Genomic DNA, 144179 nt, shown 5'->3' with positions numbered 1-144179 from the left:
AAGAGGTTACCAGCTATATATATGAAAACTGATTTTAAGCTCTGAGCTTGGCTTATACGGACTCTATTTGAAATCACTTGAAAAACTTCCAGAAGTTTCTTAAAATGCATTGTAATGATTCACGTGCGTTGTAGTCATGTAGCATACATGATAACACCAAAGGAATTTTCTGCAGCGATTACAGTGAAGCTATCACATCTCTCTGCAGATACAGATTTTAGGTAAATTACACAAATCTTATATACAGATTTCCCAGAAGCAAGTACTGTCATGCTTCCTAGCATCAAATAGGAATATGGATCTATGATGGTACTGTGATTTAAGTATACTCTGCATTAGAAAATTTGTTAATATCTCATTTCTACCAACAGACCTGGATATAAACACACTAAGTAGAATTATTAAATTTGGTTAATAAGAACCTCTCTAAGATGACAACTTTTCCTGTTCTAAACAATCATCATTTTATGGGGTGAACTGTTCTCTGGAGTTGCCTATCCTTAAACCAGTTTAAGGGAGAACCCAGTTAAATAACTTCAGGTACAGCAATAAACTTTCTACAAAACTAAATTAAATTGATAAGTCCTTTGCAAAGTCTCGTTCATTCCAAAACAGGGCATAACTAGGCCTGCACAGAGTTGCAGAACAGAAAAAACGCTGTTTAGCCTTCTACCCCACCGTCTCTATCATGATATGTGTGCATTATTTGTGCTAAGAGAAGTATCAGGGAGGTTGTGTCCCTCTAGGAACCCAACCCTGACGACATGAGATATCAATTGTCTTAAATGGAGGAAGGAAAAGGACACAAGTTGATTTTGCAGGACAAAAACTTTAGAAGCTCTATTAGGAACATTTACCCTATTTAAAGTCAAGCTACAAAGTTATAGCCAGTCCACCTTATTTAGAAGTGCCAACTAAATACTCATCAGCTTCAATGGAAACACAATTCCCCCTCAACACACTGCTGTCTAGCACAAAGTCAGTCTGTGCACCACCTTCTAGCTGCAACTCAGACTGATTTCAAACAACACAGTCCTTTTCCAAATTTGGGACAGAAAACTCAATTCTATTACATGAAGAAATGTTTGTAGAATCAATGGCAACAACATAAAGGACTGAAAGCATCATACAGTTATATCCTATTGCTTATACACTGCACTTGAGTAAAATCCTCACTATTCACATTTCCAACACTCAGTATTCTGAGGATGAGACTAATGGCACAATTTTAAGGTGGTTATGGCCTACAACACTTTCTAGCTTTGTTACACAGTTAAACAGACTATGAGACAACTCTACAGTCACAGACGTTATTGATTGCCCAGTTATCTATGCCACTTCCCCCATTTCTAGAGCAGCTGTAGAAGGATCAAACCTGTATGATCACCCACACTATTCAGCAATAAAGGATTATTAAGCTGTTCTCCTCCCCCAGTGTAGCGCATAGGCAAGAAGAGTAATGAACAATTAAAGCTAATTTGAAAGTGGATGACAAAACTGAGATCACCAGCACATATGTAAAGATCTGCTTAGCTATAGACAACACAGTAACTTTTATGCTGTCCCAAGTGTTGCCTACAGCTAGTTATTAAATACATTACACTCATTTTCCTTTGCATAAAGAAGCATATACTGATAGAAGGCCTAATGATGTATTTCAGGTTTATTTGCAGATTCCATAAGATCTTGTTATTAATTAAAAAAAAACCACCTGAACTGAGAAATGCTATCACGGTGCGGGGTGGGGGCGGAGTGTTTCCACTCAAGTTTATTGAGTTTTTCTTCTGGGTTAAGTGTATCAATGAGACTGGGTTCCTAGAAAATATTGTCTAACTATTTATATAGATCAGTTCTCAAGACTAGCCTCAGGTGTGCAGGCATCCTAGGAGAAATAGCTGGGTTGTGCTTGAAATATTTCTGGGAGTTGGGGAAGCAGGAGCAGAAGACTTAACCTGAGGAATAGATTAGTTTACCCTTTTGTCATCACCTCACCCCGCAAAATGTTTTCAAACACAAGACAAACCCTGTCTAAATAAATGCAAGGAGCACATGCTCTTCATGCTAAAATGTCAAGTAAGGGTTTTCACTGAAACAAGTTCAGCAGTCTGACCTACTACAATGGGTTTTTTTTAAATCATATCCTAAGAAGAGAAAGGAGTTGATTCAACTTAGATATCTCACTTGTTATTGCATTATTGTAACACCATAGTGACTGTATTTTGCAATGACACCAAAAAAACACAGCTTTTGATTCTTTCTTTCCAGAACAGATCTAGTAGAACTACAAAGGTACAGAGGGGGGCTACCTGCATGATCAATGACATGGAACAGCATACCTACAAGAAATCATTACATGGATTTGGACTCTCTTTTCCAGACTGAGAAAGTTTTCATAAACGTGTATAATATTACTAGCACATTCAACGTTAAAGGGGAAAAAATACTCACTATGCTTCTTGTTACAAGAACTACTGAAGCGCAATGAAATATTAGAGCGGCCGGGCTTAAGCTTTCCAGGACATAGGAATATTCTGTTTACTACAGAGCATCTTAGACATAAGAGGATAAGCCTATTATATGGTGATGGCTCTGACCCTGCAGTTCAAACACATGGAGTTTTTTACACAAGGAACTAGTGTGACTTTCCAAAATGCTAACAGAGCATCTTTAGCCACACACATTTAGCCTCTATTTTAGGCTCTATTAATCAAATCTTCCAGACTCAGAAAAGTTTTCACTTGTAATCTAAGCTCTCCATTACATAAAAATTCTGTTTACTCCAAAGCATCTTAGACACAAGAGAATAAACCAATTATGTCATGATGGATCTGACCCTGCAGTTCAAGTAAGGGTTAGATAGAAGCATTTCACTTGCTTTTATTGGATTTACCCCCAGCCTCCAACCTTTGTTTAGGTAGTTAAGTGTACAAAGACGCAATTCTATCAAGACTGTTGCATTATAGAATCCATCTCATTGAATCCATTACTGAATTTTTCTCTTTGGAAATTCAGTCAAAGAAAAAAAGATACACAAAATGCATCTGCTGTTTTTTTCACAGCTCCAAAGAGGTGTGCTTACTTGTCAACTTTTACATCATTGCTACATTACAGGAACAGTTAAAGATTGCAGCTTCTGGACTGAAACTGCCAGGGTAGTCCTGCTGGTCTTGCAGATTTCTAGAAAGAAAGGCTTGTAAGCTAACAGTGTTAAGTTTATAATTTTCATAATTTTTAGGGGCCAAAATTCAGATAACAATGAAAAGCAAAGTTTCCTTCTTGGAATATCAGTGGGTTACTCTACAATACTGATAATGAGGTATTTGTATCGCAGTATAGCCACATTTTGCTCTTGTGCTTTATGTCACTTGTATGTAGCTAGAGAGAACCCTCAATCTATGAAGCTTTCTGTCTAAATAAATATAAGTTGGTGGTTGTAAATAAAGGAGTTACAGAGATGGTCCATTAGTAAGTAACTGGCAGAATCAGAATCAAGGTATTCTATTTCCAGAAGATCATATTCAGTATAGTATTAATTGAACCACAAAATAAAACCCCATTGGTTCCAAATAATCTGTTTATATATAATATATTGCTACTCATAATGAGTCACGATGAAAACTACTGCCTGTTTTAAAACATTTCCCACTAAATCCATGAAATACAACTGTGCCAAAATGCAAACCCACAAAGCCTGGGACAAGAAAGTTCTTTGCTTTTTCCTTCAGCACCTAAAACTTTCTTTCATGCCTACCGTCGAATGCTGCAAGGTACTGCCTTGCAGTCTACAAAGACACAAAATATACTACAGGAACTATAAATCTCTCCCTCACGTACGCAAAAAACTAATTTCCTATATTGCTTGTTCCAATCAAGTCTCTGCTTTTCATTAAGCACGGCATATAATTCAAAAATACATTTGGGATACAAGTTTGAGAATTTTCTGAGAAGACCCTCAAGTGGCTGAACAGTAAGCCAGCTAACCTTGTACTCCAGCAGAGAGATTTCTAAGAGCTATTTGGCATAAAACAACTAAATCTATTAAATTATTTGTGCTCAAGCCTAGTTACAACTGTTAAACTCCAGATTTAGATCGTATATGCAGCACTGGAACTTAAAACCAGTCAAGGGCATTTGAATAAAGGCTATTCCTAACCTCTGTGTGGCCTCCAAATGGCCACACAGACATTTTCACATCGGAACAAATGTCTTTAAAGACAGTTCATCCCTCTGTCTCCTCAGGTGTTTTGTCAATATATTTCTAGCACATCATTGTTCTTTGCACTACAGTAGTGCCCAGGAACTCTGCCACCAAGCAGGGCAGCTCCGAACAATACTGACCAGGACAGTTCATGTTCCCAAGAGCTCATGTGCACAGAAAACAAATCTCCAAACAGCATCTGCTACATAAGAGATATGTTTAAGCAACCTGAATTGTAAAAATCCATTATACTTACTTGTTTGCAAATAGCATTGGCTGATGAATGGCATCGGTATAATTGATAAATGCTAATATGACATTATTTCTGCACGTGTTTGACAAACTATTAGACAATGATGTTAAATGGGACATTATTTTCAGAACTGGGCAGAGAACAGAAGTTATTTTAAGTCGTCTTAATTTGTCTTTAAAGCTTTTACAGCTTAATGTCCATTTCCATTCAGAATTTGGACGAGGTGTAAAATGGAGGGAGAAATCTTCCAAATATTTTGCCAATACAGTTTGGTTAGTGTCTTTTTTCTTTAAAAAAAAGGGAGAGAAATGAATCAGGTTATTGCTTTAGATAGAATATATCAACCCAATTCTATGACTCAAAAATAATTCCTTTCCATTTCTTCCATGACTTTGAAGGTTATTTCTTCTCACACATTTCTACACTGTACAAACAATTGCAATATTTTACATTTAAGACTCTAAACAACAAATTAAAGTCTTAAGCTCTCACTAAGCCTAGACCCAATTACTACAGGAATTAGGTAGCATGTGCATGTTTACAACAGCAATTTTGGGGCTGTGCTTTCTCTAAATTGAAGAGCTTATACCTTAAATCCTTCTCTCATCTATGGCAGAATGTGTCCAGTACAGTCCCAGACTTTTAGATAACTGTCTGGACTCTAGCAGCATTTGCTGGGGCCAGTGTTAGTTTACCTACATATAAATGTTAGTTAAATTCATTAGAAGTTTTATTTTTGTAAGATTATTTAGGTAAGCAATTAATTGATCTTTAAATTAGTGCCAATATATACCCCCCATTTCCTGTGGGTATCATCATAATGGCTGTGATTAAGGTGGCTGGGTATTAAGAAAGGGATCTTACTTTGGGAAATAACAAAAAATTAATGGTTACCTAAGCCTTTAAATTCAATTGAACACAGTAAAAATAATTAAAACATATCAACTGCAAACAGAATATTAGAGACTCCCAGCAGACACATTTGGAACATTCTCTAAAACCCCAGAATGGTTTTAAAACACTGTAGTCTTTATTAGCAACCACTGTTCTTCAGTTCATTAATACAAACTAGACAAAGAAAACAAGGTTAGAGGTAGGATTTCCTACCACCTGATCTGTTTCAAATTGTGAAAACAAGGGATAGGCAAGGCGTTATAATAAAACTAACCATGCCCCCTCCAATTTTGCAGACCAATTTGTAGCAGATATGTCATTTGCAGTTTCAGTCCAAGATAGGAAGTTTCCTTATTTCAAAGATAATTTTTTCTCCTGTTTTTTTGGCTTACATCCTGAAGTTGACAGAGCTACCAAACCACCTCACATCTTACTCGGTAACTCACAGAAGTTATCTTTATTTACAAAAATGGGCAAAAATGTTTTTTCTTCCTTATAATCAAATTTAGAGACTGTCCTATAGCATAGATACATACTTGCATACATACACATAACAAGAGGTATTTTCCATACAAGTATTCAAACAGAATGCCTTGCAGATAAAACCATTTCTTTATGACTTTCTAGCTATTCTAAAAAGTAACAAGAAAAAAAAATTATAGCTGCAGATGATACATACACTGCCTTCCACTGAACATTGAAGTCTTTTATTATGACTGGACAGGGAAATGGCAAGTTTTCTTTTAACACAAATTCCTTTCCTTGGCAGTTTTTTCTGTCTCTCTGTCATGTTATTTTAAGACACTTTCATTTGATCATTCAATATTTTCCACCACTGACTAGGTGATGAATAGCCTTGCCACCTGGCTCAGTTTCCCATACCCTCTCCCAGTTTGAATATTTCTTTAGACATGAAAGCCAAAGGAAATGGAAAAACTGCCAAAGGTATTTTTTAATGCCTTCAACAAACAAAAATTAAAAAAAAAAAAAAAAGATTCTGTACAGACATGAAAGTCAAGACCCTCTCTGGGTCCATCTGTTACTTCTTGCAAGAGAGGAGGCATATGCTACATTTTAGCCAAAATTGATCTCAGCAGAATTTTAAGGAAAAATATTGATTCATTCTCAAACCGTTGTTTCTTCAGGAATCTATTCTATCTCACTGAATCCTTTTCACATATTTTAGTGCTTTCTCAGCTTCCTGTATGCAATCTTTCCTTTCCTGCTTTTCTACTTCACTTTTTTCTTTTATTACCATTGCTAAAGTAAAAAGCTTCTTCTGCTATTCCTATCTTTCAGGATGCTGCAATGCCCGTCTCCTGTAGTTTCATCTCTGCTTCATTGCAGCTTCTTTTCCTTTAACTTCCAACTCTGTGTTTGCACTTTCTTACCATGTCATTCTACCACATAGATATTCAAGACAACCCTAAAATAAGTGATCCCCATGGATAAAACACTTTTATGGCTCATCTTCCTACCTAGCACCTAGCATACTTTATTACTAGTTCTAGGATATATCTACTACCAACCATCAAAGAATCTAAACACGACTGTCTCCACCATCTAACTCAAGGCTGACAGAATTTTCACAGCTCCCTAGAGAAGAATCCGCACTTCCTGAGGATGCTTGTCCAGTGTAACTACAGCATCTTACACATACCTGAGCCAGGAGTCACAGTTGCTATTAGTTGCTCTACAGTTCCCAGCAGAACTAATTTTCCATAAGCAAAGCACAAGTGGACACCTTGCAGTACACCCTTTGATAAACCTATGCAAAGCGAGTGTGCAGTGGGACTGGATACTTTCACAAATCCTTTGGACTGTTACACTACAGCAAATTCAAAGCAAGGCTCAATTAGACTAACTAGAACAAATCCAAATCTTAAGGAGTTTTCTATGGGTTTCTGGTTGGAGGAAGAGAAGAATAACTTTCAAACTGAGTTTTCAGTGGAAAAGCTCATATATTATCCGCCTCCTCATATCGCATCTCCCCTCCTCCCAAAAAATAAAATAACAAAAAGAAATAAAAATCAACCAGTGTTGTTAATTCAGGGAGAAAAAGTTACATATATATCCCAGCTCCAACTTCTAGATCTTAAAAATGTCATTGTGATGCTTCATGGAAGTTCTCACCTGGTGATGTCAGACCATCAGCTTCCTCAAAGGGAATACACTTACTGTGATCGGTTCTGCAGAAAGGGATGAATGTGTTTCATTTTAAGAGATTTTTCCACCTATTGATCATGACAACATATAAAAGAACGAGGATACAAAATAACCTATTTACAGTGCTTAATAGCCATATCGTGAAGGTTTTTTTTATCAAAACTCACATTTTTCAGAGAAGAATAGGCTAGTATGAAACTTGGATTTTGGATAACTTCTGGGTAGTTTCCTCTACCCATCACCGCTGAAATATTGCTATGTGGGAAAAAGACTTCCTTAGGAAAACTAGTCCCCATCTTCAGCTCCATCTTAACAGTTTTTTCATTGTACCACTAGTGTGGCTGGACCATGGAAAAGGAGCCTGCGTTGTCCTGAGAACATTGTAACAATTATACTCTAGTCATACTAAACTGTTACAGAACCTTCTGCAAGCTTCATACAAAAGCTGCAGGGAAAAGCATGGGGAAAAGGACACAGTTAACATCCCTCTTGGATTTCCAGATCTCTGCCTGCTTATTCCAAGTCTATAAGACTAAAGCAGTTGACATGAACCAAAATGTTTAGTCTGCTCCAAGTAAGAGCTGCTGAATGCTCCAGCTTAACAAGGATTGCCTGTAGCTTGGCCCAGGTACCTGGTCTGTATCTCAGGGTACTCTAGATACTCAACAGCTGCTATTTTACCTTTACGGCCTTGCTTACTGCTCCAGAACTAAACTACATCTGCATGTAGGTCTGCCCTTCTGAAATTCTTCTAGAAAAAGTAAACTCAAACCTTCATTCTACAGTTTTGTTCCCTGAGTGCACTGGGTCTGGCTGAAACCCACAGCAGCCCTCACAGCGCTGTGCTTGTACTGGTGACTGGGACTGTGGTGATCACACACCGGTGTTCTGGCTGCTGCTGAGCAGCGCTCGCACAGCACCAAGGCTGGCTCTCCAGCATCCCTCCCCTCATCAGTAGGCTGGGGGTGGGCAAGATCTTGGGAGCGGACAGAGGCAGGACAGCTGACCCGAAGTGACCAAAGGGAAAGACAAGAGAACGGAGGAGGAAGGAGGGGCATTCATTGTTTATTACATTTGTCCTCCGGAGCAACTGCTACACATACTGAAGCCCTGCTTCCTGAGAAGTGGCCAAACACCACCTTCAGATGGGAAGTAGAGAACATCTTCAGTTTTCTTTTGCTTCTGCACACACAACACTTGCTATTAGTTCATTAAACTCCCTTCACCTTGACCCACAAGGGTGGGGGGGTTTCCACCTTATTTTCTCCTACCCTGTTCTGCTGAGGAGGGGAGTGATAGCAAGGCTTGGTGGGCACCTGGTGTTCAGCTAATATCAACGCACAACACTCAGGCATAAAGTTTAAGGATTTTTTTTTTTTTTCCTACAGAGACAGGTCAACACATCTTATGTGCTGCTGGTCTCCAAAACAAGAAAATCTCTCCCTTCTGCTATAATATGATATAGGCAGTATGCCATGGTTTTCACTCTTCATCATAGTTCTACTGCTATTCCTCTAACGAGTTTTCTTTCTCATTTAAAGTAACAAGTCCTTTCATATCAGGACTTTCAACTTGGGTATGACCAAATGGGGGGGGGGGGGGGGGGGGGGCAGCATCTTGTTCTGATAAGAAAACACAGATTTATAGCTATTTAAATCTTGTTTTTAAAAGTGGTAGGATAGTCAAATTTGATTTATTCAGTAAACTGGAGTTGACAAAGTGGAAACTGCAACCAGTCTCTATGTCCATGAGGTAGAAGTAGAAAGCAATTTTATGACAACTTTAGGGTTTTAATTGGACCACACTCTTACCTTCTATAAGACTCAATCTAATAAATAAAATGTGTTCTGTAAGGTGGTTACCTCACTCATGCACAGAATAAATCATAACATCAGATGTTCCCACAGATCTGGGTGGCAAACACTGATCAACACCAAGCTGGTAAGCACACCAACACTCCTAGATTATCCAGATGTAACCATCTCTGAGGGTTTGGTAGCAAATAGGCTGTGTTTGCATTTCTGTAGAAAGGCTTTCTGAATATTCAACTCCAGTTTTCACTTAAAATTTGGATATACCTCCTGTGACACCAGTACTAAACAATACATAGAGCACTGACACCATTTTACAAAGATAATTTAGGGGGAAATTAGTCAGAGAAAGAAAAAAGAAAGTCAGTGCTCAAGTTAGCAATATTGTGGCTACTTGTGAAAAATACCCTATTCCAGTGTCTAGGACATCTTATATTTCAGGTTACTCTTGCTTGTTAATGGAAGAGCTGCCTTCTGCTTTTCTGCAAGGACTTTATAACATATCAAGAATAATTATAACTTCACTGTCCAGTAGCAATGGTCCCTTACTAGAGCTCTGAGTTACACTTCAGCCCTACTCAGCATCATTCACCTCTGGGCTGTCTCCACCATCACCTCTTGCTCAGAAGGGCTCTGTCTTTCTTGCTTTGTTTGAATTAAGTATTTACAAAAAGATCAGCGATGCATATCCTACTGAAGAGATTCCTCGCTATCAGAGATATGCTGCCACCAAAAGGAAAGCACAATGTTTCCACCAAACCAATTCAGACCACATCTTTTGGCTAAAGAGACCCACAACCCCAACTATGTTTGGTGCAGTTTCCTCTCTCTGTGCACATTTGTGTCTTGCTCTAAGAAACCAGGTTTGAATGGTTTAGTCATAAATCACAACATGCAATTCACAAAGTAGCCTAAGAGCAATCATAAATCCTTTCATTAAAATACAGCTACTGCCAGATCTGAATTTTGTTCTTTCATTCTTCATCTAGTTTCCTACTTTTGATTACAGTGCAAACTTCATGGGCCTTTAAGGAAATAAGCATTTGTATGTTTATATCCAAAAGTGCAAATAAAAGGAATAAAAATTTTATAAAAATCTGCGTCACAAAGATAAGATGTAAGGGGAAGAAAAGGGGGGAGAAAACTATAACCTCAAGGCAACTTCTAATCTAGAGTTATAAAAATTCTTTGTAGTTTTATTAATTCCACTACATAAGAAAAATCTGCAGACTGTTTTCTGTAAATGCTATACGGCACCTAACAATGTATCAGACAACAATTAAGTCAGCAAATGTACCCACAGCATTTTGCTTTAGAAACACGTTATAAGAACTGTAATGTGTCAGATGAATACCGACCTACAAGCCAGTCTCACCTAACATGCTAGGTCTCAACTAATAGGTTTGAAATGCATATTCAGAGTAAAGAATACATTTAGCAGGAGGACCTTATGAACACATAAGATTTGGTCTCATATCAAATAAACTGCGATACCCAAACAGCACTGAGATCAGGACACATTTTCTTTTTAGCCACTATGGCACACAATGGATTTTATCCTCTAAACTAAGAGCTCTCTGCTTCAATACAGAAATCACTGCACTTAACATGGTTTTAAACCAGAGTTCAGCGTGCAAGGCAGAGGTGCAGAAAGAAAGAGAAGAGCTACGTCCTACCATTAGAAACAACAGACACATGTATGTTTGTTTTAACAGCCATTAATAAGCAGCTATTTACCAAGAGAGAGTAAACACACCACCTAGTTAGAAGAACGTTTGTTTTCACTGTATGACAGATGTGGAGAGTTTCATGTGTCCATTTTTACAGGAACAGGCCTCCAAATATAGCTTTAACACCAATTTGTGAAACCAAGCCAAAAATGAAGAATGCCCAGCATCATGACAAAAATTAACAGGTACTGTGTATAGAGGTAGTATATAAGTGGAAGTAAACTGGCTGACTTCCAGAGAATCAAGAAGTGACTGTAAAGAATAAGAGACTTTCAAGGGGAGGAATACAAGACAAATATTCGTAGAAAATTCAGAAGCAAAACTTGTCAGAAAAAGATTACCAAAGTGAACTTTGTAGATGAAGAAAGGTAACATTGGACATTATCAGTGTTAGAACCTACCATTAACACCCTAAGAAAATACCAATTTTTACATTTTTTTTTTCCACAGCTCAATTCTATAATGCAACACCTAAAGTAGCACGTACACTGAAAGTATTTAGTTGATAATGAAACATAATATTATTATTACACTCAGAGGATTCTAAAACAGCTGTTTCTGTTACACTACTGCAGCACCTCAATAGGTTCCCATTCTATTAAAGTAAACGCAGCAGAAGAAAGCCTACACACTTCAACTTAGGCAGGGGTTTGAAGTGATTAAAGAATTTCCTCATGTTGTTGCACAGTATTTAAAACAAAACAACAAAAAGCCCCATATGTTTCAATTCCAGCCTCTTTAGCACTCACACAAGTATGTGCAAACAGTAGTGGGTAAGACAGGAAATTATTTCTATGACAAAACCCCAAACATTCTCTAAACAAAAGTCAGGATTTCCAAAGAGAAAAAGATTTCAGGAAACAATATTCACAGTCTCATGCAAAGTGGTAATTAATTGCAAGCCTGTATGCTTCACTATACAACATCAACTATTTTGATTTATGAAAGAGCTCTCTGCCAGCATACGTGGCACAGATCAGTTATGGGTATCTTGCAAAAACACCCAACAATCATACCTAGAGCTTTAGCACACAGGTGCAACAGATGAATTCCCAAGGTTCCACACATGGGTTTATTTTAATATCCATCCAACTGTAGGATATCAAACTCTTCTCCAATAACAAATAAAAAGCTTCCTTAAAATTCCACTTAACAAATCTGTTTAATAAACAGGTAAAAAATGCATACAAAAGGACATCCAAACGTTTCACTGTATGCTCAGAAAGGTAAAGTGAATACCTAATCTGATGGCGCATTGCACATTAAGAATACAATAGGGGAAAAAAGTTACAAACATAAGTATCAGCCATTTAGGCTACAGAAATAACACACTTTATTAACTAAATTACATAGTTGTTTTATGCTTAGGTGTACCTAGATATTAATTTTATGCACTAGAAGGAAGCCTGAACCATTGAAAATAATAGTCAGAGGTCAAAAATTATCAGGGAACTGTTTTGAAAGATCAGAAGATTACATTAGACTAGAGAATTAGTGCTGGAACAAAACACAGATTTTAAGAAGGACCTAGACAGCAGCTTTCACAAATTAAGACCCTCTCTCACATGCTTGGACAGACTACATGTAACTTCAGTTGCTTAGGGCAGCTACTCAAATGCTGTCACTTCAGGCGTTTAAATGTTCTGCTAGCTGCTGTTCAACACTAATGTTACCACAGACTTCAAATGGTCCAACCAGTACTACGGAGTCAAAAACCCAGAAGTGCAGTACTTTTCTCAAGCACAAAGGATTTGAGTCCATTCCTTAGACGTGTTCTGGACACGTGTGTCAGCTCTTGCTAGGAAAGGCCAGAGGCAGACCACCTGTATTGAGAGGGACCATGCAAAGACACCAGGAGTCATGTGGCACAAGCATAGGTGTCTTCATTCAGGACAGTTTACATTCTCAGGATTTGGGAGAACAAAACAAAAGCTGCAAAACAGTAACTATAACTTACCTATTTTTGCTTCCAATGAAGGAAACAGATTAGTCTCTCTTCTGCCCAAGGGGTTCTTGGACCCTCAGTCAGAGGGCAAGCAAGATCTGAGATGGTGGAAGCCTATAACAAGTGAGTAGAACAGTCTAGATCTGTCTAATGGGGGTGGCACAAGCAGCTCCCCATTCAGCAGCTAGCATCTTAGATGCCTGACGTTCCCCAAGCCTTGCATGGGAAACACTGGTACTGATTAGAGATGAGCACCCACAGCCTCCACTAGCCAGAAGCAGACATCCTACACTCTGCAACAAATGTGTTTGAGAACTCCAAATGTTTCTGTCAACTTCTATTTACTTTTTCCGCTACTTGAAAATCAAGAGAGATGTTACTGCATTTCACATTACCCATCAGATGCACAGAAGAAATTTTCCTCCTCTACTCCTGAAGTTTTTATGTGTGAGTCTGGCAGACCAAGACACGTTTGATGAGATGTTTTTATAGCCACTAATGCAATAGGATATCCATTTCAGGGAGACATCACATTACAACAGACTCTGAAAAAGAAGCCATCTCTAGATACCGTCACTGATGTAAAATAAGATCCAGTGGCAAAAAGCATTAACTTTGGCCTCACCATACCTTGCATTATTAAAATATTCCTCAAAAACTACGCATTTCCAAGAAACTTGGTAGCTAATTCTGAAGGTTAGTTAATGATGGACAGTTCACACCAAAACCTGTGATCCCAGAATTAAATGGACAAGGCAGAAATAAACAAGACTTTGTTTATAATTGAAATTTCAGATTCCTTAGAAGTTCTTGCAATATCCTTAATCATAATTAAGAAAAAAAAAAAAAGTCCTTGAATAGGTAAACAACAAGCTCTGCAAACCCAGGCATGGAAACTGGACAGTACAAACTTTAAAAATGTGAAAATCTCTTACAACATCAACATTTTGGCTAGGTTTGTTAGGAAGTTTCTGCATAGACTGGGAATTGTTTATGCTTTAAATATTTCATCTTTAAATATTTCATCTTTTAGCAATGCCAAAAAAAGAATTACTTTTCAGAGATGTCTTTACAGAAGAGTAAATAATCACCTTAACTACCAATCACGCAAATTACATAAACAGATGCCTCAGGAGTAGTTTTAAAAGCCTAAGATTCACAATTTTGCAATATGCAGCAGCAACGGGATGTAAGACTTGCAGTTAAATTCTAAAGAGTGTAGATTATGAAGGGAGCTTTTGAGTGTTTTATGGTTTCTTTTTTGTCTACAAGAGATTGATTCTGAGATCTTCCATTTCTGCATGCATGTTCCCTTGAAATACTTAGTGCACTGGCATCTAAATGCATAATGAACGTGTACAAAAACTCATAGTCACTTGTCTGGGAACTTCAGCACAGAGGATGAGAATCAGGAAAAATAATTCTCTAAACACAGAGGTGCTACAGGACTGAATTTAATTCAAATCAAAAGTTCATTAAATTAAAAAAAATTGCCAGAATCCTTATTTATGTGAGTTTGCTCTACACGTGCAAATTACTGTTACTCGAGTAAGGAAAAAAACTGAAATGTACTCAAGCCACTTAGCTTCCATTTCCTGATAAAATTACAGGGAAAAAAACCCCAAACTTTAAGAGGACCATTACTTAAAATGTAGTACTTTTTCCTTTCTCTTAATTTAATAATCACCACTAAATAGCAAATACTAATCAATTTCCACCACTTCACTAAATTTCTGCCACAAGATAACACCACTAAGAACTCACAATAAAGCAAAGCTGAATGAATTTCAGAAATATGGCTTTTTCTGCTGATATCTGCTTCTGACTGCTTACTTCTTATTGACAAGTTTCACCATGTAAAGAATGTCTTACCATGTTTTAGAGCTCTAAAAAATTCGCTCCACTCGTCACTAGAAAAAGGTGGTAAGAGTTCATGTAGGGCAGTATGACAAATTAAAAGTGATTTGCCGAGTTGCTTCAAATCAGATTCTTGTCCAAATGCCTCCTCATGTGTGTGTTCAGTGAAATAAGCCATGCACCTTTTCCAAGTCTTACATTTGCTCATCTAAAGCTCAGTCATTCCTCTCCCATTTGCAGCTGACAGGTTTCTCAAATTTCTGGTTGCTGTCCTGAGGAAATTTTATTGTATCTAATAGATCTTATTTACAGTTGCCACCTGTCCCTGATCACTGCTGGAGGGCAGTGCCATTGCAGGCAGAGACCCTGACTGCATTCAGCACCTTACGCTTCAAGCAGCCTGCCTGCCGCAGTAGGCAGATACCGCTCGCTTTAGGGAGATCGATGCAGAGGGAGCAGGGAACATCTGAACATAGGCAAGATCAGCAATGATCTGTTATCCTGGATTTCAGGTGCTTCCTATTGTATTTACCACGTCTTCAGTCATTCACCTAACATATATTTCTCACCTTTTTTTTTTTTTTTTTCTTCCTGTAACTACCACTTCTTTCCACAATGCTTGGCAAACAGATGAATTCCCATGCATCTCTCAACCACGCACACCTTGGGAACTAGAGCTACACTTCTGCAGCTTACTGATGTGGTATTTATTCTAACAGCTAAACCTCAGCAAAATTACATTCCAGGAACATTTCAGGAAATCCCTACCCCAGTCTGCAAAAATAGTCCATCCATGTTTCAGAATACAAAGGTTACTGATACTTCCACACGCTTCTCTAGAATTTTTAAAGTATTTCAGCATTTTACACAATATCTGCATATTTTCACACTTTCTCCATGCATCAACAAAGACAGTAAATTCCTTAAAAGGGAAAGTCAAAAGACTTCTTATGTATGGATCCAAAAGAACAACAGCAGTGTATCCCAAGCTGGAGGCAGGTGTGCCTCATTCTCAGTTTTGCATATTTTAATTTAATTGTATTTCTATTCTAAATGAAATGATGCATGTCAGCACTGGATTTAGACATCTCATTTTTTAAAAAAAGCTCTTTTGCTTTTAACTTGTATCAGGAACAATTATGGAAACCTCTCAGACAACAACCTCTACACTGGGATAAACATCATTCTTCCTTTTCTGATGTTATCAAAAGATTCTGCGTGTTACCCCAAAAGACAAGGAACAAAATATTCTCCCAAGACTTTGCTTCACATTTTTATCCCAACAGTATGTATTCACACACTTGAACAGATTGCTTGCACAGGACCATCTGGAATTATATCCTGCATGCGGGGCATTCCAAAATTGCTGTGGGCAGCAGCAAGTGGGTGGTGGTGGCTGAGGAAGCTAACACTAGCAGCCAGTTTTAGGGGGGGTTCCTGCACAGCGTCTCTGTGTTCTCAACTTACTATTTTTTTAACAGCTACAAGATCTAATAGACATAGCATTACTGTTCCTTATTTAGAAAGGTTTGGGAGTTCTCCCAGTACCTGAGAAGTTAAAACAAATGATGTTTGTATCCATTTCTTATTCAAGGTCACATAGCAGTATCAGTGGTGAGTCTTTGTCTCTACTTCTCTCTTTTTTTGCATAGTGACTCATTGTATTCAAGTAGCTACTGCCAAAAGTGTACGGCTATTGCCAAATCCAAGATTACACCACTGATGAAGTCCTGGACTAACAAGAACCTCAAGAAGCTATCCATCCCTGCTCTTAGACAGAATGCTAACCCATCCATCACAATCTGTTTAATCTTAATCTTTTCTAAGTAAACAACTTAACCTTTTCTAAGTTTTAGTCTTTCATTGTAGCTCATGTTTTCCAATGCTTTCCTTACTGAAGTTCCTCTCTGGATTTTGCTAATTGGTCTACATTTCTTAAAATACAATTTTCAGCTGAGACTGTACAGTTATCACCAGAAGAGGAGGGATAACCAGTTTCTCACAAATTAAGTTGTCAGGTCTGATATAGTGTATTGTCTGTTCCACTAGCCTAAATCATTAATGAAGTCAACAGAGACTTCAGAATGTAGCCAGGTATGACCTCACCTAACATCCTTTCTTACATTGATAGTATATTCACAAAAAACTACATTTTTCCTAATCAAAGTACATTACCATCCAAATTTCTTTAATTTCGTTAGAAGAACACAGTCTTGTAGGAGTGTGAAAGCCTTGTCAGGTTTGCAATAGAGTTTCACATCAGCTTTACTTTGTCCAATAGACATACTATTCTGGAAAAAAAAATGTCAAAAGAATTGTCAAAAACTTACTACCTCAAACCAATGTCCCCTATTTTTAATATTATTATTTTCCAAATAAAAATAATGTGTTCCCATATGCATTTGTAAATCACCATTGCACCGATCTGCCTTACTTACTTCTTTCCCCACATTCCATGCTGCTACTGTTGCTGCTTTGAGGAAAAAAATAAACTACGAACTTTATGTAGTTCTTTAGACCATCCACACACGATACATCCCCATTCAAAGAATGCTTGCCTTGCAAACCTACTGAAGTTGACTGCAAGAATCATCACACAGCTGATAAAATGAAGAATTCAATAAATTTTCATTTAAGAGTAACTCTGTCAACTTAAATCTCCAAAAGACATTTAACACGATCATTCCCAAGGCCTTTAAAGAAACCAGACAAAGTATAAGAGTATAACATCGACTAAAGAAAAGCAACAGCATGGAAGAAACAGTCAGGTCTGTGTTAAGAACTGTGCTGTTCGACATACTCCCTTTTCCAGGTCACTTATGAGTAAGTAATGAGGTGACCAAATTTGCTGACGAAACAAAGGTATTTAAACCAGGTAAGGGGGAACAGCAAGCTGAGTAACTGCAAAGTAACCTTGATGCAGGTGATACAAAGAACATGTGTGCTGTTATACTTTTAAGGGCGCTTTCTCACATTTTTGCCCTCTCCAGACAGTATAGGCCATTTTCATAACCGTCTTTCTCTTCAGATGTATTTTGTGTAACATTTAGAAGAGTTTACAGCATTGTAACCTTGGGGCTGGTGGGTAAAAGGCAGAAGGGAGAAGGAAAACATATGAACAGAAATCAAGAAAAGCACATTCAGCACAATGTGTTTTGGTCCTTTGTGCCACCATTCACAAAGGGAAGGCATACTGTAGAAAAATTATTTCAAAAGGTACTGGTACATTCTGTGCCTTTTTCCTGTAAAGTAGGTACCGCTATACTCCATGCTCTCTCCATCCTTCGGTGGATCTGTTCATCTGTTCAGATCTGTAAAACAATGTATACTAGCGTATTTAGTTTCCAATAAGCAGGATGTTGGAGTGACTTTCTGATGCCACACATGGTCCCATCCTTCTCAACAAAGCAACGCTCTGCTTCTGATGTAAGTTTTACCTTTTAGAGAAATAAAAAGTAAAAGGTAAAGCTAAAAAAAGACAGATCTGTGCACATACACCTGTTCAAAAACAAAACCCAGTTTTCCATTGCCAGAGCACACTTACATAGAACTTAGATGTAAAGCTACTCCTAATGCAAGGGGGAACAACAACCCAAACCACACTAAACCCATTTCCACAACTTTACTAAAACACTTACTCCATCAGTCAGCCCTGCAGAACAAGTGTTCCAGAAACCACATCTTCACATTACAGCCTCACTCAAATCTTCACCCATTCAGAAAGAATCAGCTCACATGCAAAGAAAATAATTTGTCAGTGTGGCCCCTGTACTACATGTTTCTCCAGCTGGCGCAGGGAAACAGCATTTCTGTCTTTCACACTTGAAATTCACATCTGTAAATTACACACCAGATTATACACTTTTTCCTTCCAGGCTGTTCTAGTCTTCCTCTTCCATGTCTCCTCTTTATATGGTCCAGGTAATTTTAAATTTCCACTAGTTGCTGAGAGCTGCACAGTACAAAAATCTGATCTTCAACAATGATACCCTCACTTTGACATTTCTCTTAAAAGGTAAACATACAGAACTTCAGGTTTATATGGCATTTGCATATAGTAAATGAGGTCAAGGCTCTGTGTAACAGTAAAAAAAATGAAACAATTTGGGAATTACAGGAGCTATTGAATAGCTCCTTTCACAAATTAAAACTGTGCATAGAGATCAGAATCTAAAGATATGGCAAGTGAAAAAACATCTGTAAAAACCCTTAAGAGCTTCACACAGGTACCGCACAGTGAGGCAGAGCTGGTGAGCAAGTTATCTGATTTAGTTTAAATGTCAGTCAGTACAGTTCCTTTACAAAGCACAGAAGAGAACTGCAATGAGGTATCAGAATAGTTGAAATGGGACCAAAAGCAAATGATCAAGCTCATTTAGATTCTGCATTTCTGTAGCAGAATCAAAACCGTATCTGGATGAGCTTTCCTAAATTTTGCATACCCATCCACGTGAAAATCTATGTTTACAGATTTGTGGCACTGAGATTTGGGAGATGACATTTCAACTATAATCTGAAGATCTTTAACTGCCTAGAGATGGCAGAGTAGGTAGGAGGTCATCAATATTTCCATAAGCCAGCCATGCTTTGATGGTATTTTTCAGCACTGTACAAGTCCAGTTCAAGAGAAGGTTTTTCTGCATCAGGGAAGTGCTGGCAGTATCAATACTACATAGATATATAAAGGCACAGAAAAGTGGAGAGTCCCTCTCCTAAGAGTCCCAAAGCCTAAGACTGTAATTTTTTAAAAAAATTCCCAAAGCCCATAACAAGGTAAAGCTAGAACAAAATCAGCAGGAAAAACTACTAGAAGCACAGGATTTTTTTCATTTCCCTCCTCTTCCTTCATAATTTCCCCCTTTGTGTCCTTATTCCCTGATGCAGATTTCTGCTTTCTTTCTGCATTGTATTCTCTGAGACTCAGTTCTAGTGTCACAGAAATCTTCCCCTAAAAACCAACAAATGAAATTGTTTATAACACTCTAAATCATCCTCCAGCTTCTAAACCAAATGCTCAGGGACATTTTATTGTAGGTGGCAGCATTTGACTTTTCAGGGTTGCTTTAGATTGTTTGCAGACTGAACCAGATCTTAGAGTTGCTAGACTGTCTTTGGTCTTCGTGGTTCATATGTATTAACCTTTGTTCCATCCAGATTCTGTATTTGCTGAATCCATATACATATATACCATGGAAGTCAGCACAGACACTGTATCTACCCATAAGCCAACTGTTTATTATTCCTGAAAAAGTTTTCCTGTAAAAAATGTGGAGGAATCTTTTAATGAGAAGTTAATTTTTAAGACAAGTTTCAACTAGGAGGAGCATTTAAAAGCAGAGTTATAAAATATACGGTGGGTGGGGCAGGTTACAATAGAGATGTGGGCACAAAGCTATGCAAGGCATTATAAACACAATGCTAAAATAATAGGATCTCTTGAATGGGAAACCACAACCTCTGAATCTAAAAGACTTTGTTTTGCTTTCCTGTGAAAACTTGCTGATAGCACTGTTAAATGCAAACAGAGCACTTTCCGTATTTCATAGCGCACTGCAATCTTGAATACAAACACAGAGACAAAAATATAAACATCAAACATACTCAAAACTCTGAAAATATTTGTTTAAAAAGGTGGTACACCAGGCAATCCTATTCTTGCCTGAATGACTGACCATGATGTGCTCTGAAGCTGCACTAAAATGACTTTAAAATTACTGTTTTCTTTTCATCCACATTGCAGTGCTGAAATTTGTGTATTTTTGTTTATTGCTCTTGAGAGCAATTTCATTTTGATAAAACTAAAGGTCATTCATGCGACTGGTTATACTGCAAGAATGTGTTACAGCTTCAGAAGAAGAGAAATACGATCATCGGAAAGTACACATATATTTATAATATGCTTCCATGGTATGGTTCCAGAAACATCCTCTGCCTTTTGAAAAAAACTGTTGTCTTTGGGAGTTGAAGGAGGAAAGAAAGGGGGTCAGCTGTTTGGACTTGTGTTTCCATATTCACTTTGAAGATTTTGAGACTGGTAGCTTTAACAATTTACTTTGACAGGCTAGAGAAAAAAACTGTATAATGAAATAATGGAAGTCTTAGAAAGTTCTAAAATTTACTATCATTTAAATGCTGATTTTTTTTTAATGTGGTTTATATAAAAATGCCAAAAAGCAAATCCTTTATAATAGCAAATACTGATACAACTTTGAATTTCATATTTATATCGTTGCACAGCTTGTTTTAACATTACAACCTCTGTGGTACCACATTTAAGCATGTTCTGTTGGGTGTTTTTCTCTGTAAAACATACTCTGGTTGGCATAAAGTTTTACAATACTCACCAAGTAAGGAATAACTTCACTAAAGCCATTAGAAGTAGTACCATATAAAACTGATTAAGTTTAGACCGTGTACACACTCTCCCTGGCACAGCTCTTAGTCTTCAAAACCCAAAAGCTAACACGGTTTTCTAAGTTCCTTGCTCATAGAACATGAGGAATAGTAACCAGAGTCCAGGGTGCACCACCAAGATGACTATACTGATGTTCACGATGCAGTTGCTTCCTGGAGTTCCTTAGTTTTTGTAATGGGACCTGCTAAAACAGAACAGGATTTAACAGGAAACATGCTTTCAGGGGGCTTAGCCTGCTCCCAGTGCAAGGTTTTCCACTTCACTTCATTACAGTTTGAATTAGGCCCTGCAAATCTTTGAATGGGAATCCAGGCAGCTTCAATGCTTTCTGCTGACAAGATAACATGGGGGCACTGCAGTGAAGGGCAAAGTGGCACCATGATACTCACACACTGATGGCAGAACTGACTGCGGATAGCAAGAACGCTAGTTACCAGCATCTGATCCTACAAAGAGGCAGGAACAGGCAGAAAAGGAGGAAAGGAACACATCAAGAAATTCTTTTCAAGAAAAAAAGAAAGCTCCATTTACATTCTGCACTGAGAGCAATTTTTTGTAACTTTCTTCCTTTAAGCCTACCCTGTAATATCTTGCTGCATCAAAAATGCCTCTAGAAGCAGGTAAAAAAGGATTAAGACAATTAACACACACAAAGAAATTCTTGTTGAATCTCATGCACACACAAGCTGCTAAAGAATGCTACATACCCAATCCTGAAAGAATTCCCAGCTGTTACTAAACCAGTATATAAAAACCAGAAGGTGCATCAGTTACTGTTTGTAAAATGAAAATACTTTTAAGGTCATCAAGTCCAACCATTAACCCAACAGTGCCAAGCCTACCGCTAAATCATGTCCCTAAGTGCCACATCTATGCATCATTTAAATACCTCCAGGGATGGTGACTCAACCACCTCCCTTGGGCAGCCTGTTCCAATGCTTGACAACCCTTTCGGTGAAAGTTTTCCTAATATCCAACCTAAACCTCCCCTGGTGCAACTTGAGGCCATTTCCTCTTGTTGTGTCACTTGTTACTTGGGAGAAGAGACCTACGCTCACCTCACTACAGCCTCCTTCCAGGCAGTTGCAGAGAGCAGTAAGGTCTCCCCTGAACCCCCTTTCTTCCAGGCTAAACACCCCCAGTTCCCTCAGCTGCTCCTCACAGGACTTGTTCTCCAGCCCCTTCCCCAGCCCCTGCCCGGCTCTGGACACGCTCCAGCCCCTCAGCGTCCCCCCTGCAGTGAGGGGCCCAAACCCAGCCCAGGGTGCGAGGTGCGGCCTCACCAGGGCTGAGCACGGGGACGGTCACTGCCCTGGTCCTGCTGGCCACATTTCTAGCATTCACACATGCCAGCTTAAGCCATTTTGCTCCTAGAATCTCAGTAGTACAGGAAATTATGAACCATGTTTTAGGGGTACACATTAGGCAAATGAAGTGTGCATTCCATTTAAAATCTGCAGGATCCAAGCAACTTTTCCACAGCATACAATACTACCCCTTTTTCCTCACAAAAATCCCAGACAACCCAGAGTAATTGCCACTGAAATAAGCCTGAGTTTCTGCACTTATTTTACCTCGCTATTGAAACATTTGACCTTCTAAAGAAACAATTTCTTTACTACTAGATGTTCCTGGGGAACCAGCTGTAGGCTTTCCTATCAGAGCACACCTGCACATCAGCTTGTTACTATCTCTACTGCAGCCTCAGAAAACCTGATTAGCTTTCTGCTAAAAAGCTGGAATAGACAACGACTTCTTCTCCAAGTCTCTTTTACCATAATACGGTGGTCTGCAAGAGGTGGAGGAAAGGCCTACCCTGGCTTCTCACTAAATAACCCTCCTATCTGGGTAATACCTCATGAATTTTCTTGCAGTGAATCTCAGAGTAGAATGGAAAACTACTATTCAAATACTATTTCAATCTGAATTTGTATGTTCTGCGCTCTGCCATGGAGGCTTTACTTTTGTTACTTTTTTTCCACTTGCTGAAGACATTTGGGAAGGTAAGTTACTCATTTGCAAGTGGAGGGGAGGGGGAGCCAGCCTGTTATTCACCAAGTCATCCCTCCCAAGAGAAACAGCGCCAAAATTGAGACAAGGCATTGGGGTCACATGTTACAAAGGTGTGATAGCTGAGGTGATTGTAGTGTCAGACTACCTCTGATTTTTTAACATAAACTGCCTTTGAATAAGACTAGTTTATAACAGCTGTGAGAAACAGCACAGGCTTAGCAGGGAGACTGTAAAAAGTGATCTAGTTGCATTCCTTAGTCAGTATCCATGGTACAAAATGCCAGAAGTTTAGAAACATTTTATGTTCCTAGATGTAGAAAATGAAGAAAAGGAAAGTTTTGGAGGAAAGGGCCTCAGACAGAATAGTTCAAAAAAAGAGCAATTGCTTGTGTCAAGCTTAATTTACACAGTTACCACATGCAACTGGGATTACTTCACATGTATCATTTTCTGTATTAAAATACATGTGCACCCATGAGCTTACAATAAGCAACTCTCACAAGTTTTTCCAAGTTTCCTTCCTTCTTTCCTTCTTTTTCTCCCCCCTCCTATTTTCCAAATACCACAGAAAGTGACCACCAGAAGACAAAACGTTCCCTAAAGTTCTAAAAAAGTTTTAAAGCAATAAAAAGAAGGTCTATCATGGCAGAGCATTTTAATCCATCGCTAGCCCCCCCCCCCCCCCCCCCCCCATGTTTAAATATTTATCTTTTAAATATTACCAATTGTTACTGGAAATGTGTTATCAATCACTCCCACTTTTCTAATAGTTTTCTCTATTGTCTTAATTTACATCGGGATGCTCTTGTGTATCAGAATATGTTGTAAAAACGTTTCCACTGACAAGTCAGCTTTCCCTTTAAAGAAGAACAGCCGGATGCCTTAACCCTGGTCAGCCAACAAAAACAGAGAGGAATTCACTCCATCCACAGCAACACAGTTGAAGTCATTTAGAAGACTGTGAAAATAGGAAATTCTGTAATTTATCTGCTTTTCAAAACAATCCTGTCATTTTAATTGTGTAGAGAAACTAGAGGCTAAACTAAAGACATGCTCCTTCATAGTTTGCTGGTAAACAGAAAATGTTTAAAACTTGATCTGCATGGCTTTTATGCTTACGTAGCTATTATAAGCAATTGTTCTTAACTTTGCCTGTACATCAGAGTAAAAGACTGGAGTGTACCAAGCCATGCCATCAAGTCAAATCCCTTCAATTAGCAATGCCCCCTTCAACATAAAACCATTTAAAACCAAATAAGGACAAAGCCTGCTTTGCATTCAGTTTCTTCTTTTTCAGAAAATTACCATAATCCACAAACTTTTAGTGTAGAAAAGCATATGGAAAAGTTTCTCCATCTCGATTATGAATAGACAAGGTGAAAACATGAATTCTAGCAAAAACAGGAGGACAACACAAGCATTACTCAGCAAATATGTATTACTTCACATATTTTATGATTTTTTGTGTCAGCTGTATTGATACAGCCGTAGTACACAGGCACCTACAGCAGCTGCCCCAGACCTTACTTTCCCAAGATAATTGTTTCCAACAGAGACACAGGATCTGCATTATCAAGACTTGACCTACAGTTGAGCAGAATTACTTAGGGCCCCCCCTCCCTTGCTTCAGCCACTTAGAATTCGCTGAAGGCTCTGAATTTTAACAGAGCTCATCCATGTCTTGTACCCACAGGCCTTCTGAATGTTCTTATATATGCCAGGCTACCAAAAGTCAGGTACTGTGAATCCCCTCATCTTCTCAGATTGTAGCTCTCAGGAGCTAAGGCTCATCATAACCTTGCTACAGTCAGTACAGCAATACCAGTGCCAGACCCTGTCAGGCAGAAACATTATGTCACATTTCATTACCAGCTGTCTGAAGATGGCATAACATCAAGCAAGGCTACAGGAACCACACTATATATGACAGCATGCTTATGTTTTTCAGAGATCACTTTTTAACTGATCAGTTAGCATCAACTGGGACAGCATAATTTGATCCACTGGTTCACACTAGACGTGGAAAACATGATTTGTGCTCTTTCTCTCTTAGTTATCAGGTGTAGCAAACAAATAATAAAAAAATAAATAGAAACTCCAATTGTTAAGAGTCATCAAGGCTCACAGTCTAACAAAAAGAAAATTACCTCAGTACAGCAGCACTATCAAGAAGCACCAGAGCAGTAGGCTTTTGTTTTCACGCAAGGGGTACGGTTTTGACGCACAAAAATCTGAGACATTGTGAGAACAGCTCCCTAGATATGCATGTAAATCTACCTGGAACAATAATAAAATAATAGAACAAGTAACCTATCTTATAATACTGAGAGCAGCAAAAGTTCTGGAAAGAAACAGTTCTTAAATACAATCAATGGTTGGGACTTTTCAGAAATAAATGTAAATGGAGAATACAACAGCTTTCTATATTAATTTTTGCTCTTTCCCACCCCCCGCCTTTTCCTCATTTTAAAAGCTGTCAATTTAACAAGCCAAAATGAAGTAAATGGTAGCAGACACAGAAATCTCAGCTGCAATGGCACGCTCAACAGAGGCTTGATTGCTGGCAAACAAAGATCTGTCCACTCAACATCTGGATCATTTTGATCCTTCAAGTTTAGGTGCCAAATGACTATGTCATTTGGATTCAAGAGACAGAGACATGAGGGAGACCTGATATCATCATCCCAAATGGTCTGGGTCTTGTCCTGTGCTTGTGCTTAAAGCAGTCCTTTTAAGACCAGCGAGAATGGAAGAAGCTGTGCTGCTCTGGGGAAAATCTGACTTCATAAAAAGTTCCACAAGCTGAAAGTTGGCATGATTAGCGGTATACTGGGAGGTGGAAGAAAATGCGTATGGTCATATGCTCACAAGCGTGTTATGTGCATTTATAGAAATTTATATCAACAGTGCTGACCATTTTTAGCCCTGTATTTTCATGCATGCAACTTCCAGCTTTAAGCCCGTCACAATAAATCTGTCTATTTAAAGTATAATTTTAAAGTCCTTTTGACTAAGCACTCCCAAAAAGTTTAGGTTTAGAAAACATATTGTGTGCGTGTCCCATCTTTTTCTTTATTAATTTTTAGCTGAAGCAAAATGTCTGAAAAAGTCCACAGCTCTTACTGAACATACGTATTTACATGATTTCAAGAATGTCACGGAGTAGACTTAGACTTATTTTCACTTGAAAGTGGGTGCTCTTTTTATTCTGTGTATTAACACTGGGCAAATATTCAATTCCTTCTGAAGGACATTCTAAAGATGGCAGGAGACTGCCAGGATGCTGGTAGAAGGGTTCCTAGCAAAGGTAAAGAATTTCATGAAGCCATATGCACTCATGCAGATTTAAACTCACTTACATAAACACATTAGGGCTCCATAAATATCTTTATTAGAACAAATGCTTTACACTCCAAACTCCTGCTGACCGTGGGATTTCAGAGCAGTTAAACTCTTGTACAACCTTCTCTGAACAGCCCATTTACCTGGTTCCTAAGCACAAGGGGGAATTTGGCCACAAGGAAGTCATAGCACACAAAGAAACTGCAATTACAAATCTCTGGTTTTTGGAGATAAATACAAATCTCTGGTTTTTGGAGGATAAATAAAGTAGCACACACACATCAAGTCTATTATTCTACCAGGAAAGTATCGCAGCATGTGTTTGCTGCACCAGACATCTAACCCAAATGACCAGAAAACAACTGGATATTTTTAGTCAACTTAAGAGGGCTCTTCAGCAACTCCAAACAGCAACAAAAAGCACAGGAGCTACCATTCTGCTGCGGCATCAAGTACCCAAGTGCCTCAACACAGAGCCTGCAAACATCAACACTGAAGATTTCAGTCTCCCGTACTGTTAGGCTCCCCATAGGCGGGTACTGAAGTCACTGGGAACACCTGCAAGCTCGAGGCTGCAGAAGCGGCTGCGGAGGTGCTGGTGGAGGTCCCTCCCCCGGCTGTGGCTGCTCCAGCACAGCCAGCTGCTGCCTCAGGCTGCACCCTTGCAGCCAGGCCACAGCCACCTGGGACCCTCAGCTCTGACAACGGACTGCAAAACCTCTTCCCCTGACGCAGCTCTTTTGTTGCCTGTGCATGGTGCACTTGTTTGCCCTGCCTTCTCAAGTGCAGACTGCTGTGCCAGACGGGTCTGGGAGCTTGTTGTCCTATGTTATAAGACTTGGAATAAAACCAGCTTGCTTTGTATTACTTATTTTGCAAAATCATGCTTTCCATTATGTTTTCTGAATTAGCCATAGCTTCAGTCGTATGCCTGCTGGACAACTCAAATACTCTATTTCAAAACAACTTGACATTTTTATAATAGAGTCATTAGGCAGTAAAAAAACCTTTGAAAAAGCAGTTTTGTGGTCAGTCGGTTTTACAGACTCCAAAAATCATTATTAGACCTACTTAAAAACCCAATTAAAAAAAGTCTGAATAAAAGACACAATCAATATTGACATCTTCAGACTTCAATATAATTCAGTGCTATTTAAATTTCTTAAATATCAAGCAATGAGTGATTTTAGAGCCAATTTCAAACATGAAGTCACCTATTCATAAAAAAACAAACAAAAAACCAATAAGCACAGAGATAAGGAAGTTTCCCTGTTTCCCAAGAATTACAGAATTAGACATGTTTTAAAGGTCTAGGCTTAGCTATGCTTAGTTATTATTTTGCCCTCTGAAAATGTTCTAGAAAATTTGGCAACAACAGAAATCTTCATTTTCTCTATAAACAAGTTAATTACAACAATAACTATAAAAATAGTCAGGTTATTTCATGTTTTACATTGCCCACAGGAATTATAGACAAAATAAAACATGGTCTCTCTATGGTCCAATGATACAAAAAGAATAACAACACATAACAAATGAGTGAGTCTTGCAAAAGACAAAATGATCAGCTAATTTGATGAAAACTTATTAACTTCCAAGTTGTAAAAGAAATTTGACAAAGGCATTTTTTTTATGCCAGAGAATAAAGAAAAACAACACTCTACTTCAATTTTAATTATTTTAAATTAGTATATTAAGATCCATTGTCTTGTGGTAGTGAAATTAAACTCCCAGGTAAGTATTCATATTAACATTCACTACTAAGTCATTCTCAGTTCATTTCATTGACAATTTTGAGTGTTTCATATTGAGAACAGTTTTATGAGAACCAGAGGCACATCTAGCTTAATGATCAGGATACTGCAAAATGGGGGTCTCCAGTTCTCATTCACTATAGCCTAACAGATCAGAGATTTTGAAGTAAAGAGTCAAAAGCGTTGGGTCTAGCCCAGCACCTGTGGAACAGGTATCCACAGGGCTTATTCCAAAAGAGTCCTCAGAACCCATCCCAAACCCACTACAGACTCCTTTAATCTCTGATTTAATAAACAAATAGATAGATAGATAAGGGGGGGGGAAAAAGGGGGGGGGGGAAGGGGATAAAAAGAAAAATTATACCACCACAACTTAAGACCTTCTGCATGAAAACAAAAGCCTTAAAACTGTGAACTCAAGAAGAATGACAAATCGAAGACATTGCTATTTCTAGGATCCTGTCAACTAGCACAGAAGTCTATGGAGGGGACATCCGCAGGTAGTCCAAGGAAGGGGTTACCTCATGAAAGTCCAAAGAGAGGGAGGGAAATACTGGATGCAGAACTTCACCCCAAGCTCAAAGGCAATACTGATTGTATTTTTGACAGACTGTTTAGCACTTTCTTCCCCTGTCTCACACAGGCAGGCATCTCAGAAGTTGCTCACTACCGTACTTTGCTGAAATTCCAAATCCAGTTCACACTTGGGGAAGACCAAAAGAAGCTCACCAAGATACAGAAAGGGAGTAAAAGTCGAACAAACCACCAAAGAAGAGCAAGGTAAGTTTCCTCCTGGTCCTTTTGGGTGACTGGCAAAACACCTGTGAAGCACAGAGTCAAATCACCACAGCTCAGAAAACTATGGTGAATTTCTGGCTTGCTGGGGATATTCCTATCACGTTTACACATTTTTAAGCCTAAAAGTACCCAAATTCTGTTCTATAAACCTTTATACTAGCCCCCAACCCCGGCCCTCAGCCCCCAGTTTCAATTAGTCTGGGCTCCTCACTTCCATTGCGATATTGGGAATGGTCTTTTAGAATTTCACTCCCTGGATAGTGAGCAGCCACCTTCTTGTTTCTGGTTTAACCTGTCAATCGGGATCCTCTAAATAAATGTTACTACTCTTGCAAGCACCTTCCTTCATGAAGCAGTCCTATCTTCTCAAGGAACATTTTGCTCTGTTAAACAGTAGATTACTCTAGCTCCTCTCAGAAAATAATCTAAATTCCCAATCTTTCCTAACTGGCCGCCTCCTATGCTACTTTTCATTCATTTCTGAAGAAAATATCAAATAAGACAATACAGAAGGCAATGGTAAGACTGGTCGTCATTCTTTCCTATATTTTATCCTAGTAGAGCCCCCACCCAACCAGCTGATACAGACAGCACTCTCCCCCACCATGAGTTCTGATTCTGCACCGTTGATTTGAAACAACTTGCAGCACATAAATTCCATTTCAAACCAAATATTTTTATAGGCTGTCCTTTTCAATGAGGAAAAAATCCTTTGATCTGAACCAAAATGTTTTGGGTTTTGATGTTTTAGGGTTTTTTGGGGTTTTTTGTTGTTGGTTTTTTTTTTTTAATATCAGTTTTTACTATCTAACTGTTAAACTGCACCCAGAGCCTTGATACAAAATTCTTTTTTCAGTCACTACTTACTCATCACAGTGATGAATTTATTTCTAACTTTATTGTTGGCACAGAGAAGAAAAATCCTGTCCTTATACTCTTGCCTCCAGATATTTATTTGTTTGTTTTTAAACAACCCCCTCTTTAACTACCTGTAATATTTGGGGGGAGGGGTGAATAATTAATGATGTTATGGTTATATCACCATGCATTAATCTTTCACCTGAAAGACAGAGACATAGTAACAAAGCATTACTTTGCATCTCATCCTACATGCCAATACATGGAAGTGCTTGCCTTCAGAAAAACACTCTTTAGGCACAATAATGGACAAAACAGTGCCAAGTTTTGCAGGCAAGTCAATTTACAGCTCTGCTACACTCTGGTTCCACTAAAGATAAACCATAGCATTTTAAAGAAAAGATATTTTCCCCCGGTATACTTTGGACAAGTTTTAAGCAAAAGCATTATCTCCAAATACCTAAGCCTGCACATTCATATTTAAGTCTCAGGAATATGTGTATACACTGTATATCTTTTTAAGGTAAATTCCTGTGATAACTTAAATCAACAAAAGCTCCACCTTATAACTTTACATGTATGGACTGTTAAAAATCATGCTTCTGCAGCCTTCAAAATTGGTTTTTTTTAGCTTTGCGATTGGAAAAGCAGCATTCAGGTACCCCAGTGAGAATGTAAGCTATGTAGATAATTTCACCCCAAAACTACTTGTATTTCCTACTTATTATTGCTAATTGTTAGAAATACTCCCCAGATATTATAATCAGTCTTAAAGAGGAAATCTACAGAATAATTCAAATAAATTCAGAGTACAAGTTTTTTCCCCAAGTTTTCCACCTTCCAGATGTAATATGAAGGTGAATTTGGCTATCCAGCAATATACATATAAAATTAATAAAAATGTAGACAAGTACTTTTTTTCCTTGGGAAAAGCAGGCAAGAATGTTACAGGAAAGAAGGGGAATGGAATAAGGAGGGAGGGGGATGGAAATCCAAAACATATAATTTATGATCAAGGCAGCAAGTGACAGCACCAAAAGCCAAAAACTAGTTTCAAGCTAGATTTCAGAGTGTTATTTACATTCTGGCTAAAACTGCACTTGGCACCCATATTTTAGTACTTGGGCATTCTAAAACATTTTCATTTCAACTTCATAAATGAGCTGCTTTTTCCTTGGCAATAAAAACATTTTTTCAAGCTAGGTCACTTGGCAAAGCACTTGAACCACTGTCAGAGTTCCTGATTTTTTATTCTTAGTTAAGTCATTCCATTTCCTCCTAATTTAGAAAATTCTAGATTTTTAGAGTGGTGAAAATGAAATTACCGTTGCTTTTATCAAGACACTGACTATGTTTAAGTCAATCTTCAACCCTCAGAAGAATACAAAAAGATAACTTAAAAAAAGAAAAAAAAGAAAGAAAGCAGGGGGAGGGGGTGGCAAAGAGTGGCTTTATGAAATCACACTTTATACCTGAACAACTTTTCAGTTAAGGGCTTCTTCTACAGCAAACTTTTAAAAGGCCAAAATGGTAACTTGCCAATCACAACTAGATAGGTGATGAACTGGGCCCTTCTTTCTGTCTTTTGATATAATTGTTTATTTTAAGCTAGACAGAAAAGTAATATGAGTTTGACTTCCCACACCAAACACTATTCTTCATCCCTAAGAGTAACCTCCTCCAGACGAGACAACTTCAAGATTAGCAGAATGATATACTGACAGCTTGTGGCTTAACTCCACGCTCCTTATTCAACCTTCTGCCATGTTTATGGATTCAGAGACCTCAGCCTCTCAGCTCTGGCCCAGCTCACAAAACATGTCATGATCTCTGAAGTACTGTTAAAAAACCTCTAGATTTGGTACATCCAAACTAGATTCTCATAGGTCAGACCTGAAGTTCAATACACTTACAAAATAAATAGGCACAACTTCGAAAACCAGTATGGATGACTGTGGGCCTAGCACAGTCCCTTGTGAACCCAAACGAGGCCAACAGTAAATGATAAATTACTGCAGAGCCAAAATAATTCTATAGAATAATGAGATTTTTAAATTATGATGATCTATTAAAAAAAAAAACAAAAACAAAAACCAAAAACTCTGTCAGATTGATCAGCTGTCACAAATATAACTTCAATCTCTTGAACAATCTAGAAAGCAAGTTACACCAACAATAAGATAGCCCGAGACACAGCCAACAGACCTTGTCCACACTCCTTTGCTCTGTACTGAGTCTTTTGTAGAGCAGCTCACATTTCCACTGGCAATTCTCCCTGCACCCTTGGCAGTAACTTTTTCTTTGGGGACACTGAAGCACAATGGGGAGAAAACAGAACATTTTCATCCTGTGCACCATGTCCAAGCATCCTAAACATTTCTAATATGTACAGCTGCCCTTCAAAAACTGTAATCTTTAGCAGAGTTCATTATTGAAAACTACTGCTAGAGCATGGAGCACTCCTATAGAGGTTTTACTCTAGGTTGAAATAAGGCAAGTGAACCAAATTAATATCTGAGCATGCTATATCTGATCCTAAGCCTGTGCCCATATCCCACCTCTTATTGCTCCTTCCTGCTCCTTTTGGAATAAAGTAGACTCTAAAAACTTGAAAACTCCCAGCCACACAACAGAAAACACAATAGACAGATTAGCCTAGTACTCGTGAACGTAGGCTGCTCCACCATTAGGAGTCTTATTTCTCATATATTCGCTCCAAAGAGACAGAGTTGTTTCTGAAATGCACACCTGCGTATATTCCCCAACTCCATCTCCATAAGAGTGCCTTCCTCAGGGCTCTTACAAACTGCTTCTGCTGTTCGTAACTGTGCATACTTCATCCACCTGTCCATTTGCATTTCCTTTGGCGATACGGTGCAGAAATAACGTCTGCTTCCCAGACTTGATTCTGCAAACTAACCGGTGGACACAACTTTTTTGGAAAAATTAGCCCTAGGATGCCTCCTTGTATTATAAAAACCTATGCAGAACTAAAACAAACAAAAGCCACAGTAAAATGATAGCTAATTTTTTTTCACCATAACACAGAAGTCTACAAACAACTCTGTAATTTTAATATAAGCCAAAAAGAGCTTATCTGGGAACAGATACAGAACTGTACTTTCCAGAGTATGAAGTCCAAGAGAGACTGCCTTATGTGACAGCCCAGTTTCCTCCTGGCCTGGTGTACTTGACCTGGCCACCACTGATGTAGCACTGTGTTTATGGAGAAAAATGGTGAAAGGGAAGGGAAGCAAATTTTTTGCCTAACAGATCATGAACTGGGTTTAACAGAAAGATTGGTCTTGGGATAGCCAAATTGCTGCCTCAGCTTTACTTCTTACTTGCTTAATCCCAGGCAAATTTTTGTCCTTGACCAAAATTTTTCACCTGTAAAGTACAGATAACTTTCATGATCTGCACGAAATGTGATATCTATCTTTATAAGCAAAACTAATTAAACCTTGGCTTTGTAGATATCTTCAGGACACTGAGCGATGGGTGAAGTGTCTTGTAGGGGTATATTATAGTAGACACAGAATTACATAAGAAGGTTCAACCATTGATCAACTGCAAGTAACATGACCCCATTGATTTTATACCTACAAATTTAAATCAACAATGCCAAGGAAACAATTAAGACAAAACTAGTTCAGATATTACTAAGCAAATTAGTGTGAAGAAATTCAAATTACTGTGAAGAAAAGATCACAGACATCTGAACCATTCCCAGCATGGGTTATAGCTTGTTTGATTTGTTTCTTTCCTTCTGCTAATGAGCACAATATGAGATACTTCCTTTAACGTTTTCCTAAGAACCAGAATTATTCTCCCACCTCCCATGAATTTCCTAAGGGAGACTTAGAGATGAACCAAACAGTGAAAAGTAGTACTATAGCACAATAAATTACTATCCAAGACTACCTTTATATTAGTCCCAGTACAACCATTTACCACTTGATTTTCAGCTATATAAACCGTCTCTAGACATTTTCTTGCACAGAAAAATCTATGCTTCCTTTAACACTAGAGTTTTTGTACTGCTATAAAATCTGTCCTCTTTTTTTTTTTCCTTCACTGCTTATCTTTAGTGGCTGCCAGAGCCATATTTGTAATACACCAGTCTCTCTCTGTTCAGTCTTTCTTATGCAGTAAGTCTCTTAACTTACATGTTTTTTTAAGTCTTATAGCTCAGAAGCACATTCATGTTTCACTTGATCCCTTCCTAAAGCACATAAATGCGCTACAAGACTACATTTCCAAATTAAAAAAAAAAACACAAACACAAAACAACAAAAAACACATACACAAAAAAGCAAAATCCTTTTTTGCATAGATAACCACAATTCAAACCCAATGTCACCCAGATGCAAAAGCAGATATTTCAATATTAGCACACTGCAGAAGCATGTTGGAATGAGCCCACAGTGCTCTTAGGTGAAGGGAAGCACCACTCTCCACGCTGGTGTTAAAATGCAGGAAGCCTAAAGCAAGGTTCAATGTCCAGCAGCAGCAAAGACACCTCTGTGTCTCCGGTGAATTCTCTTGCTCTGCCTTCCTCCCTTTCTCCTGAAAAGCTGTGAGGCCATGCTACAAGGTAGCTCAGGACACTGATCTCTCTGAAAAATTTTTTAAAAAGCAAGCCTTTTCACAGCCAGATCAGTTCCCTAATTTTCTGTCACTGTATAACCACAATATTGTACCAGCATTGCTGAGGAGAAAGACGACAGCCAGGAATTCATATTTAAGTATTAATTTTCTGCTTATTAATGATATTACAGTTTTCATAAATGAAAACACTTTAACACATTTAACACATTTCTACTCAGTGTTATTTACTACTGACTTTCATTCGTAAAATCACATTTGAGAACAGCTTGGTTTGTTTACGTTCTCGTTTTCATCACTACTCATCTGCCTAATTGCTATTTAACTGCAACATTCATCTTCATGCTATTGAAAAACAAAAACAAAAGGAAAAACAAGGCATAATGAATTGATTTTCATCAGGGAATTAAATCCACATTTTTCCTGTAACGGGCCACAATGTTAGTCATCCTTTTCCACTGAAAAGGATGACTAACATTGTCATGTCTTCTGTTGCTGTCTCTTATGGTGTCAGTCATAAGGAGTTTGGGCAGTTGTTTGATGAGATCAGCCTTGGGACCTTCTTTAATGCAACAGAAAAATGGAACTTGACAAGTGTCTTGACCAACAAGCTACAGAGTTTTTCCAAAGCCCAGGCTGAACTCCTCCTGGTGAAGTATTTCTTCCTTGGCTAACAAATCGGTCTTCACCAAGCCAGCAGCAAGCTGAGAACAAATGTCAGGGAATACATCTGATTGTGTTTAGAAAAGAAAAGCTGTCCGAACATTCGAGTTGAAGCATAAAATCAAGAAAAGAATAGAATCTTAGATCTGTAGCTATTCTAGCTTTTGTTTCCATTTCTAAACAAACAATTGTTCAACTGTGCCACTACTCTAAGGAATATTTTTTTCAGAATTTGAATCTTTTCTGTTGTAAGGAATGTTAATAGAGAACTGACACGATAAACAGGGACCAAATGTAGATACAGAGTGACTGAAGAAAGGAGTGGTCTCAGCATCCTGTTCGACAGGAGTAGCTGGAGCTTCACTACTTGCCCAGGAGCTGGGATTGGAACAAAATAAACGATAATCTTATGTCATTACTGTTTTTTTCTTTTTCTTTCTTTTTTTTTTTTTTAATGATACAAAATAGTGTTTGTTCTGCATTTTCTAGGTTCACTCACTGTAGCAAAGCAGATCTAAAAATTACTGGAGTGACAGTTCCAACTAGCAATTATAAACAGCCAGAAAATTGTCATTTTCATACCCTCCATGAAACCAGCTGCAATTCTCAATTCATGCTTGCTATTGTACCCCATTTATTAATAGATGCAAATGAAAGCTACAACTTAAATTTTTACAGGATAGTGTTCTTTCTTCCTTTGGGTTTAGCTGAAAACTACTGAGGACCTCCAGATATGTTTGGTCATACCCACAAGACATCTACCAATATGGCCTACTGGGTATTCAGAGGAAACTAATTAACTGCACTGTATTTGGAATAAGTGTCTGCTTCATGGGGCAAGGGGAAGGCAGACAATAGTGATAATTTTTAATAAATAATAAGACTAATAGAAATACATGCAAAATTAAAAAAAAATCTGCTGCTTTGAAAATTACTTTTGAAGTGTAAATGCCATCAACTTTATATAATTTTCCCTCACTTATTGGGTTTGAGGTAATTGACTGAGTTGATCCAAACATGCTTTTTGCTAAACGGTTGGATACAGGCTTCACTTCCAGCAGAGGGACATGCTTATTTATTCATAGGTACAGGTTTTCAGCATCCAAGTCCTGTTAATGTTACTTTGTACATTTCCTCATCTTGGAAGAATACAATCAGACTGCACATGACAAACTGATAATTTATACAATTTATAGGTTTGGGTCTCAAACTTTGAACATTTTGCTTTACCCAGCTAATCTGCTCCCTCCTCAGCAAGCTCCTCCTGAAGGCTGCCAGGCTGCTGTGTTCTGTTCCCACAGCGCTGGCCCTATGCTCTCAAGCTTTTGCATACTGGGGAGAGGGAAGGGAAGGCTTTTTTACTCCTTAGCTGAAGTGTGACAAAGCAATTGCTGCAGATTTAGAATTGACAATTAAGACTTCCCTAAGCGCTCCACCAGTACAAAATCAAAACTGAAGACTACCTTTCCAGAGAAATGGTGGCTAAAACGAGTTTTTACTGTGAATAGTTTCAAGTAGATATTTTTTTTAACCAAGTCTATACAATGTTTTGTTTTAACTTCCTTAATAGTAGAGGATTGTCTGGACCAGCATATCAAATTGACTAAATAGCAAAGTACCATATCGCACAGAAACACTTTATCTAATTTTTCTTCATAGACTTCTTAGGTATGGTTTCCAGGGAATTTTATTTAAAAAAAAAAAAACCAACCAAAAAACACAAACACACAACCTTCATTCTCTATTATCAAACAATCCCACAGTCAGCTTTGTTAGACTGTGATCAGTCTTCCACCCACTGATGTACTACGTGGCTAGCCCGTAGGCTAATGAAATCAGCTCTTGTGGCTCATATTGTAACACACAGACTTAAGCAATTGCCACAGCATGTTGATAAACAGCTCCTCAAACCCAGACTGATAGCACCACAAAACTGCTTCCTTCCCATAAGTTATATGAAGCAGAAAAACACAGAAAAGCCATAGTTTAATGATAAAGTTGGACTGTAGGGATTCCAGTAAAAGGTGTTCCAATAAAAGACATCCCAATGACACCATATTCACCATTAACTCATTGCAGTAATGAAGAGAGAGACTGGAGCTTATTGATGTCAAAAAGTTAGTGATAGAAGCTGTTATGTTTCTTCCCATAACTGACAAGAAAATAAGGCTTATATAAACTTCATTTTGTTTGCTGTGGCTCATATGACAAGAATTAATTGCATGCTTGAGCCCAGTCAGACAAAATCTGTGCTGCTAGATGGTCCATTACTACTTAGGCCTAAGAAATACAGATAGTACAACCAGGATACGGTTTCCATTAAAAAAAAAACCAACCCACAACCCACACACCAAAGTTGGGATTTCTTTTGCTGTTGCTTTCCATTGCGTTTCAACTTCCTTTTCACATAGTTTGAAGTTTAGCACAGCACTAATTCTGCTATCTTCTTGCATCACTCACCTTGGTTTAAGGATGAGCTTTCACATTTACCCTAGGCAGTGAGACAACTCCTTTTGTGGCTAGTAACAGCCCCAAGACAGGGGGCAAAAGCAGCTTTGGTCACATGTGACTTCCAATTGCCCGCCTTTGCAATGTAGTTTGAAGTACCAGCTTCAGAAGGCTGCTGCCTTTGTACAGATCTAGCCGTAGGCACTTCAAGATTAATAGACAGATTTAATTACCTGTTCCTTAGCAACCGTGTTATTGTTTCTACAAAGTCAATCCTTGTAATGTGCTGCTCCCAGGTTTTGGCAGGCTGCCTTGTTCCAAGCCAGGTGATTGCTGCAGTCATACAAGTTGCAGCTTGGCAAGGAGTTTCCCTTTCCAAGAGGGCTCTGTTTTGGTTTTTGACATGGGCAGGATCTCATGCGAGGTGTGATCACAATTTGCAGATTAACCAAACTGCCTGGGATTATGGCACAAGCATTAACTTGCAGATGGTACAGGCACAAGAAAGGTTTTCTTGGTTTTCTTCTGTTAATTCAAAAAAGTATGCAATAAAGCAGAGATTTTCAATGAGAAACACCAGCAGGGCTTGAAATGAAACACTTCAATACCTTTTTTTATTGTACTACTACTTCTTTTGGGTTTGCACTTCAGAAAGTCAGACCTTCCACGACCAGTTTGCTTTCAATAGCATAGAATAATTCCTTCAGTAACTGTTTAGTCACTTGCGCACTTAAAAAAAGTTGATTACTTATATTCAAGTAGTAAAATCCCAGGATCAATATCCATAGCAAAATAAGATGTCCTTCAAACAGAGAAAAGGAGGAACAGAAGCGTAAGGTAAACTATTCTGTTTAACAGCCAGAAAGAGTTTTGGTTTCCTGAGAGCAAGCACACACTTCCTCTGCTTCCACCTTTGCGGCTCCACAATTTAAAATGTGAAAGCTGACCCATTTGCAACAGCCCATTAATTACCGCTATTCAAGGAATCCCACCCGGGCAGCACTAGTAAAGAGAGGCTCTTGGAGGTCTATTATCTGACATCCTCGTTCCCAAAATGTTTGAACTGGCATCAAACCTGACACAGGAAGACCCAGCCCTGCTGGCTCATTGCTTTTGCTTTCTTTTTAACACAAACAAGGCTTATGGCACAGCCACAGAAACAGCTGAACTGAGAGAGTGGCAGCAACTGCAGCAAATCATCTGGAGGAAGACAGACAGAAATATCAGTGCTGTCGGGGATTCAACTTGCTGGTACTGAGCATAGTTTTGAAATCACACCCTTTCAAGAGAAGAAAGCGTGCTGCCTCCCAGACGAAGGAATTTTGAAAACACATACAAACTAATACACTATACATATAGTACAGTATTTGTACTACAAGCTAAGCCAACAACCTAGGAAGGAGATGCTTACACTAGAGAAGTTAAACAAAAAGCACACTCATCATGCAGATTGCTTAAATTTACATCTGCAGACAGCACAGGAACTTGAGAATAGAGAAGACATTTTGCATTATCCTCATATCAATTGTATCTGAGCTCTAGTTTCATACTTAAGAGGTATGGAGGAAAAACACTGCCCCAACACAAACTTTTAGCTGTTTTCATTAAGGCAAGAAAGAATTAACATAGCAGAAGACACATCATGTAGCAAATTACCTGATGATTTTACAAGTGAAAAATACTGAACTGGCTACTGTAACAGCTACCTGTAGTTAGGGGAAGGGGAAAAAAAATCATAATCAAGAAGTCTGTTTGCACTACCAATTTTCTGGATAGATCTAAATCAGGATTAGATAAATTCATTTTTAAAAATGTAAACTATTTCAGTAAAATTAACAATATTTTTTTAGTGTATTAACAGACAGCTAGCACATCCTAGGCAACCACTTAAGCAGGAAATTCTTCTCTAAATGCAGCATAAACACTATTCTTGTTCTCCACATAGGATTTTCTATTGCAGGGAAAATACCCAAGCAAAGAGTCTTGTGACACCTATAAATACTTATGAAAATAAATGAACAACTGGATTTACTAGCACTGAAATAGAGATAAAGACCTTTTGGTTAGCTGCACTCAGAAAATATTTAGTGTTACTGCACCTGGCGCTGACTGCCACAAAAAAAAAAAAAAAAAGAGAGAAGGTAATTAGCAAAGACAAGATTTTATAGGGAAACACCAGCATCCCATTACGATAAACTACAAAGCACTGTATTTGGTAACACCTTTTAAAAATGTAGTTCTACTCCTTTTGATTGCCAGAGATGATGTGAACAGTAGTATGTCAGGCATCTTGAACAATCAGACAAGGCTGGCAAGATGAAGAGAGACTTGACTTTAATTAGTATACCAACCAGCATCTGGCCAAATAAAGGTGTGTCCAGGCTGAATCAACTTCATATACTAAGCCAGATGCTTTTCCTAATTTTAGTATATGTAAAGCTGGCATTTAAATATACTAAACCACCAAACAAAAAGGTCTGTGAAAGCAACCCAAAAGATTTCTGTCAAATTTTCGAGGATGAAGGTTAGGCCTTGTCTAGTTTTGCTCATACGTGGCAGTCATTGGGAAGATACAGGGGTCTTTCCATAGCAATGTGTTTGGGTTGGTTGTTGTTGTTTTTTTTTCCTTCTTAATTCCAGTGATGAATATGATCCCAGAAAATAACAAGAAATTCCTCTTCTCACAGTGTCAGCAGCTCAGAGACACACTGGTGCCATTAGAAATTCATTAGCTATCTCTGACAACCAAGAGCAGATTCTAATGGGAAGGAAACAATTCTAAATGTGTTAACACAAAACTACAATTTAATTCCACGTTGTTTCTTGAAGGAAGGTAAGGAGGCTGAAATTAGTGAATGTGGCTACAACAAAATGGGTCAAGAAAAGTTTCTGTATAACAATAAAGCAAAGAATGGGCAATACTGGACCTTCCTTTTTTACAGTTGGAGTTGATCTTAAAGGCATTTTCCAACGTACATTTTTCTATGATTCCTGCACTCCAAAAGCTTGAGGCTTATGGGCTGCTTGAGGATAAAATCTTTTTCAACACATGTATTTGTGTTGAATTGCTATACCCAACTCAGATCTAGAAGATAATAGGTATACACCTTAATATTTAATTAATCTAGTGTAACATCATTGCATAAAAGAATGCCCACTATGAAACTATATTTTTAAAAAAACATACTCAAGAGTAGAGCCCTAGAATGAACTAAAATATTTGTTATGATGAGATAAGGTTTTGTTAAAGTTAATTCTAGAGTCTTGTCTTTGTCAGGTGATGTTGAACCTTACATGTAAGGGAAAGCAAGAAGAATGGTGGGAGCAAAATGTGTCTACTTACAGCAGGATTAAAAGACTTAAAAATTATACCTTATGTTGTCTTCACTTGATCTGAAGTATTTAGTATATTTTACTTCTTGCTAATTTATCTAGTAGTAATTAATGGAACAATATTGGAAACAGAGACAATCAAAACAGACATTCTCATCTACTCCTTTGTAACAGTTGCTCTTTCCTTGATGAGTTTCCTTAAAATGAAAGCTGTGAAGAAGTTAAACTTCCAGATACTATCTAAAATTCAGAGTCATCTCTATCTCACTGTAGAAAGGTGCATTTTAAAATATGTCCCTTCCCTCTGCAATACAAATATATTTCAAGGGAAGAAAAGAAAAGAAATAGATCTGAATTATCTGACTGATCCCAAGGAATCAAGCAGAACTCCTTCCCCTTTCCACACCTCGCCCCCCCCAAAAGAAAACCACCCACCAGCCCATAAAGAAATGGCCGACCAAAACACCACACACTTTCACTTTTTAAAGAAATACAAGTCTAAACAACAAACCAGTAAAAAAAAAAAAAAAAAAAAAGCAAAAAACACAAAACAAAACTACCAAAATGGGATTTGGTTTGGGAATATTACTTATAATAGCCAAAAAATCACATTTGGAAATACATGTTGATTTCTAAAGTATACACTGGAAATCTGCAAAGCCAATCAGAATTAACTCAATCCTGATTTAATAAAAAGTCTCACACTATGGAAGAGAAGGAAGCTTTCTATCTTCAATACCATTCTGCCAGGCCACACAGAGTAGAGCTTATATTTTCTGTATTTCCATGGTTTGGTTTTGGGGTTTTTTATTAATACAATCATTTACTGAAGTGCAAAATTGGTACAAAAACCTACAAATCGACCTCTGCACTCTTTTAAAACAGGTGCACATGAAATTGTGATTCAACAAAATATTAGGTCATAAATCTCCTCTTAACCAAATAAAATCTATGGCATCTGTTTAGTCTAATTTATTCTTCCACTTAAATGGGAGTTGGAAGAAAAACAGGTTCATCTTTTCATGTAATTATTCTGTTGACCTGAAAGTTTGAAGCTAATTGTGCAAAGTGTTGCAGTAATTACTTAGGATTAACAGAGGTTTCAATCTGTCTGAGATACATTTAGAAATAAATACTTGAATTGGCTTTAAAAAAAGATCACTGTAATTTTATTACCTTACAGCAGGCTACCAGTTTAAAGCTCCTAAGTAACACGCAGAGATGTTCCCATTTCTTCAAACAGAAATTTAAATTTTAAAATGCTATTTAAAGACACTGTTTTACAACAAAACGTAAGTAAATGGGCTTCAAAAGGATAAAGCATTTAGAGGAGTTCTGCCACATTAGACAACTTTGAAGCACAGTGTGCATTTGCAATTCATGCTTTTTTCTTCTATTCCAGCCTGTTCCTGAGAAAGGCAGCAGTACACAGGGGAAGAGAAGAAACAAAAACCTGGCAGAATCTCCAGTGTGAAACTGGCAACCAAAACAGGATGCAAAAATGCAAGAGCAACCCACAAAACCATAGCAGCTTCCAAAGCACCACCAGTTGCCTGGTTAGCTTGTGTCTTCTGAATGGAAAGATTCTCTTATTCCTACATTATTTTTCTAATATCTATAAAATGGAAATGTTGCATACACAGCATAAGCCAGTGTGCTTACCCAGGGATTCCAAATGAATTAAAGAAAAGATAATGGCTTACAGTTCATAAGTGGCTTGTCTTGGCAGTTCTGTTTGGTATCTTGGGTAAAACTCACCACTTCAATCACATGGTAAGCAGTAAAAGACCTGGCAGAAGCTTAATATAAATAGTAACAGACTTGAATTTTAAAACCCAATGAAGTAAAAATTGATAGAATTTCATAGGGGACTCCCAGTGCTACAGTAGTGTCAGCAGTCCATAGACTAAAGGGTAAAAGAAAAAAAAAAAAAAAGAAAAGAAAGGAAAAAAAAAAAAGCATGCCAACCTGTAAACCAGGCCAAACTTGTAGTGATTTCAAGAAAAATGCTTTAGAGAATTAGAAACAAGGAAATAATTCAACACCAACCTTCTATCCCTTTGCACTTACAGAAGAACACAGAGCATTTTGCAGTCTCAAGATGAGCCTAAGCACAAAAGTCAGGTTTTGTTTCACATGCCCAGTGCTGCACGCAGAATTGATCCTGATATCAAAGTAAACACATAGTGTTTACATGAGCCAACAAAGCACCAGATTTTTTAATATGCATTAGCGTATAAGCTTAATCTAATATGAAAAGGATTTACACAACTGGACACTGTCTACAGGCATATTTTTCAGTCATATGTCCTAAGATAGCCCCCTAGCTGCATTACAAGTTTGCAGTTATTTGGGAATCCTCCCGGTATCTAAAAGGAAGCAACAAGGGGACTCCTGGATGTCTCCAGTCATTGCTGCTCACAGACTACTGTGTTTGTGGCACAGAACTGACATGATTGCATGAGCATCCTCCAACTCACTGGTTGCACTCGGTTATTGAAACATCCAGCACAACACGGAGACAAAAGGACTTAAGTGTCAGTTATACCCCAGAGCTGTTTACAACTACCACCCTGAAAATAAAAGGCTTTGGTTATGCAATCTACAGCACAGCTGTGTCAGCACAACTGAAGGAACAGCAAATCATGATATTGCAGGAGGGACTTCTCAATCAGCAAAGGAAATCACATACCCCTGACATTACACTCACATCCAGTTGTAGAAGATGAATTTTTATAGAATCGTTATTTCAAAGAGTTTATTTCAAAGCATGACATTCAACTTCTTCTTTAGCTCTACTGGTCATCTAAAGGGAATACCAAATTGGTCTGGCCATCAGAACAGTTAACTTTCACATTTCTGCAAAGCTTAAGCTTTCATGAAATAAGTCACGTTTTGCTAAGCTTGTCAAGCTCAAGATGATATGATACTGTTACTAGAGCTGCCTTACCAAATCATGAACAGGCCTATTTATTAGCTCAGTACATTATTAATACAGAAGTGGAACCTCACGTGTCAGACACTGCTCTCCATCTCACAACTATGTGATACATTATGAGGCATGGTACTGTAGGTAGGCTATGGTCAAGTACAGTGTTTCCCTTATTTTGAGTCTTCTCCTCAATAAAAAGGAATAGCTTTATTATAAGCAAACTTAGAGATACCCATTAGAGCCTTGAGAATCTGTTAGAACATATTTGCTATTGTCTTCAGGCACCCTATACAAAAACTAATCCTTTAAACAGGAAAAGCTCTGAGTTTCAGCCTTAGTCATTGCCTGTCTGTATGCTGAACAAATTGAGGGGAACAGAGAATTGTCTGTTTTGCTATTCATTGTACCTTTCTTCTATTCTCAGTTTGGATGTTGGAACAAAAAAGAGAATTCCCCTTTTCAGCTTTTACTTAAAACAGATTGGACTGCACAGAATTAACAGAAGAACAGGAGTCTGAGAAACATGTAACGTTTCTACAAGTGCTCAAAGCTCACAAGAGCTCAAAGGACATCAGTTGTGATTCACTTACACAAAGGAAGCAACAATATGAAAACGCAAAGACATAATAGGAATGTCCAAAACCTTCATGCAATCTCCCCCACCCCAGTTTTTAGCAGAGGAAAAAGAAATAATCAGGCGCTTACCATATATCTCAAATTATCAATTCACACAATTTAGTCTGAAAACATCAAGTCTTAAGAGGCTGAAAAGGATGGGAGCTGTGCCCTCCCAAATAATAGCTAATATGAGTTCATATCCATTCTGAGAAAGGGAGTGCAGACTTCAAGAAGTCTGTCTGGTTTTACAACAGGTGGACAGGGTCAAAGGATTCCTGTATTATCCACGTACACCAACACCAATGTCGTTATTGAGGAGTGAGAAGCAAAGTACTCGTATGAAACCTGTAGCATTGGGCTCAGGGTGCTGGGAACAACTTGGGACAAAATTCTCAGGGAAGTTATCCAGCACTCACCTTTCCACTTCCATGACTACTGCTATCACTGCATCCAATTTAACTGTCTGTAAGTGCAGCAGAATCCACCAGGATTATTAACAACTGACCTATTTTGACATGAATGAAATGATAAGATAGGTGAGTTACTGAAAGAGCTCAGCACTCCAGATATTGACACAATTTGCAGCAATCCAAACTTTTATTCTTTAATAAAAGTGAATGGGAGAAGAGGACAAGAAAAGCCAGTAAAACTAGCTCCAGCTGGAAGCAATGATCATTTCAATGCCACACATCACTTGCACCCAAATCACTTGCAACCCATAGTCTGCAGTTCAAAACGGTCATAATCAGAGATGACAATATGAGTAAGATGCCTGTTTCTACTACATCCACAGCTAACAGCAAAATTGCTGTCCCCTTCAGTGTTTCAGTTGTTTCAAGAGGATAGATTACAGGGTTGTGTAACAATAAACATAGCTGAATCTGAATATGAGAAACCAGTTGCAAACATATATTAAAAAAACACCACCAAAACAAAACAAAAAAATCCAAATGTTTGGCTGTTCTTGCAGGCAACATACTGATGAGATTTGAGACTAAGTTATTCGGACATTAATTTTTGCACATTTGGAAGATCATAAGCAGTTTAATCAGACTCAGTTTTCTTCCACTGGGCATTCAAACACGTTGCTGTTACTCATTTCCAGATTTGACTTTTTGCAGCTGGAGGTGGCAACGATGCAGTTCTGCTGCAGAGACTGGACAGACAGTGCAACCATACCAGAAGTGCAGCGGATAGCAATGATAACAGCAGAATTAAAAATGGCCATCTTAGCTTAAATTGGAGAAAGCCTACAAAGTTCCTGCACCAGCAGGATGAAACCTTCTAGGCTTCAGCCAGTAAGGGCATGGGGAGCTCCAGCTCAAGGGCATCAGCCAGACCTCTCTGCTCTTGCTTTGGCTCCGGGCTGGAAAAGGTCTGTTCAGTACTTTGGTTTTGTGAGGTCATGTATTATTAAAGCAAGTGACCAAATCATACAAGTTCTAACCATTTGTAATGACTTGAGCATAGACACTAGGTGCAAGTCAGATACATGAATAAATGGTCTTATTTGGACAGACAAACACAAAGAAATTAGAAACAGGTTTTTTTGCCAAGGCCCCCATTCTATGAGGACTAACAATCCAGTTTCTGCCTTAGCACAGAAACATCAAGTTTGGCCGACCAAGGGGAAGATCGTCTTAGGCATTTCTGTGGCAGCACAGTACATAATGTCTACTGAGCATCAAGTGCCTTCTGCTCTCATTTAAAAGTGAAACCATGTATAAGGTAGATATGTGGGTATATTTGTTTATTTCACAGCTGCCACTGCCATTAAGAGTGTCTGGAAAGCCACCTGGCAGAAAAGGACCTGAGGGTGCTGGGTGATGGCTGGCAGAATATGAGCCAGCAGGGAGCCCAGGTGGCCAAGGCAGCCAACAGCATCCTGGCCTGTATCAGAAATAGTGTGGCCAGCAGGACCAGGCCAATGATCATCCCCCTGTACTTGGCCGTGATGAAGCTGCACCTCAAACCCTGGGTTAAGTTTTGGGCCCCTCACTGCAAGGGGATGTAGAGGTGCTGGAGTGTGTCCAGAGACAGGCAATGGAGCTGAGAAAGGATCTGGAAAACAAATCTGATGAGGAGTGGCTGAGGGAACTGGGGTTGTTTACCCTGAAGAAAAGGAGGTTCAGGGGAGACCTTATCACTGTCTACCAGCCACCTGGAAGAAGGTTGTAGGCAGGTGGGGGTCAGTCTCTTCTGCCAGGTAACAAGCAATAGGACAAGAGGAAACAGCCTCAAGCTGCACCAGGGGAGGTTTAGATTGGGTATGAGAAAAAAATTTCTTCACTGAAAGGGTTGTCAAGCATTGGAACAGGCTGCCCAGGGAGGTGGTAGAATCGCTAGCCCCAGAAGCATTTAAAAAACATGTAGATGTGGCACTTAAGAATATGGTTCAGTGGTGGACTTGACAATCCTGAGTTAATGGTTGGACTTCACTATCTTAAATCTTTATCCTTCATAATATATTGCATGGTTCACTTGCAAGCCCATGATGTGGAAGTCTGCAAGGACACTTCATTATTGATTCCAATGATAAGGCCCACAAAAAAAAAGAAATTCTTCTGACAGATTTCTCAGTCAACTTCCTGTTGAATACACCAGATCACAGAATGAGTAAATACTAGCTTCACAAAACATGTTTGATTGACAGTCTTTTGATCCGACATGCACATGGTAGTCTCTTCAACTACACCAAACAAATGGAAAAGAAATACACAGCTAAAAAAAAAAAAAAAAAAGGAAGGGGATGGGGGAACCAATATCCCTATAAAAGTCTGGAAGAAAATTTCACCCAGACAAGCCACAACATGTTGTACCAATATATATGAAAGCATACACTATAGAAAAATATCACAACTATATGCTTAGTAAGGCTATGTGGTCATGCAATTTGCAAATTACAGGATCAACTGTTAGAAGATTCATAGTATGTATTTCTTTTATGTTTCACATAAAACTTGCTTCAAGAAATATAATCTTTCTCTACTGTGTATGTCAACACAGAGGAGGGAAAGAAACATTCATTTGAGCAGTAAAACCTGCTTTTGGTGGTTTTGATGACTGTTGTGCTGGGCAGTGCAGCAGTGCTGAGACACCAGTGTTGCGATTATGGTCTCATTGTGATCAGCAGTTAAATAGCTGTCTCTAAGAAAAAAACAGTCGTGCTGTTGGAGCTGGTATGCATAGAAGCATCCTATTCTCTTCCATCCTTGCCCTGAAAGAATTTCTTGTGAAAACATAATATGCTTAGCACAGAAAACAGACATAGGAATGCTGTCTTCTATGATGTTACAGTCACAGTTGAGGCAGCTCCAGTGACAAGAGACTTCAGTCCTTTATTTGTGAACTTTTTCCTTAAAAAAAATCTAAATAATAGATGTAGCAGAATTTATTAGAAATCTTGCACTCATCACTGAAAATCTGCCATTTCCACAGTGATCTGTAACTGCTTTACAGTACCCAACACCAGATAAGAGAGAAGACACCTACCAAACATTTTTGTTTCACAGGTGCTCCCCTATTCCAGTGTTACTCAATACAACATGTACAGGCTGCAAAATCTGAATACTTCACTTCTGTTAGTTACCTTCCATTTCTGTTTTCAAGATTGTATGGCAAACAACTTCCTTACAAATATTTTGTCTTCATTACTGCTGCAAATCCACATTTTGTTGAACATAGACTATAAATTGTCCCAGCATAAGCATAAGCATAAAATACCGAAGTGGGATGTCTCTGTCAAAGATATTGTTACCATACCAAAAAAGTTAGAGTTTGCACAATACAGGTTTTCAAGTTTTACATAAAACATTAGACCTAAAAGTAAGGTGGGGACAACACATGCAGTAGTTTTTTCATATTGCTGAGTTTGTAATTCACCCAGACATTTGTCCAAAGTGATGGGGATAAAGCATTCCTGCCCAGCCTTCTCCAAGAGCAGCTCACCTCCAGCAACCCCAGCCTTCCCTCAATTTCTTAGCACCTGCGAGTCCTCACATTCTACATATGTCCATCCACATTCAAGAGGCAAAAATAAGGGTGTCAAGAGGTTTCTACTGTTTCATTCCTCCCACCAGGTACTTATGCAAGCGAAACCTTGCTCCCTCCTCTCAGATATTTACTAGGATCCAAGCAAGCTCCTCAATCCAAGAGGTTTAAAATTAGAAGGCATCTTGAATTTGAACCCCTATCTTCATCTAGCCATTAAATGTTAAGATGCTGAAAGGAGTACCAAGAGCTTGGAGAGAATGTAACAACTTTTTTTTTTTTTTTTTTTTTAATCAAATATCCCAGGAGCTGGGGGAGAGAAAAGGAATAGATAAGTACAATATGAAATAAGAGGAGCTGGAATGAGGAAGCTACAAGAAATTTTCTTCAGTGACAAACACCATTGATGAACGCAAAACTTGGAAGAAAATGAACTAAAGAATCATGTGAAATATCCAGCTTGGGAAGGAAAATTGGTGTTGGTTTGTTCAACTGAACTATGCATTTTTCTCTTCTCAAATTACACCACAAGCATCTTGTAAATAGTAAATCAATGTGAGAAGAATTATAATTATCCTGGAAGATTACTACTGTGTTCTTGACTCTAGCTGACAGGAGGCAATTTTACACTCATTGTATCTACACTGCACTTCAGACTGGACATACAACACTGCATTATTATTATTTTTTTCAGTCTCACTTGAATGAGTTATAAAGCATACTGTGTCATGCGAGTTAACACCATTATCACAGAAATTACCTTACAGAACATTAGTGGAAGATTTTGAGCAACTCTGGCAGTCAGAGGTATCTCTGAGCAGCTGTTGGCCAAGCTGTAACTGCGTGTTGCAGTCCATGCTGCTGGGTACCCTGCAGTAACGGACAGCCAGTCAACTGCCAGCAGCTTTCCTGCTCAACAGAAAAAATACAGAACAATCTCAGGGCCTTACTTTTGATATTTTAAATCTGGATAAGCTTACACTGTGTAATGTCTTACCTCACAATTTCCTACTTTCATTTGGTTGCAGCGAATTTAAGAAAAATAAGTTACTCCTTACAAACCGGAGTATCAAGGTCTCATTTGCTGAGTCCACCTTCTGCAGAGACTCCCATGAAGTCAGAAAACAAAGGACTACTCAGCAAAAATGTATAAATCTCTGCCCCAGATGAGCATACACATTTAATTGATACTTCGAATTACTGTTTTCATGACTAGCCTACTATTCACAGGGCTTCTTAAAAGTTCGATTGTAGCCTCTTGCTTTAGAGCCCATATCTCCTCCCCTGCAGCTCCCAGGTAAACTAGCTGCTAAACTGGTGCTACCAAGCCAGCAGCTGAAGAACTAGGGGTACGGAAAAGGGCATTGCTCAGAGAAGCACTCTCTTGGCCTCCAGCAAACCTGCTGGAGCAGCTATTGTGACCCACTATGCAAATATTTAAAGAGGAAAAAAGTTGCATTTGCAAACCAAAACAATAGTGCAGTGCAAACGATAAAAAATAACTGTAAAATATGTTGTAAAAGTAAACAGCTGTAGATATTTAAAACACCAGTCAACTAACACTGCTCCATCTGAACTTGGCCCTTGAGAAGCAGCAAATTCTCCTCCCATTAGACACAACCCCAGTGAGCTTTCTCTGTTGAGTCTTCCGCACCTGTTTCCATTGTGGCAGGTACAATCAGGACAAAATTAGGTAAGGTCAAGAGCAGAAGATAGAAATCACCAAGCTCCTGCTAAAGAAGGGAGTTGAAACCACACAACTATGGCCACTTTTTGACATGTAGATAAAAACCAAGGCATAAAAGTAATGTAAAGTCAACACTAGCATTTATCCAGGCTCAGTCACAAGAAGGGGAGTAAGCCCAGTTACAGAATGTCTGTTTCAAAGTTCTTTACATCTGTTACTTTTTGAGCACATTTATTATTGAGAATAAAATCCTTATTTCTTTTCTTGTTGCAGCTACATATTGCAAAATTACAACCCAAATTGGATTGTAACAAGCAATAACAAAATTAAATACTTTGTTTTACATTAAGCTACAATCTGTGTGGAGTTATCAAGTGTTACTTTGGTGGTTTAGATATTTATGGATTTATTTTTTTTTTTTAATATACAAACTAAAGCTTTCAAAATATGAGTAAAGTCTCCAAGGCAGTTGGTTTTACATCCTGTAAAACCAATACTGGACAGACACAAATATAAACAAAGAAAACTTTAAATTAAGTTTAATAAAGGAAGTACCTTACATTGTAGTTCTACTATATGTCAAAGTAATAGCTAAAGTAAATTTAGTTTGAAGCCTACAATTATATTAACCAGTGGCATGGATAAAGTTTTTAAAACACAACCTTAGCGGGGCATCCTCAGCTTGACTAGTTTGGCATCAGTTGAGCTGAACATAGTTCCCTTAAGTGTAATAATAGTGATATTTCAATAGCACTAATAGCACTATTGAACAGTAAAGTAGGGAATATGGATAATTTCTTCAACCATCCCTTTCTGAGAAGTCACAATCAACTCCAGCCAGCCAGCCAGCAGTGAACCCAGTGCTCATGGTGCTGAGGAGTTACCTAGTGTGGATACAAGCAATTCAGAAACCGCTTGGATTACAGAAGCTAACAGCAGCACTAACAACACGGATTTAGAGGCCAGTTCATGACTGAGTTCTCTAACTGAAAATTTAGGCATTTATGAAAGTGCAAACCCCCCCCCAAAAAAAAAATTCTAGGAGAGTCCTTACTGTGTGTATAGGATAGGCTATTGCTATATAGATAAAATATTGGCTATTTTTCCCTATTCCTCTTGCAGCATTCCTCCCTTCCACATATATGCAGCAGTTTAGGGAAACGCCATGAGCAACCTTAGGAATTTTACGCACCTTAAGGAATCAACTTTTTGACTCCCAGAGCAAGCAAGTTGCAATGTCTTGTAGTTGTTAACGTAATGTAGATGTTCAAACTGTGAGATGTGCCTTGCATGGGTATCCATAACATACATGCAACTATTCCCTGAGGTATTATTGCATATGCAACACCATGCTTTAAAAACCTTTTAAATGTCATATTGGTCAGGTTACATATTTAGTCTTTCTTGCTGAAATACACGGGAATGCATAAGCTTCACCTTTACTTTCTTTGCAGCATTCCTGTGATCATGTACCAGCCTATAGACAGTATGAATACATTACTATTCAAAAATACACTCCCAAGGGTTAACTATTAGCCTCCAAGCCCAAGTATCTGATGTTCTTGCCAATGCCCTTCATCTTGTTTACCCACCATCTTTTACAGAGGAGTAGAAAAACACATCCTTTCTTGGGGGAAAGAACATGACAGCGCAGGATAAATGATACACAAGAAGCAGTGTTCCACTATAAATATAGCTTTAAAACTTCATCATGAATAGAAGTTAGTCTTTATGCTAAACTAGACAGAACCTACTCTTCAAGTTCTTCTCTTGGTCATTGCATTTTATCGTCTTTTGTCATTGAAATTTCATTAAGTGGTAAATGTCAATGCAAAGGTACAGTTTCCTAGTATTCATACAAGACCTTGAAGACAAATGGGGGGTTCTCAAATTTTCCTCTTAATGTTTTACAACAGAAAAATTTACTTCAGGAAGTCTTATTTTATGCCACTTCAACTTCTTGAAAAGAGAATTAGCAAGTCTGTCATTTCATAATGTGCACTTATATCCCATTTGCAGATGGCTTTAGAAAATGGTACATATAAGTTCAAACAAACTGAAGTAAAACTTAACATCTGAAAGAAGGATATCAATGTATACAAGCGCCTCATATCAGAAGTATGGAAGTACTGAGAGCATAGAGATGATTTTTGAGGCTGCAATGTCAGTAAGCAGCTCTAGCTCTCCACTAGGCTATCCAAATAGAAATAATTTTTAAAAATAAATTTTAATTTTAAAATAATTTTCAAAAGTATAAGACAGACACACCTTCACAAGCACTTTTTTAGGTGAAGACAGAATACAACTGAGAGGGGAAAAATAATCTTAAAAAATGATCACAATCATTTTCTTCCCAAGAATTTTTTCAAAGAACACTCAACACTTCCCAAAGGGTGTTCAGTTTCTAAAGAACAGGGCTCTTTCTATTAGGATTGCTTTTTATTAAAGTTGAAGGAAGAGATTAAATGTAAATACAGGATTAAATTATCTACACAAAGAAAGGCCCATCAAAGCCTGTAAATTCTGCTAGAATACTACACACTATTCAGAGTCTGTGAGGGCACAACAGGCATTAAACTCCTATAGACCTTGAATAATTTTCTTGATAAATCAAGTGTCTTTGATATGGTCTAAGACCCATATGGATAGAGATTTTAAAAAAAGGACTTGAAAACTGTAATTGGTGATGCTGACACCAAAACAACAACAAAAAAAAGCAGCAAAGTCCCCACCACTCACAGAAGTGTTTTGGCATAAACTTACATGTGGGAAGTTTTCCTGTACCAAATCACACCATCATTGAACTGTAGACAGAGTCACCTTGCATTTATAGTTCCTCACAGCTGAATTCCAGTTTAGCCTTCTATATTGGAATCTCCAATATGTCTCTCTTTATATTGGAAGCTCAGATACATTGGAAAGTGCTTAGATTACTGTAACAGTCTTTTGTTCAGTTTCACTTCACAACAATTTTCAATAGATGATTAAAATATTCCCAGGTAAGCACCTGACTGCCAAAGAACAAGCCCCTTTGGACCAGCATCCTCAAAATAGTTTATATAGAAACTGTGAGAGACATAGCTGTACTTTTGCTATTACTCACACACGTTATGGTAGCCAAACAAACTGCTTACAGGAAAAGTGAAATTAGAAAGATCCATTAAACCTTTTAAGCAGTTTCATGAAATATTCCTGCAGAGAGCAATGGCAGTCAACATCCCATAGTCTCCCTGCTCTTTAAGCTAGCTGGGTCACCTCATCCTTCCCCAATAAGCCAGTCCTGGGAATTTCTGACTTAGGACAAAGCCCAGTTAGCCACATAGGTATTATCACAGAAATATTAAGACTTCTCCCTTGCTTAAAATAACTTTTCCTTGGCTCTAACCCTGCATAGTAGTCGATTTTTGTAAAAATCAAATGTTCTTGTTGCAATTCATCTCATTCTGCTGTAAACCAATGAGTTTGGGAGGCTGCTGCCAGAGTCTTGCTCTGGAGATGGCAGCAGGCATTTTCCATTGCTCCTGGACTATGGAGGGTAAAGACAGAGTGATCAAAGGGCACAGGCACACTTCAAGCAGCTGCTATTTAAGGGGAGGTGGCGGAGGAGAGTAGTAGGCATTAACAAAAACCAATGCAAGTGCCCCCTTTTTCAAGGCCTGTTAGACTAACAAAGACAGAAGGGAAAGAGGCCAGCTCTGTGGCTGCTTTGGAGTTTAAATGCAGACGGTAGGAGCTACACCTTAAGCATCCTTCGGGTCTTTCATCACTGTATCTACTCTGTAAAAATGCCACTGCATGTGAAAAATACCTTAACACTTCAGAAAATACTTTAACTGTACCTAGAAATCAGTACAAGTAAGGTTTTGCCAAGAAATGATCTCAAATGATCCAGATACAAAAATAATTCAGAGGACAGAAGAAATTCCCTATAGATTGAAGGAACCCCCCTGGTTAAGTTGCAGATACTGGAAAGTGAAGCTTAACTTTGCAGGTCCTCTGTCTTACGGTTTATGAAAGTGACTGCCTAGATGTGAGGAAGAAAATCTGTTTTAAAAGTAGTGAAAGTTTTCTCAGTAGAGTTATTCTGTGCTTAAAAAAAAAAAGCACTTTTTTAAAATCAAGTTTTGGAGCAGATATTTCCAAAACTCTCCTAGATGTCTACATATATGAACACATATATACAAAAAATAAATAGGCATTTTATATATTATTCAAAACATAACAGATGTTCAGATATTTCATGCACTGAAGCATGCCATAAAGAAGCCAAAATATTTCAGGTTTAAGTGCATTTTTTCTAAACACCACTCCAGTAAATGAAATGGAAACAATAAATGTGGCTTCATGAAAACTAGCTTTTCTAAACAATTCAAACAAAAGTATTTTCCTACCCCCATAGGAAGCTTACTATTCTTCAACTGACTGGCAGAGGGAATCTACACAATTGGTATTTCCTGCAAGAGTTTGAGAGGAAGTCACTATGGCATTCTCACAAAACACGAGTGTTTCGGGTAGGTACACTAACAGGTTCACTGAAAAAAACCAAGCAATTCCTCCCACAAATCAGCTATGAGTCTGAACCACACAAAAAGACACCAGGTCATACAACTTACATAAATTCAGCGTAAATTTTCAGCTGATATTTCTTTATTTCAAGAGATTTGTGCACCTGCTTAAAAAAAAAAGTCATCAAGATTTGGTGCACTGAGATCTGGATTTTTAATTAAAATGAAAACACAGTAAGTGGCTTACATATAGCATTTTAGCATTAAATGTCTAGTAACGTTTAGTTTTTAAAAAGAAACAGAGTGATGTAAGTTCAAATTAACACATATCTTTTTAGTTGTTAACTGAGAAAGCTCAAACTTTCTTTTAAAAAACTGTCTAGAGTTGCCCTCTCCAAGCTCTTTCAGCTAGAGCTTACAGTTAGAATTGAACCCATTAGCCACTTCTGACTCCATAATTATGGCCAATCTTGCAATTTGATTATGAAGCCATCTAATGAGTCTGCACATAGACAAAAAATTAAGTTAAATTGAGAAATAACAATAGCCTAAGAAAGTGTACAGTGGAATCATCTTACAAACCTATTTGGGTGAAAAACTACTTTGTAAATGCAATTCTCCCTACACAAAATTAGATCGTTAACTCAGTCACTTTTTAGAGCTTGAGATTCAATGGCTGGTGAGCTGACAACCCTGTGTGATTTACAGCAAACTGTCTGCCATCTGCCTGATATTAATCATTTTAGTCTGAAAATTTGGAATAAGGTAATGCTGTTGCAAGCTACAGTCAACTCCCTTGCATTTTTGCTGAGTAACACAGCAAGCCACTCTTGTTTAGGAGAACCAGCTTGATATTTGAAAACAAAGTTAATGCCAAGGGAACAAGACTGAGTCCATCTGACTAGTTTTCTAGTCCAGTTAGTGCAGAATGATTTTATTTATGTCTTTATAAATACATTGCTTACCTGACCAGTTGTTTAATCAGTCATAAATTCATCTGTATGCGTATGGACAATTATAGGTACCTATATGTACTACAGGCATTTAACTAACTATAGGACAACTATAGCTAGCTATGAATAACCAACAGATTTACAAACACATGGAATCAGCAAGGGAGTTATTACACAGCAAGTAGAAAGGATACTACCTGCAAATTCGTGATACTATGCATTTACGTCCCTCAAAACATGAGATTTTATAAGAATCTCACTTATTTAGAAAGCTTTTAAGGCTCACCTCAGGCAGAGAGTTTGCAAACAAGCTATGAGAATAGTTTTTCCAAAAATTCATAAAAACATAAATAAAATCCTATATAAAAAATATTAATAGAGTTGACTTAGGAATTAGCTAGTGATTTTTGAGTACTGATTAGCAATAGGAACCCTGGCAGATTCTACAGGACTAAATGAAAAAAACAGTGTCTCTGCTACAGAAGTCAACCAAGTCACTAGAAAAATAAAAAAGTGTGTCTTCATGCAAAAGTACAGCCCTGGTTTACACTCCTCAAAACACCAAGCTTTAGATTGTAAAATACAATGACAGGGGAAATGGGATGAAGCAAAGGATGCAGGGAGATTTTGACACATTAAGCAAAAAACTATTTCAGCTGCTACAGCACAGCTGACCCCTCCCGGCTTTGGATACACCAGTTCCTTGCTTCCTCAGGACATGAAAGCCTTCACCAGCTACAGTCTTGTCCAAGAGATTTCTGGACTACTATGGGAATGAGGCAGGGAGTTGCTATATGACAGGATCCACATTTCAATATCCCCATCTCTGGACCCACACAAAACTAGTACCACAGACAGAGCAACCTGATCTTGAATCCAGCCAAGACCCCAGGAAAGTCCAGCAATAAGGAGCTGATATTTCCAAGAGGTCACTTTTGGGGACCATGCTGCCACACAATGTACAATATGGGGTAGAGATGCTACTTGTGACACTGAGGTAGCTTGTACTCTACACATTGTAGTAAAATGCACAGGGCAGGAATTGGAAGCATTTGATCCCAGAAAGACAACATCAACAAGCTAGCACACAGGGTGAGGAACCACTTCCCCCACCCAAGATCAACTTTAAAAGTATTGGTTTTCATTTCTACATTACACACAAATGCCATTAGAAGTCAGATAGCTAGAGATTCACACACAGTTGCCAACCTGTATAAAGGTTTACTAGTTATCCAAGAGTACAAGGCTTTTTGCTAACATAGTTAAGAAATGTTAAAATCATGTATCTCAGATATAACTGTGATAGTTGCATAATCAAAGGTCACTTAAAATTAGATATATAAGTTTGCTTTTCTGAATCTTGCTTCATCCAATCTATTTCATGATCATTTATTTTGCTGTTGACAGTTGAGGTCAGTGCAAGAGCAGTAAGTCATATCTCACACTTCAGGAGTTTATGCAATAGCTGGCAACTGGACAATATTTCTGACATCTGGGAACTAATTTGCAAGAAAAGCTGGTGAAATGAGGCCATCCTGAGTTATAAACACAAGTCTAATGATATCTTCCAGCTTTGCAGATCACTTTTATAGAGTGGAAACTATGCAATTATGTGTATAGTCTCAATTGTCATTACAAAGTCTTTCCTACACACAATTCTTACTTAAACAATAAAACAAACCATCAGTTTACAAGACTTCTAAAACACTTGAACAAGATATAATACTTTAGAGATACATTTAAAGAAAATTAATGATGAAACTTTCTATCTCACACAATCAAAGAAAAACAAACTATGGAGATATTCAGCCCTAAAGATTCAGCTCTGCATATTTTGGAATTTCTAGAAACCAGCAGCTGTGCTGAATAATTTTTCTGTTACAGCAGAGCAGACACTTGTGTACAACCATTCAGTAACTGTAAAGTTGTCTGTTGTTTTTTGGTAAAGGATCTTCTCAGGCATTTACCCAATTTTACACTAACCAGCCACAATACCTTGAAATGTTATGAGCTACCAAATCACAAGGTAACCTATAAAAGTACAGCCTTGGCTAGACCCTCATGAACCCAGTCTTCTTTCTGTGTAAAATCATTCCCAATATAAGCACTTTGCTATAGTATCAGGTAAGGATAAAGATCCTTCCCCATCCGTTACAACTGAGGCCCTTCCCTCTGGTTCCTCTATCCCTTTGTCATTGATTATGAAGTTAATTACTAGAACACAACACACACAAAAAGTTTATCATTGTGAAAAAACAATAGCTTTACTTGTCAAAAAAGTCTGTTTAAGCCAACGAGAAACCTCGAGTGACAAATAAGCCCTCATACACAGCTCAAGCACAAGTTCAGCACGTCCAGTTTTCAGGGAAGAACAGCAATCTTGGCCTGGTACCACCTTGCAGCAGACCAGCAGCTTGGAGCAGCTGGTTCTTCAGGCTATATTATACTATACAGTCTTCCTGGATTTCTACCTCAGTCTATTTTGATTCCTTGAACGAAATGTCCCACCTGTGTGTGCAGTTTAAAGCTGTCTGAAGGAAAGCTATCCAACAAGCCTTTGCTGCCTGCTTTGCAGGAAGCTCAGCAGACCACTCTACAAAGCATCACTCTATCTTGGCAGCTGTCACACACAAACAGCAGCAGCACATTACTGCTTTCCCACATGGAAGCAAGCCCTGTTTCTGCTCCTGCTCATTCAGGAGTGACACCATCTCATGTGTCATCACATCAAGCAGTGACAGCACACTGAACCTCACTCCGATGCTGACCTCCGTTATCACCCATGCAAAAGAAAATCATAAGGGAAGGAGTGCCCATAACGTGCCTAGCTCACCACTTTACTCTTTCAGATTGAATATAGGCATCCTCAGATGTCAGTGCGTCCTTTTCAGGATTTTTTTTTTCCAGGAACAGGGATCCTGGAACAGAGCTGAGCCTGCACTCTCCTCCCAGCTTTTACATGCTACAACTCCAGAGCCCTAAGTAAGGATATCCAAGGATTTGTTCAGGATTTTTACCTTAAGGGCACTGCTGTTGAGTGGTCTCCAGTTTCTAGGTCTTCAAGGAGGTATGGCTTATCATCCTGAATGTCATGCACACTGATTTCTGCTCTCCTCATACCCCACAGTAGCAATGAGGTTAGCAGCTTCCTGATCCTGCTGCTGTGTCAACCTGCCAGCAGCCCAGCTCCAGCCTCTCTCATCGCACAAGGTGATGAGCAACAATGCAATTTCCTCAGTGCCCTAGGTGGATTTCCTGAGAAACCCAGGTGTAAAAGACCTGAGTGGACAACTGGAAGAGGGAACAACAAAAAGTGGTCTATTGTAGAGACAAAAGGTTCAGAAAAGGACTTGACAAGGGGCAATAGAAACAGAAGGTGGGCCTAAACCAAAAAAAAAAAGTGGAACTACAGACATGAAGGAACAGCAGAGCTGCTGCTAGACAACTGTCATTTGACAGCAAGTATAAAGGTACTTATGTCATTTGGCTCCTTTAACTGTAAAAATCCTTCTCGGATTGTCAGATCAGCAACTCAATAACTTAGCATCTGTGCATACACTCCAGATAAGCTGCATGATTTAAATTATTTGGATCCCATCCATTGATTTGGACCACTGTATGCCCAATGTGTGCAGCCAGAAAAGATAATCTTGTTTTGGTTTCACTCTAAAAGAATATATTTTATGCATACTTGCAACACTGCAATCCAGACTATTCCCACTCACATCTTTTACTCCTGTACAAGAAGCAAACATGCATAAAGACACAGACACATCAATACATTTAGATGGGTATGTTGTTTTCTTTATAACTATTTAAGTTCTTTATAAGACCAGCACAGATGACCAGGAGGCTGGTCAGTTCTATCATCTCAGCAGATGAAGAACAATGAAGTACCTGCAGAGTCTTTAACCCGTGCCAGAAAGCATGGGTCATTCTGTATAATATAGTCCATGCTTCAAATGTCAGAGGACTGGGGAGACTTTGTGATAAGTTAGCATTTTCACCCTACTGAATGGACCACTCCCTTCCTGAAAGCCTTCAGTGACTCAAAGCAGTTAAGAGTCCCCAATTAAGCCACAGATCAGCAAAACCTTAAGAAATTAGTGTGTTCATGCTATGAGCACACCAGATTCATTAACACTGTCCCTTTATTTTACATCACTTATGAATTCTGAATCAAGACTGTGTAGAGCAGGTGGACATATCCATGACTCCGTCCGAAGTAATAGTTCTGCTTGAACAATAACAGATGCCAAGTCAATCTCTGTGTTGTTCATATAAGAATAAGGGTTGCTCCTTCTTCCAGCCTTTCATCTGCAACTGCATACATACCTCCCATAACAAAAGTGATTAGGGTTTTTTTCTCCACCGTTTAACCTGCCATCCCCATAATGAATTCCAGGCATGCTGCCTTTCCACAACTATTGAATATTGACTTTTTTTAATACCATATTATACAGATGAAAATTGGGGAAGCTCATGATCTGGAAAGTTACCCTAAGACTTACGTTGCTCTTTATATTTCTAGAAATATGAATTTCTAAAAAATATGAAGTCTAGTCTACTTTCTACTTTAAGTAGTGTACTAGTTACAAGTTATGTTTAATGTTATCAAATTGTTCATTTTTAAATAAAGATTTTTTGAAAACATATCTAAAAGCAAAGATATGTTTCAAGGTATCTTTTGATATACTTGAGTTGGGTGGGTGACTACACTGAGCACAGACAGCTAGTAACTTCCAAGTCTTAAAAAAATTTAAAAAACATTGAACAAGTTTTCTGTAGAACGTAAAAACAAAATTCATCTATCACCCCAAGACTTACTGCTATTTTAATCTACTAGGGAATCACAGCCCATAATAAAACAGGTAACAGCTTTTTGAGACCAATTTGATCAATCTTGCCTAGTTCAGTTTTTATTTAATTTGTTTCAGCTGTGTTTAGAATACAGATTTCATTATGCCAAGAAGATCTTTTTGTTCCCAATTTGGTCTTTTTTTTTTTGCATGGATGTTTCCTGGCAATCGTTTTATTCTCTCATCTATTATAAAAATTTTGTCATCTTAGATATCTTTCCCACCACCGAGTCAGATCTCTGCTATGATTACTGAATTTTAAAATCAGGGCATAACTCCTTATGCTCCAATTGTAAAACATCCTGCTTCTACACACAGGCAAGATCCATTAATGCACGCACAATAGATTACGTGCTTTTTTTTCCAAGGAACTATGGAATAGTAATGAATTTGCATTATTTGCATACAGTATAAAGTTTTTGTTGGACTGTAAAACTGAAAGCCACCCTCCTCCTGTTTAAACTTAGTCTTCAGATTTCAAATGCAACTTTTGATTCATCTTTTGTCACCTTAAGAAATGACAGCCAGAGTCATTTTCCTCTCCTTAAATTTTAGAAAGTTCTTGACAGAGGCTCATTTGCTAACAAGTTTTTTCAAAATCAGGCAAGAACAAGTCGCTGGCCATTGAGAGAAAACTAGAAAACATTCCACAGATACCGAAAATTAGAACTGAAGTGGGGGTACTTTGTATCTACTGCAGGGTACTCCTTGGAACACTCTTACCTTATTTTCTTATTTTGTTTACCCTCAGTGGATGATTAACTGATTCAGGGCCACAGCAAAAAAGAAGAGAAAGAGAGGGAGCGTGCAAAAGCAGTTGCCTCAGAACGAAGCACATAACTAGACAGAGATCACAAACAAGGTGTCAGTCACAGAGTGCCCACCGTACAATCCTTCTGGTTAGGCTTGCAACAGATTCCATCGTGCATGCTGGTCGTCAGGAACTATGCAGAGTCTAAATGACACATGTAGTGCATCTGACAGGCCACGCCACTTGCACAGCAAGTAACTCCCTGCTGCACAGTTCAGCAGCATGTATTCAGTATTGCTTCCTCTGTATGTTTGCCTTTCCCATATTACTTCTATCGATGCTTTATACTTGGATTCTGTTTAAGAAACAAAGCTGAAAGCTGAGTTTTTGCTTCCATATTAGAAAGAAACCAGTAGAGTAACACTAGAATGGAATTAGAAATTAGCATTTCCTTCAAACCAGTCAATGCAACACAAAGAACTCTGCAAAGGGCACTTGTGCAGGATAGAGAGGGAAACAAAAACAAGATACCATCTCATCTGTGTTTACCAGTTTCGACAGAATAAGAAAGAATAGGTTTTTTCTATACTGTCCCAAACTTGGGGTTTTTTTTCAGTATCAATTCCCTACTCTACTATTTTTGAACTACACTTCCCTTGCTATGAGGACCGAAAAAAGTGAGGAAAAACTATCCTGACATTTCAGAAAAGGGGGTGGGGGGGAGTGTCTCCAACATTTCTATCAGAAGAGGTATAAAAGGTAGAGGGGTCTGTTTCCAATTTAGTTTTTCTTATGTTTAGATTTGAAGGCCTGTTTATTAGAAACACAAAATCCAAACTGAAACACAACTATTAAAGAAATCCTTGAAACACTACTACTCTCAAAACCTGATAGGAGACAAACAGTTGCAAGTAATTTTTTAGCAAATAGTAAAATTTCAATACAATGGTCTACAATCAGTGGAAGGTTTAGAACGGTTCCTGGTGCACAAAGATAGCATCACACATGAAGTACCACAGCTTTGCGGAATCTAAGAAAGGTAGGGGGTTTTGATATTCTTTTCTTTTTGAAAGTCCTCAGTGTAACCCAAATACCCTGCAAGTGTTGCATGACTCAGACTGTTATGGGAAGCAGGCTTTTTTTGTTTCTAAACAGTCATGAGTTTTCAGCATAAGAATGCATCTCTTGTAAACATTTCCAGAAAAGATACAAAGCTAGAGGTTTGCTCCCATTCTAACCATACCCAGTGATTTAGATTGCATACAATTCCGTCAGAATTTAAACCCTGAAATTTATCGTCCACCAGTTCAAAAAATGGTGATTTGCTGGATATTTCACAAAAGACAACTTCTTTCCATTTTTCCTCTAAGATGATGATGGATAGCTTCAAGCACAAAAATATTTAGTACTACCACAGATTAACTAAAAGAAATAGCAACTTCATTCTAAGATGCTTCAAAAGCAAGTTTAAGGAGCCTAAATATAAAGGCTGTTGATTTTAAAGTGCTAAGTACTTTTACAAATCCTATTGAATCTTGGTTTAAATACACAGCAGTAAGTTAATTTGCCCCTCTTCGCACTTTCTTTTTTTAAAGAAAAAAAGCTTAGCATACATTCATGTATTTGCACAGCTTTCACCAAGTTCAGTTTTAAACATACTTATAAACATGGTATGCCCTATACACTTCACACCCACCTCTTTTCATTGTTAGATGGGAGATGCAGGTAGTGTTGCAGGTCACTTCTAAGTATTAGTGTTTGGCCATCTGTGTATTTGGTTCGCTCTGTGAAAAAATTCTAGTGTGATAAGTATGCCCATATGAACACAAAGTACTCCAGTAAATACAGATTTGTCCTGCTCAAGTCTAAGTGCACGCCCATTACAAACCATGTGACATTTGTATCTAAAACTAAACAAACTCCCATTTAACCATAAAGAGAATAGAAAACAAAATAAGTCATGCTTGCATTTAAAAAGAAAGTTACTTTAAAATTGTCCCAAATCTATTCTTCAGCTGACAAAAACTTCTCAGATTGGGACAGAAGTACCAAACAAGCAGGGAGAGCGATGTCTATTCAAAGCTCCACACAAAGATCTACAAGATGGAAATCTCTATTCCAACTGTGCTTCAGAGCAAAATATTCCTTGTGCTCTCATTTGAAATAATCTTCTACAGAACTGAAAAAGGCTTAAAATTAGAAAAGGCAGGATAGAAAGCTATGCTATGAGCACTAGAAGCCTTTAGGTTTCCTGACCTGTCAGATTAGTATAGGCATATCGTTCTCCTTCCCAGTTGAAGCTGCTGAAGACTGCCTCTAGGATTTCTCTATCACTTTCCCAGTGGCATAACATTTTTTCAGGGTTTCTCTCACCTCCCTATTCTCCAATATCTATTAAACACATTACTGCTTTCAGCACTCAAACACTCTCATTGAAAGTCTCCTATTGCAGAATGACTTTTTGGTCAAGTCCTAGTCTGGCAAAAAAAGGAGTCTCAAAAGCACAGCTGGACTCAACTCATAAAAGAAATCTTCAGGTGCTCATTGTGTGCCTTACAGTTTTAGTTGTGTTTTCTTTTCAGGAGGTGGAGTGAGCAAGGGGACTTATTAATAAGTTTATATGAAACAAAAATTCATCCAACAAAATTCTAATGACTTCAGCATGAATAGGAGACTTAAAGAGGTTGACCTGAAGTCAGTAAAGTTACATTAAAAAAGGTCATTTTTTTTCGTTGTCTATAGTTAATTTAGATTTTAACTCATTTTGAAACTTGAAGCAATTCCAGAAGTCCCAGCATTGCTCACAGAAAAAAAACCAGAAGCCTCGTCATTACTTTGCATGCAAGTATGATCATGCTCATGGAAAAAAATATCTCTTCAAGTGAAAATAATGATTTTGAGCATATTTTGTGGGGGTCTAATCTTATTTTGCATTGCTATTGTGGAAGCCCTATTGACTCATACTCTTGATGACATGAAGCCTTCATGACACTGGAACTGCCAAACGTTGATTCTGCCCCCCACTCAACAGACACAGAGAGCTCTGTAAATAATTTGTGCCATTGTGATCTTAAACTGAAAATACTGCTGCTAGCACATTTATGTTAATGTACTGAGTGCCAACATGCAAGTCTTCAGCAAATATTGCCCAACTCAAACTCAGTTTTCATGTGTAGACATAAGTGCATTAGTACAATATCTGAGTAACTTTAATGGCTCATTTTATCAAGATATCCACAGTATTTGCAGTGTGCTGATATGAGACCAAGTCTAGACCATAATATAGCACTAAAAACAAACTAATTGCACACTGAGGTTAATAATTAGAGCCACAGATAGTCGGTAAAGACTTAAAGAATTATACAATTTATGCAGATTTACAGTTACAAATTTTGAATGCATGCCAAAGGATTTAAAGATACGTTGGCTACATTCTGAAGATGCTTCAGCATGATTGCGTGCTTTATTTTTTAACCTATTTGAATATTTTTCAGAAGTATCACAGCCCTTATCCTTTACTTGGTTCTACTAAACATAATCTTCCCCTTTTAATTGAATACACTAAACATCTACATTGTAAGTTGCAGAATTGTATGTTAAAAAGCAATTGCTACGTATACACTTATATGCTCTGTCCACACTATTCACTAGTAAACTCTTCCAAAATTTTGTATCAAGCTTGGGCAATGTACCAAACATTCTCCTTTTAATTAAGCTTGCTCTTACAAAGTTGACAGGTAGATTTTCCATACGCTATCACTTGTGGCCCCGAGGCACATGTTAATTCAGTCACTGACTACTGTCTCCCCGATCTTCTCTAGAATTTGTTTCCTGATCCTTGCCTCCAAAGATCCACGTTTAAGCAGCACAGGGAGGACAGGGGCATGACTTTCACAAACAGAATAGAAAGTCTCTCTCCAAAGGTAGCTTCAAGGTCTGGTGGTTTTCTTCCACAGTGATGGCACTTGGTGAGCTCTTACAGCCTTGGCAGCACTTCTGGTCTGGATAGAGAAAATTTACAGACACTACCACTCTTGCCAAGTGGTAGCTTGGCAGCACGCTTATGTCAGGTATTTGCCTAACGCATTTTATCACAAACCCCAATTTTCCCAAATGGGAGTACCTCTGTGCCTGGACCGTCACGTATCACTAACACATTTCAGCAAGGCAGACATTCACCACATCTGCCTCAAACACCTGAACCATGAAGCACATGAGCATTCTACCATTGCACGACTCACTACCAATTCGCAAGAGGCTTGCTTTCACAAGTTGCTTCTCTGGCAGCCCATAAGGCACAAGTAATTCTAGCAGAAAGCATCTTCCCCTGAGGTAGTCTGCCACATCCCTCCACAAAGCCTGCCAGACCAGAAGTGCACACTGTTAGCATGTTGCAAATTCAGCAGCACAAATACCACTCCGAATGGGAAAGCTATGGGTAGACACGATGTGTGCTGCTACAGGGCTGTGGTTGTCACCATGCCGCCCGCTTCCTCTTTCATTTGGGTAACTAGAAAATGACGCAGGCCATAGTGGAACACTGTCATTACTGTATGATTTGCTTGGAAAGTTATTTTTAACATTTCAGAAGCTTTGAACTTCAGGAAAACCTTCTTCAAGGCTACCTGTGGCTGAAAACCTTTGGCATGAGCACTAAAATTGGTTGACACAGTGTGCAATGACTCTTGCAAAAATCCAACATTCAAGTAAAGAAACTAAAGGGTTCTTAAAGGGATCCATTCTTTTTAGCTATGCCATGGAATTACTGCACACCATCTGACATGCATTAACATTAACAAATTACATGAAAAAAATCCACATATACCAATGAGAGAATGTATCTCTATATATAGAACAACAGTATGCTGAAGGGGAAACCCCAACTATTGCTTATACAAAGAAAGAGTTGACTGAAAATTTGTTTGATGTACCATGGTGCTCTGCAATTCCTTTGAGGTAATTTATGAATCTTGGCTGTTTCATAGCTAGTTCATTAATTCATGGAAAAGTCTTCCCAGAATAAGTGAAATTAAGGAAGTACACACCATTAGGTTACACATTTCGCAAGCATAATCTTCCCTTCATGCACTACAAAGAACAGTGAAGATCTTAATGTCTAATCAACAAGGTCTGATCTCTACAAAAAGAGCAGGATCACTACCCAAAACCTTGTGATTATATCTTCAAAGAAATCAGTGCCTAAAGGAAAGTATGCGAAACACACATGCAGACTAAACCAAATTTATTCTGGAGGAAAAGATGAAATGTGAATAGTAGCTGTGACACAATATCTTGTATACCTCTGCAGACTTGAACAAACTTGAAATTCAGCGTTTTTCTTATAAACATGTTTGCCCAGGAGGAGCAAGACAAAATATTTCAGACCTTACCTTTGTGTCATGCACACTTAAAGACTACCCCAGCAACAAAAACCAGAGAAAAATCATGGGAAAGGGGATTAGAAGTCAGAGAGTGGGAACAGGATGTGATGTTACACACAGCAGTAAAATCCACAGAGGAATTTCAAGCCAAGCTCTCAACAAAATGTACGTAGTTTGGACTTTCTTCTTTATACAGAACATTTAGGTTAACTGGAGATTTCACAGGAATGAAGTCTGGATTTACTTCAAATATCTAGGCTGCTTAAAGTCTGTAACTTTCCTTACTCCGCCACAGTGTCTACTTTTATTTCCAGGGAATACCTCCTCCACCCTCAAGACAGCCTAGTTTCTTGTTGCTAAATGCTACTAAGGGGAAAAGGAGAGGGAAAAAATATATTTGTTCTGTTCTAGTGAGAAGTACAACTTCTTCAGAAAACCTTGCACCTCCATTAAGTCAGTGTCTGAGACCTAAGAAATAGTGGGCCACAACTGAAGAGACTACGAAGGAACCTTCACTGACAGTATCTGCCATAGCCAGACACCTTCGCTCATGTGCGGACCTGTCTTCAGAAAATATGAGATACACCAAAACATCAAATCTCATATGAAATGAATGCATGCTAGTAGATGTTTATAGAAAGGAGTAAGACAGCAGCATATTTATTAGAGTGAAGCATTATAGCCCAGGGTTTACCATATTAGCCAAATAATAAATTTATTATGTAGAATGACTACTTTTTACACCTATCTAGTATCTTAAAAATGAGGCTTCAGCTTTATGGTGTCTTAGTTCCAAAGATGTAGTAAGGTCTAAGTAGAAGATAAGCTGCAGATCACTTTCTAGACAAACTTACTCCAGCAGACATGGGAACTAATAAAATGGACACCCACCACACAAAAAAACCAAAACCAAACCCCAAAACAAAAACAAAAGCCACACCCAAAAAAGCAACCAATCTGCTCTGAGACTCTCTCCTGACTCCTTTTTCAAGGTGACCCACTACATGTCCTGCTCTACAGCCAGCAAACCTGAAAGTCCAGCCTCCCAGGCTGAGGAAATACAAACCAGTCGCCCCAGTCGAACAAGGAAAATGATAGACATCAAGTTACCTAGCTAGCTAAAGAATATCCAGAGCCACTAGCAGTTATTCCCATTAGGAAATACAAATAAGATTTATTTTTCATACATCATAGACTACCAAAGTTTACAAAATTCATTCAAGAAGCTTTATATTAAGAGTACAGAACACTGGAAAACATGGTCAATACATGGAGAAAAATGCACATTTACTACATTTTAAAAATCACTGTTCAAGGCTCCTGCTCATCAGGTTTGACTCTGTACTTGTATTAAACTAGAAAGAACTTTGGCTTAAGTAGTTGTTATGGGTGGTGTCCACCCTCACTCCCTAGCCTGAAAGCTGAAGAATACATAAATTAACATGAAGCTTCCTTCCCCTGAAGGTTTTGTTTAATTTTAGAAGTGTCAGGGAAATGTTAATGTTACATTTTGCTGCATATTTTCCAGCAGCATGTGGCATATGCCGAGAAGGGAAATAACACTGTTTGTCATTATGACTTTACAGCCAAGGAGGAAGAAAGGAAAAAAGAACCTAATTAAAACTGTAATTCATAGATCTGTTCTCTGCTATCCAAACTAGATTTAATAGTTTAAGGTGAATACAAGGTTCTTTCTTCACTTCCCCAAACTGCTGATATATTACAAACCAGGATAAAATAGTTTTCATCAAAAGTCTGCATATGAAAAGTTTGACTTCTCAAACTGGGAGAAGAGTTCTGACAATTGATTCATCATTTAAATAAAAAAAATCCTTATTTACACAACTTTTAAGTTTAAATAGTGTAGTAAGTGATAAAAATAAGAATCACCAACTCAAACAGGAGGACTTGGGAATAAGTGAAGTAGACCAGGACATTTAAATACTTACAGATTCAAAATTTCATGAAACAGGAAAAGTGTTCCCTATCCAGCTCAAGTGCAACTCATGACTCTCCCGCATAACAGAAATAAATTCAAAGAGACATTTATGTGTGTGCAACAGAAAATATAGAATCCAGTAACACATTCTGGTTTTTCTCCCTTTGCTCAAGATCCTGAGAAATACCTGTATAATATCTTTTCCACTAGGCCTCATGAGAACAGACCCTGGAGTTTATTTGAGCATCAAGTTTTGACTAGACATCACCACTTCTTTTCATTCCCCCAGCTACCTTAAGCTAGCCTCCCCCTTGAATTAGTCCTATCTCTAAGTTGACAAAATATTTGGCCATCATTTTGCTTCCCCTTTTGTGGTCTGCATCCAATACAGAGGAACATTACAAAAGAAATAACACGGTGCTTATGGCATAAATTAACGTAAAGCTGTATTTTCAACATTTCACTTTTTAAAAGTGAAACAGAGCTATAACTGCAACTGACACATAGCAAAGCCAATCACTCCAATGAAGAGGGTGGATTTTTTAATGTTGAAATGCAGAAGAAAATTTAATATTACAGGCTAAGAAAGGGCTTTTTTTTCTGTCCCTCTGTTTTCTATCAATATTAGCAGCAACTCTGACTGAGTTAAAGAGTCTGCATTGTCCATAATTTCTCTGGGATGACTGTGTTCTGGTCAATGAGGTTGCACCAGAGAGACAGACATACCAGTTTCCCACAAATATAGAGTGTATTTCAGAACATGACGCTCTCAAAGAAGATAAGGAAGTAAAATTTTAATCTAAATCAGCTTGCTGTGCTTTGGTTAGACCAAGTTGTCTGTAAAGAGCGTCAATTCCATTTCTTCCCAGCTCTATAAAGATATGGTACAGCACTACTGAAAACTTAATCCAATGCACAGCTGACATAGCTAGAAACATTTCAAGTCATTTCACGCCCATATCATTACAGGCCCTATTTTTACATACACAAAAAAATATTTAATACAGAGCTGTTACTACCTTATTGCATCAAAACACAGTATCAGACCATTCTTCAAAAGATGGTTTCACATTTTTTCTTCATTCATGTTTTCTTTAACCCACGTGCTTATCTATATCTTGAAACATTAGAGCAGACTAGTATTGACAACTATGATGCAAGCGCCAGAGATTCTGATTGGTACTAAAAAAACTTCAAGTATCAATGCTGTCAACTGCCCAGAGCTCACAACTTCTAGGAGCTTTGAGATTTCAGAGATCTTTTACTCAAAATATGCATTCAACTTGCAACTACAAGAACTATCATCTCATGTCTGCAAAGGTCACCTGTACTGGTGCCACTGCTCTTTGACTGTGGCACACACATGGGAGAACACAGACCGAAGGAGAAGCATTTGCAGCCAGCTGATGCTGGGAACATTAGCCACGTACATTCATACATGCTGCCGGTCTCTCTTAAGGATACCTGGCTGGTGCCTCATTGCCCACCAGCACGGCATCCGTATATTGCACTTGCTCTGCTTTTGAGACATGCCATGCTAAGGAAACCAGTTTTGTAGGAAAACCAGGAATTGAGGCACAAAGCCAGTGTGAACAGCCATGTAGCAGTTCCTTGCCAACCCTTAGGCCTTCAACACAGGACCATTAACTAGCACTGCAGAGTTCATGAAATAAATCAAAAATAAAAGCTTAGGAAAATAAAGAAAACAGTGTTATTAGTGAGGCCAACCTCCTATTACCTCTATTTCATCTCAGTAGAGCAGCTGGTTAGATGCTTTGCTGAGCTTTCCACAGAATGCCTTCAGTGGACACAGAAACATGACCTTTCTCAGGCTTTCCAGCAGAATTTTCCATGAATTTGGGTTTTAGACATCACTAGGCTCATTACTGAAAAGATACTAGCCAGAAAGACTGTACAGTATTAGTATTACCATAAAACAGGAATGCGAAAATAAGTTTTGCTTGGAGTCATATGAGGAAAAGGAAAAAGAAAAAGAAAAAAAAAAAAGAAAGAAAAAAAGACTAAGCCCCAGAACATTCTGTAATTGTAACCGGAGGATTTTGGAAAGAAAACAATTCAGAAAAGAAACTCTAATCCTATCATGATCATTCTGTCATAGAAGCTGGAGAAATTGCTTTCTGTAAAAATAAACAAAAATGAACATTTCTGTATAGGCCATAAATGCCAGAACATTGAAGAAACAACTTTAATTTTGTAAGGACTGAAAGGATAAGTAATAAGTTGGCAGGGCCATTTAGACATTTGTGAACTCTCATAAATATTACCTACAAGTCTAAATCACTGCCAGCTCTGGCTTATGTTAGCCTGTTTTAATATCTTACCAACTCCTCTGCCAGAGGATAACTGACCTTTTAAAGATTTTCTTCTAGTGCACACATGATAGTGTCAAGTAAGTATCAGTACTCAGAGACTGGAAATCTACAAATTTCATTTCTAATCTTTTTGATGGACCATTACCTCAAATCATGATGTATTAGCTTTTTAAGAGCTTTTTACATTGATTAAATCCTAAAACAAAACTAAATGTTTTGCAGTAATAAGTCTTGCAATGACTACCACTGTCTGCAGAATAGAGGAGCAAACATTATATTTATCAAACCTGTATCATGGATTACAGAGAATAATGAACTTGCATAATAGTGGGTTCCATTTTTCAGCTGGATTCTTCTATTTGCTAAGGTAAGATGACTGGCACACACAGAAGTCTACATGGATTCAAATATGTATTGCACCTCCATTGATTTATACTAAAATTAAACAGTATGATAGAATTTTAGCTCTGTTTCTTTTTCTGAATTTTGAAACTATCAATATACCTGAACCGGCTAAAAAAAAAAAAAAACAAAAAAACCCCCCCAAAACTAAAAACAAGCCACACACAGAGAAAGGACATAATTAAGACCACCATGCACCAGGTTACAGAGCACACACATTGACAAATCTAGCAGCATGCACTGACAGTAAGGGCTGTGTGTTTTAGTTTATCTTCTAGAGAAAGATGTGAATTGGAGAAAAGAGAATGACTAAAACTTGGGAGGTTGCTTTAATCCTAATGGGGGGAAAAAAGAGGTCTAACAATAACAAAGTGCAACAGTAATGCCAGTCGAATAAGATCTGACTTTCCTCCAACAGCCATATGGTAAAGTAGGTTAGCCCCCATATACGTTTCCCTATCTGCAGCAGAGTCCTGTGGAATGCAAGAGTTACACAGCAATCACTGTTGCATTCACTTTGATTTTTAACAGCAAAGACTGAAGAGTAAAACCTGAGAGAAGAAAAACTCCACAGCGTCTCCGAAGGAGGCAGTTGGGTCTGCTGGCTTTACTAGGCAGAAGAGTGTCCCCTATTCCTGTTTCTGAGAAACCTGTGGCTCTGTAGATGTGTGTAGCCACAAGATTTGTTGGGGCTTCAGATGTGTGTATCTTTCCATAGTAGCACTTCCCCTTGTCCATTTCTGAATTAGATGTCAGAATTAAACACCAGAACTGCCACAGGGGTGGCATAATGTTCTTTCATTTGTCAGGAAACATATTCCGTCAGGTTTATGGAGGGGTTTATTTGTTTTCAGTTAAAGGTAAAATGGATGCTATCCCAAGCAGCTATCAGATGACAGCAGTTTAAAGTTTCATGTACATGAAAAAGGAACACAGGTATGAATTGCAACAAGGGTTGAAAGTGTACAATTATAACAAGATTCTATACACAATGATTTACTCTGATGCAATTTGGGGTGGGGGGGAAGATTTTAAAAGAGAGAGAGAGAGAGAGAAATCAGCCAAAGAGTAATACCTAATGTTACAATTTCATCATCCCAATTTACAATTTCACTGTTAAGATAAGCTTTTAAGTTCCCGTATTCTTGGATATGGGTAACAGTGTAGGTATAGATTCACATTTCTACAGAGTCCTAATGATAAAAGTTGTAGATTGCCTGAATTTAGATATGAGACATGTGGCTTTATTAAGACTTTAAAACAACTAGCCCAGATATTAAAAACTTCATATCAAAATACAGGCCTAAAATTCCAGAGCAATTAACTTCAGATACATGCTCCCTACTTTCATGCTACACAACTGAGATAGAGTGCTCCATTTTCTCATTTAGAAACTCAGTCTTTGCCATAAAGATGCTTTCCTGCTGCTAACTGGGCTGTTTCAGAAGATACAAGCAGTCATCCAAGTACAACTTTAAAAATCTATGTTTCCAGAGTGATTAATATTACTTTTTATATTCTTATTCCCACTGCAACTTTTATGCACAACTTCAGGCTGCAGTACAACAAAACCAAAAGATTTTTCAATTGTAATAAGAAGTCCTGCATTGAAGCAAATAGCATATTTTATGCTTGTTCTGTTCTTGCCCAGAGAAGTTTAATATGCTAAATATCTGACTCCAAAGAGACAAAGATCCTTCTGCTTCCCTTACCCCGCCCCGTATCAGCAAGAAGGAAATATTATATTTTTATTTTGAAAAGATACTATAAGATAAACCTGTTTGATATTTGTGGGACATTACAGCAGCAAGCCAGAGCCAACACATAGAAAACGTCTGCAGATAAGACAAGAGGGACCACAGAAACAAGCTCGAGCTACTGCTTTAGCTGAAAGCCAACACTTAAAGGTTGATTTTCTCAATGTGGTTATTGCTTTTCCCATTTCAAAAATGAAACACTCCTACACTCTCATTGAGAGTAAAACAGAGGCCATTTCTGTACAGTGCCAGAGTCCCAGCCAGACCCTTCCATCAGCGATTATTATAGTTTTCTTGCTGCAGACGAAACAGGGTAAGTCATTTCCTTGATTCCACCGAAGTTGAGTAGAACATAGAAATTTTTAAAATCCTTTAGATTTCCTCATTCTGTAATATATAAATTAAATAAATGTGTGTATTCTATTACATCAAGACTTCATGCTATTTCACTTTGCAGGATTACTGTTCAGTGTAAGTCACAGCTGCACTGGATACTACACATCCCACTCCATAAAGGTGTGGCATGCCTCCTCAGCCTTCCCCACACCAGCCTCTCCTCCATTCCTGAACAGAAATTGTACGTTCTCAATTTCAACAGAAACTGACACATCTTCATGTGTCAGAACCTTTTCCCACATTGAAACAGCTCCCTCCTCATTACCACTGCTCTGACCCAAGTGCCATCTCTGTTCCAGAGATAGGAGATGGCCCCTCTTACAGAGATTATCTAATCAGTCATGTTACCCCTTGTATTTAGCTTTGAAGCTCCATGCTTCCCGCACGTGTGAGGGTGCCCTGCCTCGGGTACCTGGAAGCTTGGCTGCCTTTACTAGCTGTGCCAGTCCAGCTATTGAGACATAACCTTCACCTACGAACCTTGTGTTTCCTCCTCGTGTCCTTAAACAGTTTTCGCCAAACACCACACAACAACAACAACCAATCCAGAATGCTATGATTTATTCTCTCTGGGAAGATAAAATCAGATTTTGAGGCTTGGGGATGTATTTGTCCAATTTCAGTAAATTAAACATATTTTAAATTATCAGCCCAGTTCACCATTTTAGCATCTATAAGGATCTCTCCTTATTCCAAAAACTGGAAAGGGTTTTCCTAGCAGGCTTTAAAAAGTCTTATTTTGAAGAAGAAACGTTAGCTATACAGGTCAGGAAATAATTTCTTTAGTCAAGTTCCAAAGTACACCAGGACTGAGATGCTTTGAAAGCCTGTCTGCCAGCTGACTTTGTCCCACTTTGAAAACAAAAGCAACTCTTTAGAAAGCACTTTCTTAAAGCTGTTAATCCTTTAAAAAGAAACAATACTTAAATTACCTGCCCTATAAAAGCAAACAGAGCCCGAGGGAGTCTTTCTGAATGGTTTGCATAGCTATTTGAATAGACTCCTTCTAAAATGTATACAATATGCAAATAACTATTACAGAGCTATAACACACGCAAAAACTTCTTTTATTCTATTTTCTTGAACATGTAAATGAAGAACACTTACTATGTATTCCGGAAATGTAGGCAACAATGACATAATTGACTAAGAAAGAAGATATTGAGCAAACAAAGACCAGACTTGTTACCTCAGAAATTGCATGCTTATTTGTTGTTAAAAAAACCCCACAAATTCATTCAGGAGTATTAAAGAGGAAACTGATGGCATCTCCTATCATGCTGTGAGTACATAACCCCTAAATGCTGAGTGTTGCACACAGAACTGCCGTTCCACAGTCAGTTGCGCACCCAAAGCTCCACCACCACCCCCCCCCCCCCCAATGATAAGTATGATCTAAAGTAATCTGGATCATTCCTTAATTACTACACTAACCCCGCCAACTGTGACAGGGACTTGGAACTGCTAGATATCCACACATTCCACTCATTTTCACAGTAAGCAATACTCAGTATCTCAAAAATAAACCAGATTATTTAAGCTGTTTATAATATCCTCTGGAAGAACTGAATTACAATAACCAGTATTTCATTAAAGTATGAAAACATGGTCATTCAATCCTGTAAAAGCACAGATAAGTGCATATTACAGATGAGGAAGATTATTTTCATCTTTAAGATTTTATCTCAAATTCAGGATATACTTTATACTGTTACTGAAGTGACACCAGGAACTAATGCACCATTAATCCTGTTCTTACTGTGGTGCAACTTTCCTTGATATAAAAATGCTGTTACAAACCCCAAGCAATGTAAAGTGGAAGACATTCTTCCAGACAAAAGCTCAGCAGAAGAAGCCACCCAAAGTAGCTGCCCTCCACAGAACTGCTCATTCCAGCACAGCAAAGAAAGTCCACACGGCTGGAAGGACAACTCTCAAAGTGAGACCTGACTTCTGTGGCTGGTGCAGTGGGTTTCTTCTTTGTTGTTGGTTCATGTGTTTTTTATTGTTTAGGTTTTGTTTTAAGAGTGTTTGTGTCTTATTTAAAAATATATATATAATTATGTAACACTGAAAAGATCTGTGAATGCAGTTTTAGAAAGTGACTTAGCTCACAAGCTTAATACCCAAAGAAACATAGGAGATGGATTGTCTGATTTAATTCCAAGACTACAAACACTCCTGACATTTATTTAGCTTTCTGAAAGACCTTTGGAAGGGCAGTTAAGAGCTTCCCTCCCCCCACAGCTTTGGGGAAGGGGGATGTTACTACACAAAAGAAACAATACTGACTGCTTTTGACAAAGCACACGTTACTCCCTTGCATGAGGATACAACAATACTATGTCTTCAACTGTAAAAAGCAGAAAGTAAAGGATGACTGTACTCAAAGTATCCAAAAAACTTCATGCCATAGCTTGAAAACGTGACCAAGATGAAAGATAACTAATGATGTCTTTTCACGGTATATACACACACAGCAGCAAATCCCAGTCTCTCAATGCATCTTTAAAGGATAAAATATTGTTAGCTAATCTTTTCAGAGTACTTCCTCCTGTAACATCAACCAAGGTTTTTGTTTGCTTGCTTGCTTGTTTTGCTTTTCCTTTTTGTTTTAAACAGGCTTATGCAAGCTCCATTTAACCATTAATGAAGACAGGAAATTAATTCCAATTCTTATTACTCTGCTCAAGTTGCATCAGGAGTCCAGGTAGGCCAAAAAGTCCCTTGCCACATATTTCTACTACATAACGCGCAGCTTTTGTGTGGTTTGGGAGTGGGGAGAAGTGCGTATTACACCGCTCTGACCACCAGGCCAGGTTCTGAGGATGTGACTAGTATGAAGAGCCCTCTCAATCCAAAATACCAATTCCCATGCTGCTGATATTCCTGAAAATCTCCCATTCAAGTGAAATTTGCAAATACTTAATTTGTTCCAGAATACTCAGATGGTCACATGCTGACAGAATATAGCTAAAAGCTTTTCATTCCTCTCAGCAAAACAGTCTGACACCTGCAGTATTCTACATTGACTGTAAAAAAACAGAGTAATTCAAAATTTTCATTGTGGTTCACTTGCACTACAAAAGGCAGAATTGTACCAGAGTGTAACCCAAACGATTCAGTCTGAACTTTGGGTTTACTTATACTCTGATTTTGTCCTGCAGGAAAAAAAAGAAAGGAGAAGGAAAAGGATAGTTTATTCATGCACTCTGAATCCAAACTCTGAAATAGGTGCACAAAGCTTCCTAAAGAGACCACTAGTTTAACTGATATCAGTATACTTGCTTCTACCCAGTAGTTGCAGAGGCATAATCTACACGAGGAGTACGCTTTTAACCTCTTATTGGACAGCTGCAATGGTTGACCTGCTTGCCATTTACTACTGCCTTATGCTTAGTGTTGCCACTTACATCAATGCTAACTGGTTGTAACACAGTACTCTCAAAGCACACCTTGTACCAAACCTAAGAGTAGCCCTACATTCTCCCCAAGAGAATACATAAAAACCAAAATCTTTTATGCAGTTTAGGATTATGTATATAGCAATATATCACTGACAGATGTCTATCTGGAACTAGAAGTTTGGGTTTTTTTCTGAAAAGGTCTGTGAACTCAGCCCTTTAGTAGCAGGAACAAATTTCATTGCCTCCACTGTCTTACTGGAGCTCCCATGAATCAACAGGGGAGGTGGGGCAGGCAGGGGGAACCTCTCCAGTTTTGCCATAACTGCTCTAACTTGACCAGCCTGAATGTACAATCAAATATGTGCTTTGTATAAAGTACAATATTCTTAACAGAGTTCTCACAGACAAAAATTAACTATTGCCTCTGAACCTTTGAACACTGTCAAACAGTTGATAACTTTTAACAAGAGTATGACTGCTTGTACACCTGCCTAGTTATGGACTCCAATGATCAGGCTGCACATTGTCTAAAAAGTATAGTCCAAAAAGGACCAAAAATCCAGCACACTTTTTGTAAAGAAGGAATGGGGGATGTTGTAGTCTTAAAGACATAAGAACATGCTGGAAGTCACTTACAGCTCTGTAAATGCTTGTTCCAGCTTGAACTCTTGCTTCTTTAAATGATTTGCTAATATTTTTACAAATAGGAATGGTTTTATCAAGCAGCCTTCCTCTGACTCAAAGCAATTACTTAAAGAGTTAACAGAAAATATTTAGGTGTACTCACACTGCATTTTAGTATAATATTTTCATATGGAAATACCACCGTGCTGCATAAGAAAGTCCTGAATCTGAAACAATACCCAATTATCATAATCTACTAAGACCTGTATTTCAAAACATTTTAGAAGTGGTTTTGGATTACTTCTTAGCTGGCAGCCTCCTAGCAGCCTAAGAAGCAGAGTTGCAAAACCACTGCCAGAAAAATGAAGTTACAGAGTGCAATGCTGCCATCTGCTGAAAACTGGATGTCTTAATGCTCTATTACTACTGCCAAAAATTCAGTTACATGCTTTTGAACATTCAAAGCTACTTAGACCTACCTAATCTGATCAACTTGAGGAAGAGTAACTTCTGTTTTTGGATCAAGCATTTGTGCATACAGATACAATGTCAACTGTACTCAAGTACTGCAGCTCTACTTTCCTCTAATGGATGGCCACCCAACATTTGGTAATAACCCATGTGTTCCCATGTGCTGCGTACAATGCAGCACCGCAGGCTTGCAGAGGGTTCCCCTCTGTCAGCAGCAGGCCCCAAAAGTAATGTTTCATGCACAGTGACAGCTCTGAAATAGCACATCGAAGCCTGAAGGTTCCTCTAGCTATGCACAAAGGGAAGCTGCACATCAGGGTGGACACCATCCCCCTCCAGCAGCTTGGGCTGGTGTTCCAGTTACCAGGGCTGCACCTGAGGATGGTAGACTTGCTGGAAAACTTAGGAGTCCATGTTTTTAATTGATTTTTATTTCCCTACATCTAGTTATGGAATAACGAGTTGCCCTCTCTTCCAAGTGATGGATATGGCCTACTGTAATTGCCAAAATTCATATCTCATTTGCAAAGGGACAATATTTTTCATCTGGACCAAACCAAACTGTTCACCTAGCAAAAGTCACTATAGAGGAGGGGAAAAAAAAACCACCAAACAAACTTGTGAAAGTACTGCAATGTCTTTTTCACTGTGACCTAGATTAGTTGTGGTAACTAAATTTAGGTACACATACAGAGCTCTCACGTAGCATGGTCTGTCTTGCACAACCGTTACCCAAGAAGCAGTCTGACATTCATGCCCTGTTCTCTACTATTTAATTGGCACTTCTCAGATCAACGAGACTACAGAGTTTATCCTTGTAAAACACTTGAAGTACACACCAGATATTTTTGTTCCCATTTCACCAGTATAAATCTGAAATAACTCATCCTGACCAAGAGAACACAGACCTCAATTTCTACCAGTGCAAACAAATTAAGGATGTGAGCCACTGCACCAAGTTTAGTCACGCATGGCTTTACCAGATACACATGATTAACAGTACAAGCCTGACCTGTCTGTCTTGCACCAGAGTAAACAAGAACAGAATTATAATATACTACTACTGTATTAGAATAGTAGTTGATAATCACTTTGAACAGCTTGTAATCAACCTAATAGGGAACACTGAATGGAAGAATAGGTCTCTTCTATATACAGGAGGACAAACTCATCAAATGATGAACGTTACACAGCCTGCCTCTTTGTTACCATATCTCATTTCTTAAAAAAAAATCCATTGGAAAAATTCAGCCTCAATCATATAATCTAATTTGGTGCAGCCCCACAGTAATTATGGCTGATTCATGCTGCATCACTTACATTGATAAAAGGAAATTACCAGGAGATTCCAGAAGCATTTTACTGGACTTAATTCCAAGCATAAACTTGTAAGTGCTCCATTGATGTCTGTCAGTTTGATTATGGTACAAATCACATACCAAGAAATACTAGCAACTATGTATTTTGCAGTTTTAGTTCCAGCAGTAGCACAAAGAAAAGGCAAAAAAGCCTTTGTTCAGAGACCAAAACCCTAATCCTTAGCTTCATTTTCTTATAGGATGAAGAAAGCCAAATTTTAAGAAAAAATTTAAGTTTGTCAAAAAATTACAGGTAAGCTAACATTTTACACTTAAGTTGATAATTTGTGGACATTACATTAAGACAGACACAAGATGAAAAGACTTTTAGTAACACATGACAAACAGAATGTGTGGGAAATGCAGTCACAGTCACACTAAGCTACAGCAAAGACTCATTTACTCAGAGTAGCTCATAAATACCCACTCAATAAAGAATGAGCAAGAAGCTTTTTGCCACATCAACATTCATATTTACAATTCCAAGCCAAGGAAACAGTAAAGACATTAGATTTGATTACACAAGAGACAGAAACAGCTTGTTGTTGTTGTTGTTCACAGTGCAATGGGCAACATAAGCTTGAAGTTGCAGCCACCAGTGCTACAGGACAGAAGTTCACAGGTTTGAAGTCACCTCAAGGTTTCTTGCAGACCACCAGCATGGTTACACTGATGCATGCCAACTTGAACCGACCACTAACTAGGATGACTTCGTGGACCATTGGTGATCCATGAACATCAAGAAAACATCTGCCCTATCAAGCAGTCACAGGAGATCCAAGTGCAGGATGTAAAGCACACAAGGAACCAAAACATTAAAAGGCAGGGCCAAGCTCTCCTATGATTTCAATGGATGCAGTTCCACTAACAGTGGTTTCAGTTTGTTTTGTTTTTTCAAACCTCCCACAGAAACCAAGCCAGATGCCTAAATGCTGCTACTACTAATGCTGCTAATACCCTTTCAGGATTATTTATTGAGTGGGACAGCTAAGACCAGCACTTTCATAGCTTGTAATCACTACCAGTTTTTTTTCCCCACTTTGTCTGTATCAGTTATAATTTTCTTTCAGGATATGGCTCGTTAGTCTCCAATGCGTATTGTTCACATCTACTCTAAGACTATTACTTAGCCAATGCATGTACAATTGAATGTAAATGCATTGTTCTTATTTCAACTATACCCAAACCACAATTGTTATTGGAAACTTCTGGTCTAAGTTACTTTCCAAATTGACCCTTAAAGCCCTTTCTTATATTGTCCAGCAGTCATTTAACGGAGTGAGATACAGGAATTTTCACCCCATTATCCCATGGATTAACTTCCAGAGAAAACAAGCAATTTAATAAGTAGAAATATTCTGTATAAAAATTAAATACAGTCCAATTTATATTTCAAACCAGCATTCACTGGAGACATAAAGGAATTGCAGTTTTCTAATTATCACACTGCACATAGAAGCAATCTTAAAGCAACAGCTCACCATGGGTCACACCTGATCAGTGCTGCTAGCCATCCTGCTCAACTCCTGGCTCTACAGAGGTCACACAGCAATACCCCTCCTCATTGGGAAAAGCCTGGTATGCATTAAGCTAAGGCAATCTAAGCTCCAAGAGCTACTAAAAGATGCCCAGGCTAGAGAATTTACTGTGGTAATGGTTCCTTCTATTATTTGCATTTCACTCATGGAAGGGACCTATTGATTTCTGAAGGTCCTCCTCATTCCAAATGAAGGAAACTGAAACCAGATCACTCAGTCACAGTGCTAGCCAAACACATCTGTTGGGACTACCTTGGTTCCATGTTTTAGCAGAAGGTAAAAATTTTATCGTATCAAATGACATGTAAGAATATTGCTAGGTGGCTCTCTATGTACAGGGTAGAAGACAAGCACTGCCTAATGTCAGCAGCCAAAGCTATCTATACTAAATAAAATGCAAAGCGAAAGATGAGAAAAACAATTTAGTATAAAGAAGTTCTCCCAGTGCAGGATGCATCTAGCTCAATGACCGCAAAAAAAAAAAAAAAAGTTTTTAAAAGTCAAGTCACAGACATTTATTAGATCATCTACCAAAGCAGCACTATGCTGACTATATCCTCCAACCCAGCAGCCGCAGAACAGAAAGTCCCCTCCAAAATGGTGCCTGCCAAGTGCAGCAGTCTTCACACGATTTACTGGTCAGTACACATAAATACATACAAAGGAGGTGATTATGCCCTTCTAATTTCAGTTGTCATCCAGGAGGATCATTTCCACAGTTTTAGCAATGAATGTTCCAAACCGTTGCTGTTCTTCCCAGCAATTGTATTTTGTGGTTCTACTTCCATTTCCTTTACTATGTATGCATAAGCAGGAGGCCTCTCTTTGGCCTGAATTATTTACCCTGTAATTTGTGCTTCTGTTTTCAACTAGTATTTACTGCTGAATCACGCCAAAAATCACACATACTGAATATTGCAGTGGGTCATACTTTAAAGCCCCATGAATTTTCTGGTTTTCTCACAGCCAGACATAAGCTTCCCATTACTCTGGGCCAACCTTTATCCTCTTATGGAACATCAAGCAAGTTCACTGACATCCGTGAAAATGCACCCGTTTGTATTACACATTAATACTACATTTCAAAACCAGCCACCTCAGTTTTGATTCCTTGACAGTTTGGCTTTTACTTTCAGAGGTATTTAGATGACAGAGGATACTCCTGCAAGAATACTTCAAAAAACATTACATTTGCAATAAGAGGTCTATTTGATAGCTATCCTTTACAACATCCAGATGCTTAAAAGCAGGCAGACAAACATCAGCATCAGACAGGCATCCCTAAACAGCTCTGAAAATCTGTCTAAGTATTGAAAGAATCCTGTCAAAAGGCTACAGTTATTAGGAACCTAAAGGCAATGGCGCAAGTACCCTAATTCTGTATTAACAAATTTGCCTTCCAACACAAAGGCACACCATAGCACTCCTAGTAACCCCCATGAAACACAAGCCTACAACTTCAGGAAAAAAATGGATTTTCAAAGGTGCTGTATCTAAAAAACTTAAATAATGACACAGCCACACTGAACATTTCCTTTATCATGATAAATAGTGGTGAGCATATTTTTGGCTACATTACGCTACAGGCACAGAATAGCTAAATGAGAAGGACAGACACCATCAGATACACCCATCGGTCACAACAGTGTTTTAAACAGATGTAGGCTACTATAGGCCCTGCAAACAGTTCAATATTACACTCAAATCTTCACGTTAATAGGGTCTAAAATACAAGTGCAAGCACCTCTAAATCTCAATAGATTTGAATGTAGGCATTTTTTTACTGGCATTGATTTAAAGGGGTCACAGCCACCAAGCTGAACTGTCTTTGCAAGTCCAAAGAAGGGACAAGTACTCCTGGATTCAGGGCTGGAACCAACAAAGGACTTGGCCACTGAGTTGGCCCAAGCTGCTACCACCCTGCAGCCATTCACATCCACACAGCCCCTCCTGAGCTGCCTCAGGAAGGGGGTCCTCAACCTTTTTAACCAGGGGGCCGGTGCGCGGATGAAGCGGCAGGCAGTCATCTGCGGCTGCTTGGTTCCCCCCCCCCAACCCCCAGCAGAGGGGTTCTGTAAATACGGGGGGGCAGACTGATGACCCTGGGGGGCTGCATCCGGCCCGTGGGCCATAGTTTGAGGACCCCTGATTTAGAGGAATGCGCTTGCAGCTGCACCGAGACAAGGTGGCTGGTGTGGGCCCTGCATTTCGGTGTGAAACCCTTGAAGCGCTTGACCAAAGCAGGAGACAAGTTGAGCCCTTCAGGAGGCAGTTGGGAGTGTGGGGAAGGAGGCACCTGAATGGCTGCTTCCTGCCTTCTGTGAAGCCACGCCAGCTCCAAGGCAGCCCTCTGCTGAGGCTGAGCCCCTCCATGAAGGGGAAGGTGGCACTGAAGCAAGGTCAGTGGAGAGAGATGCAAAGTGGCCCAGAGCGCTCTAAATTTAAAGGCGCTCAATACAGACACCACCCCTCACCTTGGCCAAAACCACCCTCCAACCCAGCATCAGCTTCCTAGAAAACTCACCTAAACCCCTTAAGCGAGCATATTTTCACTTCTAAGACATTTTCAGTTTGCCACAACAACGTACAAGTTTTTGTGAAAGTGACAGCCATTTTCTAGGAAGCAACTCACTGACAAAGCTACGCAAATAGTGGTATTAACTGCTTTTTAATATTAAATGGCTTTCGTACCTGCTGGCAAAAGTCTGATGTGACTTTCCTTAAAGACATATGTATATCCTTCTTTAAACTCTTCTTTCGAACAGGATGTAAATAGTTATTGAAATTAACATATATAGTTAGCCAACTCTCATCCCCATTTCAATAGGTAGGATACATGAAAAAATAGATGCAAACAGTGAAGTCAACTGACTCTTGAGACCTTGCAAATAATTTTGGATGTTCACATTCATGCTCTTCACAAAACCAGTAAACCATCTAAGTCTCTAAGTTACACCATACAGCCACATGACCTGCAGCACAATGGCCCCTTCAGAATTTCATACTCTTTTCAGAGGACAAACATTTAAGAATTGTTGCTTTGTCCTCCCCCTATTCTTCACATGTATAACTTCACAGTAAAGTTCTAGAAGTATTTCTTAGCACTGCTGTAAGTCTGCTATCCCATGTGTAAAGAGCTCTCAACAAAAGCAGTCAGTACAGGCTCAGATGCATCCTTCAAAGAAGCATCCCTCCTGCAAAATGTTTAATTACAGGCTCTTTGACTATCCCCTGCCATTTCAGCCACTTCCCCAGCTTGTTCCTTCTCTGAGTCTGCTATAGTTTGTTTTGCTGTGTTTTGAGCCTTTTCCAAGGTTTCAAATATTTGTGCTGCACCAAAACTATTTGAAGAAACCAAGAGTCTTTTTCCACCTTAAAAGCAGAGCCTAACACAGCAAACTCAGCATAAGCAAGAAAATTAAACGGGCACAAAACCCAGTACTGATTGTCCATTTCCTTCCTCTTCCAAACCAGAAAGCTGAGCTCTCTAGCCCTCCCAACACCAGCTCAAATCCCTAGAGAGACCCAGAGGTATCTTATATTGCCACACTAAAGTAACCACTCAAAACAGAGAAGAAAAGCCTGCCTCTTGAGATCATTCTGCTCAAGCAAACTGTACGGGCCAATTTGCTTTCTATAGCAACTCCATCTTAGGTTGGTTCAACTGGCTAACACTTAGTCATTTGTTTTTCACTGCCCTAGGCATCACATTCATATAGCTATAGCCAGACGACCCGATTTTTTAAATTTTTCTTTAAAGCTTCCTTACCTATGTTCTTCTACATGTTCCCTCCTCCTTTTCTTTGTCTCCCTACCCTTTCTCTTCTTCTTGTTCCCCCCTTGTAAAATACCCTTCCCCAGTTTCAGAAAGCAATGCACGAATTCTTTGTGAGCTTGCTTTTCTACCAATCTTTTGAGTTCTTCTCACTTCTCCTGTCAACCTGCGTTCCAGCCCTTCTCTTCAGCAACCAAGCTTCCATGTGACCATCTGACTTTTTTTTTTTTTTTTTTTAAATCTTCCTCCCCACCCTTACCTTACCTTGCTCCCCACAAAAGTAGTGTATTTCTATTTGGTTTAAGAAAGTCCTTCCACACAGTTTACAAGCACCTACATTTTGTTCCTTTCATCCCAGCTGCTGCTTCCAAGCCTACTATCTCCATAGCATGGGCACCCTCAGTGGGAAGCAGCTGCCTGGACTTCGGGCAGCACTGCACAAAATCCTCTCACACCAGCTATTCTTTAAAAAAAAAAATAATAAAAAAAATAAAAATCAAGAGAATCTAAGCCAGGCCTGCTATGCTGGCACTTTGACACAGTACTGAATTAATACAGACTTCGAAAACATAATACACCCCGACCACCTCTGTTACTCCAAACACGACTATTCAATAAATTTTAATTTCAAAAAGGTCCTCAAAAGGGGAAGGAAGAACCCAAAACAAAACCCAAACGCATCTATACCTCCATGGACTTTGTTTTCTAAGCAACCCTTGGAATTTTTGCCTATTGTTCTCTGCTGTGCACAACGGAGCATTTAGCAAGTGGTTTCTATTTTTAGGATGTCTGGGAATGCTTTGCTTTGGTTTTTCTTTCTCGCTTTGTGGGACCACAGTGCCATCTATTGGAGAAAATATGAAGAGCAGACCCTTAGCTGCTATTTACTATTTGTAAAGACTTAAAACATTTATTACTTCGGTTTCAAAACAGTTAGGTGGGCTAAGACTTTATCACAGGCTTTCATATGCATTTCTTCGGATATGCAAGCCCCAGTATTACTGAAACTTTCAGTCTAATACATTCAAAGAAACTTAAGCAAACACTTAAGAGCCTCACAAACACTGAAACTGTACTAACATGCCAGAAACAAGAGCTACCATTTCCAGAAATAAACATTAGAAAGGGCTGTCCTGCATGAACCCGTCTTTGCTTCTCCTAGATCCTGCATCTCCCATTCCAGTGGGACTCCCTGTTTGAGCAAGATCATGTAAACAGAGTCTGCTCCCTAACCTAATTATTATTAATTCTCCAAGGTCAGGCAATAGCTAGATGTTTGTAAATTCTCCTTCCAGTAAAAAGAATCATGTGTGTAAAGTTTCTCTGCATCTATAAGCAACCCTTCATTCTTTCCACAGTCAGTGGAAACTCAGAACAGCCAGAATAAGCTTGTACAGTACATACAGTCTATACTCAACACTAAGCAAAGAACACAAGTTTTATGAAGAGGAGCCTTTTTTAAAATGGACCCTGTGAGGATTTCAAAGGAATTAGGGAGACATAGGCCTGCAGGCATGTCATCCCCACCAGGAAAACTAATAGAGAGAGAAAGAACATGGCACAGGCTAAAAGAGGCAGACCCATAAATAAACCAGGCAGTACAGAAGACTCATCATACAGAAACCTCCCGAGTGCACTTCCAGGAGCACTTACAGCCTGCCCAAGCCCCTTGCAAGCTGACAACAGTCCCCTAGCCACTACCTGCAAGGGCAGCAATGAACACCCAGCTCAGAGAGGGGAGCATGAGGTCTGGCAGTTGGTTTTCAAAAGGAAAACGAGGCACAGGTGAACCACATTATCATTTGGGGAAGAGGCAGAAGGGGGAAGGAGGGACTACCTCCCTCTAGATCACATTAGCACAGCTGGTACTTTGCTTCACTCACACACAGCTCTTTTCTAATTATGTCATCTGCATACATTAAAGACTTAGGAAAGAAGATAGCACTCACACGGTCATCGAGAGGTCTCCATAATCGTAGAAAGGTATCTTTACATGTATTGATACATGTACATATATATGTGTGTTTACACATATCTTTAAGCCACTAGCAACTAGCATTAAAGCATTAGCCAACAACTCAGGACCAAAAAGCCCAACATAATGGACCTTAGCAGAAAAAAAAAACCTCACCTAACTTTTTTTTCATATGCCTGTAAGACACGTAATGTTGAGGAAGAAGTTGCAGATACAAGCAGCAGCTTGGGACACCCCACACTTCAGCCCCTCAGAGCTGGTGAGGCCATGATGGCAGCACCATGGCTGCCCCAGGTCAGCACAGCACTCGTACACAGGAGAAATTCTGCAGAGGCCCAAGCCTGGTCTCCCTTCCCCAGGCACAGCTGCACCCCCAGGGGCACTTGGGCTCACCTCATCCCCACAGCAGCCTCCCAGCGAAGGAAATAAAACAGACTCACAAACCTCCGCCCCAACATGGCGCCCTCCCTCCTCAGGGCCTCCCCAGTGTCAGCCCCACAGCAGCCCCCTACGGGGACGGGGCAGGAGGCCCCTGCGCCACCCCCGGTGCCCGCAGCCACAGCGAGCTGCGCAGGGCTGTTTCTTCTTATTTCTCAGCCCTGCTTCCCTGTCAGGAAGCCCTCATGTTATAGCAGCAATGCACCTTATTTTGTAAATACCCATTAGATAAATAACATTCTTGCACTGAGCAGGGATATCTAGTAAATCCCCACAAATTGTTCTGATTTATCACAATTTTCAGTGTGAAATCCCCATCTCAGAACGTGTTTCCCTCTGGTGTCAGGCATAGGAGTCAGTCAGGAGCTAAGGGCTCTGCTGCAAGGATGCAAAAAAGTGACGCTTCAAATGGTGATTTGTTTTTTATTCTTTCTTTCACCAGAGGCATGACAAAAATCATCTTGGAGTGAGAGTAAAAGCTCAGGTAGACCAGAGGGATGCAGAAGGCCATGGCACCACACAGTGCACACCACCTGTCCCGGCTGCTCTATGGCACTACAGAGGCAAGGAGCAAAAAAGCCATGAAGGCAACAAGCAACACCTGCTTCATCTGCCTCATATTTGGCAAAAAATTGCACAATTGCTCCCCCAGCATGCCAAGACAGGACTCCAAATACAAAACTAGGGGTTCCTCCTTGTCCAGGGAGCACAGGAGCCACTGCCTGTGCCTGGAGTCACACAGGGGATGGGGGAGAAGAAGCAGCACCATCTCCACTCAGGTTCTGAAAAGAGTGGTTTCTGACCAGGGAATGGAGTGCCTCTCCCTCTGCTAGGTGGTTGTTTTTTTTTTTTTCCCCCAGTTAGACAAGAGCAGCATTTTTTTTTCTGTCATATTTTCAGCACCTCTGCAAATATTCCTCTGTACTGCTCAGCACTGGCACATGGTACTACTTATGAAGGAGAAAACACAGAACTCACTGCAAGCAAAGGATGAATTTTATTTACCCTTCCATATATTACAAATCTCTCCTGTTGATTTAGAGTTCCTTACATCAATATGGCGCATGTGTCAGGCGTGACCGCACATCACTGAAATCAATGAAGTTAATGTGAAATTCAGAGGGGACAAAGCGGTAACTAGAATGGGGAAGCAGTGATACTTTAAAACTTTGAAGTGGCCCATCAGGGAGTTAATACCTGTGGTACAGAGCCCAACAGGCTGATTTGGGTGATAAAGGCATCTCTGGCTGCATGAACTTGAGGGTCCCACGGATGTATCTCGCTAGTAACTTTTTGATATAAATTGTACTGTGAAAGCAGCACACTAGGCCTTAACACAGAAATGAGTTTGCAAGATCTGGGCCTAAATATTCAGGCAGTGTCCCCCACACTTCTCTTCCAGGAAGCTGCCCTTTCCCCACGGCTCTGCCGCCTGTCAGGTAACGAAAAGAATTCTGAAATTATTTGGATTATTTTCCTTCCTGCCACGGCCCACGCATTTGTGAAGCATTACCGAGGTAATGAGCAGTTACAAAGGGCATCACTGCCAAAGGTGGCAAGGTAAGGGGGGAGATTGTGTCACCCTCCAGCGGTACTGACCGCACAGTCAGTATTTACAAGCACGCTGTTTGAAACAACAAAGCACAGAACAGTCCCCATGTTCTGCAAGTTACACAAGCAGCTCCTATGTGGAAGGCGCTCCCTGCCGCACTGACAGGCCGCGCTGACCATGGCGGGCCCCCTCAGCGCCGACCGCGGCCCCCCGCTCACAGCCCCACCGGCCGCCGATGGGCGGCCCCACGCACGCCCCCCTTCCCTCCCCCACCCCACGGCCAGCAGCCCGCCCGGGCCGAGGCGCGCCCCCGCTGCCGGCAGGGTGCACGCGTGGGAGCCCACGCTGCCGCCACGGCTGCATAATTTTTCCGTGAGGTTTTTTCTTTCTGCCGGCGGAGCGCGGTCAAGTCCCAAAAAAGCCCGTTTTCCCTCCAAAAAGCTCTGTGCTCCAGGTGAGGCTCGAACTCACAACCTCGGCATTGCTCGGCTTTGTACTGCTGTATAAGTACCGCGCGCTAACCGATTGCGCCACTGGAGCCCTGACACCAACTCCTCCCGAACGGTTTATCAAGGACTCGCCCGGCCCCGGCGGGGGAAGGGCGGCACACCCGCCTGCGCCCCGCGCTGGGCAGCGGCCCTGGGCCGCCCCAGTTTTCTGCCGGGGCGGCGCTCTCGTCATTAACGCCCGCGTTAACCACAGCGCGGAGAGGGGAAAAGGGTGTCGGCGGGCGCTTGCGCACCCCCAGGGCGGGCGGCGCCCGCAAGCACGGCAGGCAGGGGCGCCCTGGCCGGGACAAAGCCCTCCCGCCCGCTGCCTCCCCAGGCATGGCGGGCAGCGCGGCGGGCCCGCGGCGGCGGGGAGTGCCCGGCCCCTCCGCTGCGCGGGCGGGGCCAGCGGCGCGGGCGGGGCAGGGAGCGCGGCCCGGAGGCGGCGGGGGGCCGCACCGCCCCCTGCGCTCCCCCCGGCCGGCGGCGGGGCGGGAGGGGCAGCGGGCTGTGCCGCGGCCTGCGCCCCCGGCCGCGCACGGGGCCCGCCGCCGGCTGCAGCGGCCTCTGCGTGGCCTGCTGCGGAGACCAGCCAGGGCGGGGCGGGACCGGGCCTCCGGGCGGCCCTCGGCAAGAGGCGGCGGCCCCCGCTCGGCGAGGCTCATCCGCACACCACGTTTACAGCGGCGGGGAGACAGGCAGTCGCCTGTCGTGCTCGGGTCCGAGCCTGGGGAAAAAGTAACTCGTTAGTGCCAATAAACGGTTGTCATTAGTGCCAATAAACGGTTCTCTCTAGCTGGCCGTGAGCCCTAGGGCTTTGTGGGCTGATTGCCGCTCCACCGCCATGGTGAGCCACACAAGGGATGCCCTGGCACCTTCAAAACAAGCAGTACAGGTTTAAAGGAACCATATACAACCATTTTTGCATGATGGTTAAAAGAAATAACCAAGAACATTTAGGTTTATCCTGGGTGGATAACTCATCAAGGGCTTACTTCACTTTAGTACAAGAACTTTACTATGGAGCATCTGTAATACAAAGATGTCACATATATAGGGTCTAAACTGCTTGTTTCAATACCTGAAGGTTTTGTCTTGCTTATTCCTGAAATTCATGGATGGAATCAGCTGCTGTAATGCGAAAATCCTGAATAGATCTAAAAGGCTAACGTTACTTTATATACAGAAACTACACTGTGGATATGATATATTTCCATGCTTCAAAACAGCTGCTAGGAGAAAACACACAGCCTAACACACTTATTGAAGTATACTGCTAATATGGATTTATTCTGCAGTCAGGTCTGCCTTTATGTGGCAGGAAGATGGTAAACATAACTGGCATCAGCACATATATCAACCCAAGCAGTGCTCCAACAGCTACATGGTTCAGACGGAGACGCTTTCTTTTCCACCCATGCTTAGGCATTGTCACCATATTTACTTTCCTAGACAGCTTTGTTGGGTTACCAACATAAGTACTAGAAAGCGTTTTCCTTTCTACAGCTACTTTACAGTGGGGCAAAGCAAAAAGCCCTGGGCATTGCATTACAGGGCAGGTGGCTGTAGAGAGTGCTACACAGCGCTTTGGGTTTCTACAGCCTCTAAAAATGAACTGTTGGTGGCCCAGCAGCAGGTGACAGGCACTCAGCCAGTTTTAAGTAAATAGCACTGATCTTCCAGCTACTTTTGGCAGCTTGAGTGGCAGCTATGTGTGACTTCATTACCTCCACCCCCCACCTCTGATCCATAAATGAGCTGAAACCTTTTGAGACCATTTTGGATGAAGATGAGGCGCTTCTCACTTGTCAAGAAAGTTGTTATGCTGTTGGTATACTGTAGGCATTACTTGGAATATATTTCAGTGATATACACCATTGGCAGGTGAAGTAACATTCAGTTGCTGTATCTGACCATTGATGAAGGTGGCTGGCATGGAGAAAAAGAAAAAAAGTTCATTTCCTAAAGGAATTTTCCATTATCTCATAGGTTTAGTTAGCATACCAGAAAACAGCAGCTGCCTTCATTACCCTTAGCAGGGCATCATTACCCTAGAAAATGAGATATTCTGTACCATGTAAAGATTGCCGTGAACACAATTTCATCCAAACAAGTGGTTTTTTTGGAAATACAAGAACAATGGGAAGAACCAAAGCTGAAGCTGTGAATGTACAGACAAGCTCTTTATTGCAAATTTAACCTTAGACTCAGCCAAGACAGAGGACTCAGTGAGTCTAATTTTGGTGTTCATATAGATGATAATCACTGCTTGTTGTATTTTAATCAGCCTCTGCATAAAAACAACAGTGGTAATGGTGAAGATTCTAGTAGTCTTCATGGGATCTTTAACTCTTCTGTTGTGCTTTGTAGTTCACTTGCTTCTTATGTTGGTCCCCACAGAGACTGAGGCCCTTGATAATATGTTTCTGATATAGCAGGAAAATTGGCCACATGAATTAGTTTTTGGGCACATAAACTGTACTTGGGTTCAAGTAGTAGGTTTGTTACTGATTGGGTTTTTTGTTTTCAGCAACTATATAGAGTTTGTTAACATAAATAATTCTTCATTTTTTCAAAAGTACTTCATTTGTATTTGTTCTGAAAGTACAAACAGAAAAAGCATAGAATTGACCAAAAATAGGAAGCATGTTCAACCAAGTGAAGTGGATTATTTCATTATATCTATGTCTTCGTTTTTCCATTTCGTCACAATATTAAAAAAAAAAAACAAACAAAAAACCCACGGAAGTTAAAGTTTCCTAATGCTGCAGAATGCTTGCTTCCTGCTGCTTGCAGAATCTCCAGATTATCACTTCATTGTAGATCTTTAAAAATAAAGAATAATCTTTAACACCAATGTAGATAAATTGCTCTCTGTATTGCACAGGGATGGAAAAGCAAAGTTGAAATGATACTAAAAGGATTTTATTCTCAAATTGCTGGTGAATGCAGACCTCTCCTAGTGAAGATTTTTAAGAATACTTCTTAGTGCTAAGTATGAAAAACCCAAGGCTTAAGAGCCAATTTGCACTATGCTGTTTGCTTTCAAGAGTAGAATGAGCAGAGTGGAGCAAGTAGCATCCATGCTTGCTGGCTTTGTGGCCTGTTTCCCTCTTGCCTTCCCAGGAGCTCTAAACCATTCTAGGTCTTTATTATCAGTTCTTTAGGTGAAAAAAAATAACATAGTAATGGAAAAATGACTAAATATCACTTTAACACAGATAAAAATCCTGCCCAACAAACCTGAATCACTCTTCTAAACAGAAACACAGTAATTTAGCTTATGTGCTTTTTGTTAACATACCCTGTTTGCTGGACACCAGCTAGTAAATATAAATCTCTAATAGGTCTGATGGTTGGTGAAGGTAGGAAAATAGAATAGGTACTGTCCTAAACTCATTTTTCCACACTACCACTTTTTTCGTGCATGGTTAATGCAAAATGTGGATTTTTGTGTAGCAGTTTTGTGCTTCAGTAGTCTTGCACTTCTCTGGCAGCAAAAGCTGACAAATTGAGTCCTTACCTTTGTGTAAAGGGAAGGATCTGAACCAAAAGCAAGAGCAGACACTCCAGCTGCTGGAACAGGCTTTGATGGATGTGAAGAGTCATTGCAAAGTAGACTAGCAGGAAAAATTCAGGCCCCAGTCAGGTCACGAGACTTACGTATTTACTTGAGTCTTACAGAGAATGCAATGCTGGCTCTTTTCCTTGCCTCTCCAATACACTTCACAGAAATAGGGTTTCGTGGCCCAGTACTTCCAGGTCATGCAGACCATTTCTTAGCTCACCTAGGAAAAAAAAAAAAAAAAAAAAAAAAAAAGCAATGTTCCATTATACCTGTTATACACATGGAGAGGCCATTAACTATATTCTGTATTTTTGAAAACCTATTGATTTCAGAAGGTTGCAGAAAATTCTACCCTGTGATAATAACATCAGCTTCATAATAATGGTGAATTTTATAAGTGAACTTCATTTGTTTCCTCCCTGAGTAGGTCTAGCTATTGGGTTTTCATACCTCCCTCTAACCATAAAATGGATTTATGAGCCTGCAACGGAGACACTTTTCTCTGCAGGTAATAGTACCTTGTATTCTGCCTAGTGGAAAAAAGTGGAGACTAAGGATTAGAGTAGGGGTTGTGAACAACAGCCCTGCAGTTAAAACTGGCACATTAATATTGAGGTGAGCAAGGCTTGGCTCTATCAGTTCCAGGGTCTGTGCTTTTTCCTACTGTGGCTTTGTACAATCTCTTGGGTTTCATGCCCGGCAAATCGGAGTCCTGCTCTGCAATACACGCTACTAATGATGAGGTAGAGCTCAAAACCACAAACTGTGGTCATTAAAATAGAGTGTCTTCTATTCTCCTGGTTCTGCCAGGCTGGGTCACAATTCCCCTAAGGGAAAATGCATTTTGAGCAGAAGATCTCTTTCCTTCATAGCTAAATAGTGTGCCAGCAGCCTACAGTACAAAAAGCACTGAAATATTCCTGTCTGTAGGTTCAAAACAAGGCCTAATGACTTTGCTATGCACTGGTGTCTCACCACAGCCATTCTGATGGTAGAAATTTGGTGTCCTAAATAAATAATGTGGATTTTTTTATAATTCAGAGAAATAATAATTATTCTGGCCTTATTTCAGAGGAAATGATTGCCATTCCCATTGTGATTGTACTAATATAGCGGAACTGTAATCCACATGTGGATCTTTTTATCCCATAATAAATGGATTTTCTTTTACCAATTATGCAATTAAACTAAACTGCAAAGAAGTGATAGAGATGAAGGTAAAACAGAGTCACCCTTACTGGAATAAGAGCGTGGTATTAGTTCAAACTCACACTGCATTGCTTTTTTCCATTGGAAATTTATAATGGTATAAGGTAAAGAACTCCCAAAGTTGTACTGTTCCAACATGCTGACTCTTCAGTCCAGCAGCTGCACTGCTTATATGAGCAAGCCATGGAGGATGTACCAGTCACTTTTAAACAAACCATATTATAACTCTATACCCATAAGCATTCATCCACTAAGCATAGTGTAGATACAAGCAAAAGACTAAGCTATGTCAAGAGCAACTGGAAATGCTAAAATTTTGTAATGTCTTGGGGGTTTTTTGATTACCACCCATTTCATGTATTTTAGGTCTGAAAATAAATGTTTACACATTTGCTTATTAAAAAAATGGAAGTGGCAGGGAACAGAATGAGCAATCCTGTAGGAACTATGTAGATGTTGATCAGAAACTAATGAGGGAATAAAGACTAATATGGATCTGGAAATCCTGGAAGTTGTCAGTTTCTTGTTTGCATAATTTGACGACAATATGCTGCGCTTTCCCAAAAGGCATCACTGCAGCAGGTTCAGCTCTGCAGCAAGCCCTGCTACAACATTGGCAAAGAGTGGCTCAAATTAAAACGAGCATTTATGGAGAGCTGCTTTGGGTTTTACAAATGCAAGAGACATCTTTATTTTTGTTATTTGGCAGAAGAAGATGGCAATATTTTTAAACACACACCCCCAAAAATTCAGCCTAAGGAGGTTGAGGGGAGGTGGTGAAGAGGAAATGGGCCTCTTTTATGAAGCCTGCAATACCTATATATAGTAATACATGTATATTTTTTTATATATTATATGTAACTAAACTTTGAGCAACTGTTCTCAACTTGCATTTAGCTTTGAAACCTGATTCTGTGTTAGACTTAAAGGGTGTGGATGCCCATGTCTTGCCCATTTTCCTAACTCTCAGTTTGCCTATGCAACAAGGCAGTTTTTGTGGAGAGGTACCGGACACACGGTAGTTGATGCAGTAAAGAGAAATAAGAAACCTCCTGTGGGCAGAATCAGTCTCTGATGAGAACAGATATTTAAAAACACAAGTCAATTATTAGCTAAGCTGCTGAAGCATTAGTACTCGTTACGCAGTAACCTTTGGCTGATGGACCTGTCCCTTTGACACTGAAGCCTGGAGACACCTCTTCTACCAACCAATCCCCTGGGCTCTGGGGATGGAATCGCACGCAGTTTGCTCATGGGAAGAGCAACTCTGCGAACTAATATCTCTGTCAGAACTTTCATAGCTGGTGGACCATGGAGCTTCTTGTAAATGTAAGAAAATGGATAGAAGAAAACAAAACTGCGTTTTTGCCACCTGTGTGTAATAAGCTTATGTAAGTAAATGAAGGTTACGATTTTTTACCCAGTTCTTAGATATATAAATATTTCTAGCTATAAGAGGAAGCTGCTAAAATGTGTACATGGTAAAGATTAGTAAGGAACTGTAGTTCCTCTCAGACTGCAGGCAGGCAGAGTGCTGTTTCAAAGAACAGAAAGTGACTGAAATCTGTTTTGCAGTAACACAGCAGAAGCTGTAAAAATCAACTTAAATGTAAGATATTTGCCTTAACTCAAAGTCTCTTGTAGGCAATTAGACAGGGTTACGGGAATTTGTGTCAGGCCCTGTGACAATAAACTCACAGAAATCAAAGGAGATGGCATCATATCCACAAATTATAAGATTTAGCTAACAGATTGAGTGCTACCAAATTACAACCTGAAACAGGTGTCAGAGCTTCTGAGAGTCATTCCAGCATTGCAGAGGAACCATAGCTGCAGGAGTGCTCAAAAACCTAAAAAAACCCAACTAGCAGGACATATCGCTGAAAGATAAGGAGAAAGGAGTGGCAGGGACACTGGTGGAGCAGGTTTCCAGGGCACTTCCAAAGCTGTCAGGGCAGGATAGGGAGGCTGAAGAGGCAGCTTAAATCTGTTAACCATATTCTGAATGAGAAGCTAATATAAGAAAAAAGTGTGGGCGTTATACAGTTGTACAGCATGCACATTTTCAGTGTGAAAGCTTGTGAACAAATTCCAGTGTAAATAACCCAATATGTGGTACCTTCTAGTCGCAGTATTAGCAAGGATGTCTTTTGTCAGTGAAGCTGAGGACAATATATTTTGCCTAAAACTCTATATACAGGCAGCTTTAGTGAGAAAGGATTCTCTTTAAAGAGTGATATAAGCACAGTTTTTATTTAGAAAATAAAAAGCATTTTTCTTGCTTTTAATTAAAAAAAAACCAACCAACTTCACAATTTTAATCATTAAAAAAGTATCAAAGCATATACCTCTTGCCCTACCCTGAAGTGCTACCTCTAATCAAAAGCCAAATGGGCAGCACTGTAGCAGAGATATTCATTTCCATTTACAGGTGCAAGAGTTACTTTTCAAAGTAATGGTTGCAAGACAAAGATATGGTAAAGGGCATGTCCTGACTGAGATATCTGTGTTGAAACCACAGTTGTATGTTTAACTGAGAAATTATGAAACTTGAATCACTTACAGTAGTTTCGTAGTGGGAGAGAATGAGGAAAGTGTCTTCTTATAAGTGTTTTCATTTATTTTGTTTTCAAAATGGATTTAGGAAGCATTTTGTAAAACATATCCATTTCTAAGACTTACCAACTATGGTGATAAAATTTTACCATTTTGCGTATATGGAATATTCATGGTTTTTTTTCTCATCAGTAAGATGACCCTTTTTTGTTATTATTGCAGTGTTCCCTATGCCTGCCAGCAGTTCTGTGTAATCCTGAGGTAACTCTGGAACATGACATCTATCATAGGTCTTCCCTATAAGCTTTGCAAGAAGCCACAGTGAAACAAGGAACTTTTTTTGTGATAAAAATTGCATAGATATAAAAAAAAAGTAATCCATTTTTCCAATGTAGCTTCAGCCTATGAAGGAAAGGAAAGCCATCTACTATAGGGATTCTAGGTCTCTAACCACCTGCTCTGTGTGCTACCTAAATGTTTTCAGGGTCTTCCAATAAGTTTTTAGGCGATTTTCCAAGAAATTACTAATAGATATACAACATCTTTTCAAAAGCTTGATCCTTTACATGCTCAATAGAGATCTATAAGTCAATCTTCTCACTACTTTCTACATCACTGTAAGGCAACCACCTCAAAACATTTAAGTAACTTACAATCTTATATTTCAAGAGAAAATTAATGGTTAAAATCTAGGTCTTACAGCAAATCAGTAGGACTCCTGGTGTCTAAATTTATTATGGCTTTCAAGATTTTATTTAGTTGTATTCCATACACTGGAGAAGATCAAAAGTTTCGAATACCTATTTGGGATTTCAAAACAAAACCTCAGTTCCTGAAGCACTACTTGTTTAGATTTTTACCAAAGTCAAGAAAAGGATACAATGTAAGAGCTGCAAGTTAATTAGATGTATCTTAATGACACTACCTTGCAAATTTAAATGCTTTTTAACCTCAACAATGAGCAATTAGTGCAAAATCAGAACTCTTGACATAGCTGGTTTTTACAGGGTAGCTATGGCAGTTTTAAAGCCCTTTTTTGAGTTCAGAATATGATACTTACCATAGGGAGACCTGACAGTTATCACGGAGTATTTGATTCTTCATGGTCTTGAGACGTTGTTAAAAGGTTGCCTGCTGGTACCATTTTCTTTATGTGGTTAAAAAGAGAAATGTAAGAGTATATAAAACTTAAGAGGCCATTGATTAGCACCTCATTCTAAAAATAGTACAACCAAGTCATTCTCACACCCCTGAAACCTTTATGATACTCTTAACTGCATTTTGGCAGTCTTAACTGAAACTGCTTTCTGTTCTTATGATTTTTCTTCTTAACTTAATGCAACTGTATTAACCAGACAACTTTATTAAGTAATATGAACAAATAAACATATTGGAGTTTCTGCTTGTATTTCATAGCTGGAATTTTTTGACGATGTCATTATATAATTGTTAATGATGGGAATGATTAACACATAGTTGCCTGTTTGTTATGTAAAACTCAGCTAAATCCATAGGGTAACAGATTGGGAGATTTCCCAAACAAAAAGTTAAGCAACAATGATTTTTAGAGCAAGATTTTCACCTTTAGTTATTGAACTACTAACAAAACTGTCTGGGTTCCTATTAAAAAATTAACTCGTCTTAACAGTGGGCTACTAATTGTAAACTAATTGGATATTTGTAGACATTGATAAGATCCCCTCTCTGTCATCTCTTCTCCAGGCTAAGCAGACCCAGCTCTCTCAGCCTTTCCTCAGAAGGGAGATGCTCCATTTCCCCCTTCACTGGACCTTCACAGCCCTCCACTGGACCCTCTCCATTAGTTCCCTGCCTCTCCTGAACTGGGGAGCCCAGAACTGGACACAGCATTCCAGATGTGGCCTCACCAGGGCAGAGTAGAGGTTCCTTCTCATGCACCCCAGGATCCCATTGGCCTTCTTGGCCACCAGGGCACACTGCTGGCCTGTGGGCAACTTGCTGCCCACCAGAACTCCCAGGTCCTTCTGAGAATAAGCTGAGAATAGCTTCTCTTAATTAAGGCTTTTAATTAAGGCTTAGGAGGTGCTGCCATAGAGGCACATCATTCTTCCCCATGTTGCAGGGGAGTGTTGCTCTGCTGGTTCTTTGTCACTAGGATCTCCTGTTAGCCCAAGTATTGCCCAGAATTTCCTCACTAAAAAGTAGAGGTCAACACACCTCAATTCACATGTCAAAAAGAGCTTAAGAACAAATTCTGAATCACAGCTAAAAGGCCTGATTTATAGGGGTTTTTAGCAAATGAAAACCTGGTACCTTACCTCTTTATTAGTGTAAGTGGACTGACAGATACTTGGGGTGATACCTATTTTTTGTGGTAGCTGAGAGAAGTGTTCACTGGGGCTTTTAAAAAGGGCAGTTATGATAAAGGGCCTGAATTTCCTTTTCTGAATTAGCCATAGCCACAGTGAAAGCATTGTAATACTGTTCCACCTTAGCAAAACCAGTATAAATAGAAGAGAAATTAGCTGATAATTCCTACCATCAGTATCTCAGTAATTCTGCCAACGAGAAAAAAACACAACCTGGTTTTACCTTTATTAACCTTTAAAAGTGTTTTACCTTTACAGATCCTGATCTGATCAGCTGAGGTTGAAAAGACATTTTCCTGTTGTTCCTCTCTTACACAGCATTCTTTATCTTTACAGTTCAAAGCTCTTTCCACAGCTGGTAACTATTGTTGTCCCCTTTCAATAGCTGGAGGCACTGAAACACCATAGTGGGATGTAGCTGGCCTCAAGTCACCCAGCAAGACAGTAGCACAGGGAAGAGATGCATCCAAGGTCTTCTGAGTTCTCATTCTGGATGTGGCTTGTCACTCAGCATTGTTTGATTGACTCACTGTCCTCAAAGAATTAAAAAAAATACTTATAGGAAATAAAGAACATCATGAGTGGAGGTAGCTTTAAAATCTCACTTTCTTTCCTAGGCATCGCCATCAATTAAATGTGATGTTTGTTGGAGGGCCAAATGAAAGGAAGGATTATCATATTGAAGAAGGCGAGGAGGTAACCTATAGGCTGTTTATATTTTGTTGTTTTAATTGATTTAGTGATTAAAATCCAGCTACTTTTGAAGCTACAGCTACAGATTAACAATGCCAGGCTCAGTGATGTTGTATTTATTAGATCTGTTCAAAGACTTAAACAGAATCATTCACCAGAACCACACACCATCTGTGCACTCCTTTGAAACAAGCTCATGAGATCAGAACTGTTTGGCTATAATTCATTTCCAACAGGAAACAAGAGAAAATGTTCTGACACATCAAAATGTCTCATTTCAACATTTTGGAACAAAACTTTGGAAAGGTAACAATATTTTTAAAGTGATATTTTGTTGCAGAAGATTGATCTGTATTTCAAAATTTCAAAAGTACCTTTGAAATTTAAAAATTAAAACTAAATATTTTGAGTGGCTTGAAATTGTATTTTTCTGGACTTTGTGAAAGTAGTCAGCATTTTCAGCTTTCATTCAGGTTTGGAAGGTTAAGGAACAGAGTCTCTAAATAATATTCAAAGCTGTGCCCTCTACTGCGCATCTTCTGTACCAAAGGAAAGCCACCCCACTGCTTTGAGTGGTGAGTAGCCATTGTGTCCAATACAGAATATAGGAAAAAAGAGTAGAAACCTATTTTTTGAGTTTTTGATGGAACTGTCTGCTTGGCCTGAGGACTCCTCTGAGTCAGAGCTATCGCAGCTGGCTCTGAAGGAACCCTAAGGGAAGGGGGACACTAGAGGCCTGGCAGTAAGAATTTCAGGGTGGGAGACAATTTCCCATGCTTCCCAGCAGAGTAATTTAATTTCATATAATTACAATAAAATTTGGCCACCTGATTTTAAGTACCTTTGGAAACCCAAGCCTAAGCATCTACATAGTTCAAGGCAGAAATGAGTTAAGTTTAGTAAATCCTTTCACAAATAAACAAAAAATTCTGTTTACTTACCATTGAATCATTTCTCACAAAACCAACCCAGCCATTTCACAATAGGCTTCATTTTCTGTTACAGTTGTGCTGAGCAGGTGTTGTAGTCACCATAACCGCACCGCTCTGAAAGAGCAGATGTTATCACTGAGTCATGCCAGCTTTGGGTTGCCACCATGGTCTCACAGCCTACCCGTGGCGGTGGGCACAGGCACGTCCGTCACTTACCAGGTTACCCAACATGGTCCATTATGTCCCTCATCATCATCTGCTGTGCAGGGGGAGCTCTGGCAACACCCATGACAATGAGGTCAGGTTGTTTGGGCTGGTAAGAAGGTAAGCCAGGTTTCAGGGCAGTGTGTGTAAAGTGACTGTTGCTAACCAGAAGGATTTAGCATCCATCATATATTTACAAGGAAATTCCAGAGATACTTAGTTGAGAGAAACAAAATGTGGTTTTGTCAACATCATTATGTCCCTGGGGAAGAAGCAATCCCATCTGTAGCATGACTGCACAGAAAGCACTGAGAAGATGATGTGCACTGATGTTACGGTATATTAAGTGCTGTATGTTAGATTAAAAAAGAGTTAATTTTGTTATCAAGGTCAACTACATCAAGGTTTGGCAAAGCATTAAATGAAGGTACATGAAGGTATATAAGGAAGTTAATGATTCCAAATATTTTTTCTGTAACTTAACCTTTTTGGTTTTATACAAGTAATTTTCTTGCTCTGAAGAATACATTAGAGCTATACACTAAGGGAGAACATACAAAAATGAGCTTAATTTAACTGGTATGATGATTTCCACTACAATATTAAACATATGGTATTTTTTTTTTAGCTTTCTTTACAATCTTGCCTCTCCCTGCATCTCTGAGTTCATACCAGATTATCCTTGGTCCCTCACCCATTCCTGTACTGTTTCATTAAAAAAAAAAAAAATCTATCTTATCCTCCCCTTCCCTTAAAATGAAAGTTAGAGTAATATAATTTACCTCTTTTTTTATTATTATTTTGCAAGATATTCCTGTGTTCAAAAATAATCTGGCCTACCATTAGTAAACCTAAACCTATTGTATGACTTCCCAACAGTATAAATAGTTAGCCGTATCTATAAAGACACAATTTAGATCAGTATGCAACAGTATAGTAAAATATTGCTAATTCAACTGGAAACAAGACTTTTTAGGTATCAATACATCCTCATTTACATAAAAAATTTTCCACAATTACTCATCAACCAAATAATGGAAACATAAAATTCCTGTCAGACAGTAAAACTGGAAACATACCCATCAGAAGCGTTATCAGTTACGTATCGGTTTCACATATGGGCCAATTTTGTCCACTTTTCTGGAGGTACAATGTAGTGATAGCCAGGTACGGCTTTTTGTCAGACACATTTGCACCTTCCTGTGATCTAATTTAGATCCATGTTTTTCATTAGAGAAGAACTGTGAGGCAGAGAGTAACCTCATAAAAGGGCATACTCCTAAATTAGGCTTGAGATTAAAAAAACATTCAAAACCATGTTCGGCTCATTATTTTGGCAGACAAAAGGTCATTTATAGTTCTGAGTGATAATTCAAAAGACAAATTATATAGGCATGCTGTTAGCAGGCTAAATCATGAATGCAAAACCCCACAAATTTTTTACGCAAATTTAGCTGATGTTATTCTGCTAATATTCTGATAGCAAAGAAGGGTTGGTTTAGAAAAGGAAGTTAAATTTAGGATTGTTTATAACTGTTCATTCATTATTTTATGCCTGTTATCACACAGCTTGTAGCATGCCCTGTGGCATAACTTGCACTTGTCAGCCTGCAGTTCACAGCAGTGAAGGGTTCATGTGCAGCAATAAGGGCTTTGGAGCATCCTCCTGCTCCCAAGCTGTTCTCTGCTGGTGCTGTTAACGTGCAGGTGTATCAGGAAGATCACCCTGGCTGGACAATTATGAGAAAAACAGAGGCTTGATTTGGATGCTCTTCAAAGCCTTTTAGGATTGTCTCCTGAACAAGTAATTTAGGCTGAAATGACAGCTAGTCTCACACACTATTTTTCCTCCTCTCAACAAGCAGGAGTTTTCTAAATATGTAACTCAACATGTTCTTCCTTCTTCGTTTTCTCTGTACTACTTAACTTCTTTCTTAATTTTCTGTGCACTACTTATTTGCCATCCCTCTGCACAGAAGAGATACCCGAGACATTGTTTTCAGTTGGACAGGTTTTACACGGAGCAAGCTGCACCTTGCAAGAGATAAAACATTCACATTCTTTGGCTTGACTTTACCACTATGTCATATTCATTCTTTTTCCTATTTGTAAGTGTTAAGTTCCCCTGTGCTTCTTTCTCCATCAGAACAGAGAGAGAGTCAACAAACATCGACTCAGGTGTTTTCTGCCTCTAAATCAGACTCCTCCTCAAAATGAAACTGAATTGCTTTGGGAAATGCATCTTCTGTTGAAACATGCAAAATCCTGCTGTGACAATGCAGCCATATAGCTATACAGACAAAACTTTCTTAATATGCACTAAAAAGAAAGTGTCTGTGCTATACAGCTAGTTTTGTGAGGTTTTCATACGAATAATTCTTCCAATGTACCTCATTTGCCAAGAAAGCTTTGGATTACACGGACTAGCGACTACAGTTCTTGTGTAGTCAACTTGCTGAGACCACTGAAAGTGTATGTGGCGGCCCTGATGTGATGCTCAGCCTTGGTAGCAGGTAACTTGGTAGCAGGTGCATGCCAGGTACCAGGGAACAGTCCTCAATATACCTTTGTCTCTTGAACTTTGCATCATACAGTAGCATTTGTAACAAGAAGAGTTTCGGCACTTAGCTCACAGATATCATGGTACATTTATTGCATTTTTCCTTACTTACAAAGCCTGAGGGGGGAAAAGATGTTCTAATCTTACCTTAAAAAAATTCATGATAAAACTTCCAAAGAAATAAAGAGAAGAAGATGACTGAAGGGGACTACATTTTGGAGGAAGTTAGTGACAGGCAAAAACTATAATCATAGCAAAGCTTAGCTGTAGTAAAGCAATTTCAGATTTTCTTTACTAATTGCATAGGCTGCTTTGGGGGAAAGTGAGATATGCTAACAGGTAAATCTAGGATCACAAAAGCAGTTAGGCTTCTGTCTCTTTGCCCACTTCACCACTTAAACACAAGGAATCTCAACTAGTTAACTTTGATTTCTTAAGAATTTATATTCTGACATTGAGTGTACATAAAAGAGTGCAGTTCCATGCAGAGGAATTCAAATCAGCCTTTCATCTGCCACCTGCAACACATTTGCATTGGCACAATATTATGCTTGGTTGTTAAAAGCCCTGCTTCTCATCATGCTGTGTATATCTTACCCTGGTTTTGCACTCAACATCTAGGTTGTTTTCTATAGATGGAGCCACCTGAGTACTGATACAGCCCCACAGATCACAGCACTTAACACTGCAGGCCTAAAGAGGACTCTCAGAACAGAAATTCCCTCTCCTTTGATCATCTTGGCCAATCTCTTCAGCTTCTTCTAGCATATTTACATGGTCTGACAGATACAGCAACATCTCTGAACAGCTCTGAAACGTGATACAGATTTCGAGTCACATCTGCCACAGCTCATCCGAGTTTTCTAACCTCAGTTTTGATTTCTGTTTGTCCCCCTCACACACACACTACAAGTAAGACTTGGCTCCGGTTTCTGACAAATTACCTGCTTAAATGAAGCCTGGCCCCTTCTTGTAGCACATGCTGCTCTAATCAGCTTGCTTTTGAGAAACCCTCCCCTGGCAGCTCAATTCTCCCTTTACATTGCATGGTGATACTGGATGCCTAAGAAAGAGGGGAAAAGAGGGGCTAGGTGAGCATCCCAGTAGGTAGTTTGGCGGTGCTTATCTCCCCAATAAAACTGAGAACGAGTTGCAGCAAAGCAAGAGAAAACGTTTTGCTTCTTTACTTTTTAAACCCCCCATATTTACCTGATGAAAACTTTTTGAATATTTTAATAAGAAACAAAGCACCTATTACAAAGTAATGAGTGATGGTCCTTTTGCATCAGAAAGATATTGTGGCTTCGGAAGTAAGTTTGCTGCATAGACTTGGGGTGAGTTTTTGCTAGTGTTGAAGTTGTTTCACAGGTGACCGGTAACTGAGCAGAGAAAAAACTGAAACCCAAACCCCACAACAGTGTTTTCTCTACCTTCCTTATCTGTTTGCCTTCCAGACTTCTGATGGCTAAAAAACCTTGTGATGAGAGAGGGAGAAAATAGTTTTTCTGTGCTTAAAGAGATCAGTCGCCACCGACCTCTGGAGAGCACCTAGGCTCTACTCCCACATCAGAATTCGATTTGCTCTGCAAATTAATTTAGCACCTAGCAGTCTGACAAGGAACACAAGCCAGGATATGCCAAGTCAGAGCCTAATTCCAGAAGTGGCTGGACAATTCCAAATTCCACTTTCAGAATCAGTCAGTACGCAAAGTACACTGCAAATTGCAGGTATCTTTAGAGGCCTGTGAATAAGCTCTCAGCTAGAAAAGCCCTCACAGAGCTCTGGGCTCCTACATCTAGGCAGAGGTTGATAGCCAGGGTGGATCTAAATTTAATTGTATACATTGCTGTACATAAGATAAAATAGACTTGCTTTTTTATTGGCCTATACAAATCAACTATAAATACTGTGTTCTTCCCCTACTACATGCTTCCTTTACTCTGCTAGGATACACATACCTGGATGAAGGAACAATACAATTCTCACCATGTTAATGTGGTGGGGATAATAGTTCTATTTTTAAGGTGATATCCACACTTTCTACTACACGGTTGAAATTAATTTCTACCAAGACAAACAGCTTCAGCTATGCTTCCACTAAAGGCAACAGTGAGCTCCCACCTCTTTGCACCTCCACCTATTGTCTCCAGAAATGCTGGCATAATTTATTTTATGAGTCTTTGTAAATGACTGAAATACCCCTTTACAGACTTGACTAAGATTCAGCAGTAGTTATGCTGCCTTTCAGTGCGGCTTAACAAAATACTATCAGGTTTGAAGCATGATCAAGAAGGGTGAAGCAGACTAAGGAAGGAGGATGCAATTTTCCTATAGTAAGTAGAGTTTAAGGAAAATTTTAAAACCAAACTTTCAATCTTAAGGTGCTTTCAGGTTAGTTTTCATAGGTATAACTGCAGTTTTAATGATCATATTGAGCAATGTCATGAAAACATATTATGCTTAGGCTTAGGGTAAAGAATGACTTCTAGGTGGCTCATAACATCTAGAGTTAAGTGAGAATTAATAAGAGGATGTGTTTTTAGTATAATCATAACAAGAAGTGCCACATAGTAAAAAAGAAAGCAAAACAAAAGGCAAAAGTCTGGGAAATGGAAGGAAGAAAAGAAGGTATAATAATAAGCAGATAAGCACATTTAGCAACAAAAGGGATAAAAAGACTAGTGAACAATCTTTGTTTCTTTCTTGATCCATATATTCACTCAGAAAGACAAATCCATGTCCATTTTGACCCATTATGCAGTAGTAACGTACAAATATAGGCTTTTCTACAAGGATAAATATATGTGTGTATATAGATATATCATATGTAACAAGATGCCTTGTCATTAATAAGGTGCTAATAGATTGAAAATGTTGCACATTTTCTCAGTTTTCAGTACTATGGTGGAGAATGGATACCAGATTATCCCAGTATAAACAGACCAATTAGAAAAGCTCATATTTTCAGGTGGCATGAACTGTACTGACTTACTAGCTATATATATATATGCATACAGATTTGTGTATACATATATACATGTATGCACACCACACACCCCCACCTCCCCAGTACTTCTTTAGTTAGGCCTTGATTTTTCCAGGAGGTGCTTAGGAAAAGGTTAGATTTGCCTGGGAGGCAAAGCTCAGTCAGCATTTAGAAAAAACATTCCAGCAAAAAGAGACTATGATACCGTATTGGGCATGGACTGTAACTCACTGAGATATTAAACAGTTGACAGTTTTCTTGATAAAAGTTCAGGGTACAACATAAACACAGCAGTAGATTCAGTAATTATTAGCATTTGTATTAATCACAGTTATGTCAGATGATTTACGGAAGACTGAAGGACTCAGATATTTCTCAAAAAAAAGTTTTAAAGAACAGACCATAATTTGCAGTGAAAGGTACTATTTAAATTCAGTCAGAAAACCACTTTTATTGGTAATGTGCAACCCACTTCATTTCTCTTTTCCCATTGCAAAACAATTCTTTTAATTCAAAATCTAGTGTTCAGAATCTTTCCTGATGACGGTGATGCTCGACTACTGAACTGGACGGCTCCTTTCCCTTCTCCAGTCTTTCATTACCAGAAAGTTTGCTTAGCTCTGTGATCCATGGTCACAAGGATAATAAAACCCTGCCTCTCTTGTCCTTTCCCTCATCTACATGACCTGTGCAAGTGTTCAGTAACAACTCCCTCAGCAGCTATAGGGAAGACAGACTCCAAAGCTCAACGTTTCAAAAAGCATCTTTCAATTTCAGCATTACCAGTTCCGTATTACCAATGGCTTGTGTGATAATCCATCAGGATCTTATGGTCTTAAATAAGTCTTTTTTTTGAAATGAAGGAGAGACCATTTCCCCACTCAAATCACTATGTTGTACAATGAGCAGTTAGCCCTGCCAGATGTGCTCTGTAATGAGGGTTGCTATAGCATTTCATACGGTCATTCAGTAACACCAAAGCAAATGACAGGAAAAGAACATGGGGAGATGAGTGCAAGGAGGATAAGTAGCCTGGCGCTGTGGCCATCTAGGAGAGTTATAATTTACCCGTGGTGATGCCCCTGGCACAAGGTGGACTTTCAGTTGTGTAAGAGCTCTCAGCATGAGCTCTTTTCCAATATAACTTCAGTTCTCCCTACTGTGTCATTCCCTTGGGAGCATATTTATTCTTTATGTTCATAGAGGCGATTCTTGAATTCTCAGCGGAATGTATTAATATTTCAACACTCTCAGAAATAATCCCAATTAAAAAAAAAACAATTAAGCTTTTCTAATGTTAGAAATAGGGGGGTTATATACTTTGGTGGTTTCTTCTTTCCCCTATTTATTTTTTGTTTTGCTAAAATTTTAGTGAATTACTGTAAATAAAATTATTTTAATTCTAGTTCTAAATTTTAATGAGATTTCAGACAATTTCAGCTGCACTAGCAATTATATGAATTCATCTGTTTGATTTCTAGATAGGGCAACCAGATCACGGAAAGTATAGAGAAGCTTGGCAGAGTGGCAGAAAAGTAAAGTTGACTTTTTGAAGTATTATGGTTCTGTATTATATAAAATGAGGAAAACCATGCCCATTATTCCAGGTCAAAGAGAGACCTGCTTACAGCTCACAGCACAGTTCTGCCGTGAAACAAGAAGCTAGGTCTGAGCACCTCAGAGCCCCTACAAAGCTGCTCTGAAGACAAAGCTGTGGAAAGGTCACTGAAGACAGAATTATGAGTTCAGTGGTTCTGTCCTTATACATGCCTCAAATGTAATCCTTTTACACACACAGTAGGAAGAGGAGCAGCTGTTGCTGGGCTTTGAGAGTATCCACAGAAATAAAGCAGTACAGCTTCCAAATTGGCAATTATTCCCACATGAGAAAGCTCCATTACAAAATGAAAAAACACATCCAAAAAACCTGTGCATGCATATTTGGAGCTTATTTGGAAAAGTGACATTTAATTTGACTGGATGTAATAGTGAAGACCTGATACATGTAAAATGAAGCTTTATATATAGTGTAATTCACGGATATCTGAACCATAACATCCCAGCTCTACAAAGAGTAATCCCCAGGAGTAAAGACAGAGCAATGGAATTCCGTTGGGTTCACAGAATAGCCCTATAAGCAGTTACAGGCTCTTAGACTGTCAAATGTATGTAAGATAATGGAAATAATACATATTTAGTAACCTTTCCAAAACGCAAGCAAAAATTGGAAGCCTGTTGTTTATTGTTAGAAAAAAAATCTGTAAATATTTGCAATTACAGATTGAATGTATTTATACATGTATTCTTTATATATAGAATACAAAGTAAAGAATGTTTTGGAGTAGTCACCTTAATGTTATTTTCCTATTCCTTCAGCTTTTTTACCAGGTTAAAGGAGATATGTGTTTGAAGATAATTGAAAACGGGAAACAAAAAGACATTGTCATCCGAGAAGGGGAGGTAAAATAGGGTTGGTTTTGTGTTGTAGTATGTATGTATATTAAATGAATATTCTATGAAGTATTTAAAAATCAATGTATCCCTGCTGTGCAAGAAATGGCATCAGGATTAAAAAAAAACACCAAAAACCCCAACAACACAAAACTGGATGCAATATAGCAAAGTCCATGTAATTACAGCAAACGACAATACAGAGTGTTCAACATTTCATGATTTCAATAACAGAAAAAAGTATCTGTGAGCATTTGGGATACCCATTCAGACAGTCAGGAATATACTGAGAGGAGTTCTTACTCCCCCGCATGGCATGGAATCTGCCATGTGAATTCAGGTGGGTCATTCTTTTATTTACACATTGTCAGGTACGTACTGCCCACCCACCCAAACTCGCCATTAAGCAAACTGCCTAGAACTTCAAAAGTTCAGAGATTCAGCTATTTTCAGCCTTCTTTAGTCCTCACAGCTACCCTTCACAGCCATCACAATATAAGAACAGTTTTAAAAGAGCAATTTATGGATAAAATGTATCCCGCTGCACTCAGTTATTTTCCCTGATAGTAGTGGACTTGCTGAAGTATAGATTGCAGTGCTCTTATGAGAGTGTGACTGGGTATTTTACTTGGTGTCACTACAAGTTATTAAATGTGCTACAACTGCTACTCATTATTGTCACAAGCCTGAACTGCACTGTCTTTGAATGGATTATTAGATCTAGTAGGGCCAGCCGCTAAAAAGGAAGATATACATTAGACCATATAGCTTGATGTCATTAAAAGTATTACAACATTTTCAATGAAGAAATGGATCTATGTTTTCAAACCTAAAGACAGGGAGATTCTGGTCACAATGGAGACGTACATCCAGCTGAGATCTTGGCGTGTACCAGAAGCATTAATGAAAAGGAGCACACAATATCCTTAGTGGGAAGACTGACACTAGTCTGGGTGAAGCACTGCTTCATTAGCTCTGTTTTGCAGACAGAGAAATTGTAATGACTTGCCCAAACTTGAATAAGGAATCTGTACTGCTGAAGAACAGTATAGGCTTACCACCTTCCTACACAGTCAGACAGGTGCTAGTAAAAGGGTTGTTCTCAAACTTCAGTAATAGGCTTCTAACCAAATGCTTATTCACTTCATCATTTGCATGAGTAATTAGCTCCTCATTTATTATTTCTGGAGAGAATAACACTCCTCATCATGCAATCACAGGTGCTTCCTGTGTTGCAGGGATGCACATGGTTGATTAGTTCACACGTTTTCGTGAGCTGACAACAACCTTGCTTTTTATTTCCATTTCTGCTACTGAGAAATTGCAGTACCTGTATAAATTCCGGGTGACTTAACTGTTTAGCTTTTCATTTCATTGTGTCTAGCAATGACGATCAAACTGGGAGGAGACCACCTGAATGCCACAGAGGCGGTGCTGATGGCAGTCAGTGGTCATTCACTGAAAAAGCAAGCAACAGTGTCTGCTAAGCTGTTGGTACCAAAGTGGGTGCAGCTGCAAAGGACCACCACAGGATCAACAAAGAGCAGGGGAAGAGTGGGGCAAGGATTTTGCAGGCTGGGGGGCAGGGGAAGGGCAACACAAAGAACAGAGACTTCCTGATACTGATGCTTTCTCATTCCTTTGAACAGATGTTCCTCCTACCTGCTAGGATACCTCATTCTCCTCAGAGATACACAGACACTGTGGGTCTTGTGATTGAGAGGGAAAGATTAAAGACAGAAATTGATGGGCTCAGGTGAAGTATAAACTGCTGGCTAATCTGTTAGGATTTGTAATATAAACTAATTTCTCATGTAAATACAATACTGTACTGTACTTTCCTGATATCTTATCAGATTCCCCCTGGCAATTTTGTACTAATATTATTCCACACATCTATTTATCTATATACACATAACCAGAGATCTCATTTAACATTTGATTTAGTTAAGGAACATGTTGAAATGTCTTAACTGCATGTTGTAGTTATAACTATCTGCTTATGTATTGCCTACTACTATCACCTTAAGTTTTAAAATCTCAGAGCTCTGTAACAATCCAAATTGAAAAAAAATAAATTATCAATTCTGGCAAGCAGAACTTTAATTGCTTTGTAAGCACTGAAAGCAGAGAGATGAAGAAGAGCTTTCTTGGCAGATGTGTGGGAAGCTGGAAACAAAAGTCAATTTTCTTAACACTAGCCCCTCTACATCGTACACACCTCTGCCCAGCTTTTATTGCCTTTTGAGAACAACATCTTCAAAGAAACGAGATGTTTTCTTTGTATTCTAGTGGAAGCAGGACTCAGCCTTGTCCTGTGGTCATACAGAATTCATAAGTCTAAGGCAGCAAGTCACAGCAGTAACATTAGCCAAGTTAGAAAAGCTGTTTTGATATTAACTAGATACAACTGACCAAGGAGAGTGTACAGCTGTTCATGCACTTTATAAAGATTTAAAATGGAGGTAATATCTGTAACATACTGTTCTTTTGCCTACAGCTTTGAATGCAACATAGGTGGTGTCACAGCAGGAAGATTGCAAATATGCAGAGCTAGGAAGATACACTTTTTCATTCAAACAAAACAAAAAAAAACAAAACTAAAGAAAGAAATAAGAAACTAAGAAAGGGACCATTCAGAAAAACATGTGATTGGAATTCCAAGCTAAAGACAAATCCAGTTCCTTTAAAGCACTGTTCATCTTTTGGCACTTGCCTCTTTTTTCCTTTCATTACAGGTCTGTGAATTGTGAGCACTTACGTTATTAAAATGATATTTTGATCCAGAAACAATTACCCAGTGATTCAGATAACAATGTTTATTTGTAATAAAGCAACATAATTAGCTTTAGGTAACTTTAAGTAAAATAACCTACCTTGTACATGAAGTCTGTGAATGGTAAGAGTTAAAAAGATGCTGAATGCCTTTTTAGGAATCCCAAGTAGATCTAGAGAGTGGCACTCTATCAATATCATGCCTCTGTGGAGAAATGAAACTAAAAGCTACCATATGGTATGCAGGTGGGAAAAAATAATTGGATTAACAAAGCATAGTCTTAATTGAAAATATCTCATCAGGTGCCTGAAAATAATTTACTCAGAGGTTTTCACACAGATGTGATGAACCTGAAGTTTTGCAAGTGAACAATCATGTCATACTTTTGAACCTGTTGTCTTTCTGTGTGCTCCTGGGAGAGGTGGGGATTTACAACCAGAACCTCTCATCTTCTCAAACATTTTTCATTCCTAGCCACCTGCAGCAAAGACTGTACAAGAGGCAGTCATAATGAACTTGGAAGTATGCTGACTCAAGGTCTACTATTATGTTACTGTTCCATTATTAATCATGCCTATAAGACTCGGTCATAGAGTCATAAATCAGAGCCCCCAGCATACCGATTACTGTACAAGTGAAGAATAAGTAACCTGACTCAGTGTTCCAGCCCAAGTAATGATTACATGGTTTGTACTATAAGAAAAATGCACTAGCTAATGTTAATCCTATGGCAAACAAGGACAGAAACAACTAAGTTTGATGTTAGTTGTGTGGTTGAATTCTTTACCCTTAGTAAGATGCAAAGTCCTTGCCAAGTACAAAGCCTTTTCCCAGCTGAGACATCTGTAGCATCTCCCTTCTCTGTAGATTCTCTGTGTTCAAAATCTGTGCTTGCAGCACAGCTTTTTCCTTATTGGAGCCATTAGTAATGCTATTGTATTCTGAGTAGCCTGTGTTTGCAAAACTCGAGGAGCCAAAGAGCTCTTAGAAAGTTTCTGGACAATACATATATAGATACGTAAGACAGACACAAATACACAAATATGCACAGTATAATTATATACTCCTTGTTTCCCTCTTCAAACACACATGCCAGTGACTAACTCAAAGGATGTACAGGACCTATTCGCATCCTATGCAACCTATGAGTCACGATATAAGTGCCTGAACTGGAGCATCACTCCCTTACCAGTACACAAACTCTTTTTAAAATCTGTAGGTAAATTTTGTATTTGCTATTCCACAGATTACAGCAACCTTGACCTGTTGATCTCAGCACAATTTATTTGTTAAGACATAAAGTAACACAAGAGAAATGCTAAGTTCCTCTTCAGAATGGTGGCTAAACAACACTTCCCAGATTTACACAGCTGACAACCATCTATTTTTTGCAAAATGAGTCCATAAACCACCTTGATTTCTTATCAGTCCATGCATGGGCAATAAGCAAGTTGACTCTCTGAAATATGAGCATTTATCTCACAGTTGCATGGAAGCAGTTACTGGAAATGGTATTTGGGTCCAGTTATTTTTGCAATAACTACGTCCAAAGTGCAAGTTCTTGGTCCCAAGGGATATGGCAGCAATCATTCCCAGTATTAAATCTGGAGAGTTGGTAAAGGAATTTGGTGACTTAATCTGTGGCTGATCAACAGGACTACAAGGTCCTCCATAGAAGTTTGAGGCTCCCCCCCCCCCCCAAGTCAGCTAACCAAGGAAACAGAAAGCTTCCCTAAATAACCATTCTTCAGAGTCAAGTACACCAGGCTTGAGAATAACACGCTCTCACACATCAAATAGCTGTTTTCTTGAAAAGACTGAAACTGCCTGATCACTTAATAAAAGGATTGACTAATGTTTTTACTTTGTCAGGTACTATGTTGGAGAATCAACTAATGTCCTCTTTGAAAAATGGTTTCACTGTGAAGATCTTGGCACTCAACTTCTACCAATAATTCAAGAGTAAGCTTTTTTCTGTGTAAATTTTAAAAGAAGAGTTAAAATGGTCTAATAGATCTTCATCAGTCTGTGACTTACATAGTGAATTTTCTATTTATGCTGCATTTTACACAGACTTGTTAAAAGTTAATTGGTGCTCTAGGAATTTTTAATCATATCTTGTATACCCCAAACTCATTAAGTCAGATTTTAAAAAAATATAAAAATCAGGTGCTCCTCACATCTACCTGGAACATACTTTTTGAACAAGTAAAAGCACAATGCTGCTAAGTGCAAAAAGAATTGAATGAGGAATTACCACTGGTTGATGCAAGGTTAACATAATCCAATTAATTGCCTTAGGGCTTCTTTTGCTTTAATCTAAGTACTTTTAATCGATATTATTCATGAATAATAGGACTGTGGCATATTTGGAAGACAGCTGCTTTCTAGGAAATATGTGAATGTCATCAACAAACAGCAACTGTTTAACAGATCGATTAAAGTGAACAAGGAAATTGTTTAGTGACATGAATTTTGGTGGACTTTAAGAAAAACCCTGTCAATAAAATAGGTACGGCCCTATTTTATTATATATATGTGTGTGTAACGTATATATGCACACATATGTATGCGTGTATATATATTGTGAATACATGTGATAGTAGCTGAGGATGTGGCACATCAACACAAAGCTTAATGGCCAGCATTACTGCCTGTTCTTTGTTAACCTACAGAACATGAACGTGACTTTTTACTGGTGTTTAAATGTTTATTATTCCAGGTTTTTCAATTCAAGACAATATCAAACTGGAAAACCAAATCCAGGTAATGCAAATTAATTACAGAATTAGAACAATTACCACATTTATCAAATATCAAATTATAACAACATCGGGTTGAACAGCAATGATCATCACATAAAATGACTAAGTTTCTGTTTTTCTTTCTGATTATGTAAATTAAAGTTACTTTGGGAAGTAATTCCTTCCATTACCCCAACCACAATAAAACCAACCATATACATGATTATCAACAGTTTTTCATGTGATGCCACCATAATGATCTGTCAGGTAAGCATACAGTGTGAAATCTCATTATCTCTATCCTTGCATGCTATTCAAGTCTTATAGTAACAAAATTTCATTTCTGACTGCAGAATGAGATTTTTTTGCAAGTTGAGTCTATACACTCTATACCTACTTGTACTCCTTTAGCTATAACTACACACTGTGATCTACTCTTGGCAAATAAGGGTACCTAGAGAAAGACAGATACTTTTAGTTCATGTAGGGTCTATTTAAATCCATTTAACATTTTATTTCCATGCTGTCTTGCCTTATTTTTTATTTTGCCTCTACTTGTGGGTACTGATTGCATCTTCCACACTGAAGCAGATATTCCACTCGTAACTCCAACGCAAGTCTGTTGGACAGAGACATAGGACATAGAGAGAATGACTTAAAAGAAAACTAGTTTATTAGTACCTTTAGGATCAAACACGATGGTTGCTTTCCATATGACAACCAAAGTCTCTATTGCAAGGATACTTGCAACAACACCTTCACTGGGAATCTTGTTTCACTGAAATCTTACAGTCCTGTTGGTCCACAGCTGTACATGAACATCCAGCACATGCATGATCCATTGCAATTGATTCACATAAATTATCTGCAAAATACCACCCACTTGTCTTAACTAGATACAAAAGACTACACTATGTGACCATTTCTGCACCTGCAGGAACAGTTTCTATGGACTATTTGTGAGTGGTTTAGGTGCAACTTGGTCAGTTCTGCTGCAGGAACTAATTGGAAAGTTTTCGTGACATTGCCAGGCTCTTAATTGACACATGGAAAATTGCAAATCAGCATAAGCACAGCATTATGTTGTACCCCACACATGTGGGATCTCCAGGACAGCCTTAGATTCCCACCCAGACAGTTCCTGCAGCAGTTGGCCAAATGCTGTTTTGAAGGCCACCGTTGTCTCGACCAGGCGTGCAAAGAGCCAACATACTTATTGCGTGTCTGCGCAGAGATGGGTGCTAGGTGGTAAACCCACAAAGCTAACACACCTCTTAAAACACAGTAAACCATTTTAGATGCTTTGAAGAACCATTTACAATCACATTTAGTCACATTTAATTCTCTTTGGTTCTTAAAGTCCTTGCCTCCATTTAAAGGTACAGAATTCTTTTTTTTTCCCACCCACATGTTCTGTGGGGAGGGGGCTTTGTTAGTAGGGGGCTTGCTTTGATCGAGGGTGGATCTTTTAGTATGCTGATTAAAATAATTCACACATAGTTCAATTAATTTTCTGTTTGCTCTCATTAACCATTTGATTCTCTTTGAGCTTATTTTGTTATGCCCCAGTTTGATCTATTTATGGTGTCTATTACCTCTCCCAGGGCCATGCTTTGTTAACTATTTGTAACAGTCTCTGGTTTTCAAATTCTTTCTTGTTTTTTCATCATAGATATTTACATATTTTGTCTAAATTTCAGCAGACTGACCTTCTATTAAGCACATACATGCACACATCTGATCCAATACTGAGCCAGCTGACCACACCACCAGTTCAGTCAATCCCATTGCTCACCTAGGTTTGCTGTTTCAGATCAGTCTGTTGTCTCATCTGTGCAGATGACTGATGGGGGGACATCCTGCACCAACCAGGAAATTTATGGCTCAGGTGCACTTCATGCGCACACATGAACAGCCATAACACCCAGCTATGATACTCTTATAACTCCATGACAAACTTGAATGCCATCCTTCGGTCACATCCATAACTTGTATTCCATGCCTCTTGCCACAAATTAAAATTTTAGCTCCTCTAAGAAATTTTTAGAACCAGTTGTCTTTAATCTGCATATTCATTCCCAAATGTCTTAAAATGTCTTTTTATGAATTACTCCAATAGAGACAAAAGTTCTAATGTGGAAATGATTTTTCATTATCCCATTTCTCAGCTTGATAGTAACTATAAAAATGTCACTGCCTGCTGTTTCAATCAATAACAAATATCTTACTCAAATCATAAAATCAAGGAAAGATTGTTTTTTGCACATCTTTTTTTTTATTTTCCTAAATATCACTTTTCTTAAAAATAGCTAAGTCATTGTCACCAAAAATAAAAGTTCACAGAAATGTTGTATAGGATAACAACCTTACAAGCCCTTGCAATTAGGAAATGGTAAACCAGTCAGAAACCCTGCCTGAAAGACTTTGCAGCTGAACCAGCTTTTGGCATTGGCTCTTTGATGGACAAGGAAATTTAAGTCTCAGAAAGATCTCCGTTTCTTACAAACAAAATGTTGTCATCCCCAACATCTTACTTTTCTTTATATGCATCATCAGAATGTGTTTATTTTTTAATTTTTTTTTAAAATGAGCTTATTTTAATTGGAACATGTCACCTGTGTGACGTTTGGGTGTTGCTGGTTTGATTTTTGTTGGTTTGGTTGGGTTTTTGGTTTTTTTTTTTTTTTTTTTTTTTTTTATGTGCGGGGGGATGTAGGTAAGTGCAGCTACTGTCTCTCACTGTGTGTTCATACAGTACTGAGCAGAGGAAATATAATTTCAGATGAAGCCTCTAGATGCTGCTGTAATAAAAAAAATACTATCTTACACATACTATCATTGTTCAATACAGTGATTTCCAATAGGCATCCTTCACCAGTTTGAGCTAAGAGCTTATACATCAGTAACAATTACATCAGTGCAGAAAAGAACATTAAAGATTTATACTGTTAATATTTTTGAGAAGATTAGAGCTAAAGAACAAACCTGATAATCAATCAGAAGCTGTGGTACATCTTGATGCTTTTCTTTTTTTTTAACACAGAACTCTGAGAAATTGTTATTGATAAATCCAGTACAGAAGTTCTTTCCTTGTAATTTATTCAAAAGCTGTAAAAAGGCCAAAAGGCATGAGACATTTCCATTAAAGCTGAAAAAAGTTTTTTTCAAGACATAAAAAATAAAGCACGTAAACATAGTTACTTTGCTCAGAGCTCAATGCACCTTTTTCTCCTGAATGGACACTCCTCTTGGATTAGCTGCTAAGTCAAAACAACAAAAATTTGAGATGCCCTTGGCCTAACTCTTGCTATAAGCAAAAAGCAGTCAACAAATTATATGGCAGGCTTTCAGCATGGGGAATGGCTCCATTTTTCCAGTTTTCAGTTCTCACGGACAATAAGAAGCTCAAATTCTCAGTAATGTCTTACACATGAGGAAAATACCCGACATTTTTAGTTACAGAAGTTTTAGCTAGCAGCTCCTGTAACTGTCAGTGAGACTTGTGTTAAAAAAAAAAATTAAAAAAAATAATCCATCAAACAAAGTTTGACTGAGATATGAGTAAGCTGGTAATATGTTCCTTCTGGAGATATACCCAACTGAGACAGAAATAATGCTTTGGATTTATTCCCTCAGCAGCTCTCCTTTTTTTCTCTTCAGAAGTATAATTCAACAACCAGCATGACACTTGTAACATATAACAAGCTACCAGCAGTTTCGCATGATGTTTCACTGAAAAAAATATTTTAACAAGGTTTGAGCTGACCTATGCAGAGGTCTGGGTTTCAGCCTCCTCCTGGCTGAAACTCCAGCATCTCCTCAGTTTAAAAGTGCCAGCTGAAGCACTCTCAGGCTCATCTCTACATAAGCCTGAACTAGCACCTCACCTTTTTAGAGAGAAACGGAATAAAATTGAAGAAAAACATCTTGAAAGAAACCCCTTGATAGCAGCTCACTCATAGAGGAAAGCTATAAATGGAATCAATCAAGCTCCAATTGCTTTAAAAGAAACACCACCACTCCTAAAAATATCTAAAGTCCAGACTTATTCTTGATTTATTTATGGTTTCTGGTTCAGCCAACAGCAGAGCAAGTCCCTCTGAAAGCAGGGCATTCCAAATATATGAAGAGACAGCAGTATCCAAACCAATTAATCTACTTCTAATTATCAATGAAATTTTAATTCCCATAAAAGCTTTCTTGTCAGTGGACATACAGATATATAATTAAAAACCAGTCCTGTAGTGACTTCACTAGCAAAACTTTCATCAGTTCTAGGTGTATCTATGGTAACTTACAGTCTGAACTTAAAATTTGGTTTGTGTTGTTAGGATACAGCACAGTTCTCTGCTTGTGATTCAGAGCAGACAAAACCTCAGGATCTGAATCAGTATGAAAAACTGAGTGGTTTCTTCAGTCAGTTGAGTAGGAATACCATACAGCCTCGGGCACAGTCTATAAACAAATGTTTTCTGGTTTCAGTAGTGCTATTAAGCAAGTTATAAAGGTGAGCTCAGCACTATAAAAATCAGCTTCTGTACTGTCAATCCTCTGTAGCTAATCCAGTGCAGCCTCTGTAGACAGTATTAGCTGTTCAGTCTTGTTTCACTGGTGTATAAAAAACAGCAGATCAAAAGAAAAGAGTGTTAATAACTGAAAATAAGAAAAAGCTAAATAATAAAGGTAAGTGGCTAGTGGGCAATATTATTAAATTAAAACTACCTCAGAAAAATAAAACCAAGGAGCAGAACAAATTGTGTCTTCATTTACACTAGAGCAAATACAGGACCATTCTTTTGAACTTAAAATAACTGTATGTATATGCCTGTGTTGTAGGTATCCTGAAATAATTCTAAAGATACTATCACTGTGTGTTTAATTAAATAAGAATCATTATTCTGGAAATAAATTTGATTTGCTATAGAGCCATTTAGAAAACTGAATATTTTATTCTCTTTTCTCTCATCTATTAAGGACTTCCCACGTATCTAGATAGATAGATCCTTCTATAATGTAATTTCTTTCTGCTTTGAGTACTGGTATTAAAAGAAAAAACATGAGCATTTAGATATTAAGAAGTGTTCCTCTAGGGAATTTATCTTGAAAATAGCCACCAGGAGGTCTCCAGGACAGAAGGCTACTCAAACAGACACAGAGCCTCAGTCATTTAGATTTAGACAGTCAAACTGTCTAGACCCACCATAATTGTACAATTCTCCGAGACACTGTCTGTAACTTCTATCAACAACTTGAATCTACTCCTTTTTCATACCGTCCTCACTGTCTCTGTTCTGGCAAAAATGCCCACATAAATGCACTATTGATCTTTATCCCATCATGCCTGAATCCTTTAAGTAACTTCCAAGTCATGTTCATATCTCTCCCGAAGCCCACCTGAACTGCAAAGGGCACATGAATCACTGGGTTCATCCACTTCCCCTCCCTTCATATTTAACAACTTTCCACACCACACCAGTTCCACTGAGCACAGAGCCAGCACTGGAGATGAAGAACTCTGACAAACCAGCCTAAATCAGCAACATTTAATACACAAATAAAGTAGCATTACAATGTATGGAGCATGGCTGCTATAATTTGCCATATGAAAACTTCCACTAAACTTTTTAATCTGAAACTACAATATATAATCCAAAACCCTGGACTGCAGGCTACACATCCCTTGGAGCCACGAATGCTCTGAGCCCAGAACAGCTAATGACAACAGTCACCAAACAAAAACCAAAGTCTCCAGGAACAAGCTTACTTCTCCCACAATATTCTCTGCTGAGCCTCCTCAAAAAGAGGCAGAATATAAACTGCAATCTCCATCTCCTCTCCTAATGCTTCTCCATGGGAACGAAGCCACTACTGACCTTTAGTACATAATGTATATAATAAACCTATCAGGGAAATTGGAAGAAATGCCCTATAAAGTTGTTTTTCTTTCTGTTCAGACTTTAGTGGGGAAAAATATCTGGTATTTTTGAGAGCCCTAAAGCTCAGAGCAGTTTCACAGCAGGTATGTCTTTTCTAATAAGGCATCTTCTTTCTTCCTTATGCTCTTAAATGCTCCCCAAACAGCAACATCTGAAACAGAAAACTCACTAATGGAGTCAATCTGACATTTTCACTAGTGTTTCTAAGGCTATTTAGTAGTAATAGCTCACACATGCTGTACAAATCCTTGTCTCACAAATGTAGTGAGGTCTCAACACTTGTTATAATGAAATATCCTATTCCTCTTCTATGGAAGCAGAAGTTATACACAAAGACAATTAAGGAAATGCCCACAGTCATATAAAAGGCAGATTCAGAAACCAAAATTAAGATTCCTGGTTGTAGGATTGGAACAGTGGTCAGTATTTCTAAATACAATATGACCTATCTATACCATGAAGAGCCTTTAAACATAATTATGACCTAAATCTTGCAATTTCTTGGTTCCAATTTATTCCCTTCCATCTGGCTGCTGACACCTCTTTTTGAAGAGGCTGTATTTCTTTATTACAAAAATATTTTTCAAGGCTTTCCTCAAACTTCTTTGTTTCAATTAGGAAAAAAAAAAAATTGTTGTTTAGTTTCCAGCATAGATTTAATGACACAAAGAAAAATGTGCCTAGAAATAATTACAGGGACAAATCATAAATTTGCAGTCATGCCAACTCTCAGGGCATGCTACAAAACCAAATACAGTTACACGGGGAAATGTATGATTACACCGAGTGAGTGCTGAATTTTCAGCTGTTTCTGCATGTATACTCAACAGCAGTGAAATGAACTAACTACCCCCAAAGTAATCAGTCACTGTCAGTGCTTTCACTCTGGATTTTTATATGCAGTGAGCTAACTACTTGCTTTTTCAAACCCAGATGCCTGAAATTACATCCCTCAGTCCACAAGTTTTATCTACAGAGGTATTAAACTCCTACTAGTCTCATTGACATTTCTGTTGACATGGAGAATAAAGCAGACTTTTCATAAGAATTAGGTAGGCACATATAGGAAAAACATCCCAGGGTATATATTATTGCTGGCATTGGAAATTAAACATGAAATGCTGCAAAATGGTCACATCAGAACTATTCATTATGATATAGCAGTCTTTCAAAAATGGAAGGGATAATTAGAAAGTGGACAGAAATAAATGAATACATAATTCTAAAATAACTTGTGAGCTCTTTATCCCATCTGGACCATTTTATGCTCAGTTAAAGAGTAAGAAAACAGAAAGCATCCAACTGCTCCACTTCGGTTAAGCATGTCTTCTGCTTTTGCAGAGAGGGAGACACCATTTGTAAGGAACTTCCTCATGTCTTTGCATGGAGATAAGGCCACAGCATACAGGGACAGACTGTTTCTGAGGCAGCACAGTGACTTAGGATGGAGGGGCTTTCACAATTAGTAACAACATATAAGGCGATTTAAAGATTTGAAATCTAGAATGTGCTGCCTAGAACTGAAGGATGGCATGTCAGCAAAAAATAGTTTTTCATAAAGCCAACATGTAATCAGTTTGATAGCTGACACTATTTCAGTATATCGTATTTCATGTGCTTTACTGCTCTTTTCTTTTGCAACAAATCTTGAAGAAACAAGGTTTGCAAGACAGCTATGGAAAGAGCTTGGGGACAGAAGGCTCAAGAAACACTCTGGGAGAATGAGATGGTCTGATTTCTTGACAGGAAAGCTTAGGCACATCCCTGGGGCGGGGAGAGGGGGGTTACCATCTAACATGTCTGGAAAAGCAAATACACTCCCATATACCTGGTATGCCAGGGGCAGTCCTCTTTTACCTGCCCTCTTTATTGCTATCAGAAGTACAGTACTCCCAGCAAGTTCCAACTCTTCCTTAGGTGATGTCTGTGGAGGCTGTAACCACCTGTATGTTCACCGGCTGTTTTCCTGCAAGCCGCGCTCTCCATTTTTGCACACCTTCATATTCTCAGCCTTAGTACAGTCTCTATTGCTGAACTGAAATCAACTTCCTCCGAAACCTGTAATTCCTTTTTTTAAATATTTACAAAGTCATTCAGTAAACATGATGTATTTTTCAGCTTAACATGATACCATCAGATTCTAATTTAAAGCTGAACAGAGCTATAAAGTCCATAAATAACACATTGCTCTGATACAAATATTTAATAGCTACAAAAATGGATGTTATTATTGAACTATTGAAATAGATCTGCTGAACATGTAAGAAAATACTAGATTTGATGTTCCATTTAGTGATATGTTACCTGGAGATACATACAAAAGGCTTTTAGCTGACTAGCTTAGAATTGCCATCTTCCATTTTGCTGCCATATTTTTTACCTTTACCATCATTAAACATGCTGTGTCCTTGCCTCACGGTATTACTAGAACATAAGAGCTCTGGAAACACACCAATTCGCACTTCCTGAGATATTGTTGAAAGCCAATGTACAGGCCAAGATGAAATATACGCAACAATGTCTAAATATAAGCCATTAGCCTGATAAGAAATGCTCGGTTCCTTTGGAAGCACAAAGCTTCAACTCTGACATGTGTGGGATCCCAAAATATTGGATCCTTCTCATCATAGCTCATTATCTCAAGTTCACAAGCACTAGGGCAGCTGCAGCTTTCATACAAGGGATAAGTATTAGGGTTAAATGAGGACTCGGTCACGTAGGCTATTAATAATGTCAGATACATGTCATATACTTCATCATTAAAGAGGTCTCTGCTCTGCAGTAACAGGTAATCAAATCATCATCCTGGATCACACTGAAGGTTCATTTCATGCAGACACAGTTTTCAAACTGCTGTTATGCTATCACTGGGCAAGTGTCATTAACATCAAAATCAGTAACGAGCTAAAACCCCACCACAGGCCAGGGCCTGCTGACAAGTGTCAAAATACAGCTCTTGTCCTGAAGTACTTAAAGCCTAAATACATTTTTTTTTTTTTATGTCCATCTTTACCTGAAAGTAAATGAAACTGTTAGAAAGTGCCTGTATATCACAAGCAAGAAAGGACAGTGCTCTGTAGTAAGCGTAGGATGTATGACACTTTACATTGGCCCTAAGTATGCATAGGTCACTTTACTATTGTCCTGTGCACGTTGTCCCTGTTTTGCGGTACAGCTGGAGTTCTCCAGAAAGAGGAAAACTAGCAAAGTTATGTTTACAGGTAGCACTGACAGAAGTTAAGCTGCAAACTTAGAAGTTTACAGTTGCTTCTCATTGTTAGATTCGTGTTGCTTCTTTGTCAGAATACAAACAAGTACTTTGACTTTTTTGTACCCCAAGTTCCTTGCAACTCACGGAGAACGTTCATAGTTCTGCTTGCCTAAAAGATCACACTGCCCATCCTGGAGACTTGGCTGTTTGCTGTCCTTTCTCCAGCACATGAAGTCTGAACTTACTTGTTAGCTTGACACTGGAATTCTTGACCTGTGGAGACATGTATTCCCTTGAGCTGAGCAGGATACTCAGGGCCTCTCAGTATTTGTCTCTTATCCTACAGGTGCTATATACCTTTATTTATTTATTGTAAAAAAATCCAACAATTTCAACAAGGACATGCATTTTAGTAGAAAGCCCTACCAATGGCTTTCTTGTATTCCAACAGGCTTTTCTAAATTCAAGTGATCTGTTTTATTCTGATAATAGAAAAAAAACCCACCTCTATCATCTTTGTATTACTTTAGAAGGTAAAGATTGCTACTATACATGAAACAAAACATTTAAAAATCTATTGGAATACTAATTGCACCGAGTACCTTCTGATGAAATGTCTTAATATGTTATTCTCCTCTGCTGTGTGTGAATATATATAATAATATTCTAGACCTTTATTTTATATCTCACCCTAGCCAAAAAATAACTTTCCAATACAGCTGTAGTTAAGCATATCCATAATTACAGGACAAAGTATATATAAATATTTCTAATTACCTGCAAAGTGAGTTTGATGAACCTGTGAAAATTAAGAAAAAAAAGAACAAACAAACAAACAAAACCCAAACCAAAACAACCAGAAATATTGCAGTGTGGAAATAAATCACCAATGACCTTAACACTGATTTTTAGTGTTATCCAAAAATAAAATATGGAATGTTCAGACCAGATCTTTTTAATGTTTCCAGGCCCAGATTAGAATAAATCTAATGTAAAGATTTTCTTTTTCTTTGTGGTGTTTCTTAATTTCTCTGGAGGAGCTTGCTTTTCAATAAACTGTATTAAGTATTTAGGTTAAATAATGGAAAAGTAGGAATCTTTTTCTTAAAAGCTTGAAAAACAAAAAAGCTTTCAAAACAAAAAATTCCCTTCTTTTCCTGCAGATTTCTTCAGATTGCTTTCAGTGTTTCCTGAAAGTGGCATTGCTGAGACAAATCATTTGCAGAAACATTTGCTTCTTCCACTTAATTCAATAAAATGGAAAAGAAATTTGAATGGCAAAACCTTTATCTACAATAAAAGGGTTAGCATCCCATCCAGATTGTCTGGAGATGGGTGTAGATACTCGGTGCTTTTTAATCTGTTAAACAGCAGTAGCTTATTCAGTCCACCGCCATCCCGTGGACACACGGACCTTCTCACACATTGTTCTAAGACTGCGTACAAAATGGCCTTCCATTGAAAACTGAAATGATACATTCAAAACACTGCAGAGCAGAGAAAAACAGCTTTAGCTTTTTAACTTTAGTGAGTTTTTCCAGCACCTAGTTGGCATTATTGCTTGAAATTACTCCATGGGTGTTCCCCCATGGTATCTCAGAACAAACTACTCGGGATCACCAAGGTGATTGCGCTGTCTCTGCACATCACTCTGAGCTGGTAAACAACTACAGCTAATTCCATATACTAGCAACACACAGCACAAATCTTGAATTTCACCACCTACACTGAAACGTCATTCAGTCCTCCAGCTCTTTTAAATCAAATCAGTTATGAAGGAGAATTACTGGAAATTAAATCCAGCTATAACTCCAAGATCACCACACAAAAAAAAAAAAAAAAAGGCATTTTATTAAATTTAAGGTTGTGATAACTGGTTTGCTTCACTGTGGTCAGTGTTTTAAAAACACATAGGGGAGAAGAAATGTAACAGCCAGTACTAACTATATGAAAGATATAAAGTAAGCTGGTTCTACAGTCCTAATTCCACTTACATTAGGATATGTAAGGGATGACTTGGCAAAGGCTCAGAGATGACACATCAGATTTTACCAGTTCAAAAGCTGGTCTCAGAACGAAGAATATGCCAGCAAGAACTAGGTGGTCTATTGCATGCTGTTTGAATGCATTTTTAACAGGTGTGGATGAAAAACACTTCTGAAAACACCTTTAAAAAGCAACTCCATAAAGATACACAAATAATACATGCATCTTACAATCTCAGGTAAAAAGTCCTGATAATAACCATAGTACTGTTTCCTGTTACAACTCACTTTTGACTAGATAATATCTGTAAACTGAACCCTTCAAGCTTTAAACAACGATAAAATGCTTGCAAAGATCAAGGGAAAAAAGCATCACTGACAGCCCTCTGCCTTACTTACAGATGAACTCCTGAAAGAAACACCTTTCCCACTAAATTCCACTTCTGTTATGGAGCCGTTTTCCTTCTCAGGCTGGTTAAATGATCATCGCAGAGAAATAAAACAGAAAAAATCCTTGAGTATGTTTGGAGATAACTTTGAAACAGAGGTAGGGGGGAAACAGGGTGGGGTGGGGCGTGTGTCTAATTTCTCTGGCTGTTCAGACTGACTGAATCCAGACCTGGGAATAGTATGTAGTCAGCAGAGAAAGTTACGTACCCCTAGAGAACAACTGTCTTAGCCTGACCTGCCCTTCAGAAGTGCCTGCCTTCATCCACTGATTTCACTAGCTTAAGGCAGGAGCTTCCTAGCTCAGAAACTTCCATTCATGGAATCAACTTGAACCTTATTTCCACTGGGATTAAGCCAGCTCACTCTCTCCATAGCCCTATCCCTCCATATCTCACAAATCAGAAACGCCGCCATGATACAAATACTACTCGCAACCATGTTTGGCTTCCCTATGTGTTTGAACAGCATTCTTGGTGCCAAGTCTAATCTGGGATCTGGGTGTGGAAATACACTTTTTTTTTTTTCCCCTCCCTCCCCCTCAATCTACATAAAGTGGAAACAAGGAAAACTGGACAGCACCCGAGAGCCTGGGCTGTGCTAAAGCATCGCATTTCTCAGTTTAGTCAAACACAGACTAGCTTGGGTGTAAATAAAGCTGTCACCCGTTTGCTATCTGTGTTATATGCACAATAGTTTACAAAACATATTCTTTCCCTGGGTTACTTGGAGTCACACTCTGAAGGATCCAATATATTTGACAGCAAAGTGACAGAGAGCGTGGGACTGTCTCGAAGAACACAGAAAGGGCAGATAATGAGAAAAATCAGGTCCATTCTGCAACTTTTTTAATGGTAATGGAAGAATCTTCTCTACTTCGACAGGCTCTTGACAGGGCCCAGAGTTCATGAGGAGGAAGTGCCTGTTCCAAGAACAGAAGCAGGAAGGATATAGATGCAAAGCTGAGAGTGGGAGGAGGCAGAAGGAGTAGATAAGTGAGGATGCAGAGAAGCATAAGGAGTGGCAGGTGTGATCAGTTCCCTTTTTATCAGTAGGAATCAATATGAGAATACCAAACGTAATGTGAATTTTAATGTCTGTAAAAATAACATCATCATCTATGAATATTTTTGCATAAAAATAGAACGTTTTAAATGCTGTTGGAAGATGAATATGTACACTTTGGTCACTGGGATGAATCCATTACTTTTCTTACCTTTTTCTTTTCATTTGGGTTTTTTTAAAGGTTATAGCTTACGGACCAGGAACAACTGAGAAAAGTAAAAAGAATTCAGATATCTGGATATGGCAGCTGGTATGTGGCACATTTCTTAACCAATGAGTTCATGTTTCAGTTCAAACTGAACAGTAGTAAAGCCTTCTAGCACCAGCAACAGAAATTAAAATTATTACCTTCTTTCTCATATAAAAGATCATCAACCATCCTTCAGCTTTAAACTATCATGAAAAATAACTGTAAACTACTGCCACCATAAAAATAGTCTCTTTTTTTCCTTGTCTTGTACACTTCCTCCATCAGGTCTGGGTGGGGATTTTAATATACCCTACCTAAGGTATATCCTGTAAATATACCAGAACACCTCCAAGTGATAAAAAAGCATCACCTATTACTTCTGCCTTGAGGCATTTGTCCTCCTACTGCAGTCAAACTGGAATCAGGTAGAATGAGCTAATAACCAAGTTCTCAGACTTTTTTATACTAAAGCACAATGGTAGATCATCCAGAGGCTCTTCATTCAGCTGGCTTCTAGGAAACACGTGCAGCCCAAGAGAGAAACAGAGAAAAGCTAGTTTTCATTTACACAATTCAGGCCAGTTTGGGAGGCAGATATTTCTATCAGTTCCTGTTCTTTTGACATTCACAGGGACTATGAAATACTAATTTGACATAACAATCTTGAAAGACATTTGTTTACACTGCAGCTGACAGCAGCCTATGCAATCAAGACCTCGTTGCTGGCAAGAACCTGGCTCCTCTGCTTGAAAGATAATGACAAGTCCATTCCCGTGTGGATGGGCTCCTGTTTGTGATTTCTGTCAGCTCGCTGCTGACTTGTGAACTGCTTCCAAGACTTGAAAAGATATTAGGAATCAGAAAAGTAGAAGAGGAGCTTGTAGTACTCCAGGAGGTTACCTCCGTAATTCTCAGCGCCATACCAACTTGCAGCCGGTGAGGTTAGACGGGTAGCAGGGTAGCCCCAAGAGTCAGGCAATGGGTTGCTGCTTTATGATGAGGAACAACGAACCGTGAAGCATGTTTTCATTGATGCTAATAGTGTCAGACAGGAAAGATCAGCTGAATATTTAGCTAGCCCTCATGAAAGAGAGCAGGTTTGAAGTGCTCTTTCAGTGGGAAAGATCTGCATACTTACCTGCAGCACGCACTTTCTGCTAGTGACAGGACATGGAAAATCAAAAGTTGGTTATCTGTCGTTTCCCTTCAGGAGGGCACATCGACTGTTACCATGGATGGCAAAACCCTGACTCTGTCTGCTGGTGACAGCCTGCTTGTCCGTGCCCAGTCTGTGTGAGTAGAGATGAACAGTGGTTCAATGATGATTTCCGTGCTTCCAACAACATAAATTCTCTGTATTTGGTCCACACCAGGCTGGGCATCAGCTGCTGCAGAAAGACAGCATCTGTGAATGCAGGATTTGCAATAGCCTCCATTATACCTCAGGGCAGAAGTTCTTCAGAAGGAAACAAAGTCAGACATTCATTCTAGTTCACCTCTTACAATTGAAGCTGGGGAAAATAAAAAAGATAAACACTACCAAGAAAAAGCAGCAATCAAAAGACCAGGCATAAAGGTAGATGGCACGGATACACCAATCAGCAATTCACAGCAGATCCTCTAAGCTTCAGACCAGGCTTAATCAACATCAATGCAGCGATATTTGGGGTTCAGACTAAGAACACAGCCCTCTTCCTGGAATAGGATGCATATGGCTGTTTCATAATCGTGACACATGTGATATATGTAAAGGAAAAAAAAAAAAAAAAACCAGTGAAAATAGTTCCCAGCGAGAACGGAGAGGGAAAATACTCGCCAAATCTTGTGAAGCATGGCATAAGCTGATAAAGTGCCCACCGTCAAGAAGATGAAGGATGATGTAAACTAACTGGTAACGCAATGCAGCAGATTATAGGGAGGTGATAAAAGTTGCTGCCTTTCCTACAGGAAAAAAAAAAAATGTAATAAGTAGTAGTGCTGACATTTGCACCTTTTGTACAGCACTGACAACAGTTGCTGAAAGATCTGAGACCATCCAGCTGTGCACAGAACTGTTCTCTGCACTTGTGATTCCAACACATAGCCATGTCCTCCCTTTACCATTAATTCCATCACTTCTGTGAATCAGTTAAATTAATTCCCAGTCCTGCAGTCCAATCAATGAGCATGTGTTTTCAAAATCATGGCATAATGCATGTGCAGAGATCTGCCAGCACAGTCCATATTGCATTAAGATGTTCATCAGATCTGTACAGCAGACACCTTTTATTGTATGCATCACCACTGCACACTGATTGATCTCTGGCTGTCTGTGCAACTGGCACAGAAACAGCTAGTAAAAAAGTGATGGCCACAAGAAAAATACTATTGAGTTCATACTTATTTCATTAAAATAGTATCTGTATCGAGGCGATTCTGTTCCAATCCTCATGTCACCGAGATCAGAATAGATGTCTTCCCCCTTGGCTCAGGTAGATATACATTCTTCCCCACCATGTCATGATGTCTGGTTTATGTTAGTGATGGTGAAGAGTAATTCCCTGAAACATCACAAGATATACCAGTATGGAAAGAACGAGTGTAATCAGAAAAGAACCTGTTTGTTTTCCCCTACTTTTCAGCAGTGTCAATGTTTAGTTCTCCCCCATACACACTGGATTATCTCTCCTTCTATTTTTCCAGGTACTGCTGGAAGAGAACAGAAGAATGTGTTGCACTCTGCATTGCTCAGGATCCAAATCGCAAGCAGCCTTATACCTAGCTCCTCTCCCAGCTGACTTCAATGATAACTATGTTTTAACCTAGTTGCCTTATTTTAATGATCTTTTTAGTCAAAATGCCTAGAAATTTGAGTAGTCAAATACGATTACACTGAATTAAGTGGAATCAAGTGCTGTGCCAAGTTAAAACTTCCCCCCCCCCCCCCCAAGTGGAGTTTCAGCAAAATCTACAATCAATAGGGTTTTTTTAAAACAATATTTCATATCTGAAAGAAGATGAAAACATCTAAGTAGCAGGATTACTTATGTGATAATATATATGATATTATCTAGAATAAGTTAAAGACTTTTCAAATGAAGTCTCTGCCACAAAATGTAGAAAAAGATAGGATGGATACCGGCATGCCTGCTTAGGAAACAGTCTTAATTTCTTTGTCTCAGTTTTGTCATTTGTAATAAATTGGGTATAACACTAGTTACCTAGCCCACAGTATGACAGCTTTAATTGGCAGTGGCTCACAGATGTCCTGAGATCTCTGGCTAAAAAGCCCTTTAAAAAACAAAACAAACTATCTGCTGCTGTGCTCAAGGATCTCAGGGAAAGAGCCTGCAACATCAAGCATTACTTAGATCACCACCTGCACTTACTTCAGGTAATTTACTAGCAGTTTACCAAATCCAGCAATGCAGTAGCAATCACAGTTATCAGTACCATGCCACACTGGATGCTGTCTATACACTACACTATCAATAACACAGCACTGCAATATGACTAACACAAGAGCATCTGGGTCCTGAGTGTTCCTGTGCAGCAGAAATCTCAAGTCAAAGTAGCCCAAGAAGTGTGTTGGGAGAAAAGGGAACAGAAAAATTACTATAATCAGTTCCTACTGAGTGCTGCTTCTTTTTGAACAGAGGTTTCCTGCAGAAATAACAAGTGTCAAATTATCTTTTCCTGCTTTTATTCCATGAACTCTCCAGAGGGGGATTTGTTTTGTTTGTTTTTCGGTTGTTTTGTTTGGTTGTTTTTTTTTTTTTTTAAATTGTCCTTCACATTATCATCATCAGAAAACAGGTTGCTTAAATGTCTGCAGCTAATATCAATTACATGTTTGAGAAAGCAAAAAGTTACCATTTCTTGATTTTTAAAATAATTCTAATTAAGTTCAGAAAAAATATTTCTTTAATATATCTATCACCTACAAAGCTCATTAAACTGAGTTGTCATGTGTGTTTTATTCAAATGTTCATTCTTTTGATAGACTCAGATGGTTTGACTTTATTTTGACTTTAATTTTGACTTTAATTTATAGCTTATATTTAAGTTCACTAGCTTTTCTAGTAAAGCATACAGCAGAGTTTTGCTATATCCTCCTAATAACAGGGGCCCTAATTTAAGGAATTGAGCCTAGTCCTTAATGCTGTTATAGGTGTGAGCTGTCACACATGAAGAGGAGCTGTAACACCCCCTTCAAACAAGGGAGTCATTTATCCGATTACCATTGGTATTGGTGTGCTGCAGAATTGCCTACTCCTTCAGTGAACATCTATGGTTGAGGGATCTAGGGTACCAAAGTGTTACATTTTTAGTCCACCAGTTAGAGGGTAACCACAGAAATATTTCTATATTTCATACTGAATGATAAGTGAATAAAACACAGTAACAGGTAGAACAGTGTCCAGAAAAATCAACAGTTCTTCACCCACCCAGGGGCACTAACTGCCATGAAAATTTCAGAATAAAAATTAATGTACCTCTGGTTAGGTACCTCCCAGGATTTAAAATTAAAACTCGACTCAAAATACATTTGTGATGAAGTTGGTTTTTTATGATAACTTGTGCTTGAACACCTGAATTCTACCCAAGTCCTGTGCTAGGCACCTGAAATCAGAGCAAGAACCAGACCAGAAGCATTAAGCCAGAGCTGCACCACCCACAGTTCTGCCACTGCCTGTGCTCAGAAACCAGAACTGAGCAGGTCGTCAGTAATCTTCTTGTGATGAGCTGCTGTCGTGTAAAAACTGGGTAAAAGGTGTCCAGTCCCATAAGTATGAGTAAGAATCAAGATCAAACAAGCATGAGAATATTTGTAACAAGGTTTACGCACCAAGTACTAGGAGAAAAGATTTTTGTGTTCTAGTGTCTCTTTTGACTATTGCAGTTCTTTTTCTTCCCCTCACCTTGCACTCCCAATCAATAATTACTTGGTAGCCAGAGCACAAATGGAAGCACAGAGAGAACCTGTGATTTACTCATTTCCAAGATGCTTAACAGTGCAATTTAGAAACCTGCAATTTCTCTTTTTCCAAGACTTCAAATAGTTCCAGGAGGCTCCTTATCAGTCAGTGAATCTTTTATTCTTCTTCTGTATTATGGATATTGTAAACTGCCCCAACAATGGTACATTTTAATTAGAAGCACCCATGTTCCTCTGCTTGTGACGAAGCTGCCCAGGTAAGAGTTTGATTCCCAGAGCCCTTTTAGCTGCCAGGTGCTGTTTCTGTGTATGTGTGGTCAGCTCAGTAGATATTTGGCATCAGGTTGTTGGGATCACAGTCTGAGGACTCCAATGCTAATCTCGCCTCATAAAGAAGGATTCCAGGTTTAGGTCCAGTGGCGAAGGCTTAGTTAGGTGCCTAAATTGTCTGCAGAGTGCCCTAATGCACCCCTGTTGACAGTGTGCTTGTATGCCTGGCCATGACAGCACACCAGCGCAAAACCATGCCCTATGCCTATACGTGACTTCTTTACAGCCCTTTTTATGCAAGGTGCACCCGCACCCTGACTTGGGCACTCATTTTCTGTCTGAATTGTACAGATATTATGTCACCTCATACTTAATAAATTTACTACATTTTTGGCAGGAGCGTGCTAACCTCACTAGTACAGTACTGCATAGACAATCCACTGTTGCTCACTGTTTCTTCAAGACTCAGAAGCCTTTAGACAAATGTATATGCTAAGCAGTATTACAATAAAGCCTACACAGAGCAGAAGCCATTCATTGATTAATAGTTACTTTTAACACATGCAGGATTGTCTGGAGTCACAAGTTGGAGCTGTCTTGAAAGCTTAGAAACACACACAAAGGAGTTTGAGCCTACCTACATGCATCCACAGAGAGTTACTCCAAGCCTGAATCTCACCCACCCTGGAAGTCAGCAGCATCCTTTCACTTCAAATGCAGCCCAGTCTTGCCAGTTGTTAAATATAAAGAGAGGCTACAGATGTTCAGTGTCCTTAAAATGTTTAATCCCAATGAGAAAACTGGTAAATTTTGTAAAGATAATGCTCCTTTTTAGCTATATAGATCAAAACTATTTAAAATTACTGTCTCCTATTGCCACTAGGCTAGACAGGTCTGACCTGATAGAGTACTTAAGTTCTTATTTTTGAGCAATGCTGACTTACATGAATTATGGAAATAAACTGATAATATCTAACTATACTCCTGCTTATTAAGCGTTGAAATATGAGACCATAACAAAAATATGTTGATTAGCAAGGTTCATTATACACCAACACCAGTTCAAAACAACTGATATTGCCTGAAGTAATCATAATACTTAAAAAAGAAATAATCCTATTACAGTAAATAAAGCTTAAGTTTTCACTAGCTATTTCTGTAATATTGAAATAAGACCTACAAAAAGCAAGTTTATGCAAAACACATATGTTTATGGTTCTGAGAGAACTACAGAAGATAACAATGACCCTCACAGATCACGTAGTAAACATATTGGAGATCAATAGAAGAACTCAAGATTGTTCCATTAAAAAAAAAACCAACAAAACCAAACAAAAACACCAAAAACACCAACCAAAACACAAAACTCAAACACAAACCAACAAAACCCAACCCCTCCCCCAAAAAAAACAAACACAGAACAGTTAAGGCAAGATAATGATCTAAGGGTAACTACCTTTCATCCTGCAATGCATAAATTGACAGCTTATAAAAGTCAAGAAAGGAACTCTTCTTCCTCCATGCTTGCTTTAATTTTAGATCTTGCTTGTTCCTTTGAAATTACAAACCTTAGCAGAGGCAGAAAACTAAACTAGGTGGATGAGTAAACTGGTAAAATCAGGTGTGTTGTAGTAAACTCTTTCCTCAAACCTACACGGTATTTACTCACACCTGTAAACCAACCTTATCTTACTCCATGAGGATAATAAATGCTTTCATTCTGTTGTTAAAAACATCCATTGTGCTGTTTTCTCTCCAGGCAAATATATATGTTATAGAACAGATGCACAGAAAGCAACCCTCCCACCACCATTGCACATAAGTAAAGGAAGAAAAATTACTTAAGCTATTTAACAAATTCCTACAAAAACAGCTTCTGTTCATAATGCAGACATTTCAGGGCTTTGGGGCTTCTTTTTAGGTGTTTTATTTTCAGTTAGCAATCCGGAGTGTGCTTGAATGAACACTTCAGGCTAATGAAGGCCATCACCTTCTGGTCTGTATCTGATTGAATACACAAGTACTTGTAGAGCTGCTCTCCAACATCAAAGGACAGAGAATAATAGCTGGTTGGAACCAAAGTGAAACCCTTGATTTTAAAGCAATAATGAAGACAAAGTTAATATCTACCCTGCAGCTCAGAGTAAATACCTGACCTACAGGTCCTAGTGCTATCTGGTACAGAAAGATCTTATGCTGGGTCCAGTGAGCAATATTTTCAGTGATGGTCCAGAAAGTGTGGAAATGCATAAAACCTCTCCTTTTTAAATGCTACTGGAATTTTGATTGAAGCTTGAAAGCTAGGGTAATACACACACACATGAAGTCAGTTTATATTCAGCACCCTTCCAGAAACAAGCCCTGAAAAAGCAAAGTCATTAGGCAAATCAATCCTAATGCACACATCAGATTCCCCTCTGCAGAGAGCTCTCCTGTTTGGGGTCTATAAATCGTAGAACAGTTCTTTCTAAATTGCTGTTGCTCTAGGTTAAATACATCTCCAAGATCTTTGGCCTGATCATTCATTATAAGTTCCATCAGAACCACATGCTGGAAGATTTGAACACTGCTTTGTATTTTTAGAGTTGATAAACAGGTGCACATACATGACCATTACACAGCTAAATAAAAAAAATATGTCCTTGATTTGGGAGATAAATTACACTTAAGTTGCAGCAAAATTATTGCCTTTTTTTTTTTTTATGAAGCACCCCACACTTCACTTTTTCCAAAAGCCAAGCAAAGCTTATTCTCTTCTTGCAAATCACAGCTGGAGAGTGATAAACCCATTTTACCCAGTAGCCCCAAGAAAAGAGCAGTCTCGCAAGAAACAGAAGCCCCAGAACAGCTCCCACCCCTACCAAGGGGAAGCAGGTTAAACTCAGATCTTTGCTGTCCTGCAGGAGCATCCCAGTGACAGGATCTGCTGTTAGAGGCTTTTCCACCCCATCCTGGTACGGCTTCACAGTATTACAAGGTCAACTAGGCCACGTGGGAAGCACCACAGTGTTGCTAGCAAGCTGGAAGATAATTCCTGCTCCCCAAATACAGAAAACAGTACTCTATAAAACAGAAGCAAGTGCTGACAAAAAGCACATATCGTAACACCTCAGCCGCTGTTCCATGGCGATCGTTTGCCTGAACACATTTGTGATCTGTCTATATCATCTTGGCATACATTACAAAAAGAAGGTGAACAACACATTTTGACTTGGGGGAAAAAAAAAAAAAATCATCAACAGATTGTCAAACCACAAATAGATCAGCTTTGTTTATGACAACCTGAGAAAAAAAGTTAACAGTTGCTTATTGCTTCCTGATACTGGTGATAAACAACACAATGGTTCAAACCCTACATGCTTTATTACTGAGTGGCAAATAAACAGTCAATGGACAGGTTGCCTTATCAGACAATATCTTGTTATTCTCTTCAGAAGGAGAGCAGTAAACACTGAACAAAACTGAGTAAGCTTCACAGAATGATGAGAATTCATTTTTTTTTTATCCACCAAAACCTATTAGATTATCTTTACTTTTAAACCAAGATAGGAAACTACATGCCAGCACTGGAATCAGGAGTCAGATTGCCTTATTCCATCAGACTTAGAGTTTAAAACGAAAATTAACCAACTCTGGCTTCTATTTCCAATATGGATGACAACGTTCAGTTGTCTGAAGCTATTTATTTCATCTTTCAGATATAAGCTAGGCAATTTACACCCAATTCTTCAGTGAAAGTAATTTGCCACTACTTACATCTTTGCCGTTTTAGATGCAGCTGCCCTGATTTATGCCAGTATGTTAACAGAATCAGACTGCTACACGACAATGAAGAAACGTGGCTGTGCAGTGTTCTGCACCCCCTAAAATACAATTGTATCATTACACAGAGTTTACTTATATTGTATATATGCGCACATACATTATAAACACACACACAAACAGACCTATATATGCCTTAAGAGTATTTTTATGCAGGAATGGGTTGTATTTTGCCCATATTGGTGAAATTAGTGCCAAGCATACTGTATGTGCTTGGCATTTTGTAACACAACCAGCCCATTATTGGCAGAGACAGAGATTGATACTAAAGGTCATTTTTATTTATGTCAGACACAGGATGTTTCAGGAGCTTTTATGAAGCAGCTACATCTGTGCTCTCTGTGGGTTGGATCCACTCCATACATACTGCTGGAGGACAGAAAAAGCAGATCATACAGGAGGGAAGCACTATCCTGGGCTTCACTGGAAGCCAACTACACTAAATGCTCCACCTAACCCAGCCTTTTCAGGGGGGCTGTGCAGCTCACAGCTGCTCCTCATGGAGGGCCAAAGGTTGTTTTTCATTATCAATTTTAATCTAACAGAAAGGTTTCATGGTATTTATTTCCTCTACAGCAAAATTAACTCTACTTGCAAAGCTTCCTCCCCCTCAGAGGGAAGTAAGATGTAGGCTCGGAAGCCCAAATCCGCAATGATATTTAAGTGCCTGAGGAACTGTGCCAGAGTGTCTGGCAGGGGAAGCTAAACAGACTTAATTTTAAAAGGGAACATAGTGATTGGAGAGACAGGCTGAAAGCTCAGGAGAATGAAGTACTCCTTTTATCTACTATGGGGGGAGCTGTTAAGTGGCAAAGCACACTTCTTTTCTGTTCTTGCTCATCTGTGTGCTTTAACAGAGCGTGAGTGCCACCTCCACCTGCATTGGAGACTGGCCTCAGCTGCAGCTGGCACCAAGTTAGTCACAGATGCTATTTCCAGGACATCAACATCAATGCAGTGGGAGCTGGACAGAGATACATACAGTTTGTATGATCACGTGAACAGTCATCTTCAAGTTCCTTGCCCTGCAGGACTAATAAAAATACTCTTTGTGAAAGGTACCAATACTCATCTTGCTTAAAACCAAGACACACAGAAACAGTAGAAAATATTTTGAAACGTGTTACTGTTTATTTTCTAAAGTTTGTGTGTTTTGTCATTAAACTGCTATTTTCCATATTTATTTCTTTACATTTTGCAATGAACCCATTTTATTAATTTCCTCATATGTCTATATTGGTACAAATGCTATTCTGAGCTGTATTTGTATAAATATGCAGCTAATGGAATTACCCTGATGTCACAGCACTGCAACAGAGGACAATTTGGCTCTCTATCTATGTAGGCATTATAGCTAAAGCCAGACACAATGATGGAACTGCATTAGCACATGAAGGTTGCTGAACACAAGGTACACTCCAGTATGACATATATCTGCAGGTTATAACTTCACTCTAATAGTGTACCTTATTCAAGATAATAGAACAAAACTCTTGGGGCTTTAACACCCTTATTACAGCTGAGTTAGTCTTTATAGAAATGCTAGAAAACCAGAAATTATTAACTGTATTCTGCTGAAAAAGAACAGCTTCCAGATGTCAATGTTAACATCTAGAGAGGTGGAGAAGACAGCACTGGAAAGCAATGAGATCATCTCAAAAAAAAAAACACCAACAAAAATTCTGTTAACTAAATTCTTTCTCATTCTGGAATTCAACTAAAAAGTGTAATCCAAAGCAATCTCTAAAATAAGCTTGTTAAGCATCTAAAAACAACAAAAAAGTAATTATAAACTGAAATTGAAAGACTATTCATACCTTTCATTTTTTTAGATTTGACCCTGCCCTAGCAAAGATTACACCGCTCAGAGCACAGTACAGCAGTAGAAAGCATTCAAATGCTTTCCAAAATTATGGGAGACAAAAATGTTCCTAAAACCTCAGCATACAGAGGTCTTTAAAAAAAAAAAAAAAAAAAAAGAAAGAAAAAGGAAAGAGGTTCATCTGAAAATATTTTAGGGTACTAGGATCTAAAAGAGATGTCTTTAATTCATTGTGCCGCTTTCTCAAATCAATGCACGCTATTAGATTCTGACATTCATTTGTTTGATTTAAAGAAGTTGGGAAACGTATGCTAGAACAAGCAAGTAGTAGTTCTTGTGCATGTGTTTTAAAGGCACGCAAAACCCCTTTCACTCTAGTGCCTGATGTGTTTAAGGAAATAATAGACATAATTTAAGTTATCTGCCATAAGGTCTTCACTGAAGAGGTTCATGCTGTGAGGATTTCCATGGCAACTACTTGACGTGACATAAGTGTTCATTTTTGAAATTGAGAGCCCAGGGACATGATTAGCTACAGTAATAATACCACGTAAACCACCTAAACAGAGATCTTTTGTTCAGGGCCAAGTAAACTAACTTTCCTTTTCCTCTATGGGGACCACAGTTCACCAAGTTAAAAAAAAACCCTTCTGGTTTCTAGCAAATTCTTACAAGAAGCAATAATGCATTTACTTATACACATATAACGAAAGTAACGAATTCCTTAAATTACCCAGTATACAGTACATCAAGTAGTCTATAGAAAGTCTACATGAGGACGATTATACCAGGGGCAGCCCAAAGAGGCACAAATACAAATATTTCAGAACATTTTCAAGTCTATTGAAATTCACCTGCAAAGAGATGCCAAAGACATAAGTGCTCAATCGCCATGAAAGTATTTAAAAATAAGTACTCATCAGTATATTGAAGATGATACAGCAAATTAAAGCTCTAGCATAACATAGCAGTAAAGGGGGAGCCTAAATTAATAAGCATTGCTCCACAGTGAAGAAGGAAAAAAAAATACCCACCTTAGGAAACACAAAACTAGAGCAGCCAGATCCTTTATACCTGTTTCCCTGCCCGCCAGGTATGGTCTTGATTTTACCAGGTATGAGCTAGGGGCAGGAATTAAGCACCCTCTGCCAATCCCAACCTGCAGACTCTTCAGAGATCACAATCAGCCAGCACAGGTGCAATCCAAGGTTGATTTATAATGGGATGGGGCTGATGGGGAACAAGTCCTAAAACCACTTGGCCTCAATTAACTCTTCTCAGCCCTGGTGTTCATGTTGATTGCCCGATCCAGCTGAATGTATTCAGCTCAGGGCTGATGGCTGATACCTTTACTCATCAGCTGTAGTCGTACTTTCAAAGCTCTCCTTCTGCAATATGGTGTGCAGTCGATATAGATCACTAAAGCCACCTTGAAAAAACAGTTTACTTTTATGCAATCATCTGAGAGAATTTTATATCTACTAGAGTAAGGCTCCGCATAACACCTAGTTTTTATATTCTCTTTAATTCTCACATCTATTTCAGACCTCCATTAAAACTGCATAACATTAATTTATTCAGGAAAGCTTAATAGTCTCCTGTTGGAATATTCCTCCATTAAGTTGATATTATGTCACTTCATGGAAGGCCTGAACAGATGTCCATTTTTTCCTGGAGGGATTATTATTCAGAGCTATGCTCACAGATGCACTTTCTTACAGTAAAAGTGCCTGGAAATGAACATTCTCTGTGATATACCATCTCATCTTCTTAACTGACTGGTCAAACAATGACAAAACTGTATTGTTCGTTTTAAAGGATGTTTAAGGACTCATTCATGAAAGACCTAATACTGGTGGAGAAACGATTCGAGGAAGAGCAATGAGTCAGACCACTGGCAGCCACCTTCGGCTGGAGGAAGCCACAGATATCCAGGCTGCACATGAACTCCCTGAACAATTCTACTCTGCCTATTTTTAGCACTGAAAAACAGTTTAACTTCTACTTCCTTGGGAAAAAGGAAAATGGCAAGGTTTGAAGGGACTTGTCCTGGGATTGCGGTGATAGGCAGCAGAGCCTTTGCTATGGGTGCCCTTCACATGGGACAAAGGAAAAGATGAGCTGAGCTAGAGGAGAACAAAGGCAGAGCTAATGCACAAATTCTGACACCTGCCCATCAGCTAGTGTCCTGAAAGGAGAGACCCAGCACAGAAACAACCCCATTGCTAGAGCTGAGCGCCGAGGGGATATTTATTCTCCCCGCCCCCGCAGCTAATGTTACTGCCTCTCAACCTGGGCACCGGAGAATGACATATCCTCCTTGTCTTTATTTGTTCCCACTGAGTTCATTAAGTGTTTTTCTTCATCAGAGATGAAAATACTGAGTTCTTGAATATGCCGTGTGTAGGGGTTTTACTGCATTTGCTACCACACACAGCTACGAAGCATGTGGATAAAAACATAGTGTGCTCTTGTGTGACTCAGATATTGCTGTTGCTGCATACTCGGAGAAGTTTTTCTTTAGAATTCTCTGTCCTCTGAGAGAAAGCTAACCCTCTCTCTGCTTAGGCTTGTGCTGTTGCTGGAAACCAGGAAGGAAAAGCAAAGCTGCACAGAAGGCAAATCCCACTATATTTCAGTGGTCAACAAAGGAAATACTCCTTGGTGTAAGGCTCCCATGTTCAGCAAGGCACAGTAAAAACTGAGGTTGAGACAATCTGTTCCCGAGAGGCTTGTAGGCTAAATGGCAAGCTAGAGAAAGGGAGCTACACAGCAAGCAGAGAAAGGCGTCTGAAAAAAGCCTCATTAGCCCTCCAGTTCCTTCACCCACAGCATCTGTTTGTTTCTTCTCAGAGCTGGCATTTCTGAAGGTCTGTATGCTCAGTACTTATCCCAAGTATCCAGCAGTGAGAAATAAAGACTGCATAGTCCTCTGAGTTAAGGAGTTATTGTGTTAAAACTTTGCTTCTCTAATCAGTCTGTGTTGTGAAAATTCAGGTGCTGAACTGAGAAAAAGACATCTAGAGTAGAACAGAGATGACTAAGAAAAAGATTCCCGCTGTTTTAATTGCTTTTGTACCAAGGTATTACCTCTTGATGGGTAAACATCAAATCAGCAGTATTCTCAGGGTGAGCAGTAAAACAGCAATCAAATAATTCCTTCCAGCTATACAGCAACAACTATGTGCTGTCCTGTCCTGCTCTTTTCCTCAGTATTTGGCACACTGCACACTGAATATACTTAAAAATAGCCCTATGCTGTAGACACTATTAAATTCCAATTATTCTATCCCTTTGTACTAACTTCATAACTTTGAAGCTTATCAGCACTTGTGTTTCCATGTTATAGAGAGAAATGTATGCCATGGCTGGCAGCAGCAACGTGGGAGTCAGCGAGCCAAAATGTTACTTCAAGACCTGTGTTTATACACCGATGGCTCTCTCACACATTCCACTGGCATCTGTTACAGGGAATTTGAAATCCAGCATTATCCAAACAAGTTTTAAAATAATCCTAATATTTCTTAGCATTAAAAAATAAAAAAACTTTTATGTAATTTTCTTTTTTTTAACCCATATTTCTACTTTAATCAGATCAGTTTCTGCATTACTGTCCTGTCACTACCTCACACTTTACTATCCTTCATAATCTGAGTACATACTTAACCATCAGTTTAGACATTTTCTAGGGGATCTTAATTCCCATTGCAAAAAGGAAAGTATTCACACTTTGGAACTGTATGACACAAGTTCATTCAGTAAATTGTCTTGGATTTACCTGGTGATTCAGGATGCACCTCTGTTGCCGAACAGGCAAGTACTGGAGATGAAACTGACAGCTATTCCTCGTCTCATCCTGCAGCTCTGTTGTGGGGCCTCCTAAGGACCACTCCCTGCAGGATGAATGAGGTTACAGGTTTGCCTCCCTCCAGCCTCTGGCATTACCCCACCGTAGTTTGCATTCTCCATCAGTCCTGGCATACCCTCATAACACAACCCAGACCATAACACGTGGCACAAGCTCCTCAAGTGCACCATGTCCTCTCAGTAAACACTACCTTTTAGGACCTTCTCATTTAGACCATCTCGTTTTCAAGTCAAACCAAGCCTGCATTATTATTATCCACAGCTAATTTCCTGCTTCCCCCAGAACCACAGATCTATACGTTTATCCTCTTCCTATGAGGTATAAATTTACCTGACTACGCTAATTACACATAGCCACATTTGAATGAATATTTACAATGAAAATGTTGTTTCAGTGAATGCTAGGGATGAGTTCTCTGAGTTCCATCAGCAAAAACTCAATAGATGTCAACAGAGTCAGTTGGGATTTTCATCTGTATAAACAGGAGCAGGATCTGACAGCCATACAAATTACATCTGTTCCATTGCAGCCATCTGTAATTCAATCTCCAAAATATTAATCAAGTTTATCTGACATGATTTTTCCTCCTTCATCAGCTCATTCTGCTTATTGCTTCTTGGTCTGTTACCCTTATACGCTAGATTTTTATTCCCCTTAATATTTATGCCTTTAAGAGAGATTGCTAGATTTACTGGACAACTTTTAGTGATCAATACCACATTACCTTCTCTTTAATCATTCTGTACATATAATTTGTTTGCTATATGGTTCTCTAAGGTCTGGTCTTTCTTTGCACTGCTAACCTAACACAATACGCTTAGGCTTAGCAGTACATTTAAGTATTATAACTCACTGTACACTCAAAAACTAGTAGGTCAAGCACTATCTTGATTTTTATGCCAATTTCTTAGGAGTTTCATTTTATTATCCTGAATTCTCAGGCCTTACTCTGAAGTGAGGTCACAGTTCATTTTTCTCTACACCACAACAAGGACTAGAGTACTTGACTAGAGTACTTCTCCCTCTTTTAATAAAAGCTTTGATTTCCTTAAGCATTTCATTTCTCTAGAATTCAGAAAAACACCGCCTGTTTTGAGGTCTGACAGAAATGGCTATACTATAAAGTCTTTTTGAAAACCTATTGATACGTTTAAGTTTTTCTACAGTAAAATACTGCAGCTGCACTCTCACATCATTTTACCTTACTGTCTTCTCCAGGGGTGACTGGCTGTCCCACTTTTTTCCTGTGCATTTGTTCAGCTGTACTTTATATTATTTTTTCCTAGAATTAATAAACACGATATCAAAACACTTCTATACTCCAGTCTTGGCTACTGAATCCACTTAGATAAATATGGGATTGTTTTACCCCAATTTAATTTTGCAACTTCCAGATATTAGGTACTTATGAAAAGCCTCCACTGAGCTTCCTGAAAGTATTTTCTTTCCAATTTTTATTAGATCTCATTAACTATTCTAAAGACTATTTCAATAGAATCAAAGAAAATGATCCAGGTGTCCTAGATATTTAATAATCATCTTTGACTCCCCTCTAGGACCTGGAAGAGTCCACCTTCCTTGATCTTTGGGTCTTACTGATGCTATGTATTTTACATGGAAATCTCTGTTTTTCTTAAAGAATCTTCTATATCTTGCTAGTTTTCTCATTACCCAGCATAGAACCGTGTACCAGAACAATTCTTTACAAAAATACATATAGTGTATAAGTCTACAATTGCTTGCATAGGTTAACAACTAACATTGGATTGAGACAATCTAATTTCCTTCTAGAAACAAAGTAAATAAAGGAGAAACAGTAACTGTCATATTTTGACCAACTAAGGCCCTAGTTCACATAAGACAGAAGCAAATCAAGGAAATATTGTCTAGGTGAAAATACTCTCAGTTGAACTTCAAGCAATACTTACAACTAGCTGAATAAAGTATTGCAGAGAACTGTTAGCTATTGACTGGCAAAATGGTTTTGCATTCAGTGCTGTATAAATCACAGTAATCTGGATGATACAATAGGCAGCATATGAATTTAAAATATATACAATCCCAAACCAGGTAGAATTCCAGTATCCTAGAGGTCAGGATTAGAAATCAAAACTTTCTTGATACATTTGTAGAAAGTTCTAAAAACAACAAAGTGAATCTCAGTGGGGACAACTGAACAACAACGAACACACACAAGCACAAACCAATCAACTGCATAAAAACATGGGCAACAACTTGCAATGCAAATGTTCTGCTGAAAAACATCTGGAGGTTGTTCTGGATCACAAGATGAAAATGGATCATCAGCAGGGCATTTAAAAGGAAAGAACAAACGGTACAGAGATGCACAAACAAAATCCTGAAGGAATTCCTTCCAGTCTGTGGAGGACTCGCAAGGCTGC

The 144179-nt window shown here is 38.9% G+C and overlaps 1 protein-coding gene, 1 long non-coding RNA gene and 1 other non-coding gene across 5 annotated transcripts; 1 reads left to right on the top strand and 2 right to left on the bottom strand.

Moving 5' to 3' along the window:
- Positions 1 to 89173: 89173 nt before the first annotated feature.
- TRNAI-UAU (transfer RNA isoleucine (anticodon UAU)) lies at positions 89174 to 89267 on the bottom strand. The gene is made up of 2 exons: positions 89230 to 89267; positions 89174 to 89209 (listed from the first exon to the last, which is right to left on the bottom strand). It is a non-coding gene; the product is annotated as a tRNA-Ile (tRNA).
- Positions 89268 to 91385: 2118 nt separating this feature from the next.
- Positions 91386 to 99275, bottom strand: LOC130157524 (uncharacterized). The gene is made up of 3 exons (XR_008824917.1): positions 97609 to 99275; positions 92739 to 93003; positions 91386 to 92040 (listed from the first exon to the last, which is right to left on the bottom strand). It is a non-coding gene; the product is annotated as an uncharacterized LOC130157524 (long non-coding RNA).
- HAAO (3-hydroxyanthranilate 3,4-dioxygenase) lies at positions 95167 to 131035 on the top strand. Of its 3 annotated transcripts, XM_056357200.1 has the most exons (11): positions 95169 to 95383; positions 96771 to 96809; positions 99514 to 99592; positions 108649 to 108732; positions 110373 to 110479; positions 113372 to 113461; positions 114222 to 114265; positions 125777 to 125922; positions 127069 to 127137; positions 128288 to 128370; positions 129760 to 131035. In XM_056357200.1, the coding sequence occupies exons 1-11, from the start codon at positions 95304 to 95306 to the stop codon at positions 129836 to 129838; spliced, it is 900 nt and encodes a 299-aa protein (XP_056213175.1). In that variant the 5' UTR covers positions 95169 to 95303; the 3' UTR covers positions 129839 to 131035. The 3 variants fall into 3 exon arrangements, with proteins under 3 accessions (XP_056213177.1, XP_056213175.1, XP_056213176.1); XM_056357202.1 differs by lacking the exon at positions 127069 to 127137 and having other exon boundaries at positions 95167 to 95383; XM_056357201.1 differs by lacking the exon at positions 96771 to 96809 and having other exon boundaries at positions 95172 to 95383.
- The last annotated feature ends 13144 nt before the right edge of the window (positions 131036 to 144179 follow it).

The sequence above is a fragment of the Falco biarmicus genome, chromosome 12 (genome assembly GCF_023638135.1).
Source record: "Falco biarmicus isolate bFalBia1 chromosome 12, bFalBia1.pri, whole genome shotgun sequence".
Taxonomy (NCBI): Eukaryota; Metazoa; Chordata; class Aves; order Falconiformes; family Falconidae; genus Falco; species Falco biarmicus.
The sequence above is the reverse complement of the archived record's forward strand: the minus strand, read 5'-3'. Positions and strand labels throughout refer to the sequence as shown.

What these genes read in the sequence shown, in the direction of transcription:
- HAAO (XM_056357200.1), top strand. Translation starts at nt 95,304, where the DNA reads ATGGAGCTTCTTGTAAATGTAAGAAAATGGATAGAAGAAAACAAAACT. An exon ending in CCTGTGTGTAATAAGCTTAT is followed by an intron (nt 95,384 to 96,770) that starts GTAAGTAAATGA and finishes TTATTATTGCAG; the next exon opens with TGTTCCCTATGCCTGCCAGC. An exon ending in AACTGGAAAACCAAATCCAG is followed by an intron (nt 114,266 to 125,776) that starts GTAATGCAAATT and finishes CCTTACTTACAG; the next exon opens with ATGAACTCCTGAAAGAAACA.